General features: G+C 44.0%; 4 protein-coding genes across 7 annotated transcripts in view; 1 reads left to right on the forward strand and 3 right to left on the reverse strand.

Annotated features, from left to right (window-relative positions):
- LOC138748763 (paired box protein Pax-6-like) overlaps positions 1-5,059 on the reverse strand; it is a 26,238-nt gene extending 21,179 nt beyond the window's left edge. The window contains exons 1-2 of the mRNA XM_069909459.1: positions 4,898-5,059; positions 1-142 (exon numbers count right to left, since the gene is read on the reverse strand). The exon at positions 1-142 is cut by the window's left edge and continues 14 nt beyond it. Coding sequence (XP_069765560.1) covers positions 1-142; positions 4,898-5,012 — 257 coding nt within the window. The 5' untranslated portion in view covers positions 5,013-5,059. The remainder of the gene's footprint in view (positions 143-4,897) is intronic.
- A 38,290-nt stretch (positions 5,060-43,349) lies between these two features.
- Positions 43,350-84,007, reverse strand: LOC138748124 (F-box only protein 47-like). Of its 3 annotated transcripts, XM_069907827.1 has the most exons (12): positions 83,913-84,007; positions 76,291-76,400; positions 74,926-75,130; positions 73,291-73,452; positions 70,547-70,623; positions 67,030-67,107; positions 63,251-63,359; positions 59,459-59,635; positions 57,631-57,774; positions 56,280-56,422; positions 54,955-55,114; positions 43,350-45,779 (listed from the first exon to the last, which is right to left on the reverse strand). In XM_069907827.1, the coding sequence occupies exons 3-12, from the start codon at positions 75,119-75,121 to the stop codon at positions 45,670-45,672; spliced, it is 1,356 nt and encodes a 451-aa protein (XP_069763928.1). In that variant the 5' UTR covers positions 75,122-75,130; positions 76,291-76,400; positions 83,913-84,007; the 3' UTR covers positions 43,350-45,669. The 3 variants fall into 3 exon arrangements, with proteins under 3 accessions (XP_069763928.1, XP_069763929.1, XP_069763930.1); XM_069907828.1 differs by lacking the exon at positions 76,291-76,400; XM_069907829.1 differs by lacking the exon at positions 57,631-57,774.
- Positions 84,008-84,319: 312 nt separating this feature from the next.
- Positions 84,320-104,633, forward strand: rcn3 (reticulocalbin 3, EF-hand calcium binding domain). 2 transcript variants are annotated; one of them, XM_069909126.1, is made up of 7 exons: positions 84,320-84,566; positions 86,201-86,429; positions 91,520-91,713; positions 94,021-94,202; positions 96,883-96,943; positions 99,176-99,375; positions 101,289-102,539. In XM_069909126.1, exons 2-7 carry the CDS (start codon positions 86,206-86,208, stop codon positions 101,394-101,396), a joined length of 969 nt encoding a protein of 322 aa, XP_069765227.1. In that variant the 5' UTR covers positions 84,320-84,566; positions 86,201-86,205; the 3' UTR covers positions 101,397-102,539. The 2 variants fall into 2 exon arrangements, with proteins under 2 accessions (XP_069765227.1, XP_069765228.1); XM_069909127.1 differs by lacking the exon at positions 101,289-102,539 and adding an exon at positions 102,546-104,633 and having other exon boundaries at positions 84,342-84,566.
- Positions 104,634-106,920: 2,287 nt separating this feature from the next.
- On the reverse strand, positions 106,921-120,141 carry nosip (nitric oxide synthase interacting protein). Its single transcript, XM_069909128.1, has 9 exons — positions 119,934-120,141; positions 119,376-119,488; positions 115,969-116,074; positions 114,750-114,831; positions 114,204-114,345; positions 112,097-112,212; positions 110,274-110,461; positions 109,010-109,118; positions 106,921-107,215 (listed from the first exon to the last, which is right to left on the reverse strand). The coding sequence occupies exons 2-9, from the start codon at positions 119,443-119,445 to the stop codon at positions 107,144-107,146; spliced, it is 885 nt and encodes a 294-aa protein (XP_069765229.1). The 5' UTR covers positions 119,446-119,488; positions 119,934-120,141; the 3' UTR covers positions 106,921-107,143.
- Between the last annotated feature and the right edge of the window lie 2,572 nt (positions 120,142-122,713).

A 122,713-nucleotide genomic window follows, 5' to 3' on the forward strand; every position in this document is an offset into this window, starting at 1 on the left:
TCAATCTGATCCTGTGTGAAGGAGGTACGGTTTCGCTGGAGTTTCCTCTTCAGCTGAAGTCGGATCTGAGACTCATCAGGATCTTCTCCATTGATTCCACTACCACTTTCACCTCTGACCTCCAGCTGTTGGCAGCTGTCTGCTTTTGAACAAAAAGACCACAAGAGTCAATGCCAAGAGTCAACTTAGCGGTTGATTTAAACCAGTGGTTCTCAACCTTTGTTTTTCCACTCACATACCACCTTAAGTAATTCCTTACCAACCACAGAGCACCTACAGTATATGGCATAGGATGCCCATCAGTGCTCTGTGGTTGGTAAGGGATTACTTAAGGTGGTGTGTGAGTGGAAAAAAGAAGGTTGAGTACTGTTGTTGTTGACATATAGAGAGTCCCCGGGTTACGAACAAGATCCGTTCCTTGTCTGTCTTTAAGTTGAATTTATAGATAAGTCAGAACAGGTACATTTGGTTCTTACTTAGCATCCGTTAGTCAAAAGCTTGCCTTAGTACTGTAAAAAAAAATTAAAGAAACAGTTCTTAAATCAATTTAGACCGAAAAAAAAATCACGATTAAAGTTAACACTTACTCTCATTCCGTCGATGTCTTGTGGCATTCATGAGGTAACATTATGCACATAGATGAACTGGGGGGGACAATTTTTTCATTTGTACGAGTTGTCCATAAGCTGGACCTTTGTAACCCGGGGATTCCCTGTATATATTGATCCAATCACAAAGAAGGTTCGCCTGTGCCTCTACTTTGTGAGGTGTTTGAGGAGATTCAGTAGGTCACTGAAGACTCTGGTAACCTTCTCGCGGAGAGCATTCTGGCTGGTTGCATCACAGCGCCAACTCTCAGGACAAGAATAAACTCCAGAGGGTTGTTTCCTCAGCCTGTGACATCACGGGCACCAGACTTCACTCCATCGAGGACATCAACAAGAGGCGGTGTCTTAAAAAAGCAGCCCCTATCCTCAAAGGACCCCCCCCCCACCACCACCACCCAGCCCACACCCTCTTCATTGAGCTACCATCAGGAAAAAGGTACAGGAGCCTAAAGATGAGTACTCAGTGGTACAAGGACAGCTTCTTCCCTCCCACCATCAGATTCCTGAATGATCAATGAACCAAAGACACTATCTCACTTCACTTGCACTATTATTGATATTTTTTATATAATAATGTTGTAAGATGGTTATAATATGAATATTTGCTCTCTGATCCCGTCACCAATGCCGAATTCCATGACTTGTTCATGACAATAAATTCTGATTCGGATATTGTCCAGGGCTCTGGAGACCTTACCCTAGCTAGGAGCCCATCCACGAAGAAGACGCACAACACTGACCACTTCTCTCTCCATGGTTGCTGCCTGACATGCAGAGTTGTTTCTAGCCTTTTCTGTTTTTGCTCCAAATTTCCAACATTTGAATTTTTTTGTTTTTCACCTGCATTCTGCAATGTAACCTCGATTGCATTTGAATGGACTTGTGATAGACATTTCCTTTACAATTACACTGGACAACAATTTTTTTTCAAAAGGTTTGCTTCCTGAAAACAAACTGGGGATTATGATGGAGAGCTTCAAGCCGAATACAAAGATATGTTCAGGTTTGTTGTATCATGTAGGGAGTTGGAGAAACATTAACTTTGATTGAATTTAGCATGTTTAATCGCATCACTTCAACCGACCTAAATATGTTTTGCCACTGATTTTTGTTTGGACTCAGCATCTGATGCCACTCGTGTCAGTGTCCAATGATAGAATGCCAGCGTCGATGGATTCTGGTTGCCGTGACACCGTTTTTCTATGGTCACAACGTCCCAGTGAAACCTTTCACTGTGTTCGTCACCAACGGCACCAAGATCAGCAGGGAAGAAGTATGAGTGCAAATGCAGAAAGTGAATTTTGGTTTTGTATGCTTGAAGCAAGTTAAAAATATAACAGAAAATCACAAAAATAAGTTATATCTGAAAAACAGTACGATATAGAAAAATTTTAAGGTGGATTTCGTGATCCATAAAATACACCCAAAAGTGTTCAGGAAGCAAAATCTTTATTGCCCAGTATTACTGGGAATGGGTTCAGACCTCTGAGGGTGAAGCACACAGTCTCTCTCTCTCTCTCTCTCTCTCTCTCTCTCTCTCTCTCTCTCTCTCTCTCTCCTCTCTCTCTCTCTCTCTCTCTCTATACGCATAGCTGCCTCAGTTGAGGTTTGTTTCTCTGGAACGAACTTCAAACCCACTGAACAATAGCTGACACACAACATGCCAGGGAGAAGCAGTGACTGAGACCAAGGTCCAGCAACTGATGACTAAGGAGGTGTCCATTACAGCAGAGGATGGTAAAACGACCAATTCCACCCTTTCCACAGGCAGCAAAGAAAATTCATGTCACAGGAGCTCACTCAATCTATCACTTTTTTCCAAAAGTAAATTTTATTCACAATAAATCTATATCCAAAGGAAATCCGTGAAGCCTTCTTGCATCCTATAAGTATATTCATTTATACATTCCATTACTGTGCATCGTTACATTAATCCTCTGATTTGCTACCTAGAACCATGACCACAACTGTGGCCCTTTGTCATTTCTTTCTTTCCTCTACATTGTTTGAGATGCTACCCTCCAAGTCAGATCCTTCCTGTACAACCGGACCATCACCCACCAAGCATATTGTCTCCGAAATGAACATGGTGGATTGGAGACTGTTGCCCACCTCTTTGCTGAATTCAGCTTCACAGAGTGTGCAAAGTCAAGGGCCCTTTCATCCCCGGCTGCAACTCTGTTCCTGGGGATGCACGCATCCGGAACTCCCAGAAGACCATCAACTCAGGGAAAGAGGCACTTTGGTCTGCTGTGAAACCTGCTGGTCTTTCAGCACACGGAGATGTCGGTGCAGGAGTCCTGCCGTCTGGCACCTTCCAGGCTGCAGGGGTACATGCTGAAGGACGTGCTGAGGCTTGGCACAGCCATTGAGAGGGCAGTGTGGGGAAGGACCGCAGTCAAGAGTCCTCCCATAGCTGGGCGTTGAGGGCCTGAGACTGAGGGGAAGGCCCTCGAACAACAGAGGGGGAGAAGCAACAGTGTACCACAGGGGAGCCAATGGTGTATTTAGAGATCAAATGTACTTTGATGGGAATGCATAGATATGATTGACACTATGCATGCGAAAAGACTGAATGGTTTTCTTTTTTGTAAATAATTTATTGCGAATTAAGTATATTTTTGGAAAATAGAAGTTTGTGGGGCTTCCCCTCTGGTCCCAGCCCCTCAATGTCTGCTTATGACCATAAGACATAGGAGCAGAAACAGGCTATTCAGCCCATCAAGTCTGTCGCACCATTCAATCATGGGCTTTGAGCCAACCCCACAAAGTCCTCACCTTGGCTACACCAAGCCTCAGCATGCCCCCATCAATCTATCATGTCCATTTGCTTGCCATCTATATCAGTGATCTGGAGGATAATGAGGTAACTTGGATCAGCAAGTTTGCAGATGACACTAAAACTGGAGGCATTGTGGACGGCAAAGAAAGTTTTCAAAGCTTGTAAATGGATCTGGTCCAGCTGGAAACATGGGCTGCAAAAATGGCAGATGGAATTTAATACAGACAAGTGTGAGGTGTTGCATTTTGGAAGGACAAACCAAGAAAGGACACACGCAGTGAATGGTTGGGCACTGAGGAATGTGGTAAAACAGAGGGATCTGGGATACAGATACATAATTCCCTGAAAGTGGCATCAAAAGTGTATAAGGTTGTAAAGAGAGCTTTTGCTATATTGGCCATAAATCAAAGTATTGAGTATAGGAGTTGGGATGTTATGGTAAAGTTATATAAGACATTAGTGAGGCCAAATTTGAAGGATTGTGTGCAGTTTTGATCACCTAACTACAGGAAAGATATCAATAAGATAGAAAGAGTGCAGAGAAGGTTTACTAGGATGTTGCCTGGACTTCAGGAACTGAGTTACAGGTAAAGGTTAAACAGGTTAGGACTATTCCCTTGAGCGCAGAAGAATGAAGGAAGATTTGATAGAGATATTTAAAATGATGAGTAAATGGAGATAGGGTTATTCCTCTGAGGGTAGGTGAGATACCACATGATTCAAGAGTGAAAGGGGAAGCAACAGTACATGCAATTTGGGCATGTGAGAAAGTGGAAAAGTTTTGGGAAGATCTAAATCAGGTATTAAATAAAATCACAAAAAGCAACAAACCAAAAAATCCAGAGATCTTCCTTCTAAGTAATATAAGAAGTAAAGAACTTGGACTCGATTTGGATGGAACACAAAAAAGATTTATTATTATAGCCTTAGCTGTAGCAAAAAAATGTATGTCAACCTGGAAATTAGAAGATAGCCTGAGAATACAACAATGGTACATAGAAATGAATAAATGTATTCCATTGGAAAAAATAACATATAATTTAAGAAATAACATCACAGTATTCGAACAAATTTGGGAACCGTATATGGAACACAACAGAGAAGTCCTACCGCGGACCTCCACCCCCTAAAAAAGAGTGAAAGGGGAAAAGTTTAGGGAGAACATGAGGGGGAATCTTCACCCAGAGAGTGGTGGGAGTGTGGAACGAGCTGCCAGTTGAAGTGGTGAATGCAGGCTCAATTTTAACATTTAAGAAGAATTTGGACAGGTACATGGATGGGAGAGGTATGGAGGGCTATGGACTGGGTGCAGGTCAGTGGGACCAGGCAAAAAAATGGTACTGCACAGACTAGAATGGCCGAAGGGGCCAGTTTCTGTGCTGTAATGTTCTATGGCTCTATTGTTCTAATAAGGTGTCACTCAGCTTCATTCCACATGCCTCAGCTCTTCGGTCACTGTTTAAAAATGGTAAGGACGGAGAGGGGATGTGATGTGGAATGGGATTACCTGCACTGGACTGGCCAGCCACTGAGCTGCCCTGGTACCAGCCTGACCGTCCTCCCCAGCTCCCCGGTTGTATGTTCAACATCCGCAGTTTGTCGTACATCCCATCCGCTCCCATTGGGTGCTCCTCAGTGGCCAGGGTGCGCAAGGCTCCACCTGCAGACAGAACCTAGCACAGAAAGCAAGGAATTCTGGCTTCAATGTGAGCACAAGAGTCATGAGTATTTTATTAATTTATTTTAGACGTACTGGGCACTGCCAGCCCACGAGCCCAAATAACCCATTAACCCACCAACTCCGTTCGTTTTGGAGGGTTGGAGAAAACCGAAGAACCCGGAGCAAACACGCATAGACACAGGACAAATGCACAAACTCCTCACAGACAGCGCCCGATTCAAACCCAGGTCGCTGGCGCTCTAATACCGTTGCACTAACCACACTGCCTTAAATATCTTGATTACCATTTCTGGTTTATGCAAATTCCAAATGTATTTAATTGATGGGATTTAATTGGTGGGATTTGAACTCAGAACTCCAAGTTATTGGTCCAATAACATCCCTACGAGTAGAGGAGATTGGGAGTGTGGGTGCATGGGCTTGAATGGAACAATATAGACACAGGAGTGAGTTACATACGTAAGCCTGACTGAGGGGTATTTGTATAATGAGTTAATGAGTTGAGTCGGAATGTAATCTGGGATTATTTGTTCACCACCTGAGGGGATTGCTGGCCAGCATTTATTGTTCACCTGTAAGTGCCCTTGAGAAGGGTGAACTGCCTTCTTGAACTGCTGTGCCCCTCCTGGTAAAGGGCCACCTTAGAGAGGGTGTTTGAAAGAATAAGTTTAACGAATATGTTTAACAAAGGGTTAATGAGTTGGGCGAGAATATAGTTGCCTTGTAATATAGGTGGGAATGTGACTGCCTCCTAACGTGACCAACCCTGTGCTGCGGTGAGATAGTACCTAACACCACAAAGACCAAATGAATGAAGGAGTAAGGTCGTCCTGCTTTTGCCGGTTTGTCTGCAGACGCCACAAGGGAACATAATGTTGTAAAAACAGAAATCGCCAACTGTGTGAAACTTGTCGGGTCTTACACTTGCTTAAAAAATGGGATGCTTTGAGTGGGGCTCAATGTAGAGAACGAGTTACTGAACCCTTTCTTTGTACCCCTCACTCCCGTTAGCTTTATCAAGGCTGAATAAAGAAACTGTTGCACGCTTAATTGGTTCTGTTGTTTGTTTTATTACAGCGCAGGCTGACTTTCACAAGAGTTAGACCCGGGTGTTAATGAAGAGACGGTGATATATTTCCAGGTCAGGCTGTTGTGTGTCCCAGGGGTCGGGGAGGATGGATGTTTGGAGCGATGAATGGGATGGTTTGTTCTGTATCACACAAATCCGTTGCTTGTTGGAGCAGCATCCAACTGGGTATGTAGAGGTCTAGAGGGTGTTCCTATGTTGTGCCTTGTAGATGACGGAGAGGGTTTGGGGTGTTAGGAGGTGAGTCACTTGGTGCAGGATAAGTAGTTTCTGACCTGTTCTTGTGGCCACTGTATCTGCGTGACTGGTCCAGTTGAATTTCTGCTCAATAGTGACCCCTGGAGGTAGCTGGTGGGAGAGTCAACAATGGGTATAGGTGGAGGAGCGATCAGTTTATTGTCATATAGAGAAGAACCCCTGGTATCCGGCATTTTGGGGGATTGTTAGATCCCGGATGTGAATTTTCTGGTTACTTGAGACTATGTGTTGTGTTATTGGCAAAATAATGGCAAGGCGTGCCAATTTTAAACTTTTGATACCAATTTATTTACTGGAAAAATTTTTTCATTGCTTCTGGCTGCTTGAATTCCGGAGAACAGGGGTTTTACTGAATATAAGTTCAATGTACAGATATAATATTCTTGGTTGTTGCAGCCTCACAGGTACATAAAGCACTCTACAAACAATAAGCATAAAGTAAATGCACACTATATCCCTTGAGGGGAAAAGATAAATATTGCTATCTACAAATTTGCCGATGTCACCACAGTTGTTAGCAGAATCCAGAGATTCAGTTTCCAGAGACAGCAATGAGAAAATGAGCAGGAGGGAGATGGATCAGCTGGTTGAGTGTAGTCACAAGAACAACCTTGCACTCAACATTGGCAAAACCAAGGAGCTGATTGTGGACTTCAGGAAGGGGAAATCACAACAACACAATCCAGTCCTCATCGAGGTCTCAGTAGTGGAGAGGGTCGAGAACTACAAGTTCCTGGCTGTCAACATCTGTCCTGGAGCCTCCACGTTGATGCTATCATGAAGAAGGCTCGTCAGCGGCTATACTCCGTGAGGAGATTTGGTATGTCACTGAAGACTCTCGTAAATTTCTACAGGTGTACTGTGGAAAGCATTCTGGCTAGATGCACCACTGTCTGTTATGGAGGTGCCAATGCACAGGACAGGAGGAGGCTATAGAGAGTTGTGAATTCAGAGAGCGCCAGTCACAAGTCATGGGCACCAGTCTTCATTCCATCGAGGACATCTAGTCTTAAGAAAGCAGCCTCAATACTCTAGGACCCCCATTGCCCAGGCCATGCCCTCTTCCCTCTGCTACCATCGGTAAGGTGGTACAGGAGCCTAAAGACGAGCACTTAACAGCATAAGGACTGCTTCTTCCCCTCTGCCATCAGATTTCTGAACAGACAATGAGCCACAGACATTGCCTCACTTTCTATTCTTTTGCACTAATTTATTTATTTTTAAAGGTGACAAAGCAATGAATTTCGTGACATGTTCATGACAATAAATTCTGTTTCTAACAATTGTGGTAATGCAAAACCATGTGAGGTTTCCATAGAGGAGATGGATCTTTGGTCTTCCTGGAGATGGGTCACAGTTAGGTGGAATGGTTATATAACAGCATATAAAATGGTACATGTACAGGAACAATGAATGGATCACAATCTAATTGAGGGAGGCTTGTATTAAAGCAGTGGTTTTCAATCTTTTTCTTTCCACTCACATCCCACTTTGTATTCCCTCTGCCATAATTAGTGATCAGTAAGGGATTGCTTCAGGTGGGATGTGAGGGGAAGGGAAGGTTGAGAATCACTGCTCTTGACCCAATTGTTACTGAAATATTTTGCTTGAGAAAAATTGTCATTGGCCCATTTCCTTTGGAGTTCTGAAACCGTGCACATAACGAGTCAATTAGGGACGATTAAAACAGTGGTTTTCAAACTTATCCCACCTTAAGCAATCCCTTACTAATAACAGAGCACCGATGGCATAGGGATTACTTAAAGTGGGATGTGAGTGGAAAGAAAAATGCATTGTTCTGAGCCAGCACAGAAGGGGAATGAGCGACTCTGATTATCCATCCAATGTGAGTGTTTAGTTGTCTGTAATTGTAATTGGGGGTTGGAAGAGGGTTGATATTGATGTTGTTATTTATTTATTGCTCATTCACATCGGCCCTCGATTGTGGTGAGTGGTCGGACACCTTCTGGTATAGAATTCAATTGTTTAAGGGTTCCGAGGTACTGTGAAAAAGCCAAGACTAGGTGCAGGCTGGGAGATCGCTTCACTGAGCACCTTTGCTCTGTCCACAACGGTGGCAGGGATCTCCCAGAAGCCAACCATTTCTTTTTTTTTTAATTTTTTTATTTTTCACACTATGAACCATATTAATCAAAATACACACAAACCTTGAATATACACAGTGGCATTTTCTCCCCTTTTCCCCCCCTCCTTCCCACCCCCCTCCAAACCCATTAAACGTTCAACATATACGATACAATAAACCCATTAAACAATGTCATCACACAATAAAAATAAACTAGAAAATGGTGTCATCTACTTTTACACACTGGGTCAGGTCATTTCGTCTTCTCATTCTATCATTTTAGGGGACGGAGGTCTGCTGTAGGCCCTCTCTCTTGTGTTCCATGTATGGTTCCCAAACTTCTTCAAATAATGTGACTTTATTTTTTTAATTATATGTTATTTTTTCCAATGGAATACATTTATTCATTTCCATGTACCATTGCTGTTCTCTCAGGTTCTCCTCTGATTTCCAGATTGACATTATACATCTTTTTGCTACAGCTAAGGCTATCATAATAAATCTTTTTTGCGCTTCATCCAGTTTGACGCCTAATTCTTTACTTCTTATATTATTTAGAAGAAAGATCTCTGGATTTTTTGGTATGTTGCTTTTTGTGATATTATTTAATATCTGATTTAGATCTTCCCAGAACTTTTTCACTTTCTCACATGCCCAAATTGCATGTAATGTTGTTCCCGTTTCCTTCTTACAGTGAAAACATCTATTTGATACTGTTGGGTCCCATTTATTTAACTTTTGGGGTGTGATATATAACCTGTGTAACCAATTATATTGTATCATGCGTAACCTCATGTTTATTATATTTCTCATAGTTCCGGAGCATAGCTTTTCCCATATTTCATTTTTTATCTTTATGTTTAGATCTTGTTCCTACTTTTGTTTGGGTTTATAGCTTATTTCATCATTTTCTTTCTCTTGCAGCTTAATGTACATGTTCGTTATAAATCTTTTAATTATCATTGTGTCTGTAATCACATATTCAAAGCTGCTTCCTTCTGGTAATCTCAGTCTGCTTGAAGCCAACCATTTCAATTCCACACCCCGCTCCCATGCTCATGTCTGTCCACGGCCTCATGTACTATCCCACCAAGACCACCTGTAAATTGGAGGAACAACACTTGATTTTATGTCTGGGCATTCTCCAAACAAATGGCATTAACATGGAGTTCTCCGGTTTCTACTAACCAACTCTCCATTCTCCCTCCCTTCACTTTCCCTCTGTCTTCTTTCCTCCACCCCCTTCCCTCTCCATTCACAGAGCTGTCCCCCCTCTCCTTGTTTGCTGCTGTGCCCTCCCTCCCTTGTCCACCTGTAGGACTGTGCTCCTCCCCCTGCCCCTAACCCTACCATTTGTTCTTACCTTGATGATAGGCTCAACCCCAAAGAATGGTCTAATGGGAGGGGGGGGGTCCGTTCAAGAAACTGTGGGTAAAGTTGCCCCAGAAATGGTGTTGGAGGAGGAGTTACCAGTGGAGGGCTCTCTTTTGTCAGAGATGGCAATGGCCTGGCACATGTGTGTGTGTGTGTGTGTGTGTGTGTGTGTGTGTGTGTGTGTGTGTGTGTGTGTGTGTGTGTGTGTGTGTGTGTGTGTGTGTGTGTGTGTGTGTGTGTGTGTGTGTGTGTATCTGTCTGTCTGTCTGTCTGTCTGTCTGCCTGTCTTTGTGCGCACATCTGTGTGGTGGCTCAGAATGATGCATTTACACAGGAAATCAGTCTGAATTTAATCTGAGGTGGGGGCATGTCATACAGAATTATGGATATGAAAGAGTGAATCATGGCCTGTAATTTAACGGGGAATAGAAGTAAATATATTTGGTATGGACGCTGCGAGACCTGCTGAGATCCTCCAGCATTTTTTATGCTCTTACTAAAATCACAGTGTCTGCAGGCTCTGTGTTTCATTCAAAGTTTACAGGCCCCTTTACCTGTGAAGCTGTCAGGTTTAGTTGGTTTCTTCTATACTTCTCTCCTCCCAACTGCATGAAATACATTTTATGATTTCAGTCCTTAAATGTGCTGCAGCTCCTGAAGGAGTGGGGGGCGGGGGGTGTAGGGCACCCCCATTCAGAAGACGGGTAGAGCGTCATGCTGGTTTATATGTAGATGTCTGTGTTGACTAATATCGTCAACATGGAGTTCTCCGGTTTCTACTAACCAACTCTCCATTCTCCCTCCCTTCACTTTCCCTCTGTCTTCTTTCCTCCACCCCCTTCCCTCTCCATTCACAGAGCTGTCCCCCCTCTCCTTGTTTGCTGCTGTGCCCTCCCTCCCTTGTCCACCTGTAGGACTGTGCTCCTCCCCCTGCCCCTAACCCTACCATTTGTTCTTACCTCGATGATAGGCTCAACCCCAAAGGATGGTCTAATGGGAGGGGGGGGCGGTCTGTTCAAGAAACTGTGGGTAAAGTTGCCCCAGAAATGGTGTTGGAGGAGGAGTTACCAGTGGAGGGAATCTCAGCTCTCTACTGCAAGGTTTTCTATCTCTCCATCTGAAAGATCTCACTTTAACAACTCAGGATTCGGTGATTCATTTCTTGAGGGGAAATAAGAGGCAGAAAACTAGAAGATGGAAAACTAAGTCAGAGAAATTAACTTACCTCAGTCATGAGATCGGAGGGAAGATTTCTTGCAGCCAAGCGGTTACGTGATTTGATGATCTTAGTAATGTCACCTTCAGTACACAGACAGGGAAGCTGAGAAGTTCTCTGCCAACTTACTGTGGCTCTCTTTGGTCACATCAGTGAGCAGAAGCTGAAACCTTCAAAGGTAAAGATGGAAGAACATTTCAAATCAAACTGTTAATGATTTCAAATTATGATTTTTTTTAAAAATCGGATAAGCACATGGAAATACTTTAAAGAAACCATGATTTCCATCTTCTACTTTCAGATTCAGATTCATTGTCAGACTACATACATTCATCACATACAACCCTGAGATTCTTTTTCCTGCAGGCCAGGCAGAATTATCACTGATTGGTCATGCAAAGAAAAACACAACGTAAACAAATAAAGAAATCTAAACAAACTGACTGTGCAATACAGAGAATTTAAAAATCAATCAAGTGCACGAGTCCTTAAACGAGTCCGTGATTGAGTTTGTCATTGATGAGTCTGGTGGTGGAGGGGGAGCAGCTGTTCCTGAACCTGATGGTGCGAGTCTTATGGAACTTTCCTGATGGTAGCAGTGAGAACGGAGTGTGCGCTGGCTGGTGGGGATCCCTGCTGCTCTTGGTCGCTACAGCCTCCCCTCAGCTATTTAAGAAACTTGCTTCCACGTCAGAGCACGGGTGTGGTGAACCTTATCAGACTATCCGACAGGACGAACCATCACGGAAAACTTCTCGGGTTTTGCAGCATCCCTCATTAAGTAGTAAGGTGAGAGAGTCCTGTGTTCAGCTCCACTTTCTTGCCCGGCACCATCCATCTACCTCGGCAACCAGAGGGGCAAATCTGAGGGCTGAGGGGCTTATTATGCAATCTGATGCGATGGTCATCAAAACATGCGGGACCTGAAGAGCTGAGGTTTCTGGAAAGGTTGATCAGGTCAGGACTTTATTCCCCGGAGCGTCAGAGAATAAGGGGAGATTTGATAGAGGTTTACAAAATTATGAAGGGTGTCGATCAGGAAAATCCATGCAGGCTTTTTTTCCCCAGGGGTTGGGTGAAACAAGAACGAACAAGAGGACATGGGTTAAAGGTGAAATGTTTCAGAGGAACTCAAGGGGAACATCTTCGTTCAGAGGCTGGTGAGAGTTTGGAACGAGCAGTGGTGGATGTAGGTTCGATTTCAACATTTCAAAGTAGATTGTAATAGTCAAATTTTGTGGATTGATTTTTAGAGTAAAATTTAGGGGGTCAACTACTACACTCAAACTACTTTGGCTGCGTCATTCGAGGTGACGAGAGTTCCAATGGGTGTGTGGCCCGGACTGGATGGTAAGCTCGCGTTCAAGGTGTAAGGAGCTTGGGTGGGAGGGCAGCCAGTGGAGGGAGGAGCTAAGTCCACGGTTGAAGTCTCGGAAGCAGCCAAGGCCAAAAGTAAGGAGGTCAACTTTTACATGGTATCAGCTATTACAATACATGAGCGTACACTGTAGTTACATGGGGGTGTGGCATTGGGTGCAGGGACTGGGCAGAATAAATAGTTCAAACCCACGGAAATGCTGAAGGATCTCAGCTGGACTTGCAGCATCCATAGGAGGTAAAGATATATCACTGCCGTTTTGGGCCTGAGCCCTTCCTCAAGAAATAAGCAAAGGACATTCTTTGCTTATTCCTTGCAGAAAGGCTCAGGCCCGAAATGTTGGTAATATATATTTACAGTAGCCCCCTCTGGACGCTGTGAGACCAGCTGAGTTCCTCCAGCATTTCTGTGGGTTTTTAACTACAACCACAGCATCCTGCAGACTTTCTGTGTTTCACTCAGAATAAATATTTCAGCACATACCAGATGGGCAGAAGGGCCTCCCATAGTGTTCTATGGCGTCCCTTCACCAATTTTGGTGTGGCCAGAACAGCCTCTCGGCTGGCTAGTCTAAGGAATTAAAGAGAATAAATACAAACGTTAAGCCAATGAACTCATGAAATGGTGTCTTTACATGGAGGGATGAGTCCAACAAGTAAAGTAGTATTGGTGAAATGAACCTAAACAAGTACATTCAGATCTGGGCATCTCATCTTGGGAAAGCAACAGTGGTGCCTGAATAGTGCAGAGGAGATGTAACCATATTCAACGGGTTAAAATATCCAGTGTGCGCCATAAGGCCAGCCGAGGGTCTCTTGAGTAGATCAGAGTGAGGCGTTACATTACGAATGATTAAAATGGAGAAAAGACCATTACGCAGTGTTTGTTGTGTGTTTTTGGGTCTGCACACCGTTTTGTCAGGTTGTCTATCAACTTCAAGTTTATTGTCAAGTACAACCTGACGAAACAGCATTCTCCGGTCCTCGCTGCAAAACACGCAGACACACAACCAGACACAACACACATACGCAGGACAAATATTCATATATAGAAATAAATATTTAAATATCGTTTAATGAGGCGGGGTATGGCTGGTGTAGCCACACTGTTACAGCTCCAGCGACCAGGGCTCGAATCTGGTGCTGTCTGTAAGGAGTTTGAACGTTTCTGCGTGGGTTTCCTCTGGGGGTTCCGGTTTGCTCCCACCGGTCAAAACATATGAGAGTTGGAGGTTAATTCAGAGTAATTGTGGGGGGCGTGGGTCAAAAGGGTCTGTTACTATCCTTTATGTCCAAATTTAGATTAAATAATAGAGTCTTGGGGGGGGGGCTTAGTGCGAGCAGTTCAATCAGACAATAATAAAGTTGAACTTGAAGATTGAGAAATACTGTTGTTTATTTATAGAAAAATACCGAGTAAAAGGAATAAAGATTTCACTGCTTCAGAATCACATCGATGTGGCATAAATACACAACAATCTGCTGTAGAAACTCAGTGGGTCGAGCAGCACCTGTGGCAGTAAAATAATGGTCAATGTTTCTGGTCAGGACCTTCATCAAGACACATTCTTTGACTAGGAGGGTGGACGGCTAAATCCGCCTCTCATCCTCCTCAGAAAGCAGCAGTGTGAATCAAACCCAAGACCCGCTGGCAGAGTAAATCAGGTTGGGATTCTTTGTCAAACGTCTTGTTGCAGAATGAGCAAAAGGCTGGGACATTATGTTGTATAATTCAATGGAGGATTGTGTGCAGTTTTGGTTGGCTAATTACAAGATATCAGTAAGATTGAAAGAGTGCAGAGAAAATATACTAGGATATTGCCAAGACTTCAGGAACCGAGTTACAGGGAGAGGTTAAACAGGTTAGGACTTCATTCCCTGGAGCATAGAAGAATGAGGGGAGATTTGATAGAGGTCTTCAAAATACATGTAGGATTTTTTTTCCATTGAGGGTCGATGAGATACAAACTACTTCAAAATACATGTAGGATTTTTTTTCCACTGAGGGTCGATGAGATACAAACTAGAGGACATGGGTTCAGGGTGAAAAGGGAAAAGTTTAGGGGACACTTCCCCACACAGACAGTGATGAGGGAGTGAAACGAGCTGAGGTGGCAGCTGGAGTGATGAATGCGGGCTCATTTAAGAAAAATGCGGACAGGTACATGGATGGGAGGGGTTTGGAGGGCTACGGGCAGGGTGCAGGTCAGTGGGACTAGGCACAGACTAGAAGGGTCGAAGGCTGTAATGTTCTATGGTTCTGCGGTTCTATGGGTTCTGCCAATGCCAAGAGATAGAAACACAGAACGTTACGCTATCCCACACAGACTAACACCTACCAACACAAATTCATACACTCACAAACACAGATCGATGCAGGCTCTCTTACACACACACACACACACACGTCTTGCTTTATAAGAAGATGTTTGTACAAAAACTGACACTGGGCCCAGTGATGAGCTTTAAAGAGCACTTTGTATATAAATTTATAATGTGGCAGTGCGGGAATAAAAAGTATGCCCTTTTACAACAAGGTGTGAGTTCTGGTCACCTCATTCAGTTCTGGTCACCTCAGTACAGGAAGGATGTGGAAGCTATGGAGAGGATGCAGAGGAGATTTACCAGGATGTTGCCTGGATTGGAAAATAAATCTTATGAGGCCAGGTTAGCAGAGCTGGGGTTTTTCTCTTGGGAGTGAAGAAGGATAAAAGGAGACTTAATAGAGGTCTACAAGATTCTGAGAGGCAGAGATAAAGTGGACAGCCAGAGACTTTTTCCCAGGGTCGGAATAGCAAACAACAGAGGTTGTCTGTACAAAGTGAAGGGAGGAAAGTTTAGGGGAGACATCGGGATAAGTAGTTTTACACAGAGAGTTAAGGGTTCCTGGAATGCCAAGGATGGTGGAAAAAGCTGGAGCATGAGGGGCAGAAGAGAATCTTTGACAGGCACACAGATGGAAGAAAAATCAAGGGATATGAGGTAAGAAGGGTTTCATTTTTTTTTGGTAGGGATATATAGGTCAGCACAACATCGAGGGCTGAAGGGCCAATATAGTGCTTTTCTATGTTCTATTAACCATCAGTCAGAATGGCACCCAGGAAACAGTTCGAGAACATTGATTCCCAATAACTAAAACAGAATTTTGGTCTCTGAGGTGGTGATCATGACATTTATAGTTTCTAGTTCACTCGTTTCCTTTGGGGAAGGAAATCTGCCATTCTGACTGATGGCTAATAGAACATAGAAAAGCACTATATTGGCCCTTCAGCCCTCGATGTTGTGCTGACCTATATATCCCTACCAAAAAAAAATGAAGACCCAGTCTGGTCTTTGTGTGGCTCCAGACCCATCCTCAGTCCAGGAACAGTGAAACACAAAAGTCTGCATTTGCCGTGATTGGAGCAAAATCACAGGCATGCTGGAGAAACTCATCGGTCTCACAGCATCCATAGGAGGCAAAGATATAAAAACCACGCTTCAGGCCTGAGCCTTTCACCAAGGTACGAGGAGAAACCTAAACAAAATGCTGGAGAAGTTCAGCAGGTCAAACAGGATATTTATATCGCAAAGGTAAAGATACGGAACTGATGTTTCCTTCCTCAAGGTGTGAAAAAATGTTGGAAGCCATCTGAATAAAAGAATCGGGGAGAGGCATGGTCGCAAAGGCAGGAGGTGATAGGTGGAGAAGGGAGGGAGGGGACAGCAGCGATCAAGGGGAGGAGGGATGGCTGGGTGAATACCAAAAGAGTGCAGCTCTCCTCCTCCCATTCAAAATGTACCAGGGGGAGGGGGGAGTTCGTAGGTCAATTGGGTAACATGGGGCTCGTGAGCTGAAAGAGTCTGTTCCCATGGTGTATGTCTAAATTTTTTTAATATGTCAATTAAAATTTTAAATTTAATATCCAAGGTGGAAGTTGAACAGGTCTTTGATCAAGGGTTGGGGGGGCCTTGATCTTCTCTGTCAGTCAATTGTACCCTGATTGATTTGCACCACAACTCATTTACCCTACCCCAACCCCACAGAACCAGAATACCTTGAAAAGCACCACCTCACGGAACTCAAGTAAACATTCAAAACTTGTCCAACATCGACTAGAAGATCTTGAGCAATTAAGACAATTCGGACTCCTTGGGTTTTTTCCAATAATCTCTCCTGGCTTCTAGCCCACAAGAAACTCCCCCGTCTCCTCCTGCCACTACCTCAGAAAAGCTGCCAATGTATTAGAGGACCCTCCGCCCCCCCCCCCCCCCCCGCCCCCACCACAGTCCCATTCCCTTCTTCCCCCTTTTGCTGAATGGAAGATACATCAGTTTGAAAATTCGAGCTTCTAGATTCGAGGAATCTAAACAGAATGAAACAGTTTCATTCCTGCTGTAACCAGACTCTAGATCTCATTGATTATAGGCAATGCCCCTGCACTGTTTAACTGTAATTTATTCCAGTACTGACTTATTCTAACATAATACCCTGCACTTTTGTTTTACTATTGTACTTCCTGCTATATTTAAGTGTGGGTCGGCCTACCTGGATAGCCCGCACAACAAGCTTTTAAATATATCTCGGTACATGTGACAATAAACCAGAGGTTCTCAACCTTTTTATTTCCACTCACATACCACCCTAACTTTTTTTTTAGACATACAGCACGGGAACAGGCCATTTCGGCCCACGAGTCCATGCCGCCCAATTAACCTACATCCCCGGCACATTTTGAATGGTGGGAGCAAACCGGAACCCCTGGGGAAAACCCATGCAGACATGGGGAGAACGTACCAACTCCTTACAGTTAGCACAGGATTCGAACCTCGGTCCCGATCGCTGGCACTGTAAAGACCTTGCGCTAACTGCTATCCTACGCCGTAAGTGCTCAGTGGTTAGTAAGGGATTATTTAAAGTGGTATGTGAGTGAAAATTCATGGACAAGTAGTTCATGGACAAGTTGCTCTTGTGTCTTGGTGTGAGCTTGCAGGCGCCTCAGATTGAAGAGGCTGCCATCCGTGCGGTACTGGATGTAAACAGCGTCTTCATTGTTGAGGTCTTTCATGGCTTGGTTCAGCATCATGCTGAAGAAGATTGAAAAGAGGGTTGGTGCGAGAACGCAGCCTTGCTTCACGCCATTGTTAATGGAGAAGGGCCTGGAAGTCAGCCTGAAGAAAACTGAGGTCCTCCATCAGCCAGCTCTCCACCATGACTACCAGCCCCCCCACATCTCCATCGGGCACACAAAACTCAAAACGGTCAACCAGTTTACCTATCTCGGCTGCACCATTTCATCGGATGCAAGGATCGACAACGAGACAGACAACAGACTCGCCAAGGCAAATAGCGCCTTTGGAAGACTACACAAAAGAGTCTGGAAAAACAACCAACTGAAAAACCTCACCAAGATAAGCGTATACAGAGCCGTTGTCATACTCACACTCCTGTTCGGCTCCGAATCATGGGTCCTCTACCGGCATCACCTACGGCTCCTAGAACGCTTCCACCAGCGTTGTCTCCGCTCCATCCTCAACATTCATTGGAGCGACTTCATCCCTAACATCTAAGTCCTCGAGATGGCAGAGGCCGACAGCATTGAATCTACGCTGCTGAAGATCCAACTGCGCTGGGTAGGTCACATCTCCAGAATGGAGGACCATCGCCTTCCCAATATCGTGTTCTATGGCGAGCTCTCCACTGGCCACCGTGACAGAGGTGCACCAAAGAAGAGGTACAAGGACTGCCTAAAGAAATCTCTTGGTGCCTGCCCCATTGACCACCGCCAGTGGGCTGATCTCGCCTCCAACCGTGCATCTTGGCGCCTCACAGTTCGGCGGGCAGCAACCTCCTTTGAAGAAGACCGCAGAGCCCACCTCACATGACAAAAGACAAAGGAGGAAAAACCCAGCACCCAACCCACCAATTTTCCCCTGCAACCATGTCTGCCTGTCCCGCATCGTACTTGTCAGCCACAAACGAGCCTGCAGCTGGCGTGGACATTTACCCCCTCCATAAATCTTCGTCCGCGAAGCCAGGCCAAAGATGTGAGTGAAAATAAAAGGTTGAGAACCACTGCAATGAGCAATTCAATTGATGTGAAGTCCTGATCACGTCAACAAATCTGAAATATATTATTTCAATCATTGGTCTCAGCAATAAATCAAGTTGTTGACCTTCTTTCCTTGAAAGAGTTCAGCAAGAACTGAGACTAGCACCCTACCTCAGTACAGAGAAGTGTTTCTGCCTGTGCTTTTCCCGTAAGATGTAAAGACTGGCAGATCAATCTGTTTGACTGACCGTACTATCCAAAGGCCAGAAGTTAAAAACATCCTCAAACCTGTGGACCACGACAACCTGGGGAAGAGTTGGCTGGAAGGAAAACAAGCAGACCCGCACCCTTCCCCAATTCATATGCCATTCTGACTTGGGCCACACAGTAAAACCCTTGTCATTTTGCACCCTTGGGACAGTGGTGGGGCCTTCAGCAGATCATCTGGACAATCTCCTTTCACGTTACACAGTGTGGTACAACAACTGTACTTGTGAACTTGGTGAGTTTAAAGGGAGCGGGAAACATACATGGACTCTGGCCACAAACCCCACCCCTGCCATTCTGGACCCAACCCCTTCTCCTCTAAGCGTTCGGGTGCAGGACGGCCCCCCCCAACACATTCCAGGCCTTGTCCTGTCACATTCTGGACTCTCGGCCCACTTTCTGAAAGAAGGAGCGGTCAGTCAGGTTTCCAGACAATCGGGTGCGCGGGAATGAGTGATGGCTTGCTCTTGATGAATGCTGGTCTGAAAGCCCTTGTGTTTTCCCACCTAGTGCAAGGGAGCTGCACCCTGTCAAGTCTGCTCACCACCAGCTTCTTGAGAAGTAGTACCAATCCTACTGATGGTCCACAGAATAAAGAACACTGCAGCACAGTACAGACCCTTCGGCCCTCGAGGTTCTACTGAACAATATACTCCTACCAAAAAAAAACTAAGCCCTTCCTATCTCATAACCCCTCGATTTTTCTTTCATCCAGTCTCTGAAATGCCCCTCATGTTCCAGCCTCCTCCACCACCACCCCTGGCAAGGCATTCCAGGCCCCCACAACTCTCTGTGTAAAAAGACTTACCCCTAAACTTTCCTCCCTTTACTTTGTACAGATGTCCTCCAGGGTTTGCTACTCCCACCCTGGGAAAAAAGGCGCTGGCCTTCTAAGCCTCTCAGAACATTCCAGACCTCTCTGAAGTCACCTCTCATCCTTCTTCGCTCCAGAGAGAAAAGCCCTCGCTCTGCTAATCTTGCCTCAACAAGACTTATTTTCCAACCTTGCAAAGCCCACAAATCGTATCCCATGAACCGGAAGTGTCAATCAGTGTCTCGATCGTAGAAGACCCTTGCTGCTCCACTGCCTAATGCTTCTCCTGACCTTCCTGCGTTACCAAGGCAACATGTTGCCTGCTGCTACTCCACAGGCAGTTCAGGCTAGAGGCCTGAAGGCCCTGCAATGAACGGCTTGCTGGACATACCGACATTCTTCAATATGATCGACCAAATGGATACTATAAACTTCACTTTTAACGAAGTAGAACGTACACTAAGTGTGTAGAAACAGAGTTGTCACATGGATGAAGCTGCAAAATCAGAATCACAATTTATTGTCATGACCATGTCACGAAATTCGTTGTTCTGCGACAGCATTACAGATGCCAACATTGCGATGACCTACCTTTAAAAAATAAATAAATTAGTGCAAAGGAAGAGAAAACGAGGCAAGGTCTGTGGTCCATGGTCAGTTCGGACATCCGACGGCGGAGGGGAAGAAGCTCTCCCTGTGCAGCTGGGTGCTCATCCTCAGGCTCCTGCTCCTCCTTCCCGAAGGTTGCAGAGTGAAGTGGGCACGGTCTGGGTGGTGAGGACCTTTGAGGAGAGAGGCTGCTTTCTTAAGACACCGCCTCTTGTCGAAGGAAACATAGAAAACCTACAGCCCAATACAGACCCTTCAGCCCACAAAGTTGTGCCGGATGTGTCCCTACCTTAGAAATTACTGGGCTTCCCAATAGCCCTCTATTTTACCTATTTTAAAAGACCCTATCATATCTGCCTCCACTCCCGCTGCCGGCAACTCATTCCACACACCCACCCCTCTCTGCGTAAAAAACTTACCCGACATCTCCTCTGTACCTACTCCCCAGCACTTTAAACCCGTGTCTTGGCCACAAGAGGATGTCTTTGATGGAGCGGAGACTTGATGCCCATGATGGCACTGGTCAAGTTCACAACTTTCCGTTGTCTTTTCCTGTCCTGTGCACTGGCATCTCCTTACCAGACCGTGATGTGACCAGACCCATTGTGGTACACCTATAGAAATGTGCAAGAGTCTTTGTTGAACTACAGCCGCTGTCGAGCCTTCTTTGCGATTGCGTTGACATGGAGGCCTCAGGTCAGATCCTCAGAGATGCCGACACCCAGAAATTTGTATCTCTCACACTCTGGGTCTGGTTTTATGAGTGAACACCAATATAACACAGGCAGAAATAGTCCGATGATTTATCTTCCCTGGCAAAGGTTGGGTTAAGATTACCTGAAGAATTCCTGGAGAACCTTCTGCCTCCGTCCTTTATCAGCCAAGCAGCAATTAACTCCAGTTCCTTCCACATTAGCGCGCTGCCTCCGTGCTCTTGCTGGGGTCTCCTCAACGCAGACAAGAGGTGACTGCTTCGCAGAAAGCCTCCACTCAGTCTGCAGGGGGTTTCCCTGAGCATTCTGCTGCCTGATTCATGAATTCTCTGCCCCAGTTCTGCCCTGTCCACCCTGCCTTTGCCCCCCGCCCCCGACTTGGTTCCAAAGAAATCTCCAGGAAATGCCAGCTCATCTCTGAAATGGTGCACTGTTGGCTTTCTCAGATTTCAGATTGATTGTCAGAGTACATACCTGACAAGCCTGAGATTCTTTTTCCTGCGGGCCAGGTAGAATTACCACAAATAGGTAGGGCAAAACAAACTGTACACAGACTGTTTATCAGTTATGTTGTGCCATCCGTGTGTGCATTTGATAGAAACACTTAGACCAGTGGTTCTCAACCTTTTTCTTTCCACTCACATACCACTTTAAGTATTCCCTATGCCATCTGTGATTAGTTAAGGGAATTGGGTGGAAATAAAAAGTTTGAAAACCATTGTTTTAATCGTCCCTAATTAACTCGTTATGTGCATGGTTTCACAACTCCAAAGGAAATGGGCCAATGACAATTTTTCTCAAGCAAAATGTTTCAGTAACATTTGGGTCTAGAGCAGTGATTCTCAACCTTCCCTTCCCACTCACATCCCACCTTCAGCAATCCCTTACTAATCACAGAGCACCGATGGCGTAGGGGTTGCTTAAAGTGGGGTGAGTGGAAAGAAAAAGGTTGAGAACCACTGACTTAGAAATACTGCACCTTCCACCCCATGAGCCGATTTAACCTACAGCACCCATACGTTTTGAAGGGTGGAAAGAAAACTGGAGGAAACCCACGCGCACACCGTGAGAACATACAAACACCTTTCAGACGGTGCCAGATTTGAACCCCCTGTCCCTGGCACTTAATAGTGTTGTACTAACCGTCATGCAGGAGTTGAAATGACTCCATCTTATTTCCGTGAGCTTCCTCTATCCCTAAAATCCTCAACAAACTCTTTGCTCATTCAATTTAGATCTCATGCACCTTGCTTTGTATCTCCCCACCAGTAGTGGCCATGCCTGCAGGTGTCTGAATTAAAAGGCTCGGGGTGGTGGGGGGGAGGGAAGAATGGGCGGGGGGACGAGCACAGGCCAACAGGGAAAAGGTCTGGATTGGTTATGGATGGGATAGAGGAGAGAGGAAAACTGAGAATTGATTAGGGGAGGGGGGGTTGTTACGGGCTCTGTGGAAGAGGGGGAAAAGGAAGAGGGAGTGCTAAAGGAAAGGAGGCAATAGGGAAAGATGTGGGAGGGGGAGGGCTAACAGAAAATGGAGAGGTCAATGTTAATTCCATCCTGTTGGAGGGTGCCCAGATGGAAGATGAGGTGCTGTTCCTCCAATTGGCAGGTGGTCTCAGTCTGGCAGTGCTTGAGACCATGGGCAGACATATTGGCAAGGGAATGGGGCGGGGAATTGAAACAGGACTGCTGGCAGTTAGCCACTGTTAGCTGTGTCACACAACTGCATGGCTTAGCTACAGCATTTCAATGGGAAGTTAAGGCACACGCCATTATAAAATCTATTGTGGCCTGGAATCGCTATAGTGGAGCCATTATTGGCCATAGTAAGGATGCCAAATCTCGACATCGAAAAGACATCAGTAAACCAGGCAGACGTTCTTGATAAAGGGCATCCGACCTGAAACATTGACCGAGCCGTTCTGCCCATGAATGCTGAGTTCGTCCATCACGTCGCTCCTTGTTCAAGACTCAAGTATCTGCAGTTTTTGAGCTCCTCAGATATTTTTTCAACCATCTGGTCACTGTGTCAGAGACCTGCTGTTATTATGCAGATTTATAATGACCAGTTGCTGTGGATGAGTTTGCTTGCTCACGGCTCCATTTAATCAGCCCTGGCCTCCAGATTTACCAGTCAGTAACGTAACCATGGTGTTGCAGAGACCTCTCTGCCATGTCTATCAATATCTGCCCTCAAATAATCACCCAGTTTCCCACCCCCCTGCCCCCAAATAACCTGGTCCATTCCCTCTTCCCTTTGCAACTGATTCAACATCACAACAAAATAGGTTGAACATAGAACAATACAGCACAGCACAGGCCCTTCAGCCCTCGATGTTGTGCTAACCCATATACTTCTTCCTAATAAAATGTACCAAACCTTCCCTCCCCCAAACCTCATCTAAGAAACCTTTAAATTCCCGCTTGTTTCAGCCTTCACCATCATTCCAGGCACTCCAGGCACCCACAACCCTCTGTGTAAAGAACTTATCCCTGGCATCTCCCCTAAACTTCCCTCCCTTAACTTTGGACATATGCCCTCTGGTGTTTGCTATTCCTGCCCTGGGAAACAGGTCCTCTTGAAATCTTGTTGACCTCTATCAAGTTTCCTCTCATCCTTCTACGCTCCCAAGAGAAAAGCCCCAGCTCTGCTAACCTGGCCTCATAAAACTTGTTTCCCAATCCAGGCAACATCCTGGTAAATCTCCTCTGCGCCCTCTCCATAGCTTTACACATCCTTCCTATAATGAGATGACCAGCATCGAACACAATAGTCCAAGTTTGGTCTTATCATTGATCTGTAGATTTTCCATATGGCCTCTCGACTAAGGCAATAAAACACAAGTGTAAAAAGGTGCATGTGGAATACTAAGGGAGTCTGAGTCGGAAAGCATTCCCACAGTTAAAGGATCATTTCAATGAAATTAATACCATCCCAACTGTTGTTTTGAGGTACACACTATGATCCACGTGTAGAAAATAAGCTATCTTAAAAAAGCAAGTTTGCACAAACATTACCCAAGTGCGCTGGAGACCTGCTGAGTTCCTCCGGCACATCTGTATAATGAACTAGGACCCAAGTATCTGCGGATTTTCTTGTTTAAATGCGCAAGCATTATTTTAACATGCCCACGGACCTATGCCGCCCAGTCATCCCCAATTTACCAACAGCACCCATACATTTTGAAGGAGCATCCGGAGGAAACCCGGCGCAGGTCATGGGGAGAGCGTACAAACTTCCCCCCCCCCCCACCCCTTACAGACAGCGCCGCATTCGAACCCGGTCGCTGGCGCTGTAACCACTTCGCTAACCGTGCCGCTCTTGGAGCCATTTAGAAGGAAGACGTACATGTCCATAGTGCCTTTCACAACCACGAGTTGTCTCTCAGAGCTGTGCAGCTAACAAGGAGCTTTACATCATTTTAGCTGTCTGAAGTACAGCAAGATTCCAGCTGCAAGATTAATGCTGAGAGATGTTAAGTTAAGCATGTGATTGTTTCAATTTGGGGAGTGGTTACATCACCAGGTTAAAAAATCTAAGTTTTGGTGATGTTGAGAGATAAATTAGCTTCCATCTGGCTTGAAAGAAGAGAAGGGCCTCAGTTTACCGTGTCCATTTGACAGCCCTCTCTCAGTTCTGGAGCATTAGCTTCGATTGAGGCAGTTCCAATTTTTAAACGAGACACTCCCAGATTTTCTGCAGGGGTTCGATGTAGCTCTGATAATAAATCAAAACTGGTTCACGCAAGAAATTCAGGAGAGGCATAGATCAGCTGATGGTCTCAGAGATCTTCCTGGAGTAGGAAAGTCCAGACGATGGGTTTAAGGGGAGAGAGGAACTATTTAAAGGGGACCTGAGGGACAACTTCTTCATGCAGGGATTACAGTAGTCAGAGGAAGTCTTCAGACACCATGGTTGAAGTTGGACAAAGCTGGAGAAACTCAGCAGGTCAAACTGTGTATTTTATGTAGCAAAGAGAAAGATACAGAACCAACGTTTTGAGCTTGATCCCTTCATCAAGGAATGAGCCAAATGTCAACAGGTGACAAAACAAAATAGTGAGAGAGGAGGGGTAGGGGAAGAGCACAGGCCCACAGACAGGATGAGAGAGGATCACAACGGCAAACAGGGGAGGAGGGATGGCTCTGTGAATAGAGGGAAGTGGGTGGAGAGCTAAGGGGAAGGGAAGAGAGGGAGAATGGAGAGCAGGTTAGCAGAAACCAGAGAAGTCGATGTTAATGCCATCTGGTTGGAGAATGCCCGGAGAGAAAATCAGGTATTGCTCCTCCAAGTTACAGGTGGTCTTGGTGGGACAGTACATGAGGACCTGGACAGATATGTGAGCATGGAAGCGGGATTCAGGATTGAAATGCTTGACCACTGGGAGATCCCCGTCACTGATATGGACAGAGCGAAGGAGTGTAGTATTATATGTTCTATACTATTACATGACAATAAAGGATCGTGAAGCTTGATAGGTTTTGTGGAAATGCCAAAGTGGTCCTGAGGTTGCTTGATAAACAAACACGAATGCATCTCCCGGCTTTCTTAAATTCACTTTGTAAAGCACGAAAACTCTGTTATGTCCAGTAACACTGCTTAAGCAGCTAATTCACCCCAAGGGAGTCTGCCCCGTGGCTCACAGGTTGCATATTTATACAGACGAACTTTCAATTTTACAGAAAATTTGAACAAACTTTCACCAAAATATTTCTCCCATAAAGAGAGCGTGATTCCTTGAGCAGGGAACCTGCAGGTACAGGTTTAAGATAATTGTCTAAATGACCATTGTGGGCGAATAAGAACTGTTTAAAGCACAGAGAGATGTCACTTGGAAAAGGGCAGTAGAAGTGAATCATTCCACATTTTCCTAAGGGAAGGGAAGACGAACAAGACCCTGCGGAGGGGAGAAGGGTTTTATTTTTGAAGTGAAACACGATCGGCTGCAGGCACTGTGATTGTAATAATGAATCTTGGGATTCATTAACCAGGATTATGTCCCTTACCCAATGATTAATAGTCTTTTACTATCTTTGCCAAATAAAAAGTTCATTATCAGCTCTAGCGAATGGAATGTAGTTAGTCTCCAAGCCCACATTCTAAAACACACACTTTCAGAACGAAATGCTAGAAGGAAGTGGTAGAGGCAGATACATGTCTTACATCAAAGACCGTTGGATAGGAAAGTTTTAGAGGGGTATGGACCAACTTGGTCAGTCAGGATGAGAGGGGCTAAAGGGTCTGTTTTTATGTTGTTCTGACATCCAACCACCTCTTACTTGTATCAGGTGAAACACAAAAGTCTGCAGACGCTGTGATTCCAGTAAAAATATAAAAATGCTGGAGGAACTCAGCAGGTTTTGCAGTGTCCATAGGAGTAAAGGTATAAGTCCTCAGTTTCAGGCCTGAGGAGAGCTTAGGCCTGAAACGTTGCGTATATATCTTTACCTCTTATGTACGCTGCAAGAGCTGCTGAGTTCCTCCAGCATTTCTTGTTACTTGTATCACCCCTGTTGCTATGTATTATTGCAATAATGTGACCCATGGAATTATTTACAGCCTTTTCTGTCCCCCTCACAACCCATACTGTACAAACTATGTGAGGACACTTCAAATTGTTCCCTCTGTTTCTCCATGCCTCAGCGACTGAAGGACCTTGCAGGACCCTACAAGACAGTGACCACGGCGGCAGACCAGTGAGGGGCTCAGCAGCAGAGGGACCCGCACAGGCTGAGGGCGACTTGCGGTCGAGGGACCCGCAAGGGCTGCTGGATGCTGGCTCACGGGAACTAGGTATCGGGACCGGGAGAAGGCGCTGAGGGCAAGAAAGTCTCCCGCAGGGTCCTTGGGTGCTGAAGGCTTCCTGATCGTGTGGGAGGTTCGGATCTGGAGCTCAGATGGCCAATGGATCGAGCAGGAGTCTGTGTGGCTGCAGAGGCTGTGGGAGCACTGGAGGCAAAGTGCACGGGCACTCGGTGACTCTGAAAGGGCTCTCTTTTGCTTCTCTTTCTCTCTCATACTGTAAGGGCACTAGTCAACACTTATGGCAGGTGGAATCAATTATGTGTAATATTATATGGTTCTGTACTATTACATGACAATAAATGAATCTTCAATCTCTTGAATCTCTGTTGCTCGTGCATGCCAGAGGAAATAATATTGAGGAATGGTAAACCATGGTTTGCTTAAAACTATGTGAAAAGATGAGTAATTCAGAAACTTGGATTGATGGTTGTCATGCTGATGTAATGTGTGTTACGTCTGGTTGCGTGTCTGCATGTTTTGCACCGAGGACCAGAGAACACGGATTTGTCAGGTTGTATTTGTTCAATAAAATGACAATAAGCTTGACTTGACAATCCAGAGATATGAGGCTTATATTCCAACGCACCATTTTAAAAAGTTAAGTAAATAACTTTTGATTTTTAATATATGATATTTGTACTGGACAACTATGAAATGACAGGATTGCAATAAAAAGTCAACAACTTCACAGATACCCTTTAAGACATGTACTGTCCTTAATTCCGAACCAAATCTCACAGCAAGGTCATTAGGCCCCCCACCCAACACAACCTCACCACAAATTCCACCTCCCCCCCCCCCAATTTCCTGTGAAGGTTAAGTGATGGGAAGAGGAGACAGGATGAAGCCCTGCCTACTTGTTCTCATACAGAGCGGCGTGGTTCCCCCTTTCAGAGGACTGGCCCAGCTCAATCTGCTTTCGTTGACATCCATTCTATGGAGTGAAATAAGGAATGCTGAATATTGCCTCTTAAGGCTCACCTCTCGAAACTGAAAGCATTTGAGTAAGGAAAATGCAGAATATGTTGGCAAATTCAATGGCTCTTCACAAGACTGTTAACACTAAGTTGAATCAAACAGAATTATGTCTCTCTAAACCTTTTGGTTCTAGGGTTCCATGCTGGGAACATGGTTTGAACAAACATTCTCTAACAAGTCCTTCTAGTACAGGGGTAGATGAGAAGAGACCAGAACTAAGGAACATAAAAAGTGAACAGCCCGTGACACAGGTGAAATAAAGGTCGGACACTGTCGAGCTCAGGTCCAATAAAGAGAGACCGTTTCCTTGAGCAGGGAACTTCCAGGCATGGGTTTAAGATAATTGTCTAAATAATCATTGTTAGGTGAATAAGAACTGTTTAAAGCACAGAGAGATGTTGTCACTTGGGAAAGGGCAGTGGAAGTGCGATCATTCCACATTTTCCTAAGGGAAGGGAAGAAGAAGAAGACCCTGTGGAGGAGAGTAGGGTTTTATTTTTGGAGTGAAACGCGATCAGCTGCAGATGCTGTGATTGCAGTAAATACGGCAAAATGCTGGAGAAACTCAGCCGGTCTTTTCAACATCTATCAGAGACAAAAATATATCGCTGATGTTTCGGGCCTGAGCCCCTTCTTCAAGGAAGAATCAGGAAAGGCAGAAGCAGGATATATCAGAATTCAAACAATGGGGGAGGAATCCAGACCAACAAAAGGACGAGGTGGAATTTATCACATCTGTGCGAAAAGAGACAGGGAATGGAGAGGCGACGGGGAAAGCAGGGGATGGAGAGTGGGTTTTAACAAAAGCCAGAGAAGTTGCTATTAATGCTATCTGGTTGGAGGGTGCCCAGTGGAAGGTGAGGTGTTTTGGAGTGCTCTTTCGAGACTGGCCTCTTGCACCAGGTTCGCAAACAGCAAATCTAATCTATGACTCTCCCCATTTCACAAGTGATTATTACGTTAGGATTACAACAACACCTTGATCGTCTTAGTAAAAACACAACTCTGGAGAAACTCAGCAGGTCACACAGAGTCCTTTATGGAGCAAAGATAGATATACAGCATCAACATTTCAGGGTTGAGCCCTTCATCGAGGTAGGAGCAAAATGTAAGTAGGCACCTCCACCTGCCCCACGTTTCAGCATTTTGTTCGGACGCCTGCCTACATTTTGTTCCCACCCCGATGAAGGGCTCAAGCCGGAAACGTTATCTTTGCTCCATAAAGGACTCTGTGTGACCTGCTGAGTTTCTCCAGCGTTGTGTTTTTACTTCAGCCACGGCGTCTGCAGCCCCTCGTGTCTTAAATGCATCAGATGAAGCTTTCCATGACCATCGTACCATTTCTCTGTTCGGAGATGTTTTTTGGAAAGAGCATTCCCTTCCAATGCACTGCACACCAAATGTTCCGAAGTGCACCGTTTAACAGGAAACTACTGACGAGTTTCACAAACCCCGATCCAACTCTGCACGAACCTGACCGCAGGTCTCGGTCCAGCCCGTGGTGCAAAGTGTTTAATATTTATTTTCAATCAATGTTTAAATCATTCCGCCGATTAAAATAAAAACGATTCCTCAAAATATCGTCGGATTGAGGGTGGCGGAATTTTAATCCCAGGAATCGAATCAATCTGCAATTTTACGAACGCGCCCGTGTTTTATTCTGGGGTTTTGTTATTTTGTTGACCCGGGGAGCAAAGAAAACGAATGCGTTTGGAATTTCAATCTAAGTTCAAAATCTTATTCGCTCCCCGACGAAACAAAAAGACCAACTCGAGTCTCAACACCTTCACAAAACAAGGGAGCCTTGGGAAAATCGCACGTTCAGTGGCTGAATTCGCTCGGACGGGGAGAACACGCTGAAAGCTCGACACGGACTGACCCCAAGATACCTTTGGAACCGAGTGCACTTTGCCAACCTTTCCAGGGAGAGGACCCCCCCCCCCCCCAACACACACACACACACACACACAGGAATCACCCCAATTTTGAAATAAAATACAGGCTCTGCTCAACATTTTCACACTTTGACGATTAGAGAAATGGTTTTTTGTTCTCAGCGCTAAAATATCAAAGCAACAAATACATGTCTCCAGTACAAAAACAACTTAATGTTTTTTACACCCTCATTCTAACTCCATCGCGTTGGAGTCGACGGTGAGCGTCAGAAGATCCACTTCGCACTCATTCTCGTCTCCCAACAAATTAAGACAACATTTTACCAGCAAGGAGCACTTGAAAGACCTTGGGTTACTTTCGTTTTCTGCATTAAAGTTTCCCCTTTTTTTTTGCTGGGTAAGCGCCACCTTTTCCTATATACACATAAAAATACTTAACGCCCTAAAATGATTTAAAAATGTTGTCATACTCAGCCTAAAACTGGATGGGTAACTCCGGTTGCGATGCGTCGCTGTAACTGATTCCTAACTTGCAAATCCGTGTGAATAAATAAGTTCTGGGAAATGCAAACAAGGGGAGATGAATCTTTGTGACATTCGTTGGTAGCATTAACGTCAACTTTGAACTTAATTCCCCAGAATGGGCTGAAGGAGTCGAGAGGTATCATGTACGCAAGGCTGCCTGGAAAGATCAGTGGTAACGTCCGTGGCAGACTTGTCACTTCGTGTAAACGCCTTGTGTGTGTGTTTTTTTTAAAGTTGGCTGCTTGCGACAAAGCGCTGGCATAATCGGAGGGGTCTTGTTGTCCATGTCAAACAGAGCAAGGGGGGGCTGGACGGGGGGGGGGGATACAAACACAGTTCCTGAAACCATACTCAGGGCGAAGGAGTAAGATCGAGAGGACAAGAGTTCTAAAAGGGAATCCAGCAGGAGAATTACATCTCAAAAAGAGGCTATTCGGCCCAGCATGACCTTCTACACTGGTGTTGGTCCACAGCCTTGGCTATTCAACTGCTTTTTAAATGTTGCCAGCATCTCAATCTTCACTATGCTTTCAAGCAAAGTGTTCCCCGATTCCAACCATTTGGGGGGGGGGGGGGCGGGGTGGGGGGCAGCATCTTCTCAGAATAGAACCAGGTTTATTGTCACGCACACACGTGGTGAAATTTGTTGCTTTGCCGCAGCAGTGTGGTGCAGAAAGAGGTGCAAAAATGACCATAAATAGATAGAGATCGATCAGCTGGTTGAGTGGTGTCACAGGTCAACCTGGCACTCTACGTTAGCAAAGCCAAAGAGATGCTCGTGGACTTCAGGAAAACACGATCCAGTCCTCATTGATGGGTCAGCAGTGGAGAAGGTCAAGAACTTAAAATTCCTGAGTGTCAACATCTCCAAGGATCTGTCCGAAAGCCTCCATGTTGATGCAATCACGAAGAAGGTTCACCAGCTCCTATACGTTGAGGAGATTTGGTATGTTACCAAATTTTCTCCAAAACTTCTACAGGTGTACCATGGAGAGCATTCTGCCTGGTCGCATCACTGCCTGGTACTGGAGGCACCAACTCTCAGACAAGAATGAACTCCAGAGGGTTGTTAACACGGCCTGCAACATCACGGGCACCAGACCACTTCCTCGAGGACATCTACGAGAGGCAGTGTAGAAAGCAGCCTCTATCCTCAAGGTCCACCACCATCCAGGCCATGCTACCGTCGGGAAAAGGTACAGGAGCCAAAAGACAAGCACAAGGATGGCTTCTTCGCCGCTGCCATCAGATTCCTGAATGAACAATGAACCGCAGACATTGCCTCACTTTGACTTTTCCTTGCACTATTTTAATTTATTTTATACGGTGGTTTCTATAAATGTTTCCCTGTGATACTGCCGCAAAACAATTAATTTCATGACTACATTTTTATTCTGATAAATGCAAGATTTTAAAAATAAATAATGAATGCAAAATAAGAGCAAAGGTGAGGTGGTGTCCATAGGTTAATTGTCCATTCAGAATTCTGATGGCGGAGGGGAAGAAGCTGTTCTTTGTAACGTTATGTCTTCAGGCTCCCATACCTCCTTCCTGATGGTAGCAGGGAGAAGAGGACATGGCTTGAGTGGTGAAGGACTTTGATGATAGAAACTGTTATCTTGTGGCACCACCTCCTAAAGATGTCCCTAATGGATTGAAGACTAATACCCATGATGATGCCGGCTTGGTTTACAATCTGTTCCTGTCCTGTGCATTGGCACCTCCATATGCAAACCAATTCCTGCACAAACCTCTTACTCCTTATCCTAAATCGATGCTTCCTAGTTTTTGACACCTCTGTGGGGTATCGTCTCCTGTGATCTTCCCAGCTGCCTACCTCAAGAATTCGAGAGGAAGTACATAAGTATCCCTGAAAAAACCTTTCCACAATTTTTTTCATTCCTATAGCCATTTACAATGAAATATTGTTTGTTTGGTGTTGATGTAATGGAGGGGACTGGGGACATTGCATATTTAAACACAGTAAGATCACATTGATATCAGAATCCAAATTTATTGTCATGAACAAGTCATGAAATTTGGTGTTTTGTGGCAGAATCATAGTGTAAACATTCATATTATAACCATTTTACAACATTTCTATAAAAAAAATTAAATAGGGCACAAAAAGGAAGGCAGGGTCTTTGGTTCATTGATCATTCAGGATACTGATGGCGGTGGGGAAGAAGCTGTCCTTGAGCCGTTAATGGTAGCAGATTGAAGAGGGCATGGTCTGGGTGGTGGGCTTCTCTGGGGATAGAAACTGCTTTCTTAAGACACCGCCTCATGTAGATATCCTTGATGGAGTGAAGACCGTGATGTCGCAGGTCAGGTTAACAACCGTCTGGAGTTTATTCTTGACCTAAGAGTTGGCGCCTCTGTACCAGGCAGTGATGCAACTACCCAGAATGCTCTCCACGGTACACCTGTAGAGGTTTACGAGAGTTTTCAGTGGCATACTGGCGAGCCTTCTTCGTGATTGCTTCAATGTGGAGGATTCCTTCCCATCCCCGACTACTACCACTCACCTACTAGGGCCAATTGACCATCAGGGACCAACCTGAATGCAGGGAAAACTAAAGCCCGTGGGGAAACTTGCTCAGATGCACAGAGAAAAATTGTAAATTGCATACAGAGCACTGGAAGGCTGGATTGAACCTGGGTCTCACCTGTTGTTTGCTTTTTCTTTATTTTACATTAATATTATTATTTAAGTTTTCATAATTAGAGCAGTTTAAATTTAAGCTTTTAAAATAAAAGCCAGAAGAACAAGAAATATTCGGCTGTATCTGTGAAGATCAACATATCGGGTCAGTGACCATCATTCAGACCTGTAAAAGGAAGCAAGAGACAGAGGAAAGGACCAGGAAGCAAAGGAAAAGTCTGTGAGAGTTTGTCCAAGTGACATGGAGTTAACAGGCCAGCAAGGAGGGGGATGGGGAGGCAGGGGGGGGGGGGGGGGCAAATCAGATGTGTATACAAACTGAGACACTGTTGGAACTCCAAAATGTAGGTCTGAGGATAGAGAGAAACTGAGTTAATATTGCTGGTGTACAATAATTAAGCAATTTAGAACGTGGTCCCCCAATCCTTTACCAATTACCTTAAATCCAATGCCCTAAATACAGCTCTCTTATTACAATCTTGCCTGTTCAGTTGCAGCAAGTAAAAATTTCAATTCCAGATTCTTTGTCATGTAACATTACACAAAATTGCTTGCCATAAGACAAAGAGTCACCTGTTGTGTTGCCTTACCATGTATGTGACAAAAAAAAAAGCATTATCTGTTAAGGGAAATATATCTTTCCTTTTTTACCTTGGAATCTTAAAACTTAATTTACTTCAATTAAACTCAATGAAGATGGCACGAAGGTTGGAGGTGTTGTGGATAGTGGAGAACAGTGGTTTTCAAACCTTTTTCTTTCCACTCATGTCCCACTTTAAGTATTCCCTATATTCTATCGGTGCTCTGTGATTAGTAAGGGATTGCTTAAAGTGGGATGTGGGTGGATAGAAAAAGGTTGAAAATCATTGTTTTAATCATCCCTAATTGACTCGTTATGTGCACGGTTTCAGATCTCCAAAGGAAATGGGCCAATGACAATTTTTCTCAAGCAAAATATTTCAGTAACAATTGGGTCCAGAGCAGCGATTCTCAACCTTCCCTTCCCACTCACATCCCACCTTAAGCAATCCCTTACAAATCACAGAGCACCGATGGCATAGGGATCACTTAAAGGGTTAGAAGGTTGTCGTAGGTAACAACAGGATATAGAGTTGGATGGACAAGTGGCAGGTGGATCTCAATCCAGATAAGAGTGAGGTGATGCATTTTGAAAGGTCAAACTTGAAGCCAGAGTACATGATTCATGGTAGGATTCTTAACAGTGTGGAAGAACAGAAGGATATTGGGATCCAAATCTATAGCTCTCTCTCGATGTTGTCGCCCAGGTTGATAGGCTAGTTAAGAAGGCTTATGGTATGCTGGCCTTCATTAGTCAGGGGATTGACTTCAAGAGTCATGAGGTAATGACGCAACTCAACAAATCTCTGGTTAGACCATGCTTAGGATATTGTGTTCAGTTCTGGTCACCTCATTATAGGAAGGATGTGGAACCTATGGAGAGGAGACTTACCAGAATGTTGCCTGGATTGGAAACTATGTCTTATGATGCAAGTTAGCAGAGTTGGGTATTTTTTCTTTGGATTGATGAGAGGAGACATAATAGAGGTCTATAAGATTATGAGAGGCATAGATAAGGTGGACAGCCAGTGCTTTTTTCTCAGGGTGAGAGTAATAAACACCAGGGGATATCAGTACTAGGTGAGGGGAGGAAAGTTTAGGGGAGATGTCAGGGGTAAGTTTTTGTTTTACACAGAGAGTAGTGGGTGCCTGGAATGCCTTGCCAAGAGTGATGGTGGGGATTGGTACAATAGTGACATTTAAGAGACTTTTGGACATGCACATGGATGCATGAAAAATAGAGGGTTCTGGGCGTGAGGTAGGGATTGTTGAGTAGGTTTATACAGGTTGGCTGAAGGGCCTGCACTGTGCTGGAGTGTCCTACGTTCTAAATCTTCTCATAATTGTGCTTTCTTTATAAAAATGCAACCACAGTCTCATCTCATAACTGACATTAACTGAGAAGGGAGAGCATTAGTTTCTTAGAAAGAACAAGACAGATGAGAAAGAAAGGAAAGGAGAACAGAGAGGAAGAACAGAAAAATAAGAACAGAAAAGGAAGTGAACTAAAAAAGAAAGTAGAAAGAAAAGCAGATTGAAATAGGCCAGGTACATTTTCAGACGACTAGCTGTATAATTTATATACGGTTGACACATACAGATTCATTTCAGACAACACACACTAGATTCTTTCTGACAATCTCCCCATTTACTTGCATCTCTCCCTCTCTGGCACAGACATCTCAATGCCTGCTCTAGGCCAGAGGCAGCTACACGCGCCCATGCATACTGGCTACAGGGTTTGGGGCTGAGAGCAGCCAAGAAAGATCAAAAATTAAAACAACGTAACTGCAGGCTGAGTCCAGCAGGCACAGATTATTTTAATCAGCTCAAGCACGGTGTGACAAAAGACCACACAATCTTTAAAGTGATGACAGAGATTCCAGTTGGATTTCATGCTTTGCAGTTGCAAAGTAATTAGACCCTCTTTCGCTTTTCCAAAAAGTAAATTGCACAATGACCACAAATTAAAATTGTGCTTTCTGCAGAGCTCTCCGTGATGTTTGGGACAAAGAGAATTATTTTTTCTCCTTTATTTGCCCCTGAATGCTCATTTGTCTATGAAACGTTGAATTTCATAACTTGTTCATGACAATAAATTCTGATCCTGAGCTCTAGTTTTAAATTTTTGATCAAAAAATTCACATGATTAAAGTGCGATCTTATTCAAAGTAATTAGTAGACATTTTGGTTTGACCATGTAGAAATTATACACAGTCCACACGTTTCGGAGCACCATATTTGGGATGTAGCAATGGTATATTAGTCATGTTTAGTACTTTGTTGCATTATCCCTTACATGCAATGACTGATTGAAGTCTGTGATTCATCGATGTCACCAGGTGCTGAGCATCTTCTCTGGTGATGCTCTGCCAGGCCTCTACTGCAGCCACCTTCAGCTTGTTTCAGGGGCTTGTCCCCTTATGTTTTCTCTTCAGCATACAGCAGACATGCTCGACTGGATTTAGATCGGGTGACTGACTTGGCCATTGAAGAATTTTCCAGTTTTTAGCTTTGAAAAACTCCTTTGTTGCGGGATCACTGTCTTGCTGTAGGATGAAGAGCCGTCCAATGAGTTTGGGGGGACTTGCTTGAACTTAAGCAGATGTTTCTATACACCTCAGAATTCATTTTGCCACTGCCATCAGGAGTAACATCATCAATGAGGATAAGCGAGACAATACCTGTGGCAGCCAGATGCATCCAGGCCACAACAACCCCACTACCATGTTTCCTAGATGAGGTGAGATGCTTTGGATTGTGGGCAATTCCTTTACGCCTCCACACTTTGCTCTTGCCGTCACTCTGATACAGGTTCATCTTGGTCTCAGTAATCAACAAGACTTTTTTCCATAATTCTGCAGGTTCTTTCCAATACTTCTTGGCAAACTATAATCTGGCTGTCCTGTTTCTGTGGCTAACTAGTTTGCTTTGGGCAGTGTAGCTTCCGTATTTCTGTGGAAAGTAGTAATTGACACATTCACATGTGCCCCTGACGAGTGGTTCTGATCTGTCGGACAGGCATTTGGGGATTTTTCTTCATTAAGATGAGTATTTTTCTGTCATGGAGGCCTTCCTTGGCCTTTCAGTCCCTTTGCGATTACTGAGCTTGCTTCTTAATAACGTTGCAAATAGTTGATTTTTGGTAATCCTAAGGTTTGGATGATGTCTCTTACTGTTTTATTCTTGTGTTTGAGCCTAATAGCCTGAATACGCCTGAGATTGGCTGATCTTGGAAGCTAAGCAGGCTCAAGCCTGGTCAGTACTTGGAGGGGAGACCACCTAGGAACACTAGGTGCTGTAGGATTCTGTGAGGGGCGCTGGACAGAGTGGCAACTCTCTGCAATGGACAAAAATTAAAGAATTTCATGTTTGTTACATGACAATGATGGAACCTTTACCTTTCATAATGGCTTCTTTGACTTTCATCGGCACAACTCTAGTCCTCGTGTTGAAAAATGGCACCAAAGGTGATCAAAAGCTCTCTCTGCACTAATGAAGCAATTAAACCTAACTGAGTACTAAGCATAAAATGCCCCATAATTTCTACATGGTCAAACCAAAATGTCTACCTTGAATAAAATCTGGAATGTGCACTTTAATTACATGTGAATTTAAATCTGGTGCAGAGGGGAAAATAAAGGAAAAATAAGAGTCTGTCCCAAACATTATGGAGGGACATTGGAACTACAGTATATTCAGAATCTATTCTATTGTTGTACCGCTGGCCAATCTCCTTTTTCCAAAATTTTATGTGTGTGTAGCAGGAGGATTGTACATCAAAGCGAATTAAACAATCATACATCGCTCTCCCTCCATGGAATACATGCATTTCAATAGCACCTTTCAAGAGTATCCCAAAAGCTTTTCAGCCAATGAGTTCCAATTTGTAGGCAACACCTTTGCCAATTTTGCACACACCAAGCTTTCACAGTCAGCAATCAGATTCTAACCCCTTATAAAAACAAAATGTGGGAAATACTCAGAAGGTCAGGCTGCATCTGTGGGGGGGGAGAAACAAGAGCCAAAAATTTCAGGTCAAAGACCTTTTGTCAACATACAGTTTCTCTTGGTGTCTTCCCGTTGAAATGGTGACTTTATTTCTACAGCTCAGACTGCAGAGGATGGGAAGAGGAGCAGTAGGTTTCAGCGGGAAGACTTTCCATAGTTTTATGTTTCTGTTTTAAATTTATTTTTCAATCTTTTTATTGGGTTTCGAAAAAAATAATATCAGATACATTGATACATACGCTCAGGTAACAGTAAGTTAAAATTACAGATAGTTGGCAACAATAAACAAGATACATTAATCCATGTTATTGATTAAAAAGAGAGGAAAAATCTATAACTAACTTAGTGTTATTTCTAACCCCAACCTATTATAATACGCGATTGCTATCAAAAGTCAAGCATCAAACTACTAATTTCAAAACTAATAGATTCAAATAAAAAGGAAATGATAAAGGGAATTTTGTTTTTTAACTCAGACATACAGCACGGTAGCAAGGGTTGTGGCTGTCATATGACAGCACTGGCCCCCTCTACCGAGACAGAAGACATACCAACTGCCAATCAAGGTTTGGTTCCACCCCACCCATTAGTGCACACCTTGCTGTTGGTTCCATTTAAATTACCTGGACTGGATGCTCCAGCTTACCTGTACTTGGCCTTGGGCCATTTTGCTCTGCTAATGACCTGGGCTGGACCCTCCAGCACTATAAAAGTGCCTTGTGTTCTTTGTTCTCCCTCTTTGCCAGCTTGGAACCACCCTGCTTCACTCCAGGCCTAGAAACATGGAAAAGTGCTGGCGAAATCGTTAATAAGATGTGCACTGTTAAAGGGGTTAGGAGCATTTAATTAGTGTTCCTTGTAGCATGAAGCTGTGCCTGCACTGTCAAGATCTGGTGGGACATCACAGTGATATTTCATTGATCACTGTATGTAAATAAAATCCTTCCCTACTAAAACTGTCCAGAGTCCTTGTCTTTAAGACCTACCAAACCTGTTTCCTCACTCACAACAACGGTCATGAGCCAATGCTGCCCAATTACACCCAATTGGCCTTTTTTTGTCAGAGTTCATCAAGCACATTTATTGGTCAGGGATGCTACCTTGGCAGCTGGGCCTAAGCCTGGCTCCCTTGGGCCAAAGACCTGCCGTTCCTCCCACTATCTGCAGAGGGTAGCCTGCTGCTCCTCCCACTGCTCCATCCCCTGCTGCAGCTCACTGGTTGGCATCAAGGTCCGTCCCGCCATCTCTGCCGGTCACTGCTGCCTGAGATGACACTTCATCGTGGGAGCCGGACGACCGTCTGCACATGACCAATCTGGGAGATCCGCGAAGAGTCCGTACTCCATCCCTCTCCTGGACATGCTGTGCCCAAGTCTCCATCGACTCCTTGCTTGACACACGGAACTACAACTGAGAGGTCTCACCTCTGGCACCAGGGAGACAGAGAGGGAACACCACATATCCAGTGATCCTGCAGAGCAGAGAGAACAAAGGCTGCAGACATTGACCATACATTCGCAAACCAACTCCCACTGGTTTTAAATGTTCTCAATGTTTTAAATATTTAATTTTTAAATTTAATTTAATTATAAATGTTCTCTTCTGGAATCAGGTTTATCGTCATGAATGTGTCACGGAATTTGTTGTTTTGCAACCACAGCATTATGCATTACAGGTGCAAAATTGCTATAAATTATATTTTCATAAATACGATTTTAAAAAATGAATGATTCGTGGAAAAAGAGAAACAGTGAAGTAGTGTCCATAGGTTCATTGTTCAGAAACTTGAGTATCTTGAAAGGTGCTATAGAACTGCATGTATTCTGTGAAGAGACGGTTATGATGTGGATTCTGAATTTAGTTCCAATGTCTATGCTTCAGAATACATTATAAATGGCACAACAATTTTAATTTGTGTTCACCGCCCATTCAGAAATCTGATAGCGGAGGGGAAGAAGTTGTTTTTGTCATGTTGGGTGTGTGTGATAGCAGCAGTGAGAAAAAGGCCTGGCCTGGGTGTTGAGGGTCCTTGAGTTTAGAGGCTGCTTTCTTGAGGCACCACCTCTTAGAGATGTCCTTAATGCAGTGGTTCTCAACCTTTTTCTTTCCACTCACATCCCACTTTAAGTTATCCCTAGGCCATCGGGGCTCTGTGATTAGTAAGGGTTGCTTAAGGTGGGATGTGAGTGGGAAGGGAAGGTTGAGAATTGCTGTCCTAGACCCAAACGTGACTGAAATATTTTGCTTGAGAAAAATTGTCATTGGTCCATTTCCTTTCGAGTTCTGAAACCGTGCACATAACGAGTCAATGAGGGACGATTAAAACAGTGGTTTTCAAACTTTTCTACCCACATCACACCTTAAGTCATCCCTTACTAGTCATAGAACACCTATGGCATAGGAATGACTTAAGGTGGTAGGTGTGGAAAGAAAAAGTTTGAAAACCACTGTCTTAATTCAAAGAGATCTTCAACAGCTGCTACCCCTCCACCTTCAGATTTCTCAATAATAAATTCAATCAGAAACTTATTTAAGGACACTCACTTTTGCATTTTATTGTGCAATACAGAGGGTAAAAAAATCAGTTTGTTTGCATTTCTTTATTTGTTTACATGTGTACGTAATTTCTTTGAGCAGGTTTCTTTTGAACTATAAATGTGGTAATTCTGCCTTTCCCACAGGAAAAAGAATCTCAGGGCACATATTCTGACAATAAATCTGAATTTTGAACTATAAAAACAAGCAATTTGAGAGCCATAACATCAGCTGAAATTGCCCAGCGCTCCATTCAGTCAGAGAAAGAGAAGTAAAAGAGAATCCCCCTGCAGTCACTGAGTATCCTTGAATTCACCTCCAACACTCCCACAGCCTCTGCAGCCGTACAACCTTCATTCCAAACCATCGGTAAACCGAGCTCCAGGTCCAAACTTCTGACGTGAAGAGGAAGCCTTCAGCCCCCTCGCATCTTGGTTCCGATTCTTGACACCCTTGCGGCCAGTCTCAAGTCAATCACCAGCCCGGTTGGTGGGAGTCCCTCGACTGCAGTCACCGGCAGCCTGCGTGGTTTCCTCACATTGATGGGTACCTTCGGACACCTGAGGAATATAAAAGGCTGTCCTTCAGTGTTCAGAGATTGGAGTGAAACCAGAAAGTCTTCAGATGCTGTGATTGTAGTAAAAACACAGATAAATGCTGGAGGATCTCAGCTGGTCTCGCAGCATCCAGAGATATATTACCGATGATTTGGGCCTAAGGCCTTCTTCAATAAGAGAAGGCGTAAGAATAAAGAGACTGAAAACTGACCAGGGGGAGAAGTCCAGACCAGGTGTTAAGTGGACATGTTAAGAGGCAAGGCGAGAATTGATTTTGGCTCTGTAAAAGGAAACAGAGGGAAAAGCAAATGAAACACAAAAATCTGCAGACGATAGGATTGTAATAAAAACAAAAAATGCTGGAGGAACACTGAGTGGCGTCACTAGGGTTGGCGTTATCCAGTCCAGTAACTCGTGGTGTCACTGCCCCTCCCCCACTGGACAGTGTGTACAAGTGTACCTAGTGTAGAAGAAACAGGTGTGTGTTCCTTGAATATCGGGGTGGCAGTGCTGAGAGGAAGGGGGTGGTGGTGGTGGCACTGAGGGGGGGGGGGGTGCAGCAGCGGTGGCACTGAGTGGGGATGGGGGGGGCGCTTTGACCGGAGCACATTAAAAGGTTCGAAAAGTAAATGAGTGTTGAGTTTTAGCCTTGTAGGTATATTAATACAGGTCAGCTGGGCTGACAAACAGGGATATTTTTATAAAAAATAATACATTTCTGCTGAAAAGCTGCACAAAAATGTTATAGAACATCATTTTGGTGTCATCCCCTCTAGTGATGCCATTGAGAACACAGCCGGTCTTTCAGGGAAAAGGGGAGAGAGGGGAAGAGATGGAGAGCTAAAGGAAAGGAGGCAATAGGGAAAGATGGGGGGAGGGCACACAGAAACAGGGGGAATTGACATTGATGCCATCGGTTGGAGGGTGCCCAGATGGAAAATGAGGTGCTGTTCCTCCAATTTGCAGGAGACCATAGACAGACATGTCAGCAAGGGAATGGGGTGAAGAATGAAAATGGGTGGCTATTGCAACGGACTGAGCTGAGGTGCTCAACAAAATGACCTCCCAGTCTGCACCCAGTCTCTCCAGCATAGAGGAGAGCACAACGGGAGCAGTAGATGATCCCTGCAGATTCACAAGTGTTGCTTCGCATGGAAGGACTGCTTGGGGCCCAGAATGGTGGTGAGGTAGAGGGTGTGGGGTGGATGTGGAGTAGGGTTGCCAAACAGCAGAGAGCTGGCACTTTCTTGGATCAGTTGGCAGCAGAAAGTGCTAATAGGCTTTGTTTTTTATGGTAGTTTTAGAAGATTTTTAGGCTCTTTTTTGGTTCTGTTGCCGCAACTTTTAAAATTTCTTAAATCCGGTGCCAAATCTGCCAACCCTGATGTGGAGCATCTCCTGCAGTCACAGGGGGTAGGTGCCAAGGGGACGATTAGTGGGGAGGGAGGAGCAGACAAGGGAGTCAATAAGGGTGCAGCCCCACTGAAGGCAGAGGGGGGCGGAGAGGGGAATATTGTGGGATCACGTAGCGGGTGGATGGTAGCATTGGCATTTCTTTTACTAATCATGCCAAAGGGAATGTGAGTGGGCAAGCCTTGCCTCCTGGCTGCTGAGCAAGAGCAGATCCCGGACCTGCAATTGACGTCAGAACGTTGGAGAAAGCAAATATTAGCTCAAGCGACCTAGTAAATACCTGTAGCTCAAAATTTACATTTGCAAGATCTCATCCTGCTTCTGCCTAGGGAAGAACGCTACCTGTGGATTTGAGCACCTTGGGACATTATACGGTTATAGGTGCTAAATAAATGCACACCATTACTGTGGTGGTTGCCTCAAAAAGACCGCAATGAAGGAGGATGTTAAATTTGCATTTGAGTCATTTTTTTAAAAACGTATCTACCAAATACGCAGATGCTCTACTATACTTCAGGTCAGATCTACTTAAAAAAGCTACATGGATTGACTCATGTGTGAACACAGCCTCAGGCTGCACTTCGTTATTGTCACAGTCAATACATCGGAGTCGAACGACAGAGCAAAATCTAGTTTCAACCCAATACGCATGTTGCGGTTAGCAATGGAAACCTTGTTCATGTTGTGCAACAATGGCATAGAACTGTTCCAGCCAGTGTTAATAGCTATTTATGAGGGGAAGTGAAAGTTGTGTAATTGTGCTCTCGACACTTTTAAAATTCTGCTTGGAGGATTCTACGTGCTAGATTTTGAGCAAGCCTGTCCATGGCACAACAGTTCTCCTGGCAAATTACTGTCAACAGCCTGAAAATTATTAGATGTGCTTGCTGCCTCTTTAGAGCGATTTCTTCAATCTCACAAGGGCAAAAGTGTACTGTGCAATTCATTTAAAGAAGCAGCCGTCCAGAACACATGGTTAGCCTTTGCCCACAGCTAGCCTTGAAATCTACCCATTGAGCATTGCTGATGGCCGAATGTTTGGAGAGGTATTGGGGAAAGGGTTATTTAGCCCCAACAAAAATCACACTAGTTCACAAGATCACATGATATTGAAACAGAAGTAGGCCAATCAGCCCATCAAATCTTCTCCACCATTTTATCATGAGTTGATCCATCCTGCCACTCAACCCCACACTCTGGCTTTCTCCCTGTAACCCTTGATGCCCTGACTAATCAAACACCTGTCAATCTCTGACTTAAATATAATTTTGGTCTGAATATTTGGTGAATAGTTATGAACTAAATAGGATCAGGTAAAGTGTATTTATCTGTATTGCATACAAGGCACTGTCTACTAAATGAGTGGGTGGAACTAATAATTATAAATGCAATATGATGTGTGGGGAAACAACTTGCCTATACTGGGCTCAGAAATGATTCTGCAGTTAGCACCTTCAAGAGTAAAGACAATTAATGATGAATTAGTTCAAGATTCCTTTTATTGTGATGTAATAATGCATTAAAAAATGTAACATACAGGATATACTTTAATATTTGACTGTCTTAAGGCATACAGAGCAGCCTTTAGTATTGCCCAGTGCCCCTTACAGTATGAGAGAAAGAGAAGCAAAAGAGGATCCCTTCAGAGGCATGAGTGCTCACGGATTCACCTTCAGTGCTCCCACTGCCCCTGCAACCGCACAGGCTCCGATTCAATTCATTGACAACCTGAGTTCCAGATCAAAACCTCCAACACAATCAGGAAGACTTCGGTGCTCAAGGCCCTTTGGGATCCCTTCTTGCCATCAGCATCCTCTCATCTCTGATACCTGGTTCCCATGATCCAGTCTCCAGCAGACCGCAGCCCATGCAGGGTCTCCTAACCACGAGTCACCAACAACCTGCAATCTGTGTTGGTCCCTCAGCCACTGGGCCCCTCGTTGGTACACTCCCGTGGTCACTGTCTTGTCATCTCCAATGCTTTTCTTGTGGGAGGGTGCTCCCCCATTTCTGGAGCCCTCGGCCAGTCCACTGCTCCCCTGGAGTGGACCTCTCGTGGCCCCTGCTGAGCACAGGCACTGCCATCTTTGGCAATGTCACAACTATAGTGTGACACTGTCTCAGTTGAATCAAAGCACTAGATTCCACACAGAGGTTTTAAGCTTTAATGTTTATCAGCAACAAACATAAAAAATAAATTCATAAATCTATTTACAAATAAATAATTTAAATTATTTTTCATGTTTGGCCTGTTTCCGCAAAATGGTTATATGGTTATGTTTCAGGACTTTAAAATGCCTATGTTAAATTACCTTGCACAAAGCGATAACAAATAAAGTTATATATACTGATTTTATTTTTGAAATTAAACTAATTTTTGGTTGAAAATTTTGACTCAACTTTTGGGAGGTAGCCTTGTTAAAAATATCAGAGTCGCAAAGAATTATGATTAGTTTTAACAAAGTTTTGTTTCTTTGTGGCTCCGAACTACCCAAGTACTCACATCCATTGAGCTAGAATTCCTATTATTAATTTGATGAATGAAGGCTAAATAAATATCTATTAACACCATATCTTAGCTACATGTACTTTTAACTAGTCAGAACAAAAACAATTAAAATAGTCCCTGTGTTATGTGTGTATCCAGTTGATCTTGGCAACTCCTCAGAGAATATTCATCTGACAGCACAATCAATGTTGAATAAAAATAACCACTCTTTTATAAAAGGGTATTAAACTTAATTATAATTCTTTGCAACCCTACTTAAGTTCTGGAAGGAAGAAACTCTTTCAAGATATATCTAGCTACACTGTGTATATTCAAGAGGGAAATGTTTGTGTGTATTTTGGTCAGTATGGTTCATAGTGTAAAAAATAAAAATTAAGAAAAAAAAGATATATCCAGCTGATATTTGAAATGTTTGGAAATACTCAGGAGGCAGGTAAGGAATGTATGGTGATTTATGGCATTTCCAAGGGAATAGATCATTAGCCAAATCTGATCATCAGGTTACCAGGTTCACCACTCTGAAAATCTGCCTGGGCATTTGGCATAACCCCAACCTTAATGGAGCACGAGTTCCTCCCTTCATCAAGGAAATGCTCATGAATCACAGCCAATGTTTTGAACCGTGGGTTTTCTAACACATTTGATGGATTCCATCAGAGAGCTTGGACAGATAGCTTTTTTAAAAAAACCCAGACCCTTGAGCCACTAGCAAAGCTGCAATTGATCACATAGACGTTAGTTTAAAATTTCTACATAACATCTTGCAGCCATTAAAGCAATTCAGGATAACGGAAATGAAGATTTTTTTTTAATGTTCAGAGCTCAAATTATAATTTTACAGAATTTGAATTTGGCAGCTAGGTTTTGTCCATTTCAGTTCCATCTGCTCCTAAACATCAAATTCCTTTAAGCCTTAGCATGTCTGTATCTATAAATTCTTTTTCAACCACAATTTACTAAGGAGCCTTGTATAGGCTAAACCATAGAAAGGAAACAATTGTTAGATGGGCTTGAGAATTAATGATAGTACAATTAAATATTTTGTCTATTTATGGGTAAAGAGGATAAATTAATGTACAATACTAAGAGATAACCTTTCATGGCCAGATGAATACAAAATTGTGGTTTATCATAAATATCCCTGAATCAAACTGTTGCATCAAAATATATAATTTTAGCTAAAATTAGTTTTACCCTTAGAACCAAGTGCACAAAATTCATCTTTGGCCTGGAAAATTAGAACAAAATAAATATAGATGGCTTGGTCTGACCATTGATTTCAGGAACATCTTTCACATTAGTATATCGAAGGCACGTAGCATGACTTCTTTATGAAATTCCGCTTGGGCGTTCACCATATTGTACATGTTGTAGGTTACTCCTTCATCTTCCTCCATGCCAACTATAAGACAAACAGAGCTATTAGTGGCTTAAGATACAAGTCACAGTTCACCACATTCAAAGAATTAACTTTCAATATCAAAAATCCAGCTTAGAATAATATTTATGTCCATCAAATTACCGTTAATGCTTAAAGAGGGGTCATCTCTCTGGTGATAAAAGGACACAGAACCTACAGTGCCTCAAGCATTCCAGTGATACACCCTGACTGTTACTCAATTTCATGAAATTCAAAGCACCTAAAAGCCAGGCTGGATGTTAGAGTGACAGAAGCAATCTCACTGTCATCATGTTCGCCGCTCAGTTCTATTTCATCCACAACATTTTTCTCCGACGTTTTGTATGTTTTTCATTTATATGGAAAGCTGGCAGGAACCTTCCTTAAACAGAACTTAGGCTGCAAATGTTGGCAAGATGTTTGGCCGTCATTGGCCATCAGCATAATTCTGTTCTCACTCGATAGCCAAATCTTACACTTTCCAGATCAGACAACAGATAGCAATCTAAAGCAAGTAGGCTGGCTGATTTATTTGAGAATCTTTATTGACTTAAACAGAACTGCCTGATATTATTTAACTTATTCGAGAGCATGATTAACATGAGGATATTCAGTCATTATGCTGGCTTTATTTCAAAGATCATATATCTTGGCTGTTTACCTGCATTAATTTAACCACTACACACTGTCGGGCTCAGTAATCTTCCCTGTAAATGTCATGAGAAGTTACTGCATGAACAAAAATAATCAACAAAAATCAGCAAGAACAATGGTCACTAATGGCCAGTGAAGTCAGAATAAAAGTTGTTGAAATGCCCTGAATTTAGATGGTTTACAACTGTTTTCTACAGATGCATTCAGTCTCTGTGCCTGGTTTACATATGATGACCAGCTCAAGAAGCCTAGCATGCCATTCATTAAAAACAATTGTTACAAAGTTAGTGGATAAAGAAAGATCCACATGAGAAATGTCAAGAAGACTTTTATCCCCAAGACAGGCTTAGTCACACCATCACTGAAATACATATCGAGAGGGTAATGTCTACAGCAAATGGTGAAGAAACCAACTAAAGAGATAAGCCTACTTGACCACATCCTCTTCCATCTAATCTTCTGCAGATAAATCTGACCATTAAAATATTGGTAAACATGACCACCATTAGTTCTTATAGAGTCAAAGCCCCATCTTCACACCAAAGATACTCCACAATCTGTTGTTTTGCACTACCATTATTCAAAATTAAAAGATTCCAGAAAGAGCTGGCGTCTCAAATCTATGTGGCCCTGTCGTTCCCTACCAGCAGCAGAAATGTGCTCCATTACAATCTACATCTTCGTAATCCAACATGTCTCACTCCAACATTATGATCAAGCCTGGGGAACAACACTTGGTCAATGTGAAGTATAAATAGAGGGCTAAGAGGAAAAATATGGTTTCAACCGTCAGCTCTGTAACAAAGGATTTAACGAATGTACCTGATCCCACAACTAACAAACATGTCAGATCAAATCTCTACAGTTCTGTCATAACCAGTCATGAATCAATAGCAGGTAGAAGAAGAACATTTCCACCCTTAGCAGGTGAGCACCAATGTTAAAGCTTAAGTACCTTCAAACAACCTTGAGTAGTCTGAAATGCTGAATGATTTATCTTGGTTTCCTTGTGAAGTTCCCATCATTGTAAAACAAATCTTCAACCATTTAGTGCATTTTACCTCAGGGCAAGGAATCTACAACACCTCATCTGCAATTCTGTAAGTTTGCGCTGAAAACACTGTTGGAAAATCGCATCAACCAGCACAAGAATTTGTATTCTTCACATTAACAATGCTCCTATTTCTCAAGGGAAAAACCCCAACTCATTTTGGAAGGCCTCTTTTCACAATTTCAAACTAAACCATTCATTTTATATGTACAATAAAAGCAGTGGCATCTGGGATTCAAGCAACTGACAGCCTCAAGCAACCGGCAAAAAAAATTAAAATTAAAATAATAGGTAAAAATACATTTTAAATTGTAAAAGTAAGTTCAGATTCAGATTTATCCTCAACATCCATTGGAGCGCTTTCATCCCTAACGTCGAAGTACTCGAGATGGCAGAGGTCGACAGCATCGAGTCCACGCTGCTGAAGATCCAGCTGCGCTGGATGGGTCACGTCTCCAGAATGGAGGACCATCGCCTTCCCAAGATCGTGTTATATGGCAAGCTCTCCACTGGCCACCGTGACAGAGGTGCACCAAAGAAAAGGTACAAGGACTGCCTAAAGAAATCTCTTGCGCCAGTGGGCTGATATCGCCTCAAACCGTGCATCTTGGCGCCTCACAGTTTGGCGGGCAGCAACCTCCTTTGAAGAAGACCGCAGAGCCCACCTCACTGACAAAAGGCAAAGGAGGAAAAACCCAACACCCAACCCCAACCAACCAATTTTCCCCTGCAACCACTGCAACCGTGTCTGCCTGTCCCGCATCGGACTTGTCAGCCACAAACGAGCCTGCAGCTGACGTGGACTTTTACCCCCTCCATAAATCTTCGTCCGCGAAGCCAAGCCAAAGAAGAAGAAAGACAATAAAAGCAGTGGCATCTGGGATTCAAGCAACTGACAGCCTCAAGCAACCGGCAAAAGAAATTAAAATTAAAATAATAGGTAAAAATACATTTTAAATTGTAAAAGTAAGTTCAGATTCAGATTTATCGTCAGAGTACATACAAGACATCATAAAGATTCTTTTATCCTCCAGGCGCAAGAGAATTACCACTAATTGGTAATGCAAAAAATAAACTGTACACAGCATAAAACATGTAAACAAACTGTAAACAGATAACAAATGTAAAGTTTTATCCTTTTTTTGTAAGTGGGGTTTTTTTTATTTTATTTACAATATTGTTAATTAATTCTTCACTCTTTATTTTGGGGGGAGGGTTGGACTAATTTTAAATTAGATGATTAATGTTGTGTTATAATTATTGGGGGGGTTAATTTGTGTAGTTTAATGATGTAGTATTCTAATTTTTATTAGCTTATTTTTTATTATTTCTTTAAATGTAATTTTTATTTTATTCATGTCATAAAATTTTAAATAAAGTTTAAAAAAAAAGATAACAAATGTAAACAAACTGACCGTACAATATAGAGAACAAAAAGAAAACCAGTGGTGCTCAAGTGAGAGTCCTTAAATGAGTCCCTTTTTGTTGTTCAGGAGTCTGAGGGTGGAGGGGGGGGGGGGGGGGGGGAAGAGAGCAGCTGTTCCCGAACCTGGTGGGTGCGAGTCTTGTGGCACCGACACCTCTTCCCTGAGGGCAGCAGCAGAACAGAGTGTGTCCTGGGTGGTGTGGGTCTTTGACGATTGCTGCTGCTCTTCCGACGGCAGCGTTCTCAGTAGATGTTCTAGATGGTGGGGAGGATTTTTTTCTGTGATGTCCTGGGCTGTGTCCACTACCTTTTGGAGGGCTTTACCCCCAGGGGTATTGGTGTTTCGATACCAGACTGTGATGCAGCTGGTCAGCACTTTCCACCAGACTTCTGTTGAAATTTGTTAGGGTTTATGGTGTCATACCAAACCTATGCAAGGTCCTGAGGAACTAGAGGCACTGACGTGCTTTCATAATGCCATTGGTGCATTTGGTCCAGGATAGCGACTCCCAAGAACATAAATGAGCTCACCCTCTCCATCTCTGATTCCCCGAATGATACTGGATTGTATATTTCTGGCTTTCCTTTCCTGACGTCAACAATAATTTTGGTGACATTGAGTACAAAATTGTTGTTGGTGGACCATTCACCCAAGTTTTCAATCTCCATCCAGTATACTGACTTATCCCCTTCCTTTCTACAACCCACTACTGTGGTATCGTCAGCAAATTTGTAGATTGTTACTGTCGTACAAAGTCACACAGTCATAGGTGTAAAGTGAGTAGAGCAGGGGACTAAGAGCACAGCCCCTTGGTGCTCCAGTACTGATGGAGATTGCACACACACTTATATACAGTGCAAGGTCTTTTAACTTTCTTAGTGTCATATTGGTATATAAAAAATGGAAAATAGTCCAAAGTTGTTGTTTTTTTAGATTCCTTGTGTCATATTTATTTGTACATTCTGTTGTTGCACGACTTGTGGTTGGGCCTTCCCAGCTACATCACAGAAATACCACCGGGGTCCTTTAGAATTTACTGGATGTCAATTGGCATACACTAAAGAGGATCTTACTTGACTCAGGCAGATATTTCTACCACCTTAAAATTCCTTCCTGATATTTAGGGCTATGGATCATTCAGAAATTGAACTGCAAGTTTTTTTTTCCACAGCCATTTTTACTATGCACCCCAAATTCACAGGATGTGCTGAGTGGAAGCACGTTTATAAAAATTAGCTGCAAGGCACAGGCCAGTCAGCCCTCAAACTGGCTCACCAATTCATAAGATCATGGCTGATCCAAATGTAACCTCAGTTATGATATGTGAAGAGATTATGTAAAGTAATTGGATGAATTCTTTCACAGTTATATTCTACCAGAGTGAAATCATTTGAGGACCTTGCCGTTTCTCCTAATATGCACTTTATTAAGCCGATCGTCATAATTGCCATCATATTTTTCAGCTGTTTGTTTTAGGTAGAAGAAAGCTGCGAGCCTGCATTGAAGGGAGCTGGAACTGTCAGAATGCATTAATGTACTGGATAAAACTGGCTATTTTTATTCTCCATTTGTTCGAGGATGGTGTGAGATGACATAGATTCAAGAACAGAACAACATTTCTGAAATTATCCAGGGGGAGAAGCATATCTTTTAATGCAAGATTAATAATCAGCTTTCTTGTAGCTTCATTAATGCTCACCTTCTGGAAGAAACGTAGGGGTGAATATTTTTCTGTGATGGGGTGAGAGGAAGAGGAGGAAATGTTGCTAAATGGCAAAAGAGATTATTTTAGAGGGGGCATGGCTAGTGCAACACTGTTACAGGGCCAGCAACCTGGGTTCAAATCCAGTGCTGTCTGTAAGGAGTTTGTATGTTTTCCCAGTGTCTGCGTGGGTTTCCTCTGGGTGCACTGCTTTTCTCCCATAGTTCAAAACTTAGCTGGACTGTAGGTCAATTTGTAATTGGGCAGCATGGGCTCAAATATGCAAATGCCTTATATCACCCATTCTGAGTTACTGCCCAAATTGTTCAGACTGAGAAACAAGAGGTAAATTACTGATTAGAATGGAAAAAACATCAGAAGGAGAGAAAGACAAAACTACTGAATAAAATTAATATTTTCATGTCACTATTTGCAAAAATTACACTGCATATGAAAGGACTCCTGCAGTTTTGCTCCATTTCATCATTTTTTTATTTCACTGATTTTCCGACTATCAAATGACAGCACAAATAAGTTTTGATTAGAACCCGTTTCAATGTTGTGTTACAAATGTAATTTCTTGGTCTGATCTCCCCATCCCCGTTACTTCAAATTGAAAACCTTTCCAAGAAGAACATTTGATTTGATCGATTTGGCATTTACATTTGTCAGTGTGTGCCTGAGATCATCTGCAATGCTTGTAGCTACAATTATGTCACCACAAGAGGCCATTCTCTGTTATTTGACTAATGATATAACGATATGGTAGCATTCATAACGTTACCTAGAGTTATCAGTACAAGAATGTCAGGCTTTTATGCTCCATATGATCCTGTTTAATTTGACCATATCACACATTTATTTCCTCCTCCACTTATTACATGTCTAACTCCTCCTTAAACAGACCTATGCTGTTCGCTACATCCACCTATTCATGTGGTAGTAAGATTCATTACTCCTTGAGAGAGGATGCTTTGCCTCTATTTACCTCCATTTAAATTAACTACTCAAAATACAAGTAACCCCAGCATTGATGTTGCAAATTTTCGGTCACACAAATCTCCTATTCCCATTCAAGTCCCTTTTTATGAGATGTATTCTTACAGGACGTTTCTCTTTCATATTAAATCATTCTATCAGCTATGACAAAATGACCAACTGCTGTTACTGAACACCACTTGGGAAATGGACAGGGTTCGTGTGAAGGAAGCAACAAATTTTGCCAAATTCTATTATTAGTTACTCAATGCTGTGGGTCAATAAGTTAGATCAATAGGTGGGTAGTCACTAGAAAGTTCATTCTTTGCTCTCTCCAGTCAAAAGAAACATGAACAGGCATTTCTGACAGTTTCTCTGACACACAATGCTTTTGGATTAGGAAAGGGTTGAGGAAGTGGGATATCCGGGAAAGGATGAGATTCAAGGATCTGGGTTTATGAGAAAGGTAGTGTAGATTGGGAGATATTGGATGAAAACATGGTGACTCAGTGAAGTGGATAATCATATAATCATTCCTGATTTGCACTTTGGCCACTGGGCAGCACAAAATGAATCCAAATGAAAAAAAAAACTGCAGATGTTGCAAATCTGAAATAAAAACAGAAAATGCAGGAATCATTTAATAGGTTAAGCAGCATCTGTGCAAAAATGCTGTTTAACCTGTAATTCACCGACTGCCACAATCGTTTCACAGCAGATAAAATCTTACTGGCTCGCCACTCAGCCCAGGATCACCTCAACAACAGCAATGCATGCATTAGGCTGCTCGTCATTTATTACAGTTCAGATTTCTACAGCATTGTCTCTTCAGTACTGGTCAGCAAGCTTCAAAATCTGGTCCTCCGCACTTCCCTCTGTAACTGGATTAGCTAATTGAGTGGTGTCACAACAACCTTACACTCAACATTAGCAAAACTAAGAAAATGGTTACGCATTTCAGGAATGGGAAAGCAAGAGAACACAAACCAGTCCTCAGAGGGTCAGCAGTGGAGAGCGTAAGGAACTTCAAATTCCAAGATTCAAAATTCAAGAATCAATTTACTGTCATGCAATAAACGGTGTCCTATAACACGAAATTGCCTTTTCTCTCCTGTAAGGCACAGATATGCCATCAGCAGAAACTGCCCAAAGCGTTGCTTGCAGTCAGAGAAAGAGAAGCAAGAGCTAGGTGTCTGTGAATTCACCTCCAGCACTCCCACACCCTCTACTGCCAAACCATAGGTAACCCAAGCTCCACATCAGAACCTCCGATATGTTTAGTAACCCTCCAGCGTCCTCGGCACCCTCTCACATCCCAGTTCCGAAACCTGGTAACCCTTCAGCTAGTTTTGAACCAGTCTCCAGCAGTCTGCAGCCTTGTGCAATTCCCTCAACTGCAGTTGCCAGCAGCCCACGCTGATCCTCGCCTTGTGTCGCTAACAGCCTGCCACCTGTGCATTCCTGTGCTGTGGTCACCGTCCCATGGGTCATCTCCTCTGCTTCTCCTTCTCAGATGGAGCATGGTCTCTCTGTTCCTCTGCTTCCCCGGAGTCTGTAACCCCCCCAAGGCTGCTGCTGCTCATAGGTGCCCCCACCTTGGGGGTCACGGTCGGCTCCAGTTTAAAGCCTGTATGGAGCTGATGCCAGTCAGACTGGGTATTTGGACCCTGTAGTAGCGCTGTGTCTCCGCTTCCCGCACCAGTGGCAGTCCTGCTGTTACAGCAGCTCCACCATTTCAACACCCCTGAAGATCTATCCTGGGGCCTTCATATCAATGCAATCATGAAGGCGGCCCACCAGTGGCTACATTTCTTTAGGAGTATGTCACCAAAGGCTCTCGGAAATTTCTCCAGGTACCATGGAGATCATTCTGACTGGTTGCATCACTGTCTGTTATGGAGGTACCAATGGAAAGGACAGGAAAAGACTACAGAGGGTTGTGAACTCAGCAAGCGCTATCATGGGCATTAAGGACATCTACAAGCAGTATCTCAATAAAGCAGCCTCCATCATCAAGGACCATCACCAACCAGGCCATGCCCTTTTCCCACTGCTACCATCAGGAAGGTACAGCAGCCTGAAGATGCACACCCTATGTTACAAAAACAGCTCCTGCCGTCAGATTTCTGAATGGACAATAAACCTATAGACGTTACATCACTTTTTTCTCTCTTTTTTTAAAAAAAACTAATTACTTATATTTAAATATTGTATTCATGAAGCTGTAATTTATAGCAAATTTTGCACGGGTAATGCATAGTACTAACACCACAAAACAAATTTCATGACCATTAAACCCGATTCAGCGTTAACACTTCAGATTGAAGACCCATTGTAATTGACATCCCTAAGCTAACGCTGCACACCTGCCTCCCTGTCCACATGAACCTAATTATCTCTACCGAGAGTCTGAAATTTAAAATCTGGTTGGTTTTTTTTGAACTCCTTACAGAAGTGATATCAAAAACTGATGAAATCCAAAAAAGGATTTTACTAATATAGTTACCACAGAAAAGAACTTTAATTCCGTAGAGGGACCAATGGAGCCGATATTATTTGGAGAATACAGAAGATTTAGCAGAGATTTTCTGAAAGGAATTTTGATGAAGTAAGACTGTACCTGCAAGAAGGGTTGCTAATCAAAGGACTTGGGGAGATACAAATAAGTAATGTGATCATGTAAATTTTGATATGGTTATAAAATACTGGAAGGTGATTTATTAGGAACTTTCAAGACAGTACTGGATAAATAATTATAAAATATGACAATAGGAAAAGAGCAGGAGTAATTGGCTTGTTCACTCCAAAAGTTGGCACAGATTTGCTTCTGTGATGTGAGATTTAAAAAATGGTTCTACATTATCTGACAGATCACTGGGCTGGATAAAGGCGGGCAGGAAAAATACAGGTAATCCAGCAGATTTGTATGTTATACATTTCTAACATCTTCACAAAACCAGATCTAACCTCAGTAAACAAGTGAGTGAATTTTCTTGTGTGCTGCACAGTTGCATTTGAAAGCCATACTGCTAAGGGAATTCAAGCAGGACATCAAAATAAGCATTTCTTGAGCCAAACAAGTGGCCACAAGTGAGTATCTAGAAAAATGCAGGCAAGATTAATACGTTTTTGTATTAGATTCTGAATATTGATCATTTTGCTTCTTTAGTAAAGATGCTTCATAAGTGCAAACAATTATGATTTTACTCATGACCAATGTTCATGAAGTATTGTCTTTGTCAGAAGCAATCACTAAACATCAGTGCAAAATGAAAACCTCACCCATCCCCCCCCCCCCCCCCCCCCCCTTACCTATCTTGAATCATCCGTGATTGAAATAAATCCAGGTTAATTAAATATACTCACTGAACATTAATGATTCAATCATGTCCACGGTAACTCGAGCAAACACCTTCTCGATGGTCTGTAGAAAATTCCACCTGCTTTCACTACAGGTTATTACTTTGCAAATTCTGTGAACCATTTTCACAGTCCAATCCATGCAGTATCCATCCTTCTCACATACCTACACCCAAAACGAAAAAGATTGCTGGATTGATATCTTCTTACAAGCACCGACACTATTCTGTTAGAGATTAATCTGAGCAAGTTCTGATTAAGATGTCCTTGAGCTTAAAAGCTATGATTATTTTTTCTTTTCATAACTCCCATTAGTTGGCTTGATCTTTCATTTTGTTTTTAGTCCAGTCTTGTGGTCTCTCTAAGATTAACTGCCAATTTTATTGATTTTGAAGCGTTCTGAACTGTGCCCTCATTACAGTAAAAGAAAACTGTAGTCTTCCTAGCAGCAACAAAAGCACATTTTCATCCCACTAATTCAAATCGCACCCTAATTCAAGGGTTAGTTGTGGATTATTCTTTAGATTTCAGATTATCGTCAGATTACATGACCTCACGAGATTCTTTTTCCTGCGAGCAGGGCAATGCAAACAAAAAATTGTACTCAACGTACCCATGTAAATAAATAATGTAAACAAGTTGACTGTGCAATAGTGAAAAAAAGTCAATAAAGTCCAAAAGTGAGAGTCCTGAAATGAGTCCCTGATTGAGTTTATTGTTGAGGGGTCTGATGGTGGAGGGGGATCAGCTGTTCCTGAACCTGGTGGTGCGAGTCTCGTGGCACCGATACAGCAGTGAGAACAGAAGCGTGTGCTGGGTGTTGTGGATCCTTGATGATCGCTGCTGCTCTCCGACAGCGGCGTTCCTTGTAGATGTTCTCGATGGTGGGGATGGTTTTGCCTCTGATGTTCTGGACTGGCTTTACATTCAGAGGGCATTGGTGTCCCTAGACCAGACTGTGATGCAGCTGATCAGCACAACTTTCCATCACTAATCTGTGAAATTTGCCCAAGTTTCCAATGTCATGCCAAACCTCCACAAACTCCTGAGGAAGTAGAGTGATTCTTAACACAGAGAGTCTCTAGTTTATCCTATTTAAAATGCTGAACATCAATCTTGTGTCAAACTTATTTTTCATAATCTCCCTTTTCAGTAACTAGATCCGTTTTCCACCCTAGACTGCTCTCAACTCACAACTTTCTTTTCAAGGCCCTTAATAAAGATTCAAATATTGAAAAACACCTGCAAGTGTGGTAGCTTGAAGATACCCAAACACGAGACGTGCTTTCTCCCAGGGTGATACCATGTGATTCAGTGTTCTTTCTACTCACCAAAGACAAGAACACAATGAGTGTGGCAAGTTCATTGAGCCTTCCATTTACAGCTTTATTGGCCAGGAATGTAAAGCACATGTTGTTTCCACAACAGATCAGAAGTCGAGCACAGTTCTCTTGGAGCCATTCTTGGGGAAACCCTGGAATAAACAGATAACACTCCTTAAATTCTTCTACCATATGTATTTGTGTAGTAATGCAATAGTTGAATTCACACCCCCCCCCTCCCATTTTTGGCCTCAACCACCCACGTATCCAAGTTCCCGACACCCCAACCGAAGACCCTCACCCCAGTTTCCCACCCACCAGAGCTCCTGACACCCCAGCCACGCTCTCTCCTAGGCCCCAGCCACCCTCCCATCTCATCCCATCGATCCTGGCTGGCCGCCCGCTCATCCAAGCTCACGATGCCTTGAATGAAGACTTACCACCCAGTCCAGGTCAGCTTTAAACAACACAGGTACTTACCATGGTCAATAGTGGCACCCCCCCCCCCCCACAAATTTGACCCAAAAAATTGGTCCCCAAAACTCTACTATTACACAAGTATATACAGTGATTTTCAAGTAGTGTTTATTTGTTGTTCATACCATAAACTTAGCAGCGTACAGCGAAAACGAGATAGCATTGCTCCAGACCAAAACTGTACCATCTCAGAATTAAATTTTGTGAAATTTAGCCCCTCAAATATATGACCCATGTAAAAGTCAACCTTCCCCAAATATGACCCGAAAACTTAGTCCAAAAAACTTTACTACATGACTACATAGAGTAAACTCTCCTGCTTCCTTTGAGCCAAGGCATAAACTCGAAGAACATGATCAACCGACTATCAATAAGATGCTCTCAAGCTCACTTCCACATACTGTTCATTCACTTTACTTCCCATCAGTAATGATTAATTTTCAAGGTTTCTTTACAACTGGAATCTATTTTAGCTTCCAGCTCAGGGGCCCGTGGCACCAAATTTCACCCATGTGACCAATTAACTTACTAATCCAAACATCTTTGGAACATGTGAAGAAACTGGAGCACCCAAAGGAAACCCTTGCAGTCATGGGGAGAAAGTATAAACTTCTTACAGACAGTGGTGATCTAAAATCCAGGTCACTGCCCTGGAATAACATTGTAGTATCTGCTATGCCAACTGTATCACCACTCTTCTGAATTTTTTTTTAAACCCTCGACTCATCCATTTGTATATATCTTCCTACATTTCATGTCACCCTTGTTCATTTTCAAACAAGGTAGGGAGTCATTCTTTCCTAGGACCCCAAAAATGTGGAACTCAGTGTTTTACTCATTTATAATGCTTTACTGTCTTTGAGAATTGTAAAACAGCTGTTACCTGCTAATTCTTCTAACAAGGTAAAAGTGTCATCAGCTGTCCATTCCTTGGCATTTTCATGGAGCAACCTAATTGCTACAGCAAGACCCTTTATACTCTCCTCATTTGCAGGTATCTGGGTCATGTAATGCCAATGGATTTGACCTGAACATTTTGAAAATATGCAAACAATATTTTGTATTCGTAAAGCATTTTAAAAGCAATGCACATCACAAACTGTTTAAAAAAAAACATAATAACAGGAGTAGCCATTTGATCTTTCACCTCATTTTCAAAAATTTGTTTTATCAATGGCCATTAGATTCTTGAACCTTAGCACCTTAATCATAAACTAACCCAGCATCACAAAAAGACCTATCTGGACTAATGAAGCACCACTTTTTTTTACACTACTGTAACTGAATATTTATTATCTATTTATCTTTTAGATATTTGATGTTGTAACTAGCAGAACAGACAAGGATGAATTGGACGTTCAAAAGTCTTTCAATAGGAACCACATAATAGATTATTAACTTAAAAGAGACATACAGTATTGGGGAGTACAGAATCATGTGAATTGAAGATTGGTTAACAGATAGAAAACAGTTGAAATAAAAACAGTTGAAATATTTGCTTGAGAGTCTGTAACCAGTGTGGTTCTGCAAGGATGAATGCTGGAGCCCAAGCTGTTCAATCTGTATCAAATGAGAAGAGATAATCCAGTGCAACATGTTTGATAATGCTAATGAGGTTATTGTCATTCACACAGTACAATGTTAATTTTCACTAAAATTCTTACTTGCTGCAGCTTTTTTTACACTACCAATAAGTAGATATTCTTCCTGGCCTGCAGGGAAAAAAAATCTCAGGGTTGTAAATGATGTCATATATGTACTCTGACAATAAATTGGAACTTGGAAACAAGTATTATGTTAAAAAGAACAACAACAGTTTCCAAGAAATTAACCTACAAAAAAAATAAGGGTAGGTAGATAGTAAATATTTGGTTACACTTGCTTCTCTTTTGCACAAATTTATTTTTAATGTAATTTAGAGCAATATTTGCCCCTGTAATGCTGCCACAAAAAAACGAATTTCGTGACATACTGATGACATTAAATTCTGATTCTGGTAAGGGGAGATTCAAGAGTCTGATAGCTATTGGATATTGCTCTTACACCTAGAGGTGCTGGACTTCAGGCTTCTGTACTTTCCTCCTTTAGGTAACAGCAAGAAGAGATTGTGATTAAGGGTGATGAGGTTCGTGATAACGTTGCCTGTCTTCCTGATAACCTGCTCAACATATTTGTTAAATTTCAGTATATGATGACACCCAGGTCCTTCCAACACCTGAGCTACAATGTACCATCATTTTAAAAAATACTTTGCTCAGATGATTCTCATTTTCCCTATTATACTTAGTCTGTTTCTATCCACCTGAACACCCTCCGCACCCTCCTCGCAACTCGACCTGGAAAACAACTATTGTGTATACAAGAGCATGACCAATATGATGAAGCTGTATCTCAGCATGGATATGAATTTTCAAACGGGAAGAAGAAAAAATTGGAAGAGACATTGGTTAAATTTTAAAATAACAATTCTTTCTGGTATAGTACTACAGATAATGTCCATTTTCTGAAATCTGAATGTTTTGGTACACACTTGGTCCAAAATGGAATATGTTGTTGGTTTACTTAATGATTTATTAACCAAACGTATTGTACAAATTCTCATGAATGATGCAGTAAAAGGTTGCTCCAGAGTCAGTTACATCAAAAAATAGTTGAGAACCATATTATTAAAACGTACATTAAATTGCAAAGTATTCTAAGCCTACTCTTACCATCATTAATGGACATAGGCCCATAGAGCAAGTACAGCAGTCTAGCTTGGTTTACCATCGGCCAAGGTTTTAGGATACGAGTCAACCAGAAAGCTAGATCACACTGATGCTCCCAGTGATCTAATAGAATCCGTCGGTAAAACATACGAATCTGTAACTCCAGCTTTTTAGTCGCACCTAATTCGAGAAGAGTAGATTTTAAAATTGCATGAAACCTAAAACCACGATGAATAGCTTATAGGATTCAAATCACCAGAATAGGGATTTACTTTATGTGATAGCTCCATATGGATTTTGTTTTGTTGGACAGAATACGGGGTTGGGAATGGGAGCTAAAGGAACAAAAAAAAATACAGAAGGTATAACAATTTATTCTAGAAGGTAAAAATTAAGTTCCTCTCCTTTCACTCACAACCAAATTTAGCACTGGCCTTTTGGACCTCATTTTGAAGTCCAAGTCAGAGCAAAGGATTAGGCATCATCTGCATGAAGTGTGATGTTTTAATGCAAAAATGAATTAATTAATTACACAAATCTTAGATTTTAAAAGTATATAAATTGCAGGAGACAGGAGGAGGGAAAAACTGGATACAGGTTCCATAATTTATATATTTTGATAAGAAGAAAACTTAAAACTTGTTGGTAAAACTAATAAATCTGATGAGACTAAAAATTGTAAATGGTAACAAGTTATCAGGTATCATCAATGAATGATTACACTTAGAGAGACAGGAGTATGCAGAAACACTGAGCATGCAGAAACATCCTTCAAAAATGCCAAAAAAAAACAATAAATACGTGGTTACGTATGATACAATATAACTGGATACACAGGCTATATATTACACCTCAAAAGTTAAATAAATGGGACCCAACAGTATCTGACAGATGTTTTCGCTGTAAAAAGGAAACGGGAACAACAATTCATGCAATCTGGACATGTGAGAAAGTGAAAAAATTTTGGGAAGATCTAAACCAGATATTAAATAAAATCACAAAAAGCAATATACCAAAAAACCCAGAGATCTTCCTCCTAAGTAATATAAAAAACAAAGAATTTGGACTTGATTTGGATGGTGCACAAAAATGATTTGTTAGGATAGCCCTAGCTGTAGCAAAAAAATGTATTATGTCAGCCTGGAAATTAGAAGATAACTTGAGAATACAACAATGGTATATAGAAATGAATAAATGTATTCCATTAGAAAAAATAACATATAATTTAAGAAATAATATTACAAAATTTGAACAAATATGGGAGCCATACATGAAACACAATAGAGAAAACCTACCGGGGACATCTACCACCTAAAATGACAGAAGGAGAAGGGAATGAAAAGAATTGGCTCAGTGGAATTTCTTGTTTATTTTTATTGAGTGACAACATTGTTTGACGGGTTTAATGTATCTTAGAATCTGTACTTTAAATGAATGGGAGGGGAGGTAGGGAGGGTGGGATGGGAAGGGGGGGGGAGAAAACGACACTGTATATATTTGAAAAGGAAAATGTATGTATCTTGATTAATGTGGTTTATAGTGTGAAAAATAAAAAAATTTAATAAAAAGAAAAATGCCAAAAAAAAGATCTAAGAGCCCACATGCAGGAGATCACCAAAGATTTCTTTTGGAAATTAAAAAGAATAAAACAGTGCCACATCAAAATGCATACAAAATAATACTATGAAACACAGATACAGATTCTTGAATCTGGGGTTATAAATGTATAATGTACTAAACATGTTTATGCCCTTGTCATTCAAGATTCCTTTATTTTCATGTAATAATACAGAATATGTAATATTACACAAAATTCCCTTTTGTCTGCTATAAGGCACACAAAGAGTTGCCTGGCATCACTAATAGTACGAGAGAAAGAGAAGCAGAACAGAACTCCTTCAGTCACTGAGTGTCCATGCATTCACCTCCAGCGCTCCCGCAGCTTCTGCAGCCGCACAGACTCCTGATGGTTCCATCGGCAACCCAAGCTCCAGATCCAAAGCTCCAGTATGATCAGAAAGCCTTCAACCTTTTGGAAGCCCTTCTCGCCCTCAGCATCCTTTCAAATCCTGGCTCTGATACCTGGTTCCCATGAACCAGTCTCTAGTAACCCGCAGCTTGTGCAGGTCCCCCGACAGCAAACCTGGGTGGGTCCCTTTGCATTTGAACCCCTCGCTGGGCCACTGTTATCATCAATGTCCTGTAAGGTCATCTCCTCTGCTTCTCCTTCTCAACAGGAGGTATTCTTCACATTTTTGATGCCCTTTGCTGGTTTGCTGCTCCCTGGAGACTGCAACCATTTGTTGCACCGCCATTTTGGGCACAGATCTCCGAGGTTGCATGATTTTACTTACGAACACCGTTGGCTCCTTTAACAGGTTGTTTAAAGCCTGTTTACGGAGCCGGCATTAGGACCTGGCAATTGAATCCTTCAGAGCAACGTTGTGTTTCCGCTCTCCGCAATCTGTACCATACAAACATGAGTCTCGCCACTGTTCTAAAGAACACTATTTCTCAACTTGAGTTATTCTAATCATTTTTATTCTCTATCTAAAAGGACCTTACAGAACTTTAAACTTTTGTCATTTGACAAAATAAATGTATTTTCCATTATACCTCAGCAGCCTCTGGTGGCAAGATTAAGCACTGCATCTGAAAAATTAATTCAAGTGGGCTAAGCCCAAGCTGGCTTATCATTCATTGATTTTTTTTATATAACCAGTTTATTTTCAGATCCTTTGTTTTATATTAAGTAATCAAATCAAATCAGAGGTGATGCTCCTTTTAAAAAGTTTAAAATGAAATTATATGAAATATTTTACTTCAGAACCCTTACAATGAATCTCATTTAATTTAAAACTCTGTAACAAAGAGCCTCGCTAATGAATTGATTTGCCATTGCTTCATGTTAAATAGTTACAAGAGATTATGGATGGAATTCAATATTCCTGTTTTTTTCAAAGCTGATGTCCCATGATGGTGCCAGCCACGCCATAAAACAATCATTTTCCATGTATTAATATTGCATGTAAGTGTATGCAAGTTATTCCAGTATATTTAAACTTGGACATACAGAATGGTAACAGACCCTTTCAGCCCTTGAGCCCGTGCCGCCCAAATACACCCAATTGACCTACAACCCGGTGCATTTTGAAGAGTGGGAGGAAACCGAAGCACCCTGAGGAAATCCATGCAGATGGGGGAGAACATCCAAACTCCTTACAGACAGCACCAGATTTAAACCTCAGTCACTAACCAAGTATGCTCACTGTGCTGCCCCAAGTCACCGGAAAACTGGAGGTACTAACAATTTACGGTTTTCTCTCTCTGCAATCTAGTAATGATGAAGTCAATTGCTCGATCAACTGCAGATCAGTTCTTTCAGTACACAGGAGAAACCTGGAACTTCCTGGTTGGTGAGGCTTAGAATTATACCAAGATTTCACAGATGCACTGATTCATCACTGTCTGTGCAGATTATTTTTTAGTTAAATAATGATAACTTCACTGGAGCTAGTGGCTGCAAAGAGTTGCTGATCCAGCAGGGCTTGGGTGTTGAACCAATACACAAGAATTGGAATGTCATGTGCAATGAAGTGGATTACCGTCAATGGCCATATATTCAAATATTTCATTAAATGTCTATATCAATGTTAAGGTTCAGTCACTTTTCCCCTTGAACCATCCATTGATTAAGCAGCAGCTAAATTGCTTTATCAATCTTAGTGTGTGCTGAGTTTTCCTATCATAATTTTACTGCTTGACCATGTCTGCTTCACAATGGTGGATTGTTACCCGGTCGACTGCACACCACACTTTGCATCTTTCGAGGCAGGTTTGCACTTTCATTCAGAAAGTTGAACACACGATGACATTCCAGCTCATCCCAGCCTGCTATAAGAGTCTGCAAGAAGGGGGCAAGAAAATATCTATTGTAAGGCAAAAGCAAAATGTACACCGCCTATAACATTAACCATAGAAATCCACAGCAGAGATGGAGGCCATACAGTCCATTCCAGACAAACTTTTTTCCAAAAAATAAACTGTATTTACAATAAAAAAAATGCTCAAAGGGATATAGTGCAAAGTCTTTTCACATTGTTAGTGTCAAATTCAGAAATATATTTTGTATCTGTACATTGTAGTGATAACTGTTATTTATACTAGATTACAGCATTGTTACTAATGTGGTTCTCCCGCTTCAGTTAGTTGAGGGGCTTCCCCCCATCTCCAAGTGCTGGGAGGATCCTAGACTAGCGCTTCCCCTCAAAGCCTTTGTGTTAGCTGCACCAGGCTTCAGTGTTTCCTTCAGCTCAGTTCTGCAGCCTGGAATATGCTAGTCCTCACTGATATTTCACCATACTGGAAGACCAACAAGTTTCAGGCAGAACAAAGAGTTTCAGCAGACTAAGGAGTTCACCAAGTTAACTACCTCTAAGCAGCATTGGATGTCTAACTCTGCGTGCATCCCCTGTTGCTGAAGATGAGCCATCACAAGGACCCTTGCATCCTTCTCCACGCACTTTTAGCAAATCCACAGTCTGCAAAGACACGAGCAACTGTTTCCTCCCCATCACAATCATCTTGAGGGCCACATGTGCTAGGGTGATATTTTGGTCATATGGAAAGAATCTGATTGGGTGAGCCCTTCTCACTGCCAACCAGATCAGGTACTAGCAATGAGGCATTCTCCCAGATGATCTGAACAGTCTGTCAGGGAACCAACCCAAGAATCCATCAAGATCTTATTCCTCAGTGTCTGTAGAATTTTCCGTGCAGACCACTGCCTGATGGACTTGTGGTTAAAGGTGTTTGTCTAGAAAATATTTTTCACCAAGAATAAGTAATATGGCAATGTCCACTGACTGGGACATTGCATGGCAACAGAGTCTGGCCCATCCTTTTGCAACACTAGTGACAGGAAGAACCTCAGCACTTGGAGCACATCCTGATGCAGCCACAGGTAAAGGTGGATATCAGGATACAGGCCACATTGGGTAGCCCTTGCTCCTGTTGACAAATGACTTGTACATAGCCACCTATTGGTCCCGTTCATTCTGGATACCCAGATGAACTGGAAACAGCTCGAGTGACTGCCAGGGTGGCAGTGTGCAGAATGGACCACACAAAGTTTAACATTTCACACCATTGACCAGGTTCTTCCCCATTATTGAGAGGAAATGCTGCTCCCACAGTCTCAACTTCTGGCAGACCGTCACCATCTGTGCCAACCATTTTTTGTTACATGCCTCAGCCCCTCCAAACCAGGTTTGCAGCACTGTCAGGAAGTTGGACCTAACTGTGAAGGGAATGGCAGATTGGTGAGACCAGTTACAAGAGCATTGCCTCGCTCTTCTTTTCATTAACTCTGGCACCTGACGCCAACTCAAACTGGCCACAGATGCTGATCAGTCTACGGACCAACCATGTGTCTAGACAGAAGTTGGCGACATCCTCCATGTACAGGGAGGTTTTAACCTGGCTGCCTCCACTGCCTGGCAACATCACCCCTAATGCCCCCATTCATTTAGCAGAAAGTTCTATGCAGAACACAAGCATAACAGGAGAGTGTGGGCAACCTCCTGACTCCAGATTTGATGGGGAAGCTACGTGTCTCCCACAACTTTGATTTGAACTGCACTACGGAGGAGTTTAATCCAATTTCTGATTCCTGCCCTAAATATTATCTGCCAAAGTTATTCCCACTACCCAACCTTTGGTTGTAATCTAGAGTACATAATCACTTTTTAAATATGATGAGAATTTCTGTCTCAACTACCCATTCAGGTAAGTAAACTCCAGACTCTTGAAAATTTAATCTCAACCCCTCTGTAAATATCAGAGGGGATCAATAGGAGCTGGTCGTATGATTCTCCAATTTTACTTTCCAATCAGATTCTCCTTATATGCTGCTATAGGGTTAAGAGGTCACTGACAAATACTGCCCAAATTCAGAACTAGAAGGACATACTTGGGTAAGGGAAAAGATATTGGTTGAGAATTCACTTCTGGTTGTTCATGCTAACCACATACTAACTGTACTGGTAGCTCAATGTACTCAACACATGGGCGTATCTGGGTGACATGGTCTCGTAAGCCAGAAGTGCTTGCTACCATGCTGTATCTCTTAATTAAATAAAAGATAACATATTCTGAAAGTGCAAAGGTAACTTCAGCTGATGCTGATCATCTAGCATGAGTTTGATTTTAATTTTTTAACAATTTTAATTTGGAGATGCAGCACAGTAACTGGACCTCCAGGCCCATGAGCTCATGCCATCCAAATACATCCCAGTGACCAATCAACTTACTAACCCCATACATCTTTGGAACATAGGAAGAAACCAGATAATGCAAAGGAAACCAAAGTGATTACAGACAGTGATGGATTCGAAGCTAGGTCGCTTGAGCTGTGTTAAACTCTAAGGAATAAAGGTGTTTTTTTTTCCATTATTAAATTATACTGACCAAGATACGTTGCCAGAAATGATGCCGTAATCTAGTCAGGTTTTTTTTTCAGATTTATTGTCAGAGTACATACATGAGATTACATACAACCCTGAGTCCATTTATAATAATAATGACCTACATACTGATTGATGCAAATTCAAACAAAAATGAAATCATTCTAATAATGCATTTCTCATACTTTAAGGACAATTTTGAGCAGCTTCATTGCATATAAACCTAGGTTATTACCATGAGAGGAAACAGTAATAGGATAGTAGGACTCTCACAGTAACTAGTAAAAACACACAGAAATGCTGGAGGAACTCAGCTGGTCTCGCTGAGTTACCTCTCGCTAGGAGGTAAAGATATATCACTGATAATTTAGGCCTGAGCCTTTCTTCAAAGTATAAGAAAAGAATAGGAAGACATAAGAATAAAGAGACCGAAGGCTGGTCAGGGAGAAGTCTAGACCAACAAATAGAATTGATTTTGGTCTATGAAATGAGACAGAGGGAGAAGGGAAGAGAGACAGAACAGAGGAAAAGGCATCGGGGGGAATAAGAAGGGGCGAAGAAAACGGGATGAGGGAGGAAACCAGAGAAGTTGTTGTTAATGTCAGCTGGTTGGAAGGTGCCCATATGGATGATGAGGTGCTATTCCTCCAATGCATGAGACCAGGGAGTGGACAGACATGTCAGCAAGGGAATTGTACGGGGAACTGAAATGGGAGATCCACACTATTGTGGCGGACAAAGCCGAGCTGCTCAATAAAGTGATCTCACGGTCTGCACCCTGACTTTCCAATGCAGAAGAGACCACAATGGGAGCACCGGTGCAGTAAGTGACCCCTGCAGATTCACAAGTGAAGTGTTGCGTCACTTGGAAGGACTATCTGGAGCCCTGAATAGTGGTGAGGGAGGACAAGTGGGCACATGATAACTAGCCCAGCATTACTGCCAAGCTGCACGTTTCCCTGTGAGAATTTTCACATCCTCTGCCTTCAGTGGACATCAGTCAGATCTATTTCTATCTCCACAAGCATCTATGCTCCTTACAATTACTGGTACCAATAAAATATAAGTACTGAAAAATCACAACTTATCAAGTGACTCCTTGAGCGTTACCTGTAATAGCATTCCGAAACAAGCAAATCCTGAGCACTGCACAAGCATTGCACACCCATCCATCCTAAAGCATGGATTCTGAAAAGGGAGAAAATAAAAAAGGAACTTACAAGAACAAAATGGCAGCACAGTTAACGTAGGGGCGGCACGGTTAGCATGGGGACAGCACAATTAACGTAGGGGTGGCACGGTTAGCATAGGGGAAGCACAGTTAGCGTAGGGGATGGCATGTTTAGCATAGGGGGCAGCGTAGTTAGCGTAGAGGTGGCATGGTTAAAATAGCGGTTAGCGCAATACCGTTGCAGCGCCAGTGACCCAGGTTCAAATCCAGTGCTGTCTGTAAGGAGTTTACACATTATCCCTGTGGCTGCTGCGTGGGTTTCCTGAGGGCTCCAGTTTCCTCCTACCCTTCAAAATGTACGGGCGTTGTAGGTTAATTGGGTGTAATTGGGCAGCACGTCATAGAGTGTAGAGATTAGAGAAAACTACTATAAAAACGGAGCAAGGGAATCATCTTTAACTAAGGAGAGGCCCAGTGAAGAGTCTGATAACAGCCGAAAAGAAACTATCCTTGAATCTAGAGGTGAAAGTTTTCAAGCTTCTGTATTTTCTGCCTGATGGAAAAGGTTGAGAACAGAGTGTGACTGGGGTGGGATGAATCCTTAAATATGTTGGTTTGTATAATGGCCTGATCTGTACTCACAACTCTGCAGTTACTTGCAGCCATAGGCAGTGAAGTTCCCGAACCAAACCGTGAAGCAACCGGACAGGATATTTTCCATGGTACATTTGTAAAAATTGATAAAAGAACTTGGGAACATGCCAAATTTGCTTAGGATCCTGAAGAATAGTAATTTTTTCTCAAGCTTGTTTAAGAACCTGAAGGTGGTATTTTATTTATTATTTGAAATGTTGTTCGTTCATAGATTTTCCTTCCAATTTTGAAGAGTTTCTGGTAAATCTTTAAGAACAGTGAGAGCAGCAGCTTTCTTTTACATCTGCACCTCTGCAACTCAATAAGTATGGATTGATTCGACTGGATAGCACAGAAAACAGAGCTTTTCACTGTATCTTGGCGAATAGTTGAACAGTCTGGCTATCCATCCCATAGGATGATGATGGTTCCTTTCAGTCAGTTTGTGGGGTTTGATATGATCCTCAGAAAAGAACAGCATGTGTGTGAATGCATTTAGGTTGCACAGGACCAGACCCACCCTCTTGACATCCCCTCCCAGATCCAGTGGCATGGCGAGGTCCAAGACGACTGAGGGAAGTTCTGTTTCAGTGAATGGCCAGACCAAGCTTCGATGCAAGGGATACCCTTTCTGCACTTAACCTATGAGGGGGTTAATTCGCCCTTTGACAGGTCTTGTTTTTCAGCAGGGTGTCAAGCTACTCTCCTCACCAGGCAAGCCTGTTGAGGGAACCAGTTTAGTCAATGACCAACCAACCATGCAACAGGTAGTACTGGGCTTCATGGTATCAGTAGCACTCAGATAAGTCTCCTGATTTGAGTTGAACAATAAACAATAAATAATTCAATTTATTACAGATTTTCACAAAGGAACAATAACTTCCACATAGTCCATCCTACCCTATCTTCTCTATGGATTGTCACCTTGTTGTGGTGAAGCTTGTGTGGTTCTGTGATCCCAAGAGTGATGTCAACTGGAGCTATGCTCCTGGTAGGGTCACCCATGGTCGTAAGGTCGAGGGTGAGGTCCCTGACAAAGAACAATCCAAGTCCTTAATGGTGGGACAGACAGACGGAGTTATTCTGAACTCAACGGCTGTGAAAGTATCCATCAGCTCCAATCATCGTGGTTTACATGCCATTGGAATTAGTTGGTTGATTGGTGTGCTTCTTAGAGCGCAACATCAAGTACACGTTAAACAAATATCAGGGGATCAATGGAATGAAGGCCATCATCCTCGAGCAATCCCATTTCTCCACATACTTCCCCACAATTTATTTTCTCTCACATATAGCCAATTCCTAGGGTAGCCTATGAACTTATCAGCCAGTATGTCTTTAGGATATGGCAGGAAACGAAATCACCCAGAGAAACCCACTCAGGTACAGACAGATTGTGAATTCTCCCCAACTTGGAGGTCCTGATCAATCCTGAGCCACTAAAGTTGTGAGACAACAGCTTAATTTCTGTGCCACAATGCTACCTTATTAAGCGTATGCATAGATCAATAGACCAGATCTCTCACAAATGGTCCAATAACTAAACCAATACGCTGTCATATTTCATCCAATGCCATATTTAACCAAAAGTCATCTTTTAAACCTTATGGGCTATCTAGTCCAACTGAAGCCTTCCTCTTTTTAATTATTACAGGCCTTAGCTTGACCAATCCGTTGCTGAAACATTTCAAATACTACAAGGTCAAAGTTCAGATTTATTGTCAGAATACATAGTTTTTACGTAGAATTAAGCGGTAATTCTGCCTTGCCTGCAGTAAAAGAATCTCAGGGTGGTATGTGATGTCATGTACTCTGACAATAAATCTGAAACCTGAATCTGAAATCTACATGCAGGGGCATTGATGTCCCCAGACCAGATTGTGATGCAGCCGGTCAGCACACTTTCCGCCCTACATCTGTAGAAATTTGCCAGGGTTTCCGATATCATACCAAACCTCCGCAAACTCCTGAAGAAGTGGAGGCACTGACATGCTTTCTTCGCAAAGCTGTTAGTGTACTGGGTCCCAGAAAGCTACTCTGCGATATTGACTCTAAAGAACTTTGCTCACTCCCTCCACCTCTGATCCCCCCAAGTTTTCCCCTTCCTGGAGTCAACAATCAGCTCCTTGGTTTTGGTGACATTTGAGTGCGAGGTGGTTGTTGGTGCACCGTTCAGCCAAGTTGTCAATCTCCCTCCTCTATGCCAACTCATTTCCCACTACCAGGGTATCATCAGCGAATTTGTAGATAATGTTATCATACCAAACCACATAGTCATACATGAGTAGCAAGTAGAGCAGAGGGGTAAGAACGCAGCCCTGTGGTGTTCTGCTACTGACGGAGATTGTGGAGGAGATGCTCTTCCCAATCCTCACTGATTGTGGTCTGGAGGTGAGGAAATCCAGGATTCAATTTCTGAATGCAGAATATTCAACCCTCCCATGTTTTATACAACTCTTGTACAAACTCAGGATACTGTGATTGCTGAAAAACTGGGTAGAAATGCTGGAGATACTCAGCTGGTAATGGAGATAAACAATTAGAATTATAAGTCAACAAACAAATCGTTTAATGATCTGATGTTGGCTACAGAGTCACTTAAAATGTTTTTAATAATTTCAGACAACTCTGGTTGTTTTTGGTCAAATCTTAAATTGAAGTTTTATAAACGATGTTTTTTGTAGAATGCCCTACTGACCGACCAGTAGAAGTTGCACTGGAACGGTTTAAATTTTGGCACCGACTAATAAATTAATACTACTATTTATACTTTTTTAATACACTGCATTTGGTAAAAAAATTTTTGCAATTACAATATCTTACCTTTAATAATTGATTATGTACAAATTTTAGTCTTTCTTTTGTGGGAAGCAGAAGAGTACATCTTTTAAACAATAATCCTGAGCAGAAGAAACCGAAAAATTAGTATTATGGAAAATGGTGCTGCAGGTAGATTATGACAGCAAAATGGATACTGCTAGATCCAATGAACCTTCGGCCCTTTGCGTTCTGGAATTTGCCCATCGTTCTTCAATGGTCTCTACTAAATGAGGGCACTGGTAAAAGGTAGAAAAGTGTCAATTAGAGGAACCCAAAGAATGAGAACTGGTCCATAGTAAAATTAGAGAAGAGTGTCAGTCTTTGGTAGAAATTGCAACTGAAGTAGTAAAAGGGGAAATCAGGAGTAGACACCTAGGTCACCTTGATGAAGGGCTGAAGCCCGAAACATTGGTTACCCTTTACTTCCTTTGGATGCTGCAGGATCTGCTGAGTTTCTCCAATACATTTGTGTATTGCATTCGACACCAGCATCTGCAGACTTTCTAGTTTAACTAGAAAAATAAATGTACGTGGCCCGAGGTCTAAATTATACTGACTTTGAAAAGATACAAGTCTCCATATAGAGGAATCTAAAACTAGTGATCATAAAAATAACATAATTACTCATAAATCAACTACTGAATTCAGGAGATAAATGCTCATGCATATTCTTCATAGTCATGCAGCATGGAAGCAGGCTATTCTGCTTACCACATCCATGCCAACCAGTGAGCACAGCAAATAGCTACTTCCTCGACAATTTGTGTTTGGCTTTACATTTCTTGATGCTGCGAGCGACTGTGCTTCCACCACTCTATCAGGCAGTACATTCAAAGTACTTACCACTCTTTGAGTGAAAAAGAGCCCCCTCAGATCTTATCTAAACTTCTGGCCCCCTACCTTAAACTTGACGTCTAGCTTTATTCACCTGAAATCTCTCCTTCAGTCTACACCATACATACCCTTCTCATAATTTTTTATTCCTCAATCATATACTCTCTTAATCTCCTCTGCTTCAAAGAAAAAATTTCCTGTATCTCCATACAATTGAAACACTATATCCTAGGCAACCTCCTGGTGAACCTCCTCTGTACGCTCTCCATTCCTATGGTGTGATAACCAGAACCACACACAGTACTGCAGTAGAGATCTGATTAATGTTTTATAATGTCAAACATAACCTCCCTGTACTCACTGCCACAACGAAGGAAATCCAGTATCCTGTGTGCCTTCTTAACCTGTACTGCTACCTTCATGAAACTTTGGATTTGCACACCAAAATCCCTATGTTCCTCGTTAGGTCCTAGGGCCTTGCCCTTTCATGACTGATATCCTAGCCTCAAATGTCTTCTAAAATGAATCAATTCACATTTAATCAGGATTCCATCTACCATTTCTCAGCACATTTCACCAAAACATCAATGTCAATCCAGGGCCTAAGACCATAAGACATAGGAGCAGAAATAGGCTATTCAGACCATCGAGTCTACTCCACCATTTAATCATTTAATTTTCAACTCACCCCCACTGCCTGTCCTTCTCCTCATAATCTTTGATGCCCTAGCTAACCTATCATTCTCTGCCTTAAATACACCCAATGACTTGGCCTCCACAACCACTTGTAACAACAAATTCCTATAGATTCACCACCCTCTGGCAAAAGAAATGTCTCTGTTCTAAGCAGATGTCCTTCAATCCTGAAGTGGTGCCCTCTTGTCCTAGACTCCCACCATGAGAAACAACCTTTCTACATCTATTCTGCCCATGTCCTTCAATTTTGAAATGTTTCAATAAGGTCCCCCCTCATTATCCTAAATTCCAACAAGAACAGGCCAAGAGTTGTTAAATTCTCCTCATATGGTAACACTTTCATTCCCAAAATCATCCTTGTGAACCTCCTCTGAACCCTCTCATGTCAGCACATCCTTTTTTTAAGTGAGGAGCCCAAAACTCCAAGTAAGGTCTCTCCAGTGCTTTATAAAGCCTCAACATCACATCCTTGCTCTTATATTCTATTTCTCTTGAAATTGAAGCCAGCATTGCATTTAAATAAAAACACATCGAGACACTAGGTTTTCAACGTCCATAGGTGATAAAGATAATGCCGACATTTCAGGCCTGAGCCCTTCTTCAAGGAAATGCCTACCTGGCCAAAAAGTCTTTTCCTGTGTTATAAATTTTACTCAATTATATGACTCGCCTAGGCATAAGAGACAGATGCTTTTACTTATAAATGATAGCTAATGGCCTTTCTGAGTTTTCCAGATGTGCTATTATTTCCCTATCAGTAACATTCAAAATCCAGGAAGTGGGGGAAGCAGCTCAGAACACTTCTCAAAGGGACTTGACTAATTGGGTGCATGTGTATTTCTTGACAGAGCTATATTGGGTTCTGCACTATCTGTTGATGCCCAGAATCACAATTTCTTCTTACTTCGCCAATGGCCACAGTTAATTACAGCAAATACACTGTAGTGTCATTCTGCCTCTTTTCTCCATTTTATATTATTCTTTGTAATGTTCCCATAACATAATTAAAATCAGCTTCAAAAACCACCTGCAAAAGAAATTTACCTCCTCCTATATTAACTATGCTAGCAGAACAATAGGCTGGTGGGTGATTAATATCCACAGATCAGTATCCCAGCACGTTGATTTTTCAGGAATCGGGAAATCATACTCTACACAAATATTGACTGCAAGCTTTAAAGCATGGCCTTAATGCTTTGCACTGCTTCGAAAGTTACCTAAGGATTTGTAGTGTTCCATTGCAACTGATTTCTTGGAAGCGTCGGTAGAGTGAAACCCCTCCAATAAAAGCCGTCTGATTCCTGATGAAGTGGCAATATAACCCACAACCTGAGTGCCAACCACTTTTGATGCCATGCTCAAAATACTGATATCTGTCACTGATAAAAAATGAAAGACAAAATAAGGTCATTATCGTAGGTCATGTTACTATTAATACAATCTATTGACACGAGTTGAATTCCTACAAAGGCATCTGCAGAATTTACATGAATTAAAAAGAGGTCAAATACATCATGACTGTCAAAAAATGGTTGCAACTATTGTAGAAGGAAATCTACCTTTGTTATGGCCTAATCTATGTCAAACTGCAGGTTCCTATGGATGGCCTGACAATTCTTTGACAATTTGAATGCATTTATATCATTTCTTATCTTGGGCAAACCTATCTGTCTCCCTATAAATACAGAACAATTGTTGATGCCACTTTTGCAACCTGTTATGTTGTCCGTTGCCATTCCAACTTTTGTTTTAGTTCAACTGTCTGAAGATCCTTTGCTTTAAGTTGCATGATTGATAATTTAATTTGATATTTCTCCTTGCCTTCCAATTCAAAAAGTTGTTTAATTTTCTTTTAAATGCTTCACATTCTCCATGTCTTGCTCTCCCCTTCAGTCTCTCTGTCTCATAGATGACCCTCACTTTGCATTTTGTCCATATCATCCATGGTACCTTATTAGCATTCACTGCAACATGCTAGAACGATATGAGAAATATAGTCTGCTTCAATCCATTTTTCCCTTCCTTCGTGTGAATGGAAAAACAAAAGGTTTCAAATATGGTGGATATGTTTAGGAATTAGCAACCTGAAGTCTGTCTTGTACTACGTTACTTACTGTGATATAAGGAGAACATACTGCTACACTAAGCTTATGTTTAATTTTGAGAAAATATTACAATCAAAATCACTGATATGCTGACATAATTCATCAGTAATTATTAGTTCAGTATTGGCATTCGTTACTGAAGGATAAAATGGATAAGCAAATTTGCTCATTATAAAAATTCACTTAGCATGGTACTGAGGTTAAAGATTCCAAGGACCTCAAATTCTATTGTCAAACTGCACTAGTTATTTTTCAGGACGATCCTCATAAGGGGAATTTTTCTAAAAAACATGTTTTCTCTTGAAAGAAAGTTTATGTGTGCAGAACACTGAGAGTAAAATAAGGTTCAGCTATAATACACAGACAATTGGATTAGTAAGCTGTCAACAGAATATTGCTTTCCTTTCATGGAAATGCCCTTGAACTTGCAATTTCAAAGGGTATTTAGAGACAATACAGCCCAATTTGGTAAAGTAGTTTTCCTTTCTAAGAAGTCAACAGGGAACCAAATGGGTTTTTCCAACATCTGGTACTTTAATGGTAATTGTCATTGCCATCACCTTCCCCAAAACTCATATATCTACAATCTTAGAGAAAATGCTTGGATGCAATTCCAATAATTTGACAGAATGCCTCTCGACCTGATGACTCCAACAGGTGCGACATCAAGTGAGACAGGGAGAAAATTACTAAAATCAAGGAAAAAATAAATGATCTGCTTAAAAACGTGTATTGTGATAATTGTACCTGAAAGATAACGCAACACTCGGTGAAAGATTTCAACTGGTATTATCTGGAAATAGCCGCCATGATACTGTATGTGTAAGTTTTCCCTTCTGTTACCACCTTTCTTGGATTGTAGATGTCTGCAACTTCTTCTGTATTTTTGGTTTGGAATGAGGGTGAAAGTATTTAATCTCAGTGGAATCTCACCTCCCTCCATAGGTTTCACCTATTAATTGCAAAAGAATCAGAAAACCATATTTTACATGTCAATAATGATCTGTTACTTTTTCTTCTAGTGCAGTTTTTGCTTTAAGAATTTAGTTAGATGTTCTTAACCCAAGCAGTCTTTCTTCATATCCAGCTTCAGGAAGACAGTTCAGAGTTCAAAGTTCGACTGACAATGAGAGTCTTAAATTGTTGGCCAAAACAGAAATAATTTCTAAAATCTTTTGGTGATTTCAAAATCTTTTGGCTGACTGGTTTAATATTTTCAGGATGAACATGATTCTGTCATAGGGCTCCTTTCCACTGATTTTACAAGACTTAAGTAAGTCAAATCTAAAATAATAATTACCAATTAAACTAATACTTCTCCACACTTGCAACCGAGATCAAAGCAAAAAACACAATTCTGGAGAAACTCAGCTGGTCAACAGTGTATGGGAAGTGGTCTCAGCACGTTTAAGGTAGGCTAAGCTGATGTTCAGTAGGTGCGGTATTCTTTTTTGACTTAACAATGGGTTTATCGGAACGCAACAGCAGCGTAAGTAGAGGAACGACTATATATAGCAAAGATAAAGATACATAATCAACGTTCCGAGCTTGAACCTTTCATCAAGGTAAAATGGGATCAAGCCTGAAACATTGGTTATGTATCTTTATCTTTGCTATATATAGTCGTTCCTCTACTTACGCTGCTGTTGCATTCCGATAAACCCATCGTAAGTCAAAAAAGAATACCGCACCAAGTGAACATCAGCCTAACCTACCTTAAATGTGCTCAGACCACTTATCATAGCCTACATCTGGGCAAATTTATCTAAACGAAAGCCTATTTTATAATTAAATGTTGAATACTTTTTATTCCATACTGAAAACAATTTTTAATCATAAAATATAGCGCCAGTCAAAGAATCCATTAGCTATTGCGCGATAACCAATAACGCCAGTCACACCAACACCACCATCATAACTTCGAAAAATCGTAAGTTGAGCCATCGTAAGTAGAGGAGCATCTGTACACTAGTTAACCTGCTGAGTTTCTCCAGCATTCAACCACAGTGTCTGCAGACCACAAGATCAAAGCAGCCTGTTTCTTTGGATGCAACAACATACTTTGCAGCTTGCCAAGAATCATGAGTATGACTTGTGTTTTAGGACGTTTACCTCAGATATTTTCCTTGTCCTCTTGAGCCAATGACAGTTCTCAGTCCTTATGAACTGTGGCACATCCTTACATGTTCTGAAGCTAGGTAAATGTGCCTAAGTGGGAGACCCTAGGAGTCAAATTGAAATGCTTGTCATTGTAAACAGACATCGCAATTTCTCTTAATTCAGAAAACTAAGATAAACACTGCAGAACAATTGGTTTGACTATAAAAATTGATTGATTTTTATAAATTTACTACCAAAAGTAAACCTAAACAAAAGAGTTCTATTAAACTGCAGAGCTTCACTATCTCTGCACAACAAAGCATATTCCCCATACTTTAATTAGTTTCTAAAAGTGGATCCACAAAGGGGTCCCTGGCCATTATCTTACATGAATTTGCCACAAATCTTCATGGAGCTTTCTTACTTCTATATTCTGCCAATTTCATTAAGACTGAGTAATTAGCTTTGCACTCCCCAAAATACCTTCACCTTTCCCTGGAAAAAAAGAAAAGCAAAAATGTATCTCTCAATTATCTATATACAAAAAGAAAAGTTATCTTGCTCAAAAAGTGATTGGAGGGCCATTTTCTGTGGCCTGGCACCAGTGAGATCCCAAGGGTAGACTAGGAAGCTTCCACCTCTTACTGAATTTAATGTTTTAAAATTTTATGTGGAAAATAAATGATAAATTGTCAAACTTTGTGTTTTATGAGATTGCTAACAACTGAAGCAAAAACCATTTTGTAAATGAGGGCATTCATGAAAGCATAAAAGAAGAGTTTCTATGACATACATCCATTTGGCTTTGTCATTTTTTAAATCTTATTTTAGCTATAATTGTATAATTATCATTAATCATTATGGTCTTTCTCCTGTAGTGAAATTGCAATAGATACTACATGTCTATATCAATTGCTGCAACAAGGAACTTTCTTTTTAATTCATCATGCACTTTTTTTTCTAATTAGGGTATCTAGTTCCTCATAACATCTGTAGCCTGATTTCAGACCTATTCAACTGTAACAAGTAATTGAGGGGAACAATAAAACACCAGCACACATTGTATGGATGTGAGAGGACTGGAGGGTTATGGTATTGGAGCAGGTCAGTGGGACTAGGGAGATGATGGTCAGCACAGATTAGAGCAGCTGAATGGCCTGTTTTCTATGCTTTGGCGTCCTATGGTTCTATGACAGCAGAATCTGAGTGAGAGGTTCAACCACCCCATTCAGCCACCACAGGTAACTCATCTAGCAACATCAAAAGGGAGATAACAACGAAGGTAAAATTTGTCAGGAACGAAAACCTGATAGTTAAAATACCCATAAACTGTTAAAAAAAATCAGAATTTTAAGATGAAGACATACTTGGGGAGAATTTAGAAATTTATTCCAGACATTTGCAATTTGATTCTAAACATTACTTTTGCAGATTTAATTTTAAATTTTCACAAAAATGTCATTGGCAAATATTATGGCATTAAATAGTAAGTAGGTACATACATTTAAAAATGTTTATCTCTAAATGCAGTATTTTGAATACGTAGAAAGATTGAGTAGACTGGAACTTCATTCATTGGAGCGTAGAGGGTTGAGCGGGGATTTGATAGAGGTATTTAAAATTATCAAGGGAATAGATAGAGTAGCTGTAAATAGGCTCTTTCCCCTAAGGGGAGCAGAGTTTAGAACAAGGGGTCATAAGTTAAGGGGCAAAACTTGAGAAGTAATACAAGAGGATGCTTCTTCACTCAGAGTGGTGGCTGAGTGGAATGATCTACTGGAAGAAGTTGCACCAGGGTCAATTCTGTCATTTAAGATGAGGTTATATGAGAAGGCTGGCGGCAAAACTCTGCATGCCAAACTGCATGAGTTTTTCAAGCTTTGTTGGGACCAAGGTAAACTGCCTCAGGATCTTCGTGATGCCACCATCATCACCCTGTACAAAAACAAAGGCGAGAAATCAGACTGCTCAAACTACAGGGGAATCACGTTGCTCTCCATTGCAGGCAAAATCTTCGCTAGGATTCTACTAAATAGAATAATACCTAGTGTCGCTGAGAATATTCTCCCAGAATCACAGTGCGGCTTTCGCGCTAACAGAGGAACCACTGACATGGTCTTTGCCCTCAGACAGCTCCAAGAAAAGTGTAGAGAACAAAACAAAGGACTCTACATCACCTTTGTTGACCTCACCAAAGCCTTCGACACCGTGAGCAGGAAAGGGCTTTGGCAAATACTAGAGCGCATCGGATGTCCCCCAAAGTTCCTCAACATGATTATCCAACTGCACGAAAACCAACAAGGTCGGGTCAGATACAGCAATGAGCTCTCTGAACCCTTCTCCATTAACAATGGCGTGAAGCAAGGCTGTGTTCTCGCACCAACCCTCTTTTCAATCTTCTTCAGCATGATGCTGAACCAAGCCATGAAAGACCCCAACAATGAAGACGCTGTTTACATCCGGTACCGCACGGATGGCAGTCTCTTCAATCTGAGGCGCCTGCAAGCTCACACCAAGACACAAGAGAAACTTGTCCGTGAACTACTCTTTGCAGATGATGCCGCTTTAGTTGCCCATTCAGAGCCAGCTCTTCAGCGCTTGACGTCCTGCTTTGCGGAAACTGCCAAAATGTTTGGCCTGGAAGTCAGCCTGAAGAAAACTGAGGTCCTCCATCAGCCAGCTCCCCACCATGACTACCAGCCCCCCCACATCTCCATCGGGCACACAAAACTCAAAACGGTCAACCAGTTTACCTATCTCGGCTGCACCATTTCATCAGATGCAAGGATCGACAATGAGATAGACAACAGACTCGCCAAGGCAAATAGCGCCTTTGGAAGACTACACAAAAGAGTCTGGAAAAACAACCAACTGAAAAACCTCACAAAGATAAGCGTATACAGAGCCTTTGTCATACCCACACTCCTGTTCGGCTCCGAATCATGGGTCCTCTACCGGCACCACCTACGGCTCCTAGAACGCTTCCACCAGCGTTGTCTCCGCTCCATCCTCAACATCCATTGGAGCGCTCACACCCCTAACGTCGAGGTACTCGAGATGGCAGAGGTCGACAGCATCGAGTCCACGCTGCTGAAGATCCAGCTGCGCTGGATGGGTCACGTCTCCAGAATGGAGGACCATCGCCTTCCCAAGATCGTATTATATGGCGAGCTCTCCACTGGCCACCGTGACAGAGGTGCACCAAAGAAAAGGTACAAGGACTGCCTAAAGAAATCTCTTGGTGCCTGCCACATTGACCACCGCCAGTGGGCTGATAACGCCTCAAACCGTGCATCTTGGCGCCTCACAGTTTGGCGGGCAGCAGCCTCCTTTGAAGAAGACCGCAGAGCCCACCTCACTGACAAAAGGCAAAGGAGGAAAAACCCAACACCCAACCCCAACCAACCAATTTTCCCTTGCAACCGCTGCAATCGTGTCTGCCTGTCCCGCATCGGACTGGTCAGCCACAAACGAGCCTGCAGCTGACGTGGACTTTTTACCCCCTCCATAAATCTTCGTCCGCGAAGCCAAGCCAAAGAAAAATATGAGTACATGGATGCGAGGGGGTGGGAGGGTTATGGGCAAGGGAAGTAGGTAGGTGGAACTCGTGGAGTTTCACGTAAATCAGTGCTTTAGGTGCCATAAGCAAGTTGGCTCTTTCTTGCACTCGACTTGATTATGTGAAACCTTTCTGGGATAGAATCAAGGAACTTATTAAAATTTAAACTTTCACTTGATCCTCAGGTATTTTTATTGGGATATATGAAGAAATTGAGTTTAGAATTAAAATTAGATGAGTCTCAAATTGCTCTTTGAGATTGGCTTTAGCTGTGGCTAGAAAATGACGAGTATTCAATGGTGGCATTCAGAAAGGAGGTCTTGTATTCCATTGGAAAAGATAACGTATAATACAAGCCTCGTCTACCAGTGGAAATATTAAACAGGCAGAATACTATTCATAGTCTGAAAATGAGAGGTTATCCATTTAAAAGAGATCAGGAAGAACTTCTTTAGCCAGAGGGTCGTGGATGTGTGGAACTCACTGCGGTATACAGCAGTGGAAGCCAGATCGCTGGGAGTATTTTAAAAAGAATGACAAATATCTCATTAGTGAGGGCATCAAGGGATTATGGGGGAAAGGCCAAAAATGAGAACTAGTGTAGAGTAGCTTAGTGTAGATTTATGGAATAGACTCGATGGGCCTAGTGGCCTGGTTCTGTTCCTTTGTCTGTGATCACTAAATATCAACTTTAATAATAAATCCCAAGAGGTTACATTGGATGAAAGGACTGCATTTATAGATCACATTCTGCATCCCTTTGTGGATGTCTTGAAGTGCTTTGCAGTAAATGAAGTCTGCCTTTTTTAATGCCTATCCACTTTAAGTATCCAATACACAGTGCACAGCAAATGCATACAAAGAACAAAGTACAAATCATCAAATAAAAACACAATGCTGGAGAAACTCAGCAGGTCTATCGTAAAGATAAAGATACATAACCAATGTTTCGGGCTTGAGCCCTTCAACAAGGTATGAGCAAAATGTAGACAGTTGCCCGAACAAAATGGTGGTATGAGGGAGGGGCAGGGAGGGCAGCACGGTTCCACGGGTAATTGTTGGATAAGGAAGGGCACATCAGCAAACAAGGCTCTGTGAATGGAGAGGGAAGGAGTAGAGAGCTGGAGGAAAGGAGATAGAGGAATGGGGAAGAGAGTGAGGATGGAGTAGGATATCAGAAACCAGAGAAGTCAATGTTAATGTCATCCATTTGGAGAGTGCCCAGAAGGAATATTAAATCATTAAGTGTATTTAGGAAGAACTGAGGTAGAAACTGGGACAGGAGTGCTATATAAATTCATTGCTGAGTCACTTGAACAGAGAAAATTCAGATCAGGGTTCCAAGTAGCTTAAGAACCAGGCTCCAAAGGAGAAGCAATTTAATCCATTGATGTGCAAGAGTTCAACATTGAAACGTGTTGGATTCACCGAGGTTGCCGAGCCAGGGACAAAATTTTAGGGTGAAGCAGGACCAAGATTTAAATTGAGGTGAGGTTTGCCCAGAAGCCAATATTAATCAGCAAGCTTAGAAGGAGGTTGAAATTGAATGGTACTTTGAAACATAAGAAATAAGAGCAGGTGTCGGCTATCTGGCCCATCAAGCTTGCTCCGCCATTCAATGTGATCATGGCTAATCTGATGATAGGCCTTTTCCCATAAACCCTTAATTCCCCAACTTAGTAAAAATCCATCCAACCTTATGGATTGTTTAAGTTGAAGGAGGTGCAGATTTGAAATTCTGAAAAATGTGGGGATAATATTTATTCAGGGGGTAATTATGATCTAGAATTTACTGTTGCAAATGTGGTAGTAACATTATCAATTGATGTCCTCATAGAACATTACAGCACAGTACAGGCCTTTCAGCCCACAATGTCATGCCATCCAATATAAACCTACAAAGCTAAATCCTCCCTATCTCATAACCCTCTATTTTTTCTTCAACCATATGCATCTCTTAAATGTCCCTGGGGTCAGACCACCATGGGTAGTTTTGTAGTTACACCAGGACCTAGTGGTTATTTCCTACTGACCACAGAGTTCATTTACACTACTCTGTAACATGTAAAGTGAATTCTTCTTGTTTAGGGTATTAATAACCTCCAATAGTCTGTCTGGTCCCGCTAAAGTCTCAAGAATGCCAGATTATTGCAGTTTTACTAAACTTACTCCATAAAAAAATCTTTTCTTTGTGTCACTTTGGCTTTTTTTTTGTCAATCCCTATTATTGACCCTCTGAATAGAGTAAAACATGAGAGTCTGCGGACAATGTGGCTGAAGTAACATCTACCTATTATCTCCTGCTTTTGGAACTGTGCTCCTCTCCCTACTGTTCACCCCCCACCACCATTTTGTTCAGATGTCTGCCCACATTTTTCCATACCTTGATGAAGGGATCAGGCCCAAAATGCTAGTTATGTATCACAAGATATAGCAGAAGGTATAGACCCAATGAGTGTGCTCTGCCATTCTAATCATGTGCTGATCTATCCACCCACTCTCCAGCTTTCTCCTTAAACCTTGATGCCCTAACTTATCAAATACCTGTCAATCTCGGAATCTTCATCTTTGCTCAATAAAGTACACTGTTTGACCTGCTGAGTTTTTCCAGAATTGTGTTTTTACTTCAATCTACAGATTTTCATGTTTGACTGGGATTCTGTATCCCACACATTGGGAATTATATGTGTTTTCATAGAAGAGAGTCACTAAAATTAGAGGTTTTAGTTTGTGGATGGGCTAGGGTTGTTCTGGGAATAGATGAGGCTGTGAGGGGATCTGGTGAAGGTAAAGATGCTACATAAAGGCACTGTTTGACCTGCTGAGTTTCTCCAGCATTTGTATGTTTTGTCAGCATGGATCTCTGTGACCACCTATTTCAATTCTCCATCCCATACCCTTGCCTGTTCATGGTCTCATGCACTGCCAGAATGAGCCACCCTCATATTGGAGGAACATCTATTTTAAAAACTTTAGACATACAGCCAATTCAACCCTACAAGTCCTTGCCACTCAATTTACACCCCATTAACCTTCATGTTTTGAAGGGTGGGGGGAAACTGGAGCCTGTGGAGAAAACCCATGCAGACAAGGCTGTGGGGGGGGGGGGGGGGGAACATAAAAAACCTTTACAGGCAGTGCGGGATTGGAGCCCAGGTCCTGCCCCATTTGCTGGTGCTGTAAAGGTGTAACATCTCGTCTTATTTCTGGACACCCTCCAACCGGATTGGCATTAACATCAACTTCTCTGGTCTTTGTTAAACCACACCCTCACTTCTTCCCCCAACTCTGCCTCTCTCCCTTTTGTACTCAATTCTCACCCCTCCCTTTATCATCTCCAATTAATGCCTTTTGTTGGTTTGGATTCCTCCCCAGCCGAACATTGTCCAAATCCTGCGGCTCCCTGATTTTTGCTCATTCCTTGCCCTCCCCTTTATATCTCCGAATTAACGGCTTCTGCTGGTTTGGATTCCTCCGCAGCCGAGCATTTTTGCTCCCCGATTTTTTGCTCATTCCTTGTCCATGGGCAAGATATCAGATCAGAAGCCCGGTGGGATTTTTTTTTTTTTACACGCAGAGAGACCCCTTGCCCCGGTGCATCATTTTACACAGCTTGCCAGCATTCCAGAAGCAAAAAGGGGGCGAGACTTGCAACCCATCATCCCTTTCCCGCCCGGCCGGCTCGGCCTTTCTACACAGACGTCAATTCTGGCGCTGTGACTACCCCCCCCCTCCGCCCCTCCAAGGCGGTGACACCACAAGGACCTCCACCCCCCCATTCCGGGTTGGTACCCTTTTACACAGAACGACATGGCGGCATGTTCCAGCCCTGCTGTCATAGGGGCTTTGGTCAGACCCCAGCATTTTCTTTTACTCCTCTGCTCTGCTGCAAGGGCTGGGATTGGCCTTCATCCCTCACCAACAACCCTTCTGCAGGCGCAATCTGGCAAAAATACGCCCCCCACTCCCTCAGCAAAGGCCATTTGGAGCGAAATTGGGATTTTATCGAATAAATGACGGATTTTTTTTAAGGGGGTGAGAATCATCCAGCTATTCTTCTGCTTTGATGCCTCACCTCGTGTGCGCGGCCTAAAACCTGTTATTTCTGTGGCTCTGAGGCTCTCTTATTGCTCATGAGAGGCAGCCGGGGCTCCAGCTTCCCGCCCGAACCCCATCAGCCAATCAAAGGGGAAGAGGTGGGACCTCCGCCGAACTCCGACCAATTGGGAGTGCCCGACTCTCGGCTCAAGCGGGCGGGCGGAGCCCAGTCCGATTCCCCCTGTGCCGTTCGCTTAGAAGCCAATCAATCAAAGGCCAGGTCTCTGTTGATTGGACAGCTGAGATGCCGATCATTAGTCGACGAACTCGCTGCCCCACCATCGTCCATTAATTTTTTTTGATGTGGGTCGCTCACGGTGCTTGACAAACTCAAGCGTTGTACCTTTGCAAATTCGCTCCCAGTCAACCAGGACCCGAATGACAATTCCGATGTCAACGTGGCGCTTCCAAGCCAATCGGGAAACCCTCGGTGAGACGTGGTCAAGGCTGACGAGATCGACCAATGATGGAAGGGGTGACAACTCTGCGGGCCCGGCTCGCTTAAAGAGACGTGAAAGCTGATTGGAGGATTTGTTTTTTAACGCAATCGCTATCCCACTCCCAGTATCGATTGAGTCGCGGGCGAGTCGCTGATAATTCCGGTATCTTCTCTCAATCCCTGATAAAACTGGTAAGTCTGATCGTTTCTTTTGATTAACTGAGAATATTTCAAACTTTTCTCGCAAAGGTCTGGAGTTTAAATAACTTTTCTGAAGTTTTGGCCAAAGTTTGCAAAGTCACGTTAACATTTGTATTCAACGCCTGAAACTCGTTTTGCTCAATGGGATGGGGATGGGGATGGGGGGGGTTCTTCTTGCAAAGTCGATGCAGTTGCCAGTTGCAGTTGGATACTTAAAGATGCAGTTCTTGGTCGTGCTCGGTTTGGTGAAAATCCTGACGACCGCTCCGGGGGAGAGGAACATTCTCAGAATCCCCCCCCCCCCCCAAGTAAAGATTTGTGTTATTTTCACAGCACCCAGGTGAGAATTTGCAAAAAAAAACCCCACTCGTCAAAGGCTTTCCACTAAATTAATAATATGGGGTTATTTTTAAAACAAATAAAATAGCAAACGGTTGTTGCAATAAACCTAGGAGTTGATCAACCGGTTTCTTCGGGACAGTTACCTTAATTTGTATTGCAAACCAATTCGCCACCTTCCTTTGGGTTCAAACAACTGGCAATGGATTCTGAAGTGCTTTCCATGGTCTGGAGTTGATGTTGCAGGGAGAGCAATCCTCGTTGATGTTGCAGGGAGAGCGATCGTCGTTGATGTTGCAGGGAGAGCGATCGTCGTTGATGTTGCAGGGAGAGCGATCGTCGTTGATGTTGCAGGGAGAGCGATCGTCGTTGATGTTGCAGGGAGAGCGATCGTCGTTGATGTTGCAGGGAGAGCGATCGTCGTTGATGTTGCAGGGAGAGCGATCGTCGTTGATGTTGCAGGGAGAGCGATCGTCGTTGATGTTGCAGGGAGAGCGATCGTCGTTGATGTTGCAGGGAGAGCGATCGTCGTTGATGTTGCAGGGAGAGCGATCGTCGTTGATGTTGCAGGGAGAGCGATCGTCGTTGATGTTGCAGGGAGAGCGATCGTCGTTGATGTTGCAGGGAGAGCGATCGTCGTTGATGTTGCAGGGAGAGCGATCGTCGTTGATGTTGCAGGGAGAGCGATCGTCGTTGATGTTGCAGGGAGAGCGATCGTCGTTGATGTTGCAGGGAGAGCGATCGTCGTTGATGTTGCAGGGAGAGCGATCCTCGCTGTCCACCTTGTGTGGCATGTTCTTTTTCCATAAATCCTGGAAAAAGTGCTAATTCTTCTACGTTCCCTGATACGGATTTAATTGCATTTGTACCCCATGCCGTTTGAAATATTTAACTAATTGTATCTGTTGGTGGAAGGTCAAAGCCCCAGTACATGATATTTAATGGGGGCGGGCGGTGGTGGTGGATGCAAAAATTAATTAAAGGAGACAAAATCTAGTACTATTCATAATCGAGTTTTTGCCAAAAGAGAACTGGTTTAATTGATTCTGGGGGGGGGGGGGAGCAAACCTTGCAGAGAGGAGCAGGTTCAGAACCTGGAATTGAATGCAATGTCTTTAAAAGAACTAGATTTAGTGGTAGCATTTTTTTTATTTGAATTTGGAACCATCATTGTGTGGTTCAAGGGAAAGGTTTTGGAAGGGTTTTGGTATTGGTAAAGTTTGTAGAAAGGGAGGTGAATTTGACCAAGGGCTATTCACTCCAACGCCGTGCACTTACCCCTGCAGAGAGAATGAGGTGTCTCTGTCTCCTGGCCCTGCTGGCGACCTGTCTCTCCGTGGCTCTGTGCAAACCCACCTCGGAGAAGAAGGATCGGGTGCACCATTCCAAGGACCTGGGCGAACGGGAGCCCACCGAAGAGAAAGGATTTCAGTTTGATCACGAGGCCTTCCTGGGGAAAGAAGGAGCAAAGACCTTTGACCAACTTACCCCGGAGGAGAGCAAAGAGAGGCTGGGGTAGGTGGAATATCGCTGTCAATGGGCGCCCTGGCATCTTGCTTGCAATGCCCTCGTCCAGCCCTAATTTGACCCTGAATCAGTCCTGGTGCCCCTTTCAACTTCCCTTGCTGCACCTCTTACACTGACGCCCATTCCCCTAACACCGAGCTCTCCCCCCTACATTGCCCCTAGAACCCAATCCCCTAACACCGAGCTCTCCCCCTTACATTGCCCCGAGAACCCATTCCCCTACATTGCCCCGAGAACCCATTCCCCTACATTGCCCCGAGAACCCATTCCCCTACATTGCCCCGAGAACCCATTCCCCTACATTGCCCCGAGAACCCATTCCCCTACATTGCCCCGAGAACCCATTCCCCTACATTGCCCCGAGAACCCATTCCCCTACATTGCCCCGAGAACCCATTCCCCTACATTGCCCCGAGAACCCATTCCCCTACATTGCCCCGAGAACCCATTCCCCTACATTGCCCCGAGAACCCATTCCCCTACATTGCCCCGAGAACCCATTCCCCTACATTGCCCCGAGAACCCATTCCCCTACATTGCCCCGAGAACCCATTCCCCTACATTGCCCCGAGAACCCATTCCCCTACATTGCCCCGAGAACCCATTCCCCTACATTGCCCCGAGAACCCATTCCCCTACATTGCCCCGAGAACCCATTCCCCTACATTGCCCCGAGAACCCATTCCCCTACATTGCCCCGAGAACCCATTCCCCTACATTGCCCCGAGAACCCATTCCCCTACATTGCCCCGAGAACCCATTCCCCTACATTGCCCCGAGAACCCATTCCCCTACATTGCCCCGAGAACCCATTCCCCTACATTGCCCCGAGAACCCATTCCCCTACATTGCCCCGAGAACCCATTCCCCTACATTGCCCCGAGAACCCATTCCCCTACATTGCCCCGAGAACCCATTCCCCTACATTGCCCCGAGAACCCATTCCCCTACATTGCCCCGAGAACCCATTCCCCTACATTGCCCCGAGAACCCATTCCCCTACATTGCCCCGAGAACCCATTCCCCTACATTGCCCCGAGAACCCATTCCCCTACATTGCCCCGAGAACCCATTCCCCTACATTGCCCCGAGAACCCATTCCCCTACATTGCCCCGAGAACCCATTCCCCTACATTGCCCCGAGAACCCATTCCCCTACATTGCCCCGAGAACCCATTCCCCTACATTGCCCCGAGAACCCATTCCCCTACATTGCCCCGAGAACCCATTCCCCTACATTGCCCCGAGAACCCATTCCCCTACATTGCCCCGAGAACCCATTCCCCTACATTGCCCCGAGAACCCATTCCCCTACATTGCCCCGAGAACCCATTCCCCTACATTGCCCCGAGAACCCATTCCCCTACATTGCCCCGAGAACCCATTCCCCTACATTGCCCCGAGAACCCATTCCCCTACATTGCCCCGAGAACCCATTCCCCTACATTGCCCCGAGAACCCATTCCCCTACATTGCCCCGAGAACCCATTCCCCTACATTGCCCCGAGAACCCATTCCCCTACATTGCCCCGAGAACCCATTCCCCTACATTGCCCCGAGAACCCATTCCCCTACATTGCCCCGAGAACCCATTCCCCTACATTGCCCCGAGAACCCATTCCCCTACATTGCCCCGAGAACCCATTCCCCTACATTGCCCCGAGAACCCATTCCCCTACATTGCCCCGAGAACCCATTCCCCTACATTGCCCCGAGAACCCATTCCCCTACATTGCCCCGAGAACCCATTCCCCTACATTGCCCCGAGAACCCATTCCCCTACATTGCCCCGAGAACCCATTCCCCTACATTGCCCCGAGAACCCATTCCCCTACATTGCCCCGAGAACCCATTCCCCTACATTGCCCCGAGAACCCATTCCCCTACATTGCCCCGAGAACCCATTCCCCTACATTGCCCCGAGAACCCATTCCCCTACATTGCCCCGAGAACCCATTCCCCTACATTGCCCCGAGAACCCATTCCCCTACATTGCCCCGAGAACCCATTCCCCTACATTGCCCCGAGAACCCATTCCCCTACATTGCCCCGAGAACCCATTCCCCTACATTGCCCCGAGAACCCATTCCCCTACATTGCCCCGAGAACCCATTCCCCTACATTGCCCCGAGAACCCATTCCCCTACATTGCCCCGAGAACCCATTCCCCTACATTGCCCCGAGAACCCATTCCCCTACATTGCCCCGAGAACCCATTCCCCTACATTGCCCCGAGAACCCATTCCCCTACATTGCCCCGAGAACCCATTCCCCTACATTGCCCCGAGAACCCATTCCCCTACATTGCCCCGAGAACCCATTCCCCTAACACCGAGCTCTCCCCCCGACATTGCCCCGAGAACCCATTCCCCTCAGAGCTCTTTCCCCTACGTTGCCCCTGTAACACACTCCTTCCACTGAAACCCCATCTACATCTGTCCTGAATTCACCTGCTTGCTGTAGGTTTTCCTTGCACCATTTAGTAATAATTAATGACGATTTCATCGATATCAGAACCTCAGAAAACGCAAAGCTGGAGAAACTCAGCTGGTCAAAAACAGATAGATAGAGATATATATATGGTTATCTTTAAAGGACTCCGTTTGACCTGCTCAGCTTCTCCAGCATAGTGTCTGCAGATTTTCCTCTTTTACTTCCGAACATCAATATTTGTTTTTTTTTTAAATCGGATTAACGACCGTGTTCCCGATAAGATTTTGCCCACGCCCATTATTTCCATGTACAATCCAGTGGCTTTTTTGCATTTTGCAACCCCGTTGCTTGCTATCACTGATCTCCAGAATTGTGATTTTGCCATTTAAACAAAATGGGACGCTTCTATTCAAATGCCTGGTTTTTAAAAGCAGAAGGGTACATCCAGCTCCCTTATCGCTGTTATTTGGACGGAATTGCTGCTTCCTGCACACCCCCCTCCCCGAGCTGAGTTGGCAGTGAGACTCCACCCTTCCCACTCCCACCTCTCCCCCACTGGAATAGTTTCAGGAGCTGCACAGACGTGGCAGAGATCTTGAGCTGCCTCAAACCAGACTAGGCTATTGGTGCAGACAAGTCGGAACCAGCAATCTGTTACATGTTCCTCCTAAAATTTAAGACATGGGACAACATTTTCTTCAAAAGCTTTGCTTCTTAGAGGAAAAAAAAAGAGACCTTTAAACTGAACGCCAAGATAATTTCAGATGCATCACGTGGGAAGTTGGAGAAACATTAAATTTACTGAATTTGCCATGTTTAATCGCATAATGATGCTGGCACGTTGCATTAGTTCAACTGGCCTAAAAATATTTTGCTGCTAATTTTAATTTGTACTCAGCATCCGATGCCTCTCATGTAAAGGTTCCATTATTGTCACCTCATAAATACTACATTTAAAGAACCTCATGTATGTAACATTCTAACTTTGTGACGAAGAGAGTCACCATGTTGTCCAGCGCCCCTCTCAGAAATGAGGCCCAAGCGAGGAACAAACTCAACCCCTGGTTTACAAGGCCAGCACTCTAACCACTGAGCTTTCTGCCTCGGGTAGTGTCCAACAATAGTCGGCCAGCACTGATGGATTCCATTTGCCCTGATGCCGCTTTTCCATGGTCACAGTGTCCTGGTGAAACCTTTCACCGTGTTTGTCACCGACGGCACCCGGATCAGCCGGGAACAAGTGCAAATGCAGAAAATGAATTTTCAATTACATGTTGCACTTTGTGGTTGGTTATAAATACACGACAGGAAAATTTTAAAGTGATTTTCATGATCAGAAGCCAAAAATCCATAAAATACACCTGAAAGTTTTCAGGAAGAAAAATCTCCATTGTTCAGTGTTGTCTGGTGGGAGTTTTAAAAATCCTGTTGAATTTTCCTTGGATTGGGAGGTAGGTGTTTACAGACCCCGACTACACTGGTGGGGAATGAAAGTGCCACCAACATGGGTGGCATCTCCAATAGTCTTCCAAGTCAGATGCCTTGGAGTCGTCAGAGAACTGGCACTCGCACACCATTCCACCACCATCCCACCCCCCCCCCCAACTCAGAGTGGCTAATCAGCCCAGCAGGCATCATGTTCGGCACCAAACCTCGCTAGGCCCATCACCGGCCCTGACCTCCCATCCACTGAGGACATCTTGGTGAAGTGCTGCTTCAAGAAGGCAGCTAACATCACAAAGGACCCCGGTCGCCACTTCTTCTCGTTGCCGCCTTCGGGCAAAAGGTACAAGAGTCTGAGGTCCATCCCCTCTAGGTTCAAGAACCATTTGTTCCCAACAGCTATCAGGCTCTTGAACCCTCTCAAGATACCCTCATCATAAACTACACAGGAGCCACCTAAAATTGAGTCTACACTATTCAAACTCTTCTTTGCACTAACTGCAAATATGAATATTTATATATATTTTCTGTCTCTATACTATTGTAATAAAACACAATGCTGGAGAAACTCAGCAAGTTGCAAAGATAAGGATACATAACCAGTATTTTGGGCATTAGCCCTTCATCAAGGATTGTAGTTGGGGAATCTTGTGTACTTGCAAGAATGTCGTGACACCTGACATTTTTCCATACCTTGATGAAGGCTGAAGCCGGCAACATTGGTAATGTATCTTTTTCTTTGCTATGCAGGTATACCCTGCTTTATGAATACTCGAATTACAAAAATTTGCTTTTACGAAGAAAGCAGTGTTCACTTTTACGAAAGGATTCTAATAGGTTTTCACTTTTACCCAAAATAGCCTCCAATAGTAGTGCATAGACTTTGTGCCATTTCATCTTACAAAAGGTTTCGTAGGAACGCTCTAGTTCCATAAAGCAGGGTATACCGTGTAAAGTGCACTGTTTGACCTGCTGAGTTTATCCAACGTCATGTTTTCATTTTTATGTTAACTTGTGCCATGTTTTTGGGAAGCGGGAGATCGGAGTGCCAATCCACAGGCAGAGCACATTGACAGCACCCTAGTCTGGGATTGATCCTGGGTCTCTGGAGCTGTGAGGCAGCAGTTTCGGCATCAGTATCCTCTGCTCCCCTCCTCTCACCTTCTGCCCATCTTTTTTTGCACTTTCCCTCCATCCCACAGGAAAATTGTTGACCGGATTGACCAGGATCAAGACGGATTGGTAACTGTTGACGAGCTGACTGCGTGGATCAAGCGGGCACAAAACCGATACATCGACGAGAACGTCAAGAGACACTGGAAGGACTATGACCTCAACCAGGATGGCAAGGTGTCCTGGGATGAGTACAAGAATACTACCTATGGATATTATATGGGTGAGGCGCCTGTGGCACCATTCAGCACTCCCCACCAGTCCGTGAGGTGTTGATGACAATGCAGCCACTACTGTGGTGCCAGTCAGCATCTGCAGAGCAAAATCCCAGAGTGTGTTAATGGTGTTTGTTAACTTCATGCTCCGCTCCTTATTTATTTAACTGAGCCCCATAGTCGCCTGTCTTCCCCTTTCCTGCTTAGAGAGGAAAATGGAACCCCCCCCCCCCCCCCCCCGACTCTGCCTCAGTTTTGGGGCGGGGGGAAAGAGTGGGAGAGGTTTCCCATCCAAAATCATTAACTGGTTTCTCTTCCCACAGATGCCTGCGTTCTCCCAACATTTTCCGCTCGTTTCCGACCCCAATGCCTACGGTTTTGATTTGTTTCCCTCAGGGCCGCCTTTCGGCCCAACTCTGGGAATGGTGCTTGCCCATTGATTTTAAACAAGAGGAATATAAATGCACCTGCCCATTGGGCCACAGATCTCCTGAGCGGGGGATGGGGGGGGTGGGTGGTAACCTGACCAAAGCTTTTCTGTCAGTGAGGTGGCCTGCTCGCTGCAGCAATGAGTGTGATCAGGGCCCAATGACGACAGCCAGGGAGAAGGCATTGGCATTGGTTGTTATTTTTTCCAGTGGATTTGTAGTGGTTAGCGCAATGCTGTTACACTGCCAGCACAATCTGTACATTTCTTCCCCCCCCCCCCCCCCCAACTGAGTCCTCCACCCTCCAAATATTTTTTTTTAATTGGCAGATAAAACTCTGATGTGGGTAGTCCAGACCTTGAGCCTACAGGGAAGGGATGGATTGAAGTCCTGGTAAACAAGAGAGGCTGCAGATGTTGGAAGAACTCAGCAGGTCAGGGAATGTCCACGGAAGGCAATAATCATTGATTGCCTTTCAGGGAGGCTACCTGAGTCCCTCCAGCATTTGGTGGGATTGACGCCCTGATCTTCAGCCTAGACTGTTATTGTACATGCGTGCGTAATAGTCGATAATGTGTAAAAGTCGGCCCCCCCCTTCCTATTTTTGGCCTCTGCCACCTGTCCCTCCGGAACTCCCAATGCTTTGACGCGCGTGGCTCTCGCCCAGGACCCATCTGAGTTCCCGATGCCCTGAACGCAGAGTTACAACCCAATCCTGGCTGCCCACCACCCATCAGGACTCCTGACACCTCGAACGATGCAGGTACTTACCACAGTCAAAACTAGTATGGGTGTCCCCTGTAAATATTGATCCACAAAAGTTGATTATTACATGCATACTACTTTTAACCGTGGTGAGATTGTACAATATTGCCCTCTGGTGACAGACATTTAGAAATGTAACTGGTTTCATTCCAGTTTGATGTGATTTTTTTTTTAATTTCCACTTGGATCAGATTTTTAACAATTGTATTTGCATTGAGCTTGAACCAGCAGTTGTAAAGTATCCTTAATCCCAATTATTTCAAAATTTAAAAATGGACAACTGATGTTCCCTGTCTCAAATTCTATTTGTGATTTAAGGTCATCACGCAAGCCTTCTTTTGTAAGCTTGAGGTTCACAGAAATTCTCCCCTTGTCCCAACTACCACCTCCCTCCAGTTCGCCTTTGAGGCCGCTGATGCGCATTGGGCCCTAGTTGGATCACCTTTTCCCTTGTCCTCTCCTCCCTTCCTGAGGCTATCCCCTTCCTCTCTTCAGGTCGACAACTCCCAGTTGCCTCCAGTTCTTGTTAAATGTTCCTCCTTGCATTTAATTGCCTAGCTCGTGTCTCCGAGCTCTGGAATTGCTACTCTAAACCTCTGTTTCTCCTGACATTTCTTCATCCCACCTCCTTGATCAAGCTCTGGTGTTGACCCCACTACCTTCCCATGTGGTTCTGCATCATTGAGAGCAGATGATCTAGGAGTGTTGCCAGTTCCAGCAGTAGAGATGGGAGAGTGAGCTTTTTCTCAGACATGCAGCACAGAAACAGGCCCTTTCGACCCATGACCCTATGCCACCTAATTGACTTACAATGACCCCCCTCCCGGAACGTTTTGAATACACAGCACAGTAACAGGTTCTTCTGACCCACGAGCCTGTGTACCAATTAACTTGCAAAGCCTGTCTGTTTTGGAGGGTGGTAGGAAACCAGAGCACCCCAAGGAAATTCTTGCAGACACTGGGAGAAGGTACAACTCCTTACAGACAGTGCAGTATTCAAACTTGCGTTGCTGGCGCTGCAGTATGTTTCTAAGTTTTCCTCTCCCCACAGATGCTGCTTGACCTGCTGAGCAATCTGAGTTTGCGTGGAGTTTTTTTTTAAACATTATTCCTGTTGGCCAGGTGAGGATTTCACAGATATCAGCGATGCTGAAGACAAGGCCAGCTACAGGAAGATGCTGAGACGTGATGAGAGGAGGTTCAGGAACGCAGACAAAGACGGTGACCTCATCGCCACACGAGAGGAGTTCACTGCCTTCCTTCACCCTGAGGAATTCGACTACATGAAGTCTGTTGTTGTGACAGTAAGGAAAAGGGAGGGGGGGGTGGTTTGGAGGGGAGGCGCTGGGTTCCAACCCTGGCCAAATGTTCTCAACCCTGGATGCTGAACATTGAGTATCGTCCAGGGGAATCCAATCTCCACACCTCCTGATCCAATCTCCACACATGTCCCAGCCATAGATCTATTCACGAATGGGCAAACCCTCTTCCAGACTGCAAGGATGAAGGATCCACCTAGAGTGGTTCTCAACCATTTTCCTTCCACTCACATCCCACTCTAAGTAATCCCTGTGCCATCGGTGCTCTGTGATTAGTAAGGGATTGCTTAAGGTGGGATGTGAGTGGGAAGGAAAGGTTGAAAATCGCTGCTCTGGACCTAATTGTTACTGAAATATTTGGCTTGAGAAAAATTGTCATTGGCCCATTTCCTTTGGAGTTATGAAACCATGCACATAACGAGTCAGTGAGGGATGATTAAAACAGTAGTTTTCAAATTTTTCCTTTCCACCAAATACGACCTTACTAATCACAGAGCACCTAAGGCAAGGGATTACTTAAAAGTGGTACGTGAGTGGAAGGAAAAAGGTTGAGAACCACTGACCTAGACTGTTTAACATACAGCATGGTCAGTCCATATTGGGAGATATTCAGTAACCTGGCCATTAGGTCAGTGTGAAACGTGTGCACCCTTCACAGGCTGGGGCCTATTAAATTTTTTTTAACTTGCACATGCTGGCCGAAAGCCCTGTAACCCATGCCACCCCATTACTGTACATTTTTGAACAGTGAGAGAATCCCACATAGACGTGGAAAGAACGTACAAACTCCTTACTGACAATGCCGGATCGGAACCTGGGTCACTGGCGTGTAAGTGTTGTGCTAACCATGCCTCCCAATCGTCATTGTGTACACCAGTCTACCATATGCCATAGGTGGTTAGTAAGGGATTCTTCTTCTTTGGCTTGGCTTCGCGGACGAAGATTTATGGAGGGGGTAAAAAAGTCCACGTCAGCTGCAGGCTCGTTTGTGGCTGACCAGTCCGATGCGGGACAGGCAGACACGATTGCAGCGGTTGCAAGGGAAAATTGGTTGGTTGGGGTTGGGTGTTGGGTTTTTCCTCCTTTGCCTTTTGTCAGTGAGGTGGGCTCTGCGGTCTTCTTCAAAGGAGGCTGCTGCCCGCCAAACTGTGAGGCGCCAAGATGCACGGTTTGAGGCGTTATCAGCCCACTGGCGGTGGTCAATGTGGCAGGCACCAAGAGATTTCTTTAGGCAGTCCTTGTACCTTTTCTTTGGTGCACCTCTGTCACGGTGGCCAGTGGAGAGCTCGCCATATAATACGATCTTGGGAAGGCGATGGTCCTCCATTCTGGAGACGTGACCCATCCAGCGCAGCTGGATCTTCAGCAGCGTGGACTCGATGCTGTCGACCTCTGCCATCTCGAGTACCTCGACGTTAGGGGTGTGAGCGCTCCAATGGATGTTGAGGATGGAGCGGAGACAACGCTGGTGGAAGCGTTCTAGGAGCCGTAGGTGGTGCCGGTAGAGGACCCATGATTCGGAGCCGAACAGGAGTGTGGGTATGACAACGGCTCTGTATACGCTTATCTTTGTGAGGTTTTTCAGTTGGTTGTTTTTCCAGACTCTTTTGTGTAGTCTTCCAAAGGCGCTATTTGCCTTGGCGAGTCTGTTGTCTATCTCATTGTCGATCCTTGCATCTGATGAAATGGTGCAGCCGAGATAGGTAAACTGGTTGACCGTTTTGAGTTTTGTGTGCCCGATGGAGATGTGGGGGGGCTGGTAGTCATGGTGGGGAGCTGGCTGATGGAGGACCTCAGTTTTCTTCAGGCTGACTTCCAGGCCAAACATTTTGGCAGTTTCCGCAAAGCAGGACGTCAAGCGCTGAAGAGCTGGCTCTGAATGGGCAACTAAAGCGGCATCATCTGCAAAGAGTAGTTCACGGACAAGTTTCTCTTGTGTCTTGGTGTGAGCTTGCAGGCGCCTCAGATTGAAGAGACTGCCATCCGTGCGGTACCGGATGTAAACAGCGTCTTCATTGTTGGGGTCTTTCATGGCTTGGTTCAGCATCATGCTGAAGAAGATTGAAAAGAGGGTTGGTGCGAGAACACAGCCTTGCTTCACGCCATTGTTAATGGAGAAGGGTTCAGAGAGCTCATTGCTGTATCTGACCCGACCTTGTTGGTTTTCGTGCAGTTGGATAATCATGTTGAGGAACTTTGGGGGACATCCGATGCGCTCTAGTATTTGCCAAAGCCCTTTCCTGCTCACGGTGTCGAAGGCTTTGGTGAGGTCAACAAAGGTGATGTAGAGTCCTTTGTTTTGTTCTCTGTGCAGAGATCAAAACAAAGGACTCTACACAGCTCCAAGAAAAGTAAGGGATTACTTAAGGTAGTATGTGAGTGGAGGGGGTTGGGGGGGGGAAGAAACTTGGGGAACTACTGATGTACACTGCAATCTAGAAGCAGCCAGCTATCTCAAATAATCGAGACCCAAAGTTGTTAACAGGAGGCACATTTGGAAGCCACTTGGCTCTGCATTTAATCAGGGCTGACCCCCTTCTCTTCCCCCACCCCCCCAACTTGTCCCCAATCTCTATGTTCTCAGCTCCAGTTTTCCACATCAAGGAAATTTGAATCTACTTTGATCAGATGGTGTGAGTGAAGAGTTTAACTTATTTTTCTGCAGGAAACCATTGAAGACATTGACAAAGATGGTGATGGCATGGTTGATCTGAAAGAATATATCGGTAAGTCTATAATTTTAACCCTTTAGACTCTGTGGCCCTGTTTGCAGAGACTACCAGCAAGCACATAGACTCCATGTCCCTGTTTTCCGGGACTGGTTTTATACCCAACCACCAGCTAGATTGTACTGTAGTTTATCCATGGACCACGTCTAGAGTATAAATTATGAAATGTTAAAAATGTGCAGAGTACAAAGGGTAAAACCTGTGAATATAATATTGGAGTCATTTTAGACTTTTTTTCCTATTAACTTTGCTCATTGATGGTGTGAATGGAGCAGGAAGTTCTCAAGAAATTGGTTATGTTATGAATGAATAAGGACACCCCCTCTATCACCCAGCACCATGTTTCACCCTGTGCCACAGGAAGAGTCTTCTCTAAACTAACCATCCTATGGTTGTGGGCTTAATGCTGGTGGAGAGTGGACTTTTAACTGGTTTGAAACTCCCCAGTGGGGAAACTGGTGTGCTTTTCAGAGAAATGGCCCAAATTCAGAACAGCTAGGATCCCGGTTACTTTGGACAATAGGTGACTGGGTAACGTCATCATTTTCAAATTAGTCACTGGCTTCGCTGTGAGTGATTTTTTTGAAAGCGGAGAACACACATTGTTATTTTTTGTGTTCTGTTTTGTGGAAGATAAAAGTGTGTTGCAATAGAGTAAAATCCATGATATCTGGCACCTACAGGGATTGGTAGATGACGAATAAACAAGATTTTCTGGTATTAAGAATAAACCGCTTAAAAGACAAAAATACTAGTCTCTTCCTGCACTGAACAAACTTCGCTTGCATGAATATATAAACCTTAAATTTATACATACAGGCATACATCATGGTAACAGGTTCTTTCGGCCCATGAGCCTGTACCGCCAAATTACACCAAATTGACCTACAACCCCCAGTATGTTTTGAATGGCTGATGGAAACAGAGCCCCCAGGGAAAACACAGACATGGAGAGAACATATAGACTTACAGGCAGCGCGGGATTTAAATCCCGATCGCTGGCGCTGTAATGCGTTTCGCAACAGCTACACTAAGAAGTATTTTCAGTCACATTCTTTCAAAACATTTAACCATCGCTGCATCTACAGGTTCCTCCCCCTCCATGGAGCCGTCGAACATTATAGATGTAACATTATAGATGTAACACCCCCACAAAAGTTTAAAGATAAACCCTCTGACCAAAGCACCTCTTACTAAGGAGACACTTTAATACAGTGGTTTTCAAACTTTTTTTCACCATTCACATTCCACCTTAAGTAATCTATTCCATAGGTGCTCTGTGATTAGTAAGGGATTATTTAAGGTAGTACAGCCACATGAACCTTTATCTGGACATCTAAAATCCGGAAAGCTCCAAAATCCGGCAAGTGGGGGGAGGCGGCCAAGGGACCGGCAGCTGGGGGAGGCGGCCAGGCGACTGGAAATGGGTGGGGGTGGAAATGGCAGCACAATTCAGGTGGACTTTCCGAAATCTGGAAAAATCTGAAATTTGGAACACCCAGTTCCCCCAAGGGTTCCGGATAAAGGATTGTTTACCTGTATGTGCGGGGAAAGAAAGTTTGGAAACTACTGTTTGAATTGTCCCGAATTGACTCGTTATGTACACAGTTTCAGAACTCCAAAGGAGGCCAATGACAATTTTTCCCAAGCAAAATATTTAAGTAACAAATTAAGTCCAGAGCAGTGGTTCTCAACCTTCCCGTCCCACTCACAAATCACCTTGAGTAATCCCTTACTAATCACAGAGCAACTGTGGCAGAGGGGATTACTTAAAGTGATTTGTGAATGGAAAGAAAATGTTTGAAAGCCACTGATTTAATAGAATCACTCCAACGGCGAGCGGCATCATCCTGGGCGACACCATTTTATTCAAAAACTTTATTCAAACAGCTGCTATGAGCAAAGCTCGACCAAGGCCCTCTGCTGGCTGAATATTCGCTGTCTTCTTCACCAAAGGTTTGTGTTACTTAAGAGAATGTTTACAATTTTAAACTTTTATTTAAATTTTTATTATTTCCCTCTTTTTCTTGCTAGTTGCTTAAGGTTGCTGGGTAGCAGGGGTTTACTGTAGTTCTATTTGCTGTAATTTGTTCAGATCCCTCACTTGGCAGATTGTTAAAAGAGCAAGGCCAGAAACCTTGTTTATTGGTTGATGCAAACTGGTGAGTTAATTGGCCCTTAACTGCATTCCTGCGACACCCCCCCCCCCCCCCCCCCCATTTCCAACAGGGGATATGTACACCCCGGAACAAGGGGAGCCGGAACCAGACTGGGTGAAGAATGAGCAGGAACAGTTCAAACAGTTCCGCGACATTAACAAGGATGGGAAGATGGACCACAAGGAGATTGAGCGATGGATCCTCCCTGGAGATTACGACCACGCCATATCAGAGGCCAAGCATCTGATCCACGAGTCTGATAAAAATGAGGTGAGATTTGGCCTTCTGGACCCTTGATGCTGGTAAAGATGTCACACCTCCCCACTCCCTCCTGCATCCTCTTGTTTTCTGTGTTTCCATCTGCCCTGTTGTGCCTGTGTCCCCTCAGAGCTGGTGCCAGACTATTTTGCACCCCAGGCCAGGCTGGGGGGATGGGGGTGCTGACCAGGTTGAGTGGTACCACTTCCTCCCTCCACCTTACCAGTCTAATGCCCGGGCTTGTAGTGTGTTAGTCCGAATCATGTAATTCATGATAGGAAGGTGCCGGAGCTCTCTCAACGGCACCCTTCTTAAGTAAGTGCCCTAGGCAGCTGCCTAATGGTAGTGCTGGTTCTGGTTCCACTGTGCATGGTGGGGGAGGGGGGCTGTGTTCCGCAGCACGCAGGTGCCTGTGGCCCCTCTGTTCGACCGCGCAAGAGTGCCTGTATGCCATTTCCTACCTGGGTTTTCACACATGGGTAATGGGCATCATTGTCTAGGCCAGCGTTCAATGGCCTTCAGGGGAAGGTGCTTCCACTGTTATAGAACTCTATTTTGGGGCGGGGCGGGGGGGGGTGGCTGGGGCGTGATCTCACTCCAAGCCAGCATGCTCAGAGTGGTGGTGGTGGTCCTTGGCAGAGAAGCTGATTGTGGGGCATTCCAGTGCACTAGATCTTCCTACATTCCTGCTCCATTCTGTCCATTTCATGCAATCTTCATCTTGATGCGAGCACCAGTCCCGCTTACATTCCCCTTTACGCTACCTGTTGTGAGTAAACTGCTCACTTGCGCACTCTTTCTGCACACACATACCCATATTTCCTTCCCTCATTCAAGGCCCTTTGTGGGAGAAGGAACGAGGGTGGAAACTGGTTTGCCTCACTGCAGAGCTGACACGTCGAGTGAACTGCTGGGCCTTCAGCGAGGCACTAATATTTGTTCAGACCTGCAGAGGAAACACTCCATGTCAATCACTCCCATCAGTCTCTGCAGGTTGAGCAGCATCTGTGGGGTGAGGATGGAGTGGATGACAAACAGATGGGAGGAGGGTGGGAAGAGGAGTTGGGAGTCGGTGGCAGACACAAATTGATCACCTGCCTCTTTGTCTCACCTCCACTCCACCTGTCTGCTCATCTTCACATGGACAGTACAGCACAGGATCAGCCCCTTCAGCTGGCAACATCTGTGCCGAACATGATGCCCAAGTTCATCACCCAATACTAGATCCATTATGACCCCTCCTCTAGTCGGCTGGTCTGCATACTGTCAGGGATCCTTCTTGGACACACCTAACAAATTCTGCCCCATCCATCCCTTGCAGTCAGGAGATGCCAGTCAGCATTAGGAAAGTCCTATGACAACAGCGTCACGCTACTCTCCCGCGATGCTGGGCATTGGCAGAATTGCGAGAGCATCGTACAGCATCCACTCTCACGATGCTGACTCAACCATGCTTGCAGTTTGTAGCAATCATGCAACTGAGTGCACTGCAAACAGCCCATAGAGTCCACTAAACGCCCTCTTCTGTCTCCTGCTTCCACTTTAGCGTCCTCACCATCAGCAATTAATTTTAGTTCAATGCTTCAGCATTCTTCATGCCCAGTGTGCTTTCAGCTGTGTACTATTTTTTTTTCCAGAGTGGAATAAAGGTATTCAAAATTTAATTATTTTAAAAATGGTAGGTGAGGAGCATCTGTACAGTGATTGTTCCCTTCCTATTTCTGACTTGCACCCTCACTGACTCAGTAGACTCTCCCTCTGCAGCACCCCGAAGGACCTTGACCCGAGTCATCGACAGCCCCTTTCCCCTTGCACAGATGAGGAGCTTCTCCGACAGGTTTATATAATTTCGCTCCAATTTCCACTTCCTGCAGTCTCTTGCGCCTCCCGTTAACCTTGTCTTATTTTGCGGTGTCTGTTCACAGGACAATAAACTGACAAAGCAGGAGATTATAAACAACTGGAATATGTTTGTTGGCAGCCAAGTGACCAATTATGGGGAGGACCTGACACGAAAGCACGACGAGCTCTGAGTCGCAAATCAATAATTCCAATCAATCCATCGGCACCGATCACAAAGAAATTGAATCAAAAGTTTGTTTTTTTTTTTTGCTAACCCAGGATGTGAATAATTTCAAATGTGATCAAAACCATTAATTGTATTCAATTTTCTATGTCCCTTTGACTAAGTGCCCTGTCCAGCCTAAGGCGAGTGGGTTTCAATGTCCTATTTGTGATGCATTTGATTGGCTCCTCTGTAACCAAGGAGATGGCCCAGAAATGGATCCTCATCTAATTAGTGGCGATATTGTAACTGGGGTAATTTATTCCTGATTTCTGGCATTCTTGATGACAGAGCCCCATCTAGCATCGAGTAGGATATACTGCAACCTCCAGGGATGGTGTTTTTTTTTCATGATCTTCTATCTCCCTTCAAAGGGCTTTTAATTTTAAAGGGAAATTTAATGCCTCGTCAGCAGATAGTCTGACTTGGGTCACCTCTTGCGCACAACCCTGTACAATCCCAAAAGTACTGATTCCACAGGAACTTGATGGGAAATGTTTCCTACCTGCCCCTAAGTAGGCTTCGCTGTCCTGGCGCCGGTCCAATCCACGTCAGACTCCACCGCCACTTAGCTGCGCTTTCTTCCCCCCCCACCCCCATTCCCAGCACCTGTGCCCGTGAGATTGAAGGTGGGAGGGAGTTGGAAGTCATCTGGTGGCACTGTCACTAAACATTTGCACCTCGATCAGAGTTGAGGTTCGACTTGCAGTGCTGAGAAACGGACCAGAAATATTAAAAGGTTTAACTTTTGGGACCAGGCAACAGGTTAGAAATCAGCCCTAATCAGAATTAGTTCCCCACTTCTGACAGACTTACAGTTCATCATTGTGCAGCTGAAGATACTCCCTTTACACATGACCAAATTCTGAACAGAATCTGTTCAGAATCTGTTACATTAACCCATTGCAATGAAGGGCACTGACAGACTCCAAACCACATTGGTTAATTCATAACACAAACCATTGTTAAGAGCTTTTGTAATTTGTTACCAAGAATCAGTTGTAATGTTTTTTTTTATTATTGCTAGTTGAATTGTTAGGATTGGTTTTTTTTTTTAAAAAAAGTCTGTGGCTTCTGCCATCCCACATGTCTAACTGAAGCCTTGATTCTCTGTCAGGATGGCAAACTCTCAAAAGAAGAATTCTTGGAGAACTACAACAGATTCGTAGGAAGTATAATGACAGATTACGGAGACATGATGGTCAAACATGATGAGTTTTAGTCAACACGTCATTATTGTGTTTTTTGCACTTTTAATTTTGCATCCTCCATTGCTTTGTGTCAAAGATTAAACGAGGGGGAGGGGGGGGGACTTTGATTTGGTTTTCTGCTTGAATATAATTCTTTCATGGGAGAGAGCCGAACACTACAATTTGTTCTATCCAGGACCCTTTATGGCCCAGTCTCTTGCCTTTCTCTTCCAATTGGAAAGCAGATGAATGAGGTGAACATTTCACCTGTTGCTTTCCAACTGTAAGGAAAAAGAATTCCTTGTTCTGGTATAGGGGCCAAACTACGTCACCAGCATCAATTTTAAAATGATCTTGTGTGAGTGCAAGCCTCATGCAGTGGGATAGGGCCTGATCAGTAGAAACGTGCAGATAGGCTACAATCCTGACTCTCCGTGCCCCTCCCAGAAAGTTCAAGAAGCAAACTGTACAACCACGTGATTTGGTTACAGGTTCCCCTTCATTGTATGCAATTACATTTCTATTAAAGCTCTCACGCACCATCAACCTATAGTTTTGATCAAGTATTATTATGCAGAGGTTGCTTATTCAGTATTCACTAGTATTACGCGTGCAATATCCAATCTCCCAGTAGATTACCACCCAGCCTTTATTTTTGACCATTAATATGAACTCAAGTCTGTGGTAATTTTTTTTTTTAAAACTTGCTCACCACTGGTCTAGTCTGTCAACCAAAGCTCTGCCAAACCAACCCGGGTTCAGTTTGCAGTGTGATGCCACAAAAACCAACTGCTCCCCTTCCAGCACCCAAATCAAGCTCATAGAAGGGAGATCCTCCTTTTTCCCCCCACCCCATCAAAAACCACTTCAGTTACCCCTCATTTGCTGGCACCGACCAGGCAGCTGCTGTATCAACCCGGGTTTGATCCTGGCCTCGGGTGCTGTCTGCAACCACGTGGTTCTTTCCCACATTCAGCCTGCACTGCGGTAGGAACTGTTCTAATGGATGGGTGATGCAATGGGGTGCAGACTCACTGGGCTTAAACACTTGCTCAATAACCTTTTTACTCTCAAATTTCAACAGACCCTACAGCATATCTGGGGAACTTGGAGATGGTGGATGATTAAATTATCCAAAGATGGGGTTTTCAACTCCGCTTCACAGGACCCTCTCCATACACAGTGAGCTGCTGCTTTACTGAAATTGTCCCAGATAAGCAGTTCATGCCCTTGCCCCACTACCTGCTGATAGCACAGAAGCAATTCTGAGATAGGCTGGGTGGTAGAACATCCCCAATCTGGAAAACTGCCTGTCTATGAAACACCAAATCCACATCACTTCAAGAATACAGGGCTGTATTCCCTTATCCAAGGGATTAAAATGTCTATACATCATATGGATAAGGCATATCTACTGGTACCTGGAGGGTCATTGAATTAACCTATTTTTAGGTGTGATTACAGTTCCCTCAGAAGGAAATCCAGATCCTTCACCTGTCTAGCTGCCCTCTACCATGGCTGTGTCATCCAAGGGCAATGAGAAAAGGGTAGTAAATGCCAACCATGTCAGTGATCTACCCATCCTGTGAATGAATAAAGGGTTCCCCTCACACAGCAGCAAGGTCCTGTTAGCTTCCAATGAGAGATGGCAACACATTTCCCAGCCCTGAGGAATCATAAGCGATCACTGAACTCGTCCCTTGCCTAGTGAATGAATGCAGTTGCACGAGAGATCAGGTGGGGTGACATTTGGAGAAAGATCTCGATTGAATTATGGCAAAGTTAATATTACTGGGTCTGTACCCAGTGCGGTTCAGCATCTAACAAGGGGGCGGGGGGGGGGGCGCAGAATGCCGGACAGATCTGAACCCCACGGGTTTACAAAGTTTGCATGGCCTTGCTCATTACTGCTGGATTCTTTTGGTTACAAGATGAACGTAGAGGGTGTCGTGCTGTGTTTGTGGCTCTGTGCCTTTGATGAGAAACCTCAACTTGCCAATAAATCTTTAATATAACACTTGTGTTCTGTCTGTCCTTTTCACAGTAAGATCACCCACCCCTCTTTTCAACCACATGTCATTAAATTGCTTGTGTGCAGGCTGTTGGGATTGCTACGAAGATGCTCCCTTTCTACTCCATACACGGAGTTTCAGGTTTTATATTGCCCTCTACCACGGTAACCCCATACCCAGTTATCTCATCCAATGATCAGCAATGTCATGGGAATTAAATCAGCTTTCCCCTCCAAAATAGGGGAAAATCACTAACCATTGGATATAGTAAAAACACAATCCTGGAGAAACTCAGCAGGTCAAACCGTGTACTTTATGGAGCAAAGATACACAACGTTTAGGTTTTGGCACCTCATCAAGGACACTGTTCTGAGTTTTTTTCCACTCTGCAGACTTTCATGTTTTACAACCATTGGACACAGGATTTAAGTTTGTGGATGATGGTGAGAGAGATTTAATAGGAGTCTAGTGGAAACTTTTTTTTTTACACCAAGGGTGGTGAGTGTATGGAACAGGCGGTCAGAGAAGATGACTAAGACAGGCATTGCAACTGTGAGATGAAACTCGAAAGTCTGCAGATGCTGTTAACGAAATGCTGGAGGAACTCATTCGGACAGGCACTTGGATAGGATGGGTTTAGAGGGATATGGGTGAGGCCTCCACCTCTGACAATGCAGCACTCCCTTAATCTAGATGTCTGTGGTCAAAGGAGTAAGAACCAACAGAGTCAGTGTCGGCGTTATTGTCAGGCAGAGCAAGAACACCCCATTCAGTTTGGGAAACAAGGGTGGGGGGGCAGGGCGGGGTTTGCTCAAACTAAATTGAGCAGAAATATCAGGTGCCAGGAGGGCAAAGTAAAGCTCAGATGTGAAGCACTAAAAGGCACCAGGTTTCAAGAACATTATTGGCACAACTCATTAAAACTGGTGGCTTCAGGATGACAATGGGGAGGCTCTGTAGAAGGAGTAAAACACGAAAATCTGCTGACACCGTGATTGAAGTAAAAACAATGCTGGAGAAACTCAGCAAGTCAAACTGTCCTTTACGCAGTAAAGGTACATAACAAAAGTTTCGAGCTTGAGCCCGGAGTTTCTCCAGCATTGTGTTTTTACTTCAATCACAGTGTGGAGGGTTCCTCGCAGGAACCTAGTTGGAAGCCACCACATCTGCCAATCAAGGTTAAGCCCACCCACAGGTGAGCACACACCTTGCCATTGACTCCTCTGAAAGAAAATACATCTCCCTTAACCACCTGCCTATTTTGGGCATGCCTGAGCCAGCTGTGGTATAAAGCCCAACGCGTGGAACAGCTGGGTCTCTTCCCCCCACCAACCCCTTCCCGGAAACGTTGCCATGAGCAACGCTGGAGAGTCATTTACAAGAAGTCCGCGGTAAAGGGGGGGGTTTATGGTGCATGCTGACGATCACTAGTGTGCCTGTGTCACGAGAATCACTAAATGCTGCACCTGCCCCAGGTCGAGGGATAGAAGGTACCATTTGCTGAGACTTTTCATTTAATTGTTCGCAATTAGTAGCGAGTGTTAGTTGCATCCAATGCAAGTGTATTGTGTACCTGGTCTGAGAAAGAGAGAGAGTGTAAATGTGTGTGTGTGTGATCTCTGTGTAGACTTTCCCCTGCGGGCAAATAATGACCTTTGCTGTTACCAACGTGTTCAGACCAATTGGTTCTTGGACCTGCTGAACTTGATCCTCACATTGTAGGCTAAATCAGCACGTGCTTAGGGCACCAAAGGAATGGGACAACCACGGAGTTTTCTCCAGTGTTGGATTTACCAGGGTGCAGCTGAACTAGGGCCTCACAAAAAGAGGGCCCTCCACAATAAATACAAAAATATATATACCTACAGTCATATTTATTATCGTTGTGGGGTCTGGCCTGGAAGAAAACTGAACTTTTAATCTATTATTTCACATTCAGCACTTATTGAGTCTTAATGCTTTGTCAGTCAGGCAATGGAAGGGTCGAGGGCCATTGTTGGGCTGTGCTTGGGGCATCAATTGACCTTAATCTGGCCCTGCTCAGAATAATAATAATTGAAGGAGCTTGTATGTTTTTGGAAACACCAATTGATCAATTTTATTTACAAAAACAAAGGAGAGTCTTGCCCAATAAGTGTTACTAGCTGTTTGAATGGGGAGACTGACAACTGGGTTCCTAAATCTAATCTGTTGTGCACTCTTAACAAGTCGCTGCATAATGATCTCAATGTGGAATCAAATGACCTCCTGTACTGTAAGCATCCACAAGCAAGTTCTCCTCGCACATCTGTTATACTTGCAGTCCCTTTATTCCAATAGAAAAGGTGAAATAGTAAAGACAAAGTTTACTTTGTGTTAATCAAGTCTGGGAATAAAGAAGGAGCAAAGACTGTTCTGCTACTACACAATCCAGTGTACTGGGGATAGCAACTGAAACAAAGACCTTCCATCTAATTTGTTTTACTCTGCCGCTGCCCGGACTCCTGAAGCACAGTGGGCTCTTGTCGACTCCATCACGCCTGCATCACTGGCCTCGACTCCTTTGCTTCCAATTTGACGCCAGATCCCGCAAATCCAGTCCCGCCCTGCATCCGAAACAACACAAGAGCAGTCAGGCACTAGTCGCCACCCCCATACTGATCAAACAGCCAGAGGAACTCAGAGGGTCAGGCAACATCTGTGGAGGGAAATGGACCTTTAACGTTTCGGTTCAAATGCCTGCTTCAGAACTGAGACTGTGGAGGGAAGACAGGCAGAGTTAGGGAGGGGGTCAGTGGGTGATTGGCCGTCATTTCACTCCATGGATACTGCCTGACCCAGTGAGTTTCTCCGGCAGTGCTTTACCCAAGATTCCAGATCTGCAATCTCCTGCAATATCCCTTAAGAACATTAGGAGCAGGAGTCGGCCATCTGGCCCATCGAGTCTGCCATTCAATGAGATCTGATGAGGGGCTCATCTCACCTACCTGCCTTTTCCCCCATATCTCTTAATTCTATGTAAAAATCTATCCAACCTGGTCTTAAATACATTCACTGAGATCGCCTCCGCTGCTTTAACCGGCAGCGAGTTGCACAGATTCCCTCTGGGGAAAGCAGTTCTTCCTCATCTCCGTCCTAAATCTACTGCCCTAAAACGAGGCTATGTCCCCTAGTTCTATTCTCTATGTTGCCAGAGCAAAGGGCTCCAAGGGAAAGTGCTCTCTGCATCACAACCAGTGAAAACAGCATCAAATTGGACCATAGCAAAGCTCCACAAACAACTCGATGCAGATGATAATATTGTTCAAGTGCAGCTGGTCTATTATCTCATACTACACTGGGTCAACCTGTGTTGTGGTAGCACGGTGTGGCAGCTTGTAAAACTGCTGCCTTCACCAATCTGGGTTTGTCCTCTACTGTGAAGTTTTTGAATTCTCTCCCCCCCACCACCTCCCCCTGACCTTCCAAATCACAGGGGCGCGTGGGTTGGCGAACGGTGGCGTGTGGGCAAGTGGGAGAGTGCCAACACAGCTCCCATACAGGGAGAATGAAATGGGATTAGTGTGAACTGGTGGTCAGTGCAGACTCAATGGCTCTCTGCTTCCGCAATCCACAACTCTGTGATTCAGGGGGAATGTTAGAAAGCTGCCTCCTCCCACAGGGCCCTTGGAACCGCACAGAGCACTGCCTGCTCACTGCCAAATTTGAGCTTGAGAAGGCAGGTGCTTTAAATTGCCAAATCTGACACCACTATGGGATAGATTTTAAATATAGTTGCTTTTAATTTAATTTTTTTTTTAATTTTTAAATTTAGACATACAGCACACTAGCAGGTCCTTTCAGCCCACAAGCTTGTGCCATCCAATTACACCCAATTTACCTACAACCTGTTTTTGAACGGTGGAAGGAAACGGGAGCCCCTAGGGAAAACCCACACAACCCACACAAACCCCTAGGGAAAACCCAGACAGTGCGGAATTCAAACCCCGATCGCAATCGCTGGCGCTTTAACAGCGTTGCACTAACCACCACACCAAACGGGCCGCCCCACGTCATTTTCCTTGCGGTGACAATCAACACCTTCACTTGTTTTGCAGACAGGTGGTTGGCTCATTCCAACAGACTTGGAACTTATTGGATAGTTCTATCACAGAGGCATGCTGGACCAAGAGGCCTCCTCAAAAATCCCACTGCGAGGGGGATGAGGTCAGGATCAGAGCATGCTTGCCCCACAAACTCCCTTCCTCCATCCCAAACATGCCTGTTCCTTTTTACCTCTGCCAAACAAGAGTAGGTTTGGTCGAGTTGGATTATGGAGCTGGCTTGTGAGACCAACGTGACACTAACATGCAGTGTCCATGGTGCACAGCTCGAGGAACACACAGCACCTTGCCTCTCACCCTCTGAATGGGGATGATGTCCTTCTCTGTCAGTCTCATCTCACTGATTGGATCCAGCATGTCCGGTTTAATCAGCTTCTCCACGCACTCCATGGTGACCACAGCTCCCCTGCAAATCCGTTTAAAAATACGTCACAAATTGAACCACTACACGAGTGTCGAGAACCCCAAGTGTGCAGCATTAATAACCCCACCACAAACACAGTTATGCTTTAGTTACAGCCATCTCCACCTGGCTGTTATTACATATCATAAAGAAAGCTGGAGGGGGAGGAGGAGGAGAAACAGCTTTGAGTGGTGTTCTCACAGATCAAAACAGTTTCACAAGATTTAGGGACCGAAGTCGGCCCATTGGCCCATTCTAATCATGAGCTGATCCATCCTCCCACCCAGTCCCACTCTCCGTAACCCTTGTTACCCTGATTAATCAAATACCTGTCAATCTCTGCCTTAAATACACCCAACGATCTCATTTCCACAGCCAACAAGTTGCACAAGACTGCCCTCTTGTCCTCTTTGATTGCTGCTGCTCTCCAATGGCAACATTCCCTGTAGATGTATTAATAGTGGGGAGGGTTTTGCCTGTGATGACCTGGGGTATGCCCACTACCTTTTGGTGTTCCCATCCCACACTTTCCACCACACCTCTGTAGAAATTTGCCATGGTTTCCGATGTACCAAATCTCCGCAAACTCCTGAGGAAGTAGAGGCGCTGACGTGCTTTCCTCACCATGCCTTAGGTGTGTTGGGTCCAGGAAAGATCCTCAGAGATAGTGACTCCCAAGAACTTAAATGTGTTCACCCTCTCCAGCTCTGATCCCCAATGATCACTGGATTGTATATCTCTGTCTTTCCTTTCTTGAAGTCAACAATCAGCTCCTTAGCTTTGATGCAAGGATATCTACCAGGTGTCTTAAGAAAGCAGTCTCAAGGATTACCACCACCCAGGCCATGCTCTCTTCTCACTGCTACCATCAGGAGGGAGGTACAGGAACCTGAAGAAAAATACCCAGCGGCACATAAAATCTCCCCAGCCATCGGATTTCTGAATGGGCAATGAACCACAGATGCTACCTCACTTTCTCTGCTTTTGCACATTTAAAGCAACATTTGCATCTGTAGTGCTGCTACAAAACCACATGTTCATGACAATAAACTCTGAATCTGAGGGCAGAATTGGAGGGCAGGGATCCTCATGTTGCTAGGTGGGAAATCTCAGAGACAGGTGGGAGTGAGAAGAGGAGGGAAGATCCCCGTCACTTACGATGGTCGCAGTACAGCACAGGGCACAGAGTTTCCCAAAGCATCCCGGGTTACAGCGCAGATATACCGCTCCTGCTTTGTGATGAGCTGCACGCGGTCAAGTTTATCGTCCACTGGCAGGAAGTTCACCGGGATCAAGTCTTTCATCTTCAGGGGCTTCCCACTCATGGGACAGTAGATTGTTTTATCCTACAAAAGGGTAAGACAACTGTTGACCAATGTTTCAGCTCTACTTGGATCTGCGGCTTCTTTGCGACCCAGAGGCTGTGCACTTCACAATGTCACAAGCCGGAGCAACATTGATCAATGAATCTCCCCAGGCTGTTAGATCAGCCCTTAGGCACTTAGATCATTGTACCCCAGCCGCACAGTTCATTGTCAGAGCTCTGTGGGGAACACTCTGCTCACCTCAGCCAGTGCCTAACAGAGGAGTCAGACAGGGTGCCAAATTCCTAGTTAACATAGCTACAACTGGAAGCAAAAGATAGCAAGCTTGCATCTGGTTTGACAGCAAAGCCTCTACAGTTGAATGGACTGCTGAGAGCTCAGCGCCATCTCAGGATACTCAGCTGGAGGTTAGCAGCCACTCGTAAGTGTTCATCAGCAGGACCACATAGTTTAGAGGGGCCACAGGAGAGAAACACTGGACGTGGAAGTGGAGTACACAGTACTGACAGGGTGGTAGAAGTTTTCCAACATTGGTGTGGACTGCACCTAACACTTTCTACCATCTGTGCTGCATCCCAGTCCTCACTGAATCAGATATGTGGTGACAAATAAACAAATATCTACCTCCATCTGGTGCAGATCGATGTTTGGGAGATGCTCCTAGTTGCTGGTACATACTGCACCAACGGATGAAGGAAGCAATAAGTTTAGGGTGGTGAAGGGGTGCCAATCAAGTGGGCCGCTTTGTCCTGGATGGTGTAGAATAGTGGTTCTCAACTGTTTTTTTTCCCCCCACTCACATACCAACTTAAGTACTGTAGTCCCTTACTAACCACAGAGCACCTATGGCATCCCAGCAAGTAAAGGGTAGTCCACCAGGCTTCTGCTTTGTAGATGGTGAAAAGGCTTTGGGTTCAAGGAGGTGAATTGCCTCCGCTCTGAGCTGCTCTTGCAGCCAAAGTTTCTGTGGCTGGTCCAGATAAATGTCTGGTCAATGCGGACCCCCCAAGATGTTGGTGCAAGGAAATGGCAGTGGTCATGGCATTGACCGTCAGGGCAGACATTTCAACAGGCTTTGGAGAGAATCAGTGACAGGGACTCATTACGTGTTCCTGGTCACTTCTCAGCCTATGCCTCAAACTTGTCTTGGACTTACTACATGTGAGCACAGCTGCTTAGTTTATCATTTACCGTATATACTCATGTAATCGTCAAGTTTGGTATGGGGGGGGGGGGGGTTCAACTTTTACACGACTTAAACTTTTGACTTTGTAAGTTCCTGTGTCGTTCAAGGCACCAGGAGCGGAGGCTGGGGTGTCGGGAGCTCGCGTGGCCGGGGTGTCGGGAACTCAGATGGGTGGGACTTTGGGAGCTCCGGTGGGTGGGCAGCCGGGACAAAGATCCACTGTCGGAGAGTCAGGAGCTATGGTGGGCAGGTGAAGGTGCTCTCAGGACATCGGGAGCTTGGATGGGAAGGCAGTCAGAGCAAAAAAAAAATGGGGTTTGTCAACTTTTACATGGGTCACACAAAAGCTATAATACGGTTTTGACGATTACATGGGTATATACGTATACGTAATTCAACGATTTGGGGGTGGCTCAGGAGAGATGGAAAGATGATAAAATGGTAGCAAGAGGTACAAAACAGAAGCTTACTGGTTTGCTTAGGGTTGATGCTTTAGCCTCTGGGGTAAGTGAAGGGATCCAGAAACTGGGTAAATCTTTCTCCTCTTGCTTAATAGCTTTGGTTGAGGAACCAGCCTGGGCTTCTCCTGGGGATCAAGAGGACAAAACCATCGTGAAGAGCCAGCTGAACAACAATAAAGTCATGCTGTCGGGTTAGCCAATCGTTTAGTCCTGTTTTCCGACAACGAGTGTAGCCTTTTGTGGTGATGCTCCTGTCAGATCCAACTTTGGCCGATCCTGCTTGCAAATTAAAATCGTAACATAATCGCCAAAAGCTTTGGCATCGCATTGAATGTAAGTTAGTGCACACGTCCTCTTCCCAAAACTGTTGCCAGTAACCTAAGGAAGGAATTCCATGCCTGTGTGGAATGCTAAACTATGCATGCCATTTTGTACAGTTGGACAGCACAGAAGTAGGTCATTCTGCCCACCATGTTCCTTCTGACCTTTAACCCACCTAAGTTCCATATCCTTCTATTCTTTACCTCCTCAAGTACCTGTCTGTGATAGGATGGGATCCTATCACCACTGTATATATTTGATATGGTGATAATGATTGGCTGAGAGCCGTAGCCACACCTACTGGCCAGGTCATAAAGGGATGCTCCTAACCAGACCCAAGTCAGTCTGGACTGGCCGATCTCGATGTACTACGCTCCAGTTTTTTGTTAATAAAAGCCTTGGTTTGAGTCAACAAGTCTTTGAGTCATTCGACGTGCTACACTGTCTAAATGCCTCTTAAATGTGGTAAATGTATCCAAATCTACTGCTTCCACTGGCAGCAGGTTTTAGATATCAACTACTCTCAACGTAAAATAATTCCCCCCCTCAGCAGACGGCACAGTTATCAGACTGGTTAGTGCCACGTTATTACAGCACCAGTGACCCAGGTTCAAATCTGGCACTGTCTCTAAGGTTCTCCCCGTGACTGCGTAGAATTTCCTCCTGGCGCTCCAGTTTCCTCCCACACAGGGGTTGTAGATCAGTTGGGTGTATTTGGATGCCACGGGCTTGTGGGCCAGAAGAGTCTACACGTCTGCCAAGGGAGAGCTTGCCAAATGGATCATTTCGACATCAGACCCATTCTGTAAATCTACTGGTGTCCCTAAGGTATCGAGCAGGGAAAGTTTGATGTCGTTATCTGTTCATTGCTGCCAAGATCCACCCTGTGGTCTAACAGCCCCTTATACAAATGGTGCTGAGAGCTTTCTCCAAAAGCTGTCGGAAGGCTGCTGGTGGTTGGATAAATATGGGATTGCAAAGGAGGAAACTATACAGGAGAGGGATAATTGCATCTCTCAGTATTGCTATTATCATTATACAATGGGGAGAAGCAGCATCAAAGGACAGGAGACAGTTGCCGGAAGTGACATCACTTCTGCAGGGTTGTTTGTGAACCTCGGCAGGTTCCAAAATCCTTTACAGACTAAGCAATACATCTGAAGAGTCACAACTTCTATACCGTATATTTAAATGTAGACATATAGCATGGTAACAGGCCATTTACCCCCAATTAACCTACAACCCTGGTACATTTTTTAAGGGTGGGGAGAAAGCCAGAGCCCCCGGGGAAAACACAGACAAGGGGAGAACGTATAAACTCCTTAAAGACAACGTGGAATTGGATTCGAACCCAGATCTCAATCGCTGGCGCTGTAACAGTGTGGCGCTAAAATGCCACCCCACCATTTGTCCACGGTAAGGTTCCGCAAGCAGCAATGAGTTAATTAACAGATCACCTGCTTCAGTGACTTTGGTTGAGGGTTAAGTATTAGACAGCAATGCCTGGCTTACAGAGAAAATATTACATCAGCCTGCTATCCAGAATGGGTGCTTACTATGCCACAGTGCCAATCTGAAGGAAAGGTGTTCTCACAGTTCCACTGCCCACTTTTATTCTGCCACCAACATTGTCAAAATTGAATGTCCTGTCGCGGTTTACGGGAGCGTGCTGCGTGCAATACCACTGAAGCGATTCCTCTAGAGGAATACAAAAGGTGGCGTTACATGGGGTGGCCTTTGGCTGACGAGAAACCTCTATTTTCTGTGATTTCACCCAACTCCGTGAGCACCTTACCTGCTCTGGAGCTGAAAGGATTCAGAGGCTTGCTCACAATAGTTGACTCTTTCTCCAGAAATGCTTTGACTTTAGTTTCCTTCTCTGCCTTCGCCAGCTCTGCCATCTCCACCTTCTTTGCATTCTTCTGCTTCTCATAAGCCTGGGCAACGGATATAGTTCATAAGTGCACATGCATACTTACAGATATAGCCACACACGTGCAGGGCAGAGAAACACATGCACACACGTGGATAAACGCGCACGCGCAAAGGGATGGCAATGGTTAGTGCAATGCTGTTACAACACTAGCGGCCCGGGCTCGAATCTGGCGCTACCTTTCTCCCCATGTCTGCATGGGTTTCCTCCGGGGGTTCACCTTCAAAATGTGCAGCGGAGGGGGGGTGGTTGTAGGTTAATTGGGCAGCATGGGCTCATGGACCAGAAAGGCCTGTTACTGTGCTGTATGTCTAGAATGTTTTTAAAAGTTATACCCACTGTTTTAAGTGACACTTTAAGGGTGATACTTAATGTAGAGGGTTGAAAAGAGATGCGAGTGAAAATTACCTTTATCTTTTTGGCAATTTCGGTTTTCTGGTGCAAGATGTATTCAAGGATTGCTTCTTTTTCATAGATATAACCATCTGGTCTGCAGAGTTAAACAAATATTCATTAGTGTGTTAAACCTTTTTAACAGTGCATGCAGATCAAATGATAACTATTACCATTCGAGGAGCCTTTCAAATAGCAAGTGTACATTTAGCCATTGACTTCACAGGGGGAGGGGATAGCTCTCTGAATGGAGAGGGAACCGTATGGAGAGCTGGAGGAAAGGAGACAGATAGGGAAAGAGAGAGAGACAGAGAGACAGGAGAGGGGCCTACGTAAACTGGAGAAGTTGATGTTAATGCCATCTTGTTGGAAAGTGCCCAGGCAACAGATTAAGGTTCTGATTTGCAGGTGCTTTACATCCTTGCGAGGGGCAACCACCCTCTGAGTGATCAAGTTCTTCCTCAGATGCTCTCTAAACCACTGTCCAAGGTGAAGGCAGGTACTCCCAAGAAGTTTCCAGACAAGCTCCTGAGCAGAAAGCCCTGAAAAAGGTCATGGACACAGCCCCAAACCCTCCCTACCATCGAGATCATCTACAGGGAATGTTGCTGTCGGAGAGTAGCAGCAATCATCAAGGATCCACACCACCCACCACACGCTGTCTCACCGTTCATCAGGAAAGAGGTATCGGTGCCACAAGACTCGCACCACCAGGTTCAGGAACAGCTGCTCCCCCTCCACCATCAGACTCCTCAACGACAAACTAAATCAGGACTCGTTTAAGGACTCTCACTTTTGCACTTTTTTTTCCTCCCCGTATTGCAGTTTGTTTACTTTTGCACTTAGTTTCTTTTTTTCACCATCAATAAGTGGTAATTCTGCCTGGCCCACAGGAAAAAGAATCTCAGGGATGTATGTGATGTCATGTATGTACTCTGACAATAAATCTGAAATCTGAATTGGCAAGGTGTAGGAATTGGACTGAGAGCTGGTAGATGACATTCAGGTGAAGAGGCCTTAAGGAGGTGAAGAGCCTGCTTCTGTGCGGTCAGGAAGCAGCAAATCCACAAAGGGGAGATCTACAACTGGTCCCCACTGAGAGAGAAGTGGGTGTGGGGGTGGGGGGTGGAAATGACTGATTCCTGCCACAGGGTAGGTGGAGGATGGTGGCAGGAATAGGGAGAGTGAATCCCAGAGTTTTCAACTTACAGCAAGACGGACAAGGGAAACTCACGTGATGACGGGATCCTTGCAGGGTTGCAAGGACAAACAGCAGCAGTCAAAATCCTTGATAGCATCCTTGCTGAGCCGCAGAGACTGCGTCCCATAGCCTGAGACAGCTGAGTGAAGAAAGAAGGAGAAGTCAGAGTCACTGGAGCCACATCCCTGCCCATCAAGGAAGCCCCACATCACTGGACAGGGGTCAATTCATGTCAGTACGAGAATAAGGTTTTATCGTCATATTTGCAACTACAATGTACAGATGCACCAAAGACCCTTCTGCAGCTACAGAGCAAGTAAGCTGCATCACCAGCAATCAGGCAAATTAAACTACAGTAAAGGTCCAAAAATCCACATACCAGAAATCCAACCACCCAAGTATCAGGACTTTTTGAAGACTCTCCAAATTTTTCATTTTAGCGGCTTTAGTGGCAACAAATTACCATGCTTAATACAGGTAATCTTATCACAAAGAAATTCATTTGTACAAAGTTCATTTTTAAGCGTAATTAGAAGGTTGAGGGGGGGGGGGGATTTGATAGAGGTATTTAAAAGTATGAAGGGAATAGATAGAGTAGATGTGAATAGGCTCTTTCCCCTGAGGGTAGGGGAGATTGGTACAAGGGGTCATAAGTTAAGGGTTGGGGGCAAAACTTTAGGAGTAATATAAGAGGATGCTTTTTCAGTCAGAGAGTGGTGGCTGAGTGGAATGATCTTCCGGAAGAAGTAGTTGCGGCAGGGTCAATTTTGGCATTTAAGAGGAGGTTGGATGAGTACATGGATGTGAGGGGGTTGGAGGGTTGTGGCCATGGGAGTGGGTAGATGGAACTGGTGGAGTTTCACGTAAATCGGTGCAGACTAGAAGGGCCAATATGGCCTGTTTCCGTACTGTAAATTGTTATATGGTTATATTTCAAGCATTACACGCCATTTTTTCATAGTGAAAACATTTTATGTTTATATTTTTTTATTTTTCTTTAAATCTACGCACTGATAAATAAAGCACGCTGTATTTGCAAATGAATAAACTATATAAATGTACCTGTTCATCTCTTCATTATTCCTCCTTAAATTTGAATTTTAAAAGTACCACCTGAGAATCCGGACCGACCCTAATTCCCAAGAAGTCCGGATTTTCATATTTCGACTGTACCACAACATGCCGTGAGACAGATGAAAGATAATAAATATAAAGGATAAATATATAAACAGATAAGAGGAGACCATTCAGCCTCTCAAATCTACATTGAGATCTTGGCTATTTGACCATTGTAAATTATCCCTGATGACGTGCGAACTCCACATCGAAAGCATCCGAAGTCAGAATAAAACTGGACCACAGAATTTGCACAGGAGTAATACCACTGACTGCCATTTAGGAATAATGAACTCAAACTTCCCAGCTGACTCAAACTCATCCCTAAATCAACATCCAGTAACTTAACCATCTGCCCACAGTACCCTATTGCAGCTGTGCTGCCAATGTTGGTATGGTGCAGCTAATTGCTGTATCTCAAATACCATATACACTCAAGTTCTTAGGACCAAATTTTTTTGGGTCAAATTTGGTGGGGGGGTTGACTTTTACAGGGGTCATACTTTTGACCATGGCATGTACCTGCATTGTTGAAGATGTCGGGAGCTCGAATGACTGAGATAGGGTGGTAAGTCCACGTTTCACGGCTCAGGAGTTCGGATGGGCAGGCAGCCAGGGCCTAGAAGAGAGCCTGTTGCTGCATCAATGGGACTTCCATTTGGAGGGCGGCCGGGGCAAGGATCCATGGTGGGAGTGTCAGGAGCTAGGATGGACAGATGGCCGGGGCAAGGATCCACGGTTGGGGTGTTGGGAGCTCCACTAAACGGGTAGACAGGCGGACAGAGCGAGGATCTGTAGTCAGGGTGTCGGGAGCGCCGCTGGGTGGGCAGACGGGGAGAAGATCCACGGTCGGGACATCCAGAGCTCAGATGGCCAGGCAGTCAGATGTTGGGGCCTCTGGTGGGACAGGCAGCCAGGGTGAGGGGTCATGATGTCAGGAGCTCAGATAGGTGGGCAGCGGGGCCAAAAATAAAGGGGTTGACTTTTACACAGATAATACGGAAAACGCATGATTTTTGGGCCATAAAAACAGGGGATCGACTATTACACAAATGTGTACAGTACATCAGTGATCTGGATGATAAAGTGGTAAATTGGATCAAAAGGTTTTCAGATGACACAAAGATAGAAGGCATCGTGAATAGTGACAAAAGCTTGCAAAAGGATCTGGACCAGCTGGTAAAATGGCAGATGGAATTTAATGAGATGTTACATTTTAGAAGGACAAATCAAGGTAGAACATACACAGTAAATAGTAGGGCACTGAGGAGTGCGGTAGAACAAAGGGATCTTGGAATACACATACATAATTCATTGAAAGTAGTGTCACAGGTAGATAGGGTTGTAAAGAGAGCTTTGGCACATTGGCCTTCATAAATCAAATTATTGAGTATAGGAGTTGGGATGTTATGGCAAAGTTGTACCAGACATTGGTGAGGCCAAATTTGTAGGATTGTGTGCAGTTTGGTCACCGAACTACAGGAAAAATATCAATAAGATTGAAAGAGTGCAGATAAAATTTACTAGGATGTTATCGTGACTTCAGAAACTGAGTTACAGGGAAAGATTAAACATGTTAGGACTTTATTCCCTGGAGTGTAGAAGAATGGAAATTTTACCAGAGGTCTCCACAATTATGAGGGGTATAGGTAGAGTAAAACCAAGTCGGCTTTTTCCACTGAAATTAGGTGAGATACAAACCAGACGTCATGGGTTTAAGAATGAAAGGGGAAAAGTTTAGGGGGAACATTAGGGGAACCTCTTCACACAGAGTGGTGCGGGTGTGGAATGAGCTGACAGTTGAAGTGGTGAATGCAGCCTCAATTTTCACAATGAAGAAGAATTTGGACAAGTACATGGATGGGCTACCGACTGGGCAGAATAATAGTTCACCACAGACCAGAAGGGCCTGTTTGTGCTGTAATATTCTATGGTGCTAAGAGAAAAGAACAAGCCAACAAGATATTTTTGCCGTCATCCATAACGTCATCTCCTATCCTGGGAACAGCAGCAAAGTGGATTCAAGTTGCAGGAAATCTAGGCATTTTTGAGCTTTGCCAGTCATGTCCAATTCAAAGCCCACCCTTCAATACCTCCCTCATCAGTCAGTGGTCATCTCTCACTTGACCCGGTTATATTTATTATCTCTTTTTCTGTCTCGTGGGGCTCTGTTGTTGGTGCACCTTGCATACCAGTGTGCCTGCAGCAAGGAAGAATTACTGTGCATCCATACTTTGCACTTGTGTACATGACAATAAATTCTCATACCATATCAACATCTTAAATCACCCCTTGTGATGCAGCCTCTCCTGCAGTCCGAGTACCTGTGTCTTTCTTCTTCTCATAATACGTGTACACGGCCCCTGCTGTGCAGTTCTTTCCATGCCTCGTCATCACTCACACACCAGCCTTGGCTTACTCCTGCTGTGGGATTAATCTGAAAGGATAAACCAGTAACGATGGAACAACAAGGCCCATCTTGCTCCTCTCCTCATCCAATCACGTCAGTGTACCATCTTTCCTCATCCAATCATCTCAGCACACCCATCGCTTCATCCAATCACGTCAACACGCCCTTCACTTCATCCAATCATGTAAGCCCACTCCTCTCAGATTTATTGTCAAAGTACATACAACCCTGCTGTTGGGTTGGAAGTTTACTACTTATTGGTAGTGCAAACTGTACTCAAGAAGATACATATATATGTAAACAAGTAAAGAAATGTAAACAAACTGTGTGCAACACAGAGAGAGGAAAAAAATCAATAAAGTGAGAGTCCTTAAATGAATCCCTGATTGAGTTTGTCATTGAGGAGTCTGATGGTGGAGGGGGAAGCAGCTGTTCCTGAACCTGGTGGGTGCGAGTCTCGTGGCCCCGATACCTCTTTCCTGATAGCAGCAACGAGAACAGAGCATGTGCCGGGTGGATGGGGATCCGTGATGATTGCTACTGCTCTCCGTCGGCAGCGTTCCCCATAGATGTTCTCGATGGTGGGGAGGGTTTTGCCTGTGATGTCCTGGGATGAGTCTCAGAGAAAGATGATGGGGCACAATGCATGGCCCGGCAATGGTTGGGTTCCAAGGGTACCAGATGTTGAAAGGCGTGGACAGAGTAGATGTAGAAAGGTTGTTTCCTGTGGTGGGTGTGTCTAGAACAAGAGGGCACAACTTCAGGATTGAAGGGCATCCGCTCAGAACAGAAATGCAGAGGAATTTTTTTTAAGCCAGAGGGTAGTAAATCTGTGAAAATTGTTGTCACAGGCGATTGTGGAGACCGGGACACTAGGTGTATTTAAGGCAGAGATTGATAGCCAGGGCATCAAAGGTTATGGGGCTGAATTGGGAAAATGGATCAGCTCATGATTAAATGGCGGGGCAGACTTGATGGCCTGAATGGCCTATTTCTGCTCCTATGTCTTAACAGAAACATTAATTGAGAACCAAACACAAAAGCACCTGAAGTACTTCATGTAAAATAAATGTTTTGAATAAACCAAGATGCCAAAAAGTACAAACTGGACATTTGTGGGTCTTATTCAAGATATCTAGTTTATGTTTGTTTTAATCAAGCAACATCAGGTGAGGATGATCTCCTGCCTCCGCTGCCGAGTTGATGTCTCATCTAAAAGACTGTAGCTCTGATGAGGGTGGTGATCCCAGAGAACTGAATGAAGAACATTATTTCCAGAGCACCATACAGGCTCTTTGAAGAAAAATCCAGTTAGCCCAGTTTTCTTCCTCTTTGCTCAGGACCCTCTGAAGTGCCTGGGTGAAACGCAAAAACTTGCAGTCGCTGCAATTGTGATGAAGACACAGACGTTGCTGGAGGAGTTCAGCAGGTCTTGCAGGGTTTATATACAGTTACTCCTCAACTTACATCTGTGCTCCGTTCTGGCCAACCGGTTGTAGCTTGCAACAGACGCATGTCGGAATTGTACTGTGTCTGCGTTATAGTTCGTTAAATTCAACATGATAGCCAGCTCTCGCAAGAGGTTGGCCACCGCTGCCAACCACTATTTTCCATAGATAGGCCGACTTTCACCCATAAACGCGTAATTTTTATTCTTTTTTTTAATATAAAAAGAATTTTGGTCAAATGTACGCATGGCCTCAAGTTGCATAGGTGGTACGTTGGGGAATACCTGTAATACTGACATTTCAGGCCTGAGCCCTTCTTCAAGGTGTAACTAAAAAGCAGGCAGATGAAATTAGAGGAAAGGGCAGGGGGAGCAGTGCAAACCAAATGACAAACATAATTGGATATAGAGAGGAGGCCAGGTGAAAATTGATATGCGGGGAGGGGGGGGTTCTCTGTGAATGCAGAGCTGGGGTGAAAGGAAACAGAGCTAAAGGAAAGGAAACATAGGGAAAGATGGGGGCAGGGGGAGGGGAAACCGGAGAAGTCGATGTTAATGTCATCAGTTGGAGGATGCCCAGATGGAATATTAGGTGTTCCTCCTCCGATTTACAAGTGGCCTTGGTTTGAAAGAATACAGGCAGACATGTCAGCGCAGGAGTGGAGCGCAGAACTGGAATGCCCACAGTGAGGTCCCAGTCACTGATGCGGGCAGAGCGAAGGTGCTCAGCGAAGCGATCTCCCAGTCTGCGTCCAGTCTCCCCGATGTTTTGGTCACCTAACTACAGAAAGGGAATATCAAATAACGCAGAGATTTACTAGGATGTTGCCCAGATTTCAGGGACTGAGTTACAGGGAAAGGTTAAACATTTTAACCTGGAGCATAGAAGAATGAGGGGAGATTTGATAGAGGTATTTAAAATTATGAGAAGGATAGACGGAGTAAATGTAGATAAGCTTTTTCCCCCCACTGAGGTTGGGTAAGATTCAAACAAGAAGATGTGGGTTCAGGGGATGATGGGCTCTATCAATAACCACAAAGTCATAGGCTGCAGGAACAATCAGCTTTTAATGCACACAAGACTTTGGCTGGCCCAGATCCAGGTACAGGACTGCAGGGAAAGGGCGAGGTAATGCGAGCTTTATGGCCAGGGCAAAAGGGGATGAGTCATTAGTGGGCGGACCAGCCTCGTATATAAATAAAGGTGACATGACTTAATTGTAAACCTGGACTTCTTTTTAATTGATGAATCAGTGTGAAATAGCCTGGGCGAGAATTATCTGGCGATGAATGGCCAGGAGCAGGTGGAAGTAACTCGTTACCTCGTAACTGGTAAGGGCTATACAATGGAGGAAAATCTATCAGTGAAGGGGGAACTTCTTCGGACGGAGAATGGCGGTGGAACAAGCTTCCAGCTGATGTGGTAAACGCAGGCTCGATTTGAACATTTAAGGGAGATTTGGACAGGACCATGGATGGGAGGGGTACGGAGGGCAGGTCAGTGGGACTAAGTAAGACTCAGCATCAGGACCGAAGTGGCCCTGTTTCGCTGCTGTAATGTAGAAAAGGCCACACCGGGAGTACTGGACCCCGAATTTCGTGACAAGTTCATGACAAGAAATTTTGATTCTGGAAAAACCTCCTTTAATCAGAACAACCCCAACTTCTCCATTCCAACCAAGCCAGTGAAAACCCCAGTGCAGAGGCTAAAGTATGCATTCCATCAATGAAATATTTATTATTGAACCAGAGAAAGAGGCCGTTCAGCCCATCGTGCCTGTGATGGTAGAATCTTCTCTGCCCAA

Source organism: Narcine bancroftii, chromosome 13 (assembly GCF_036971445.1).
Source record: "Narcine bancroftii isolate sNarBan1 chromosome 13, sNarBan1.hap1, whole genome shotgun sequence".
Classification (NCBI taxonomy): Eukaryota; Metazoa; Chordata; class Chondrichthyes; order Torpediniformes; family Narcinidae; genus Narcine; species Narcine bancroftii.

Coding starts and splice junctions, on each gene's coding strand:
- LOC138748124 (XM_069907828.1), bottom strand. CDS start 75,121: ATGGAGGGAGGTGAGATTCCACTGAGATTAAATACTTTCACCCTCATT. Junction 57,775..59,458: donor GCCTATGTCCATTAATGATG/GTAAGAGTAGGC, acceptor CAAAATGTTCAG/GTCAAATCCATTGGCATTAC. Junction 55,115..56,279: donor TCATTGTGTTCTTGTCTTTG/GTGAGTAGAAAG, acceptor TTTTGGGTGTAG/GTATGTGAGAAGGATGGATA.
- rcn3 (XM_069909126.1), top strand. CDS start 86,206: ATGAGGTGTCTCTGTCTCCTGGCCCTGCTGGCGACCTGTCTCTCCGTG. Junction 94,203..96,882: donor TGAAGTCTGTTGTTGTGACA/GTAAGGAAAAGG, acceptor ATTTTTCTGCAG/GAAACCATTGAAGACATTGA. Junction 99,376..101,288: donor ACGAGTCTGATAAAAATGAG/GTGAGATTTGGC, acceptor GTCTGTTCACAG/GACAATAAACTGACAAAGCA.
- nosip (XM_069909128.1), bottom strand. CDS start 119,445: ATGACGAGGCATGGAAAGAACTGCACAGCAGGGGCCGTGTACACGTAT. Junction 114,346..114,749: donor AAATTGCCAAAAAGATAAAG/GTAATTTTCACT, acceptor TCCGTTGCCCAG/GCTTATGAGAAGCAGAAGAA. Junction 112,213..114,203: donor TCCTTTCAGCTCCAGAGCAG/GTAAGGTGCTCA, acceptor CTTGATCCCCAG/GAGAAGCCCAGGCTGGTTCC.